The sequence below is a fragment of the Chlorocebus sabaeus genome, chromosome 20 (assembly GCF_047675955.1).
Source record: "Chlorocebus sabaeus isolate Y175 chromosome 20, mChlSab1.0.hap1, whole genome shotgun sequence".
In the NCBI taxonomy this organism is placed as follows: Eukaryota; Metazoa; Chordata; class Mammalia; order Primates; family Cercopithecidae; genus Chlorocebus; species Chlorocebus sabaeus.
The window spans coordinates 90,541,842-90,664,890 of NC_132923.1; the positions used below are offsets into that span (position 1 = coordinate 90,541,842).

The 123,049-nt window shown below is 46.5% G+C and overlaps 4 protein-coding genes across 7 annotated transcripts; 1 reads left to right on the plus strand and 3 right to left on the minus strand.

Moving 5' to 3' along the window:
- Window positions 1-11,545: 11,545 nt before the first annotated feature.
- Window positions 11,546-22,582, minus strand: UQCRH (ubiquinol-cytochrome c reductase hinge protein). 2 transcript variants are annotated; one of them, XM_073007342.1, is made up of 5 exons: window positions 22,367-22,518; window positions 19,067-19,093; window positions 18,113-18,260; window positions 17,841-18,002; window positions 11,546-11,770 (listed from the first exon to the last, which is right to left on the minus strand). In XM_073007342.1, exons 3-5 carry the CDS (start codon window positions 18,173-18,175, stop codon window positions 11,738-11,740), a joined length of 258 nt encoding a protein of 85 aa, XP_072863443.1. In that variant the 5' UTR covers window positions 18,176-18,260; window positions 19,067-19,093; window positions 22,367-22,518; the 3' UTR covers window positions 11,546-11,737. The 2 variants fall into 2 exon arrangements, with proteins under 2 accessions (XP_072863443.1, XP_072863442.1); XM_073007341.1 differs by lacking the exon at window positions 18,113-18,260 and having other exon boundaries at window positions 22,367-22,582.
- On the plus strand, window positions 22,570-48,412 carry LRRC41 (leucine rich repeat containing 41). Its single transcript, XM_007978905.3, has 10 exons — window positions 22,570-23,062; window positions 28,079-28,165; window positions 29,122-29,192; window positions 39,989-41,126; window positions 45,431-45,691; window positions 46,252-46,416; window positions 46,522-46,620; window positions 47,194-47,316; window positions 47,555-47,630; window positions 47,728-48,412. The coding sequence occupies exons 1-10, from the start codon at window positions 22,864-22,866 to the stop codon at window positions 47,945-47,947; spliced, it is 2,439 nt and encodes an 812-aa protein (XP_007977096.1). The 5' UTR covers window positions 22,570-22,863; the 3' UTR covers window positions 47,948-48,412.
- Window positions 48,340-80,336, minus strand: RAD54L (RAD54 like). Of its 3 annotated transcripts, none has more exons than XM_037999177.2 (18): window positions 80,178-80,336; window positions 79,275-79,361; window positions 77,747-77,866; window positions 68,496-68,556; window positions 66,824-66,959; window positions 66,312-66,381; window positions 65,908-66,196; window positions 65,549-65,673; window positions 59,370-59,520; window positions 55,855-55,981; window positions 54,134-54,208; window positions 53,868-53,998; window positions 53,213-53,323; window positions 52,937-53,060; window positions 52,476-52,554; window positions 51,974-52,153; window positions 48,832-48,995; window positions 48,340-48,740 (listed from the first exon to the last, which is right to left on the minus strand). In XM_037999177.2, exons 7-18 carry the CDS (start codon window positions 66,131-66,133, stop codon window positions 48,530-48,532), a joined length of 1,704 nt encoding a protein of 567 aa, XP_037855105.1. In that variant the 5' UTR covers window positions 66,134-66,196; window positions 66,312-66,381; window positions 66,824-66,959; window positions 68,496-68,556; window positions 77,747-77,866; window positions 79,275-79,361; window positions 80,178-80,336; the 3' UTR covers window positions 48,340-48,529. The 3 variants fall into 3 exon arrangements, with proteins under 3 accessions (XP_037855105.1, XP_007977095.1, XP_037855100.1); XM_007978904.3 differs by lacking the exon at window positions 80,178-80,336 and adding an exon at window positions 79,465-80,170; XM_037999172.2 differs by lacking the exons at window positions 54,134-54,208; window positions 80,178-80,336 and adding an exon at window positions 79,465-80,170.
- Window positions 80,337-96,801: 16,465 nt separating this feature from the next.
- On the minus strand, window positions 96,802-121,056 carry LURAP1 (leucine rich adaptor protein 1). The gene is made up of 2 exons (XM_007978909.3): window positions 120,624-121,056; window positions 96,802-104,778 (listed from the first exon to the last, which is right to left on the minus strand). Exons 1-2 carry the CDS (start codon window positions 120,819-120,821, stop codon window positions 104,257-104,259), a joined length of 720 nt encoding a protein of 239 aa, XP_007977100.1. The 5' UTR covers window positions 120,822-121,056; the 3' UTR covers window positions 96,802-104,256.
- Between the last annotated feature and the right edge of the window lie 1,993 nt (window positions 121,057-123,049).

Consider the following 123,049-nt stretch of genomic DNA (forward strand, 5'->3'; position numbering starts at 1 on the left):
TCTTTGTGTTGGGATCATTATAATTCTTCTAAATATTTTAAAATATACACTAAATTATTTATAATTATAATTTCCCTACTTTACTATCAAATACTAGAATTTATTCCTTCTATCTAACTGTATTTTTGTACCCATTAACCAACTTTTCAATTTCTTTTTTTTTTTTTTGAGATGGAGTTTCATTCTTGTTGCCCAAGCTGGAGTGCAATGATGCATCTTGGCTCATCACAGCCTCCGCCTCCCGGGTTCAAGCAATTCTCCTGCCTCAGCCTCCCGAGTAGCTGGGATTACAGGCATGTGCCACCATGTCTGGCTAATTTTATATTTTGAGTAGAGACAAGGTTTCTCCATGTTGGTCAGGCTGGTCTCGAACTCCTGACTTCAGGTGATCTGCCCACCCCAGCCTCCCAAAGTGCTGGGATTACAGGTATGAGCCACCATGCCTGGCTCAATTTCTTTAATTGATATAGGGCAGTGGTGATTTTATCCCTCCCTTAGGGGATATTTGGTAACATCTGGAGACATATGGGGTTGTTACAACTGGGTAGTCATTCTGGCATCTAGCTGGTAGAGGCCAGGGATACTGCTCAGTACCCTACAATACACAGGACAGCCCTCCCCCACAACAATTATCCAACCCAAATATCAACAGTGCTGAGGTTGAGAAACCCTAATATAGAGCTATTTGAACTTTCTAATTTTTCTTTCATTGGTTTTGACAATTTGAGTCTTTTTTTTTCCTTTTTTTGAGACAGTCTTACTCTGTCACCCAGGTTGGAGTTCAGTGATGCAATCTCAGCTCACTGCAACCTCTGCCTCCCAGGTTCAAGAGATTCTTGGTGCCTCAGCCTCCTGAGTTGCTGGGATTACAGGCACGCACTACCACACCTGGCTAATTTTTGTATTTTTAGTAGAGGCAAGGTTTCACCATGTTACCCAGGCTGATCTCTAACTCCCAACCACAGGTGATCCCCCTGCCTCAGCCTCCCAAAGTGCTGGAATTACAGGCATGAGCCACCATGCCTGGCCCCAACAATTTCAGTCTTTTAAAGAATGTGTCCATTTCATCTAAGGTATTGATTGTCTTCATATAAAGTGTTTCAAAATATTCCATTATTATCCTTTTAATGTTTATAGTATGGGGTGGCAAACTACAACCACAAGCCAAATTCATCTTGCAGCCTGTTTTTGAAATACAAATACATAATTTTTATGGCTCCTTTACCACTGCAATAGAGTTAAGTAGTTGCTTCACAGATCATGTGTGACCCACAAAGCCAAACATGCTCCCTGAATCTTTACAGAAAAAGCTCGCTGACCTTTGGTTTATAGGATCCTTAGTGATGTCCCCTCTCTTATTACTGATATTGGCAATTTGTGTCTTCCCTCTTTTGTACCTTATCAGGCTAAAAGATGTTTATATATTTTATTGAACTTTTCAAAGGACTAGCTTTTGGTTTTGTTGTTTTTCTCCGTTTATTTTATATGTCATTGATTTCCACTTATAGTTGATTTCTTTCTACCTTAGTTCTATTGTCAAACTAAATAAAAGAGATTATCCAAATATGATAAATTAATTCAGGAGTAAGCATTGCAATGTGGAATATGGTACCGTATTAACCTATGGGCATATGAGGAGGTTGGGAGCAAACCCCCCAAAATCTGGCTGTAAACTGGCCCCAAAACTGGCCATAAACAAAATCTCTGCAGCACTGTGACATGTCCATAATGGCCCTAACGCCCAAGCTGGAAGGTTGTGGGTTTACGGGAATAAGGGCAAGGAACACCTGGCCCACCCAGGGCAGAAAACCGCTTAAAGGCATTCTTAAGCCACAAACAATAGCATGAGCGATCTGTGTCTTAAGAGCATGTTCCTGCTGCAGTTAACTAGCCCAACCTATTCATTTAATTCGGCCCATCCCTTCGTTTCCCATAAGGGATACTTTTAGTTAATTTAGTATCTATAGAAACAATGCCAATGACTGGTTTGCTGTTAATAAATATGTGGGTAAATCTCTGTTTGGGGCTGTCAACTCTGAAGGCTGTGAGACCCCTGATTTTCCACTTCACACCTCTATATTTCTGTGTGTGTGTGTCTTTAATTACTCTAGCACCACTGGGTTAGGGTCTCCCTGACTGAGCTGGTCTCGGCATGAGGAGGTAAAGGAAAATAAGAGTTTGTTTTTCTTTTTTTAATTTTTTTTGAGACAGGGTCTCATGTGTTGCCCAGGCTGGGCAGTTGCACAATCATGGCTCACTGCAGCCTCAACTTCCCAGGCTCAATCAATCCTCCTGCCTCAGCCTCCCAAGTGGCTGGGACTACTGGCACATGCCACCACCCCTGGCTAATTTTCATATTTTTTGTAGAGACAAGGTTTCACCATTGTGCCCAGGCTGGTCTCAAACTCCTGGGCTCAAGGGATCACCTGCCTTGGCCACTCAAAGAGTTGGGATTACAAGCATCAGCCACTATGCCTGACCTGAAAAAAAAAATGGGGTGGGTTTTAAAGGAAAAGTTAGAATCGTTACATATAGTAAGTTGTTTTGGAACAATTATTGGTTGCTACAAGAATCAGTAACAAGGGTTAGTCAATAACAAGCATTAATCCAATCAATAACAAGCATCAGTCCAAGGTTGGACAGGCAGTTACTGGGCAGATGTTTTCACAGAAGTATTTTGTGTAAGGTTGTGATGGCTTTTGTGCAAGGCTTTGGTTTAGATGCAGACAGGCAGGTGAGCCCCAAAACTGGGGCTTAGTCTGGGAGGGATCTTGGCTTTGCCGAGGAAAGAATTTAAGGGTGAGCCGGTGGTGTTAAACAGCACTTTTTTTTTTCGAGGCAGGGTCTCACTCTGCCACCCAGGCTAGAGTGCAGTGGTGCAATCCCAATTCACTGCAGTCTCAACCACCTGGGCTCAAACAATCTTCCCACCTCAGCTACCCAAATAGCTGGGACCACAGGTGCCCACCACCATGCCCAGCTAATTTTTGTATTTTTTGTAGAGACAAGATCTCATTATGTTGCCCAGGCTAGTCTCAAGCTCCTGAGCTCAAGCAATCTTCCTGCCTCAGCCTCCCCAAGTGCTGTTATTGGAGGCATGAGCCACTATGAGTGGTCAAACAGCAATTTTTATTGAACTGGAGCTACTCCTTGTAGAGCAGAGACAACTCATAGGCAGTGTGCTCAGAGCAGTTCTCGTCCTGTTGACAACTGTATTTATAGCCACTTCCACCCACTTTTAATTACATGCAAATTAAGAAGCAGGCTAATGCAAATTGAGGGGCAGGTTATTCCTAACTTTCTAGGAAAGGGGCAGTAATTTCCTGGTCATTGCCTAGCATCTGTAAACATGCCCCAGAGGAAGTATCTTATGCTAATGACCAGTGAGGGTAGCTACGGATGGCTTTTGTTGCCATCTGCTGGTTCCTGCCAGTTTCTTCATTTTATCCAAGTGGGACCTTGGGACCTGGAAATAATTTCTGCCAGTCCCCTACTTCATTCCCCCTCAGAGATTAGATACTCCTCCTTAATCTTAAAGGGGTGGCCGGGTGTGGTGGCTCAGGCCTGTAATCCCAGAACTTTGGGAGGCCAAAGCAGGTGGATCACTTGAGGCCAGGGGTTCGAGACCAGCCTGGCCATCATAATGAAACCCCATCTGTATTAAAAATACAAAAATTAGCTGGGCGTGGTGGCACAGGCCTGTGGTCCCGGCTACTCAGGAGGCTGAGGCAGGAGAATCACTTGAACTCGGGAGGAGGTTGCAGTGAGCCAATATAGCACCACTGCACTCCAGCCTGGGGGACAGAGTGAGACTCTCTTAGGAAAAAAAAAAAAAAAAACTTAAATGGGCTGCAGAAGGGCAGAGGGCCATCTTCTGTAGCTGTTTTCTGCTAATTTTATGGTCATAGGCCCTGCCTAGCATTGGAGGAGTGACAATCTCTGGATACCTAATCCAATGGGTCTAATAGCAGCTTGTTTTTGTTTTCTAGGTCAGAAGAAGGGATAGGTTAGAAGCCTTGTGCCAGCATTGTTTTCATGTGGAATTATTGTAGTCTAGAAGACACAAAAGTTACTAGGAGGTTAAACAAGCAAGGGCCAAAAATTAGTGATAATAGAATCGCATTAAAAGTCTTAAGAAAGGTAAAAAAAAAACAAACAAACAGGTGAGAATAACACGTATACTTTAATACTGCACATACTCTGCCTTGTAATATTATTTATTTTTGTGTTTGTGAAATAACAACTTTGTCTTATAAGAGTTCACAAGTGTAGGTCATGATGTCCTCCTTTTACACCTACAGGGACTCATAAGAAACAGGTTTAATATAGGACAGGTGTAGCCAGCTAGTGATTTGCTGAAGTTTAACAGTAGTTGGGGGTACTTAATAATACCTATTAAAGGCTCTTTTATTTTGGTTGTATTGATTCTCGGGGTAGGGGGACAGAGTGAGACTCTGTCTCAAAAAAAAAAAAAAATTACGCACCCAGCCTATATCTTTCTTTATATCTCTTTCCCCTACTTATTGGTTTCTTTTTTATTTTTTAATTTTTTGAGACAAGGTTTCACTCTGTGAAACCCATGGCGCCCGGCCAATCCTGCTCCAGTTTAAGATTTTAAGCCACACAAAAATCACACCCACAAATATTTATTTATATGTATTCAACTTTTTTACTTGTGATATTCTAAAGGAAGAATAAAAGATGAAACAAGTAGGGAGTTCACTAGGACTCAAGTGCTGCGTGCATATGTGAGAAGGGGAGTTGTGAGAAGAGAGGCAGTAGTTTCAGGTCTTGAGGGACCTTGTAAGCCATGACATTAAAGCTGCCAATTGATTACCTCCTTTTCTTTCCCCTATCTAGGTGGCCCACAAACTCTTTAACAACTTGAAATAAATGTGTGGACTTATTCACCCCAGCCTTCATCTTCTGGGCATCAGAATATTTCCTTATGGTTTTGGATATACCATTTGTTTCTTATTTGTGTAACTGTAAGTTCACATGAACCTCATGGATTTTGGCTTAGGCTGATAGCTTCTATGTAATTCGCAGTGATTCCATCTTAATAAAAGTTCTGTGATCTGCAAACCTGCCCCCTGTCCTTTTTTTATAAATTGAGAATTTTTTTTTTTTTAATTTGAAATTTTCTTTTATTTTTGAGGAGGTGGGGAGCAGCAAGGGGGACAGGGTCTTACTTTGTTGGCCAGGCTGGAATGCAGTGGTGCGAATAGCTCATTGCAGCCTCCACCTCCTGGGCTCAAGTGATCCTCCCACCTCGGCCATCAAGTAGCTAGGACTATAGCATGCATCACCACTCCCAGCTAATTTAAAAAATATTTTGTAGAGGCTGGGCGCGGTGGCTCACGCCTGTAATCCCAGCACTTTGGGAGGCTGAGGCGGGCGTATCATGAGATCAGGAGATCAAGACCATCCTGGCTAACATGGTGAAACCCCGTCTCTACTAAAAATACAAAAAATTAGCTGGGCGTGGTGGCAGTCGCCTGTGGTCCCAGCTACTCAGGAGGCTGAGGCAGGAGAGTGGCGTGAACCCAGGAGGCGGAGCTTGCAGTGAGTGGAGACTGCGCCACTGCACTCCAGCCTGGGCGACAGAGCGAGACTCTGTCTCCCCAAAAAAAATATTTTGTAGAGATGGCATCTCACTATGTCCAGGTTGGTCTTGAACTCTGGCCTTAAGCAATCCTCCTGCCTGAGCCTCCCAAAGTACTGGGGTTATAGGCATGAGCCACCACACGTGAACCACAATTTTTAAACACATTAGATGTACCCATCACCTATCAAGTATGTATGTCTTGATGAGGGCTGTGCCTGGCACAGTGGCTTATACCTGTAATCCCAACACTTTCAGAGGCTGAGGCAAGAGGATCTCTTGAAGCCAGGAGTTCAAGACCAGCCTAGGCAACATAGTGAGATCCTGTCTCTACAAAAATAAGTAGCTGGGTGTGATGGTGTTCTCCTGTAGTCCTAGCTACTTGGGAGGCTAAGATAGAAGGATTCCTTAAGCCCAAAGTTCAGGGGTTACATTGAGCTATGATCACTGGGTCTGGGACACGTAGTTGAGACCCTGTATTTTTTAAAAAGAGAAAAAGCCAGGTGAGATGGCTCACAGCTGTAATCCTAGCACTTTGGGAGGCTGAGGTGGGAGGATTACTTGAGGCTGTGAGTTCTTGAGACCAGCCTGGGCAACATAGTGAGACTCTGCCTCTACAAAAAAAAAAATTCTGTAAGAAACTTGGCCAGGTGTGGTGGCTCATGCCTGTAATCCTAGCACTTTGGGAGGCCGAGGCGGGCAGATTGCCTGAGCTCAGGAGTTCGAGACCAGCCTGGGCAACACGGTGAAACCCCGTTTCTGCTAAAATACAAAAAAAAAAAGCCAGGTGTGGTGGCGTGCGCCTGTAGTCCCAGCTACTCGGGAGGCTGAGGCAGGAGAATTGCCTGAACCCGGGAGGTGGAGGTTGCAGTGAGCTGAGACCCTGCCACTGCACTCCAGCCTGGGCAACAGAGTGAGACTCCATCAATTAAAAAAAAAAAAAAAAAAACTTTTCACTTTGGGAGGCCGAGGCGAGGGGATCGCGAGGTCAGGAGATCGAGACCATCCTGGCTAACACGATGAAACCGTGTCTCCACTAAAAATACAAAAAAATTAGCTGGGCATGGTGGCAAGCTGAGAATGGCGTAAATCCAGGAGGCGGAGCTTGCAGTGAGCCGAGATTGCGTCACGGCACTCCAGCCTGGGCAACAGAGTGAGACTCCATCTCAAAAAAAGAAAAGAAAAAAAGCCAGGCGAGGTGGTTCACCACCTGTAATCCCAGCACTTTGGGAGGCCGAGGCGAGGCAGGTGGATCACGTGAGGTCAGGAGTTTGAGACCAGCCTGGCCAACATGGCAAAACCTTCTCTCTAAAATTCGGTGGGCTTGGTAGTGGGTGCCTGTATCCCAGCTACTCGGGAGCCTGAGGCATGAGAGTGGCTTGAATCAGGGAGATGGAGGTTGCAGAAAGCTGAGATTGTGCTATTGCACTCCAGTCTGGGTGACAGAAGGAGACTCCATCTCAAAAAAATAAAAATTAAAAAAATAAAAAGAAATTTATTTTTTAAAAGACAGGGGCTTGGCCGGGCGCCATGACTCACGCCTATAATTCCAGCACTTTGGGAGGCTGAGGCGGGTGGATCACCTGAGGTCAGGAGTTTGAGATCAGCCTGGCTAACATGGTGAAACCCCGTCTCTACTAAAAATACAAAAAAATTAGCCAGGCGTAGTGGCGGGCACCTATAATCCCAGCTACTCAGGAGGCTGAGGCAGGAGAATAGCTTGAATCAGGGAGTTGGAGGTTGAATCATCTAAGCTTTCTACTAGGCTTCTTCAGTGTACTTTTCCTTTTATAATTAACAAGTATCCCCTTCTTCACCAATCGTTCAACTAATTCACTTATTTATATTTGTATGAAATAATGTATTCCTTTTATTCAAAGGGGTATAATCCAGTACTATCATCATATATTTTGATGCTCAAATTATTCCAGATTTGGCTAGTGGTTTTTGTGTACTTTTGACATGCCCTATCATTCTTTGAGTACTTCCTTTTGTTTGCTTTTAGCTACACCTGTTGAAATGGGGACACACTTCTTTCTTTATGGAATGAAATGTTCCAGACTTAACTTGTACTTTCCCTGTCTCAGCCCTGGAATCACCTCTTCCTCCACAGAACCCTGGTTCCTTTAACTAGGGAATGAAGATCTCTTCATGGGCAGAGCTAGGGAATATATGAATTCCTTACATATACACATACTGGCATCTATGTCTACTTAAATTTGTATTTATTTAGTGCATACCAATACCTAAACACTACAGGGTTTGTTCTGGTTTTTACCCTTTCTTTTTTTTTTTTTGAGATGGATTCTTGCTTTGTTGCCCAGGCTGGAGTGCAGTGGTGCTGTCTCAGCTTACTGCAACCTCTGCCTCCTGGATTCATGTGATTCTCCTGCCACGGCCTCCCAAGTAGCTGGGACTACAGGCACATGCCACCATGCCAGGCTGTTTTTTTTTTTTTTTTTTTTTTTGTATATTTAGTTTTGCCATGTTGGCCAGGCTGGTTTTGAACTCCTGGCCTCAGGTGATCTGCCCACCTCTGCCTCCCAAAGAGCTGGGATTGCAGGCGTGAGCCACTGCGCCCAGCCAAACCTTTTCCATATTTGTAACTCTATTCTCTGATTGCTAGCTCCCATAATCTGCAATATATTTACCTATTGGATTAATCCTCCCTATATGTAACCAATCTCCCATTGCCAGTACCACCTTTCCAGGTGCCCTATTCTCATCTTGCTTAGACTCCAATACCCTTCCACCACAACCCTATACACTCCAATTCTTTTTGAGACGGAGTCTTGTTCTGTCACCCAGGCTGGAGTGCAGTGGCACAATCTCAGCTCACTGCAGCCTCTGCCTCCCAGGTTCAAGTGATTCTCCTGCCTCAGCCTCCTGAGTAGCTAGGGCTACAGGCTGGCTAATTTTTGTTTGTTTGTTTATTTATTTATTTATTTAGAGATGGAGTCTCACTCACTGTCACCCAGGCTGGAGTGCGATGGCACAATCTTGGCTCACTGCAGCCTCTGCCTGCCAGGTTCAAGTGATTCTCCTGCTTCAACCTCCTGAGTAGATGGGGTTACAGGCATGTGCCACTGCACCCGGCTAATTTTTGTATTTTTAGTAGAGACAGGGTTTACCATGTTGGCCCGGCTGGTCTTGAGCTCTTGGCCTCAAGTGATCCGTCTGCCTTGGCCTCCCAAAATGCTGGGATTACAGGTGTGAGCCACCATGCCCAGTGCTAATTATTGTATTTTTAGTAGAGATGGGGATACATCATGTTGGCCAGGCTGGTCTCAAACTCCTGACCTTAAGTGATCGACCTGCCTTGGCCTCCCAAAGTGCTGGGATTGCAGCAGTGAACCACCACACCTGGCCCTCATTCCATTTTTAAAAAATTAGCCGGGCATGGTGGCATGTACCTGTAAGTCCTAGCTACTGGGAAGCTGAGGCAGGATCTCTTTCGCCCAGTTCGAGGCTGCAGTGAGCTATGATGGTACCACTACACTCCAACTTAGGCAATAGAGCGAGACCTTTTTTTTTTTTTTTTTTTTTTTTTTTTAGTGCATACCAATACCTAAACACCACAGCATTTGTTCTGGTTTTTACCTTTTCTTTTTTTGTTGTTTGAGACGGAGTCTCACTCTTGTCACCCAGGCTAGAGTGCAGTGGCGCGATCTCGGCTCACTGCAACCTCCACCTCCCAGGTTCAAGCAATTCTCCTGCCTCAGCCTCCTGAGTAGCTGGGATATAGGTGCCCGCCACTACGCCTGGCTAATTTTTTTGTATTTTTAGTAGAGACGGGGTTTCACCATGTTAGCCAGGCTGATCTCAAACTCCTGACCTCAGGTGATCCACCCGCCTCAGCCTCCCAAAGTGCTGGAATTATAGGCGTGAGTCATGGCACCCGGCCAAGCCCCTGTCTTTTAAAAAATAAATTTCTTTTTTTTTTTTAATTTTTATTTCTTTGAGATGGAGTCTCCTTCTGTCACCCAGACTGGAGTGCAATAGCACAATCTCAGCTTTCTGCAACCTCCATCTCCCTGATTCAAGCCACTCTCATGCCTCAGGCTCCCGAGTAGCTGGGATACAGGCACCCACTACCAAGCCCACCGAATTTTAGAGAGAAGGTTTTGCCATGTTGGCCAGGCTGGTCTCAAACTCCTGACCTCACGTGATCCACCTGCCTCGCCTCGGCCTCCCAAAGTGCTGGGATTACAGGTGGTGAACCACCTCGCCTGGCTTTTTTTCTTTTCTTTTTTTGAGATGGAGTCTCACTCTGTTGCCCAGGCTGGAGTGCCGTGACGCAATCTCGGCTCACTGCAAGCTCCGCCTCCTGGGTTCACGCCATTCTCAGCCTGCCACCATGCCCAGCTAATTTTTTTGTATTTTTAGTGGAGACACGGTTTCATCGTGTTAGCCAGGATGGTCTCGATCTCCTGACCTCGCGATCCCCTCGCCTCGGCCTCCCAAAGTGAAAAGTTTTTTTTTTTTTTTTTAATTGATGGAGTCTCACTCTGTTGCCCAGGCTGGAGTGCAGTGGCAGGGTCTCAGCTCACTGCAACCTCCACCTCCCGGGTTCAGGCAATTCTCCTGCCTCAGCCTCCCGAGTAGCTGGGACTACAGGCGCACGCCACCACACCTGGCTTTTTTTTTTGTATTTTAGCAGAAACGGGGTTTCACTGTGTTGCCCAGGCTGGTCTCGAACTCCTGAGCTCAGGCAATCTGCCCGCCTCGGCCTCCCAAAGTGCTAGGATTACAGGCATGAGCCACCACACCTGGCCAAGTTTCTTACAGAATTTTTTTTTTTGTAGAGGCAGAGTCTCACTATGTTGCCCAGGCTGATCTCAAGAACTCACAGCCTCAAGTAATCCTCCCACCTCAGCCTCCCAAAGTGCTAGGATTACAGCTGTGAGCCATCTCACCTGGCTTTTTCTCTTTTTAAAAAATACAGGGTCTCAACTACGTGTCCCAGACCCAGTGATCATAGCTCAATGTAACCCCTGAACTTTGGGCTTAAGGAATCCTTCTATCTTAGCCTCCCAAGTAGCTAGGACTACAGGAGAACACCATCACACCCAGCTACTTATTTTTGTAGAGACAGGATCTCACTATGTTGCCTAGGCTGGTCTTGAACTCCTGGCTTCAAGAGATCCTCTTGCCTCAGCCTCTGAAAGTGTTGGGATTACAGGTATAAGCCACTGTGCCAGGCACAGCCCTCATCAAGACATACATACTTGATAGGTGATGGGTACATCTAATGTGTTTAAAAATTGTGGTTCACGTGTGGTGGCTCATGCCTATAACCCCAGTACTTTGGGAGGCTCAGGCAGGAGGATTGCTTAAGGCCAGAGTTCAAGACCAACCTGGACATAGTGAGATGCCATCTCTACAAAATATTTTTTTTTGGGGAGACAGAGTCTCGCTCTGTCGCCCAGGCTGGAGTGCAGTGGCGCAGTCTCCACTCACTGCAAGCTCCGCCTCCTGGGTTCACGCCACTCTCCTGCCTCAGCCTCCTGAGTAGCTGGGACCACAGGCGACTGCCACCACGCCCAGCTAATTTTTTGTATTTTTAGTAGAGACGGGGTTTCACCATGTTAGCCAGGATGGTCTTGATCTCCTGATCTCATGATACGCCCGCCTCAGCCTCCCAAAGTGCTGGGATTACAGGCGTGAGCCACCGCGCCCAGCCTCTACAAAATATTTTTTAAATTAGCTGGGAGTGGTGATGCATGCTATAGTCCTAGCTACTTGATGGCCGAGGTGGGAGGATCACTTGAGCCCAGGAGGTGGAGGCTGCAATGAGCTATTCGCACCACTGCATTCCAGCCTGGCCAACAAAGTAAGACCCTGTCCCCCTTGCTGCTCCCCACCTCCTCAAAAATAAAAGAAAATTTCAAATTAAAAAAAAAAAAATTCTCAATTTATAAAAAAAGGACAGGGGGCAGGTTTGCAGATCACAGAACTTTTATTAAGATGGAATCACTGCGAATTACATAGAAGCTATCAGCCTAAGCCAAAATCCATGAGGTTCATGTGAACTTACAGTTACACAAATAAGAAACAAATGGTATATCCAAAACCATAAGGAAATATTCTGATGCCCAGAAGATGAAGGCTGGGGTGAATAAGTCCACACATTTATTTCAAGTTGTTAAAGAGTTTGTGGGCCACCTAGATAGGGGAAAGAAAAGGAGGTAATCAATTGGCAGCTTTAATGTCATGGCTTACAAGGTCCCTCAAGACCTGAAACTACTGCCTCTCTTCTCACAACTCCCCTTCTCACATATGCACGCAGCACTTGAGTCCTAGTGAACTCCCTACTTGTTTCATCTTTTATTCTTCCTTTAGAATTTAGATCTTATACATGTCATTTCCTGCAAGCCTTCTCTCAATAAACCCCTATCCACACACAAATCTGTCCCTATTTTTCCACAGAAACCCGTACCTCCCCATCAGTGATATTAACATTACATATTAATTCAACACATATTCACAGGACATCTTCTATATGCCAGGTAGTGTTCTAAGTGCTGAGTGAGTTATAACTGTAACAAGATACATCTGTCACTTAAGAAACTTACAGGGTAATGAGTCAAAATGAACACATAAATAAGGTAACCTCTGATAATGGGAAATGCTAGGAGGAAAATAAATGGGAGGCAGGGCGGGGCAGAGGGGTTCAGTTAATAGTACCCTGAGAAAGTTATACCTGAGACTTACCAAAGTTTAGCACTTGTTCTACTTCTGTTTCCTATGCTGGCTCATAAACTCAGTGAATGAAGGAACTATGTCTATCTTACTCCCAGATCCTAAACCAGTGCTTGGCTCATAAATATATGTAAATGTTTTTAGAATGACCACACAGTGGGAGGGGGAAAATCAATAGGAGGGGATATTAATTAAGGGAACAGATCATGACTTGCTTATTTTGAACATTTCATATAAATCGTATCATATGATATTTTTCACTTTGTGACTGGCTTTTTTCCCTTAGCATTTAGCATGTTTGCTAAGTTTATCCATATTGTAGCATGTTCAGTACTTAATTTCTTTCGTTAAAAATTGTGGTAAAATACACATAACATAAAATTTACCACTTTAGTAATTTTTTCTTTTTTCTACTTTAATCTTTTTTTTTTTTTTTTTTTTTTTTGAGGCAGAGTCTTGCTCTGTCCCCTAGGCTGGAGTGCAGTGGTACAATCTTGGCTCACTGCAACCTCTGCCTCCCAGGTTCAAGCGATTCTCCTGCCTCAGACTCCTGAGTAGCTGGCATTACAGGCATGTGCCACCACTCAGCTAAATTTCTGTATTTTTAGTAGACACAAGGTTTCACCATGTTGTCCCAGGTGGTCTCAAACTCCTGACCTCAAGTGATGTGCCTGCCTTGGCCTCCCAAAGTGTGGGGATTGCAGGTGTGAGCCACTGTACACGGCCCCACTTTAATCATTTTTAACTGTACACTTCTGTGGCAGTTAAGTACATTCCCATTGTTCTACAACCATACAGTCTCCTACAATCTCTAGAACTTCCAATCTTGGGAACTTTTTCATCTTACTAAATCAAAACTATATCCATTAAACAGTAACTCTCCACTTCCTTTCTCCCCTTAGCTCCTGATTACTACCATTCTACTTTCTGTCTCTATGAATGTGACTACTATTCTAGGTACCTCACAGAAGTGGAACGATACAACGTTTGTCCTCCCTGACACTTAGTATAATGTCTCTAAGGTTCATCAATGTTGCAGCATGTGTCAGTTTCCCTTCTTTTTTTTTGAGACTTTTTTTTGAGTTTTGCTCTTGTTGCCCAGGGTGGTGTGCAATGGCGCAACTTTGGCTCACTGCAGCCTCCGCCTCCTGGGTTCAAGCAATTCTCCTGTTTCAGCCTCCCGAGTAGCTGGGATTACAGATGCATATACCACCAAGCCCAGCTAATTTTTGTGTTTTTAGTAGAGACGGGGTTTCATCATATTGGTCAGGCTGGTCTCGAACTCCTGACCTCAGGTGATCTACTGTCTTGGCCTCCCAAAGTGTTGGGATTAAAGATGAGAGTCACTGTGCCCGGCCTATGTCTTTCTTTATATCTCTTTCCCCTACTTACTGGTTTCTTTTTTCTTTTTTGAGACAAGGTTTGTTGCCCAAACTGGAGTATAGTGATACAATCATAGCTCACTGCAGCCTCAACCTCCCAGGCTCAAGCAATCCTCTCACCTCAGCCTCATGAGTAACTGGGTCCACAGACATGTGCCACCATGCCCTGCTCATTTTTTTTTTTTTTTTTTTTTTTTTAAGAGATGGGCCCTCCCTATGTTGCCCAGACTGGTCTCAAAGTCCTGTGCTCAACTGATCCTCCGCCTTGGCCTCCCAAAGTACTGGGATTACATGTGTGAACCACTGCACCTGGACCGGTTTCTTATTTTAAATTTCTCTTTAAATAACACCCAAATTGGCCAAAAGAAAAAATTTAATAAGAGCACCATCTTTTGGCATATTTTATATACAGAATTGCATATTACCTTAAATTCTTAACAAACCTAAATTTTGGTGAAAATCTAGGAATCAAGAAATCCTGCCCCAGTTTTGTTTTTTTTTGTTGCTTTTTTTTTTTTTTTTTTTTGAGACAGAGCTTTGCTCTGTCACCCAGGCTGGAGTGTAATGGCGCGATCTCAGCTCCCTACAACCTCCGCCTCCTAGGTTCAAGCAATTCTCCTGCCTCAGCCTCCTGAGCAGCTGGGATTACAGGTGCCCACCACCACACCCAGCTAATTTTTATATTTTTTAGTAGAGACAGGATTTCGCCATGTTATCCAGGCTGGTCTTGAACTCTTGACAGCAGGTGATCCACCTGCCTCGGCCTCCCAAAGTGCTGGGATTACAGGCGTGAGCTGCTGTGCCCAGCCCCTTCTTTTTTTTTTGAGACGGAGTCTCGCTTTGTCACCTAGGCTGGAGTGCAGTGGCACGATCTCGGCTCGCTGCAAGCTCTGCCTCCCGGGTTCACACCATTCTCCTACCTCAGCCTCCCAAGTAGCTAGGACTACAGGCATCTGCCACTACACCTGGCTAAATTTTTTGTATTTTTAGTAGAGACAGGGTTTTACTGTGTTAGCCAGGATGGTCTTGATCTCCTGACCTCATGATCCGCCCGCCTCGGGCTCCCAAGGTGTTGGGATTACAAGCAAGAGCCACCGCGCCAGGCCCCCTTCTATTTTAAGGCTGCATAATATCCCATTGTATATACAGAGCACATTTTAAAAAAACCTTTTCATCCATGGAGGGACACTTGGGTTGTTTCTACCTTTTGGCTATTGTGAATATGAATATGGAAATATCTGTTTAAGCCTACTCTCAATACTACTGGGTATATACCTAGAAGTGAAATTGCTAGATCATATAGTACATAATTCTATGTTTAATATTTTGAGAAAAGAACTTGATTTTTTTTTTTTTGAGACAGGGTCTCATTCTGTCACCCAGGCTGGAGTGCAGTGGCGTGATCATGGCTCACTGAAGCCTTGACTTCCCCAGGCTCAGGTGATCCTCCCACCTCAGCCTCCCAAGTTGTTAGGACTACAGGTGTGAGCCAGCATGCCCGGTTATCTTTTTATATATATATTTTTTGTAGAGACAGGGTTTTACCATGTTGCCCAGGCTGGTCTTAAACTCCTGGGCTCAGGTGATCCACCTGCCTTGAGCTCCTAAAGTTCTGGGATTACAGGCATGAGCCACCGTGCCCAGCCTAGCTGATGGACATTTATGGTGTTTCCACTTTTTGGGTAGTATAAAAACAATGCTTCTATGAACATTTGTGTACAGGTGTTTATGTGAACATATGTTTTCATTTCTCTTGGGTATATATCTTCGAGTGGAATTGCTGTGTCATACATTAACTGTATGCTTAGCCTTTTGAAGAAGTGCCAGATGTTTTCCACAGCGGCTGTACCAATTTACACCTTTACTGACAGCATATGAGGTTTCCAACTTTCCCACATCCTCTTCAACACTCGTTATCTTTTTTATTATAGCCATCCTAGTGGGCAGTGGGTATAAAGTGTTATGGTAGTATCCCTGATGGCTAATGATGTTGAATATCTTTTCATATGTTTATGGGCCATCCAATTAGTTTTAATAGAAGCAACCACATAAAACTTTGCTTACGTATAATTTATGTAAAATACCTTACTGTGTTATATGTAAGAGTCAAGCAGAAGTTTACTTTTATTACTTTTGATTTTTTAAAAATAGAGACAGGGTTCTCCTGTGTTGCCCAGGCTAGTCTTGAACTCCTGGGGTCAAGGGATCCTCCTGCCTTGGCCTTCCAAAAGTGCTAGGATCATAAGCGTCAGCCACCATGCCCTGCCTGATAAGTTTACTTTTAAAAAACAACCCCTTGAGGCCAGGTGTGGTATCTCACACCTGTAATCCCAACACTTTGGGAAGCTGAGATGAGTGGCACATGTGAACCCAGGAGTTCTAGACCAACCTGGGCAATACAGCAAAACCCCATCGCTACAAAAAGTACAAAAATTACCCAGGCATGGGCCAGGTGTGGTGGCTCACGCCTGTAATCTCAGCACTTTGGGAGGCTGAGGCAGGTGGATCACTGGGGGTCAGGAGTTTGAGACCAGCCTGGCCAACATGGTGAAACCCTGTCTCTACTAAAAATACAAACAAACAAACAAACAAAAAATTAGCTGGGTGTGGTGGCGTGCATCTTTAATCCCAGTTACTCGGGAGGCTGAAGCAGGAGAATCACTTGAACCTGGGAGGTAGAGGTTGCAGTCAGCTGAGACTGCACCACTGTACTCCAGCCTGGGTGACAAAGTGAGAATCAGTCTCAAATTAAAAAAAAAAAAAAAAAATTACCAAGGCATGGTAGCATGTGCCTATAGTCCTGGCAACTCCGGGGCTAAGGCAGAATAATTGCTTGAACCAGGAGGTAGAGGCTGTACTGAGCTATGATCGTGCCACTGCATTCCAGCCTGGGTGACAGAGCAAGACCTTATCTCAAAAAAAAAAAAAAAAGAAAGAAAGGCTGGGTGCTGTGGATCATGGGATCGGGAGATTGAGACCATCCTGGCTAACGCCGTGAAACCCCGTCTCTACTAAAAATACAAAAAAAAAAAAATTAGCTGGGCATGGTGGCGGGCGCCTGTGGTCGCAGCTACTTGGGAGGCTAAGGCAACAGAATGGTGTGAACCTGGGAAGTGGAGCTTGCAGTGAGCCGAGGTCGTGCCACTGCACTCCAGCCTGGGCAGCAGAGCCAGACTGCGCCTCCAAAAAAAAAAAAAAAAAAAAGCAACCTTTTGGACCAACTACTATATATTAGACACATTTGAGGATACAAATCATTATTATTATTTTTTGGTACAACCTCGGCTCACTGCAAGCTCCACCTCCCAGGTTCACGCCATTCTCCCGCCTCAGCCTCCCAAGTAGCTGGGACTACAGGCGCCCGCCACCACGCCTGGCTAATTTTTTGTATTTTAAGTAGAGACGGGGTTTCACCATTCACAGGATGGTCTCGATCTCCTGACTTCGTGATCCACCCGCCTCGGCCTCCCAAAGTGCTGGGATTACAGGTGTGAGCCATCGCGCCTGGCCAATACAAATTATTTTTAAAGAACAGTCTGTTATTGAAGAGTATAAAATCCAGCTTCCCCACTGTTTAGCAGTGCATGTTGGGATGTTTATTTTTTTTCTCTGAGCCTCAGTTTCTATCTGTGAAATGGGATAATGATACCTATCTCCAGTGGAAGTAGTAAGGATTAGGCAAGATTATTTACAGGCCAGGCACAATGGCTCATGCCTATAATCCCAGCACTTTGGAGGGCCAAAATGGGAGGATTACTTGAGCCCAGGAGTTTGAGACCAGCCTGGGCAACATAACAAGGCCCCATCACTAGAAAAAATTAAAAAATAAAAAATTAGCCTCCCATGATGGCATGCACCTATAGTCCCAGCTACTTGGGAGGCCAAGGCAGGATCACTTAGGCCCAGGAGTTCAAGGTTGGCACTGAGTTATGATCATGCCACTGTACTTCAGCCTGGGCAACATAGTGAGACCCTGTCTCAAAAAAATAAAATAGGTTATTTACATAAAATGCTCAGCACTGTACATCACATATATTGGGCCCAGAGTAAATACTCACTGATGGGCCTTCCCCTAGCATGGAAAGATTGTCAGCACCAAGTTTTCCCTGACCATTGCAACCTTTCCCCTTCCTGACTTCAGACGGACTTACGCAATGGTCCCTTGCATGCAAGAAGTCTAAGAGCTCCTCCGTGCAATCCTCTTCTGTACGTGATCGAGAGGATACACGCTCATCACAGAGCTCTAGCCGCTCCCGGGCCTTTACACATTTCTCCAACTGCTCGCATTGCTCTCTCACTGTTGTTAGGGGATCCTGATGTAGAAATAGAAAAACAACAAAATGGGGATTTTTAGCGGAGACCCACCAAACACATATGCTTTGATTAACACAACCACCAAACCAAGGTGCTGCCTCTGAATTACCGTGCAGAAGGCCAGCTGGCAGAGCCACACTGCCGCCAGAAATGGCAGAATGCGGTCTCCCATTCAATTCTGATGCTAAGTAGTAGGGAAAAGTTTCACATTCCTGCCTTCCAAGGTTGCCAGTATGCACTGAAAGCCTCAGTCCTATCTGAAAAACAAGGTGGTAAAGGAAACCTGGCCAAACTTGAAATAGATCTATAGGAGGCCTTACTTGTTAACATGGCATTTTGGAATATGTCACATCTGAAATTTCAAATCCCCTTGTCTGAGAACCAGGCCTATGCACCCCAGCTGCCCAGCTAGAAAGGCAATGCTAATATAGAGAAGGACTATCTAACAAAGGTTCCCTCAGAGTTCTTTTTTTTTTTTTTTAAGATGGAATTTCGCTTTTGTTGCCCAGGCTGGAGTGCAATGGCACGATCTTGGCTCACCGCAACCTTCGCCTCCTGGGTTCAAACAATTCTCCTGCCTCAGCCTCTCGAGTAGCTGGGATTACAGGCATGCGCCACCACGCCCAGCTAATTTTGCATTTTTAGTAGAGACGGGGTTTCTCCACATTGTTCAGGTTTGGTCTTGAACTCCCGACCTCAGGCAATCCGCCTGCCTCGGCCTCCCAAAGTGCTGGGATTACAGGCATGAGCCACGATGCCTGGCCCAAAGTTCTTTATTAAACCACAAATAGCAGATGATTGAGTGCCAGGCCCTCAAGATGCCGTCTGCTCCCTGACCACAACTGAAGAAGCCCCAAACCCAGAATAGACTTAGCTTCCAAGGCTCACACCCCAAACACGGTGTGGGCTCACACCCCAAACAATGCACGGGAAGTATCAAAGCTTATTCCACCCCCATTATCTACAAGGTATCAAGTAAAGAGTCGTTAAAATGCCCTTAGAGTTTCATGAGGCTCAAACCCTGCTTTTACTGAGATGTTTCCAAACCTGAGACAGTTCTTACCACTAATTCCTCCTCTTCCTCTTCCTCCTACAAAAGGAAAACAAAATTAATGTTAGCAGCAATTTTATGACATATTTATTCCTGATCATACTGATGTAATTACTGAAGATAGACATTGACACTGCTATTAATGATGTTATTTTGTTTTCTGTGTTCTATGATGTTTTTACATTTTAGAGGCCTTGCTAATCCTGGAGCTAATTCTGCTCTTCCAGGGCTAGCTAATTTTTAGACAGCAAACTTGCCTGCGAGCATACCTTTCATATGCAACCTAACTATCCAAAGCGCTTGTAGCCAACTGCCTCCTTTATCTTTTGTTTTGTTTAAGAGACAGGGTCTTGCTCTGTCACCCAGGCTGTAGTGCAGTAGTGCCATCATAGCTCACTGCAGCCACAAACTCCTGGGCTCCAGTGATCCTCCTGCCTCAACCTTCTAAGTAGTTAGGACTATAAGCACACACCACATGCCCGGCTAACTTAAACATTTTTTTTTAGTAGAGACAGGGTCTCATTTTGTTGCCTAGGCTGCTCTCAAACTCTTGGGCTCAATCAATCCTCCTACCTCGGCCTCCCAAAGTGGTGGGATTATAGGCATTAGCCACTCGGCCTGGCCCTGCCTCCTTTATCTAAGTTTCATACACTAAGCTCCTGTTTCCCCTTCTCTAAATCACCCCAGGGACAAATATAGGACAACTAGGAACCAGCCCTATAAGCCAGAGCCCAACGAAATTATTCAAACCATCCAATCCTAAATTTGAGCAAGTGTACCTACCCTGCCCACCAACTCCTTCCCATAGAAACTAAGGTGCTGAGCCATGCTTCCTTCCCCTCACACCTTCTGCCTCCTGACTAGCTCGGACACTTCCGCATACAGCCCTGCATTTTTTTGTGTGGTATATCCCTCTTTCGGGAACTTTAAGTAATAATAAACTCTTCTTTCAAAGGCAGTTGACTGCAGGTCTGTCACCTTACCATACTTGGTTAAAAGGAATCCCAGGTTCATTTCAAGACAGAGACACCATCTCACTTTCATTAAACAAGAACCTAAGTGTGCTTAATACTCTCCAGTTTACAAAGCACCTTCATATCTAATATGATTTAATTAATCACAACAGTCCCTTAAGGAAGTAATCCCAGTTTAGAGATAATAAACAGTAATTAGACATCTTCTGATACAGATTCAAGCTGCCAGATGTTCACATGGGGCCTATACAATCTAAAATATTTGTCCCAGTATTGCTACAAATAGCTAAATTTAGTCCTTACATCCCAAACCAAGTTAGGAGGAAAACCCATTGTTTTCTAGACTACGAAAAAAAAAAAAAAAAGAATTATGGGTCCCTCATAGAATACCCTAGTTTATTTTATTATTATTATTATTTTTTGAGACGGTGTCTTGCTCTGTCACCCAGGCTGCAGTGGCACGATCTCGGCTCATTGCAAGCTCTGCCTCTCCGGTTCATGCCATTCTCCTGCCTCAGCCTCCCAAGTAGCTGGGACTACAGGCACCCGCCACCACGCCCGGCTAATTTTTTGTATTTTTAGTAGAGACGCGGTTTCACTGTGTTAGCCAGGATGGTCTGGATCTCCTGATCTCGTGATCCGCCTGCCTTGGCCTCCCAAAGTGCTGGGATTACAGGTCTGAGCCACCGAGCCCGGCCAGAATACCCTAGCTTAAAAGTGACTGCTTATTTACTTTCTTTTCTCATCTACTGCAGCGGTGGATCCTGCTGACCTTTCTGCCTATCTGAGGCAGGCTCCATTTCTTTCTTTTCTTTCCTCTTTTTCTGAGACAGGGTCTCACCTGCGTTGCCTGGCTGGAGTGCAGTGACACAATCACGGCTCACTGCAGCCTGAACTTCCTGGGCTCAAACTCCTGAGCAGTTGAGACCACAGGCGTTCACCACCATGCCCGGCTAATTTTTGTGTTTTTTGTAGAGACGGGGTTTGACCACGTTACCCAGGCTGGTCCAACTCCTGAACTCAGGCAACGCGCCTGCCTCGGCTGTCCTCCCAAAGTGCTGGGATTACAGGCGTGAGCCACTGCGCCCGGCCTCAGGCTCTATTTCTTTTTAGAAATAATAAGACGAGAAAAATTAAGGGATATATAAGTCTCCAATTATTCTGAACCCACAGCCCAGAACGGCTGCCCCGAAGTGACCAGAGAACAGGCAGGAAATGAGATTAGAAACAAATAGTGGCTGTGTCGCATAATGGGTAAGAGTCCCGGTTCTAGAACCGCGCTGCTTGGCTGCAATTCCTGGCTGCACCAATATGTTAGCTGTGTGACCTTAGAAAAGATATTTAACCTCTGCGCTTGTTTCCTCATCTGTAAAAATGGCACTAATAGTACCTAACACTTACTTCATAGGAATAATGTGTAGATGAAATGAATTAGGGCCGGGCGCGGTGGCTCACGCCTGTAATCCCAGGACTTTGGGAGGCCGAGGTGGGCGGTTCACGAGGTCAGGAGCTCGAGACCAGCCTGGCCAACATGGTGAAACCCCCGTCTCTACTAAAAACACAAAAATTAGCCGGGCGTGGTGGTGGGCACCTGTAGTCCCAGCTACCCAGCTACTTGGGAGGCTGAGGCAGGAGAATCGCCTGAACCAGGGAGGCGGAGGTTGCAGCGAGCCGAGATCGCGCCACTGCACTCCAGCCTGGGCGACAAAGCGAGACTCCATCTCAAAAAAAAAAAAAAAGAAAAGAAAAAAGAAAAAAGAAATTAATTAGTGCATGTAAAGCACTTGGAATAGCAAGCAGTCAATAAATACTTATCATAGCAGCACTCTTTCCCTAGGAAAGAGCTCCCTCTTCCATCACAGAATAACATCGTACATTTCTTCACTGTCCCCAAAGACACACACCTTCCTCAAAGAAAAGGAAATCACAAGGCCAGGTCTTCCGAGCCTCCCCAATAGATATGGTAGGGATTCCTAACCTGAGCTGGGGCAAGGTGGTCTGTTTGCTCCCCAAACCTGTGAAACGCGGGTTTCAGAACATCTGACTGACTGCAAACATAGGTCATATTTTTACAAGACTTTAGTCCACAAAACATTTTCGCTCTCAAACCTTCACTACATTCACAGAATGGAGAAGCCGAGGCCCAGAGAAAAACTAGTCATCTATCTGTCCAAAGTCACCGGACGAATTCTGGGGAAAGGTCGAGGGAACTAGAGCTCCCGACCCTGCAAATCCTAGAGGGTAAACTGGGGTCTAAGAGGGCCCCGTGCGTGTTTTGGCGGGCTAGGTCTTGGGCTTCAGGACAGAGAAGAGGGTCGAGTGGATCGCCTTGCCTTACCTCCTCAGGATCTCCGGACTCGGTAAGCATCTTTCGCTCGTCCTCCAGTCCCATGTCTGGCTACGGTTCTAGATTCAACAAGAGCAGCAACAGCGGCACCTAATCCACTTCAGGATCAAGAAGGACTTGTAAGGGTCACTCAGCGGAAATCCGGCGATCTGGCCGGAAGTGCGGCATACTCATCGTGGTCGCGAACACATGCTCAGATTGGCATGTACTACCGGCCACAGGCAGGGGCTAGGGGTAGCTGATGTTTGCACCTGAGGAGACTTTGCAAGAAACATCCCCTTAGTCCCACCAGACCCAAGTATAATTGATCTAGGAGTTCATCTAAAATAGTAGGTCCTAAGAGACTTGGAAAGTATGCTAATTTATTCGAAATTCCTTTAGCATAATTCACATTCTTCCCCATATCGATTATGGAGCCGTCCTAACTGCTGACCTTTTCAAGATGGCGGTCTGCGGGCGACACTCTCGGGCTCGCGCACCTCCCCAAGATGGCGGCGCCCGAGGCCTGGCGCGCCCGGAGTTGCTGGTTCTGTGAGGTAGCGGCGGCAACGACCATGGAGGCCACGTCCCGGGAGGCGGCGCCAGCGAAGAGCTCGGCCTCGGGCCCCAACGCTCCCCCCGCCCTGTTCGAGCTGTGCGGGCGGGCGGTGAGCGCCCATATGGGGGTTCTGGAGAGCGGGGTGTGGGGTAAGTCGCGGGGTGAGGGGCTATCTCTGGCTAAGAGCAGGGGGCGGCCCAGCGGCCGGGGGGCGCGGGGGGCGAGGCCGGGAGGCCCGGGGCAAGGCCCAGCCTGGGGCACTGAAAGCCGGATCGTAGGATCGGAGCATGAATTTTGTGACTGACAGGGCTGGACAGAGTAAAAACGGAGACCTAATGGGCAGGCTGACCCGCACCGCGGCCTGGCTCGGGGGCGCGGGGGGCGAGGCCAGGAGGCCCGGTCTGGAGCGAAGGAGGCTGGGCCCGGGCGACTGAGGCTGGACTGGCGGGCCGGAGCTGTGGGCCGCGAACTGACACTCGGCTGGGCCGGGCAGGGGAGTCTCGGATGTCGAACCGGTGGGCAGTGATGGCCCGGCTGCCCTGGGGCAGGGGCCGAGGTTAGGAGGCCCGGCCTAAGGCCAGGAGGCCAGGCCCGGGGCCACCGAACCTGACTGATGGAACGGGACCCCCAGTATCTGCCTGACACGCCACAGGGGTCGAGACTCCGGAGGCCAAGCCGATGGGCGGAGGGGAGGACAGCGGATTTGAGAGCGAGGGAATGGGGCAGGGGGAGAGGCCGAAAGGCTCGGGGCGCCGCGGCCTGTCTGACGGCCCAGGGCTGACGGGAGCGAACCGACAACCGGGGTCTCGGGTGCCAAACTGACTGAGCGACCGAGCGACCCGCAGGACAGGGAGCGCCGGAGGCCACTCGGATCGGCTCGAGCGGCGAGGAGGGGCCGGAGAGCGAGTGGAGGGGGGCCCGGAGCGGCTTCAACAAGCGAGGGAGGCTCGAATGATGGACAGGCGGGAAGGGCCAAGGAGGCCCCAAGCGGGGCGACGGCCCGGGGATCCCGGACTGCCGGGCTGCCGTGGCAGGGGGCGCGGCGCCGCCAAGAGGCCTTGGGCTGAATGGGAGTGAACGGGGGCCTCAGGCCTGAGGGCGGCCGGGACCAAAGGGCCGGGCCTGGGTGGAGGGCGGCCTGGGGCGCCGGGATGAACAGCCGGGGAGGGCGAACCGGCCAGTTGGGCTGGGAGGCGGGGCTGTGGGTTGGGGACCGCCGGCCACGGCCTGGCCACTGACGAAGGAAACGGGTCCGCGACGTGGGGCTAGTGAAAGAGGGAAAGCGAGGCTCTGCCAAGCAGGCCTGGCCGCCCTGGGGATAGGGGAGGCCTCGGGCCTGCGAGGCTGCTGGTGTGAGGGTGGGGTCCGGAGGCCGGGGCTGGAGTTGGGCGAGGAGGTGGCAGGCCCGGCCGAGGCCTGCCGGGGAGGGTGGCAGGAGAACAGGGCCCGGGCCTGGAGGCGGCGCGGGGGAGGTTCCACCAGGAGGCCTTGCGGGTGGCCGTGGCGTCTTTGCAGGAGGAAGGCCCTGGTCAGGACAAGAGTGAGGACTTTGAGGACTTGAGGTTGCAGGGTGGGGGGTTTGAGTTATGCCATGAGGAGGGGGTGTGGGGAAAAGGCCCTGGAGTTTGGGGGCGCTGCAGCTCCGGGATAAGCTGGAGGGTGGTCGGGGAGGGCCTTGGCTGTGGGAGTGGAGCCCAGTACGGTGAGGCCTGAGTGTCCTGCATAGTGGTGGTGGAAGAGGCTGTTAGAAGTCGGGCCGGTGTAGGGGACACTGGAGGCTCCAGGCCAGCCAGAGGCTGAGAAGACAAGGGGCAGGCCCACCCATGGCGAACATGAGGAAAGTCTCCGTTCTGAGCTGAGCAGGGAGCTCAGAAAAGTCCTAGGGCATGGGGAAGAAGGCAGACAGGGTCTGGCTTGTCTGCCTGGAGCTTCTGGGATGCTAAGACTGGCTAAAAAGGAAGATGACTGGGTGTGGAGGCCCAGGTTGGGAAGCAGCAGCATTAAAGGTGCAGGCTAGAAAGAAGCCAGGAAAATCCCAGCTTAAGAAGAATGGAGAAAGGAAGAGAGGAGTTTGTGGGTAACAGGGGATGAGAATTCCTGTGGCTGTGAGAAGGGATGGCTAACTAGAGGAGAGCAGGTTGGAGGGGCTCTGAGGAACTTCTTCCCCTGTTGCTTCTTCCCCCCAAAACAATTGACAGTTTACTGAATCTCCATTTCCCCTTCTCCCTCCCCCATCACTGCTGTACATACCACCATCCCATTACTGGCTGAGCCCCCAGCGAGGTTGAGAGGAGACAGGGGAGGAAGAGCTCCTGTGGGCCTAGACCAGAAAAAGCTGAATCAAGTGAGGCCTTTTAGGAGAATAGCCAAGGAAGAGGCCTGCTAAGCATTACTATTTTGGAGGAAGGTCTCAGTGTGGGCTAACAGCCAGGAAAGTCTTCCTGGAGGTAGTGAACTAGCATCGCTTTGTGTAAGGAGTTGGGGCAGCAGAGGTATAGAGGCAGCAGAAAAGGGTACAATGAGGAAACTTAAGTAGAATAAGGTATATTATACCTTGAATACCAGGATGTGGAGTTTGGACTTTATCATGAATGCAGCAGAGAGACCTCCAAGGGTTTTGAAGAGGGAAATGTCATCACCAAGAGCAGGATGAAGAGGGACTGGATAGAGACTGAAGCGAAGCAGAGCAGTTAAGCTGTTGTAATAGACCAGATGAAAGGTGATGTGGACTACATTCGTGTGTAAAAGCATAGGGAATTAACACTTTCATTCAGCAGGTACATTGAGGACCTACAATGTACAAAGAATTATACTAGATTCTTGATGTCAAGATTCAGTAATTCTGTAAATAAAAATAAAAAGAGACCCTGGGGCGGAAGTTTCGGTATACTCCAAGATCTTAGACTTGTTCTTTTTCTTTGAGATGGGGTCTCACTCTGTTACCCAGGCTGGAGTGCAGTGGCATGATACCAGCTCACTGCCACCTCTATCTTCTGGGCTCAAGCAATTCTCCCACCTCAGCCTCCCAAGAAGCTGGGACCACAGGTGTGCCCCACAACACCCGGCTAATTTTCTCTGTATTTTTGGTAGAGACGGGGGTTTCCCATGTTGCCCAGGCTGGTCTCAAACTCCTGGGCTTAAGCAATGTCCCCCACCTCGACCTCCAAAGATTACAGGGATTACAGGTGTGAGTTTGACTTGTTCTTGATTGGACAGAGATGCCACTGACAGGATAAAAATAACAACCAACATTTAGTGAGCTTATTATGGCTGGGCATTATTTTAAACAGATTATAAGCATGATCTTCCCAACAATATCATGAGTTAATTACTGTTATCTCCACTTTATTTTATTTTTGAGACAGAGTCTTGCTCTGTCGCCCAGGCTGGAGTGCAATGGCGCCATCTCAGCTCACTGCAATCTCTACCTCCTGAGTTCAAGCGATTCTCGTGCCTCAGCCTCCCACGTAGCTGGGATTACAGGCATGCATCATTACACCTGGCTAATTTTTGTATTTTCAGTAGAGACGGGGTTTCACCATGTTGGTCAGGCTGGTATCAAACTCCTGACCTCAAGTGATCTGCCCGCCTTGGCCTCCCAAAGTGCTGGGATTACAGGTGTGAGCCATTGCATCCCACCTATTTTTTATTTTTTGAGGCAGGGTCTTGCTCTGTCACCCAGGCTGGAGTGCAGTGGTCTAAGCACAGCTCGCTGCAGCCTCGACCTCCTGGGCTCCAGCCATCCTCCCACCTTAGCTTCCCAAGTAGCTGTGACCACAGGTGCACACCATCACACTCTGCTAATTTTTGTTTTGTTTTGAGATGGGTTCTCACTCTATCACTTGGGCTCAAGTACAGTGGTGTAAGCATAGCTCACTGTAGCCTCGAACTCCTGAGCTTAAGCGATCCTCTTGTCTTAGACTCCCAAAGTGCTGGGATTACAGGTGTGAGCCACTGTGCGTGGCCTCCATTTTTTTCCAGTTGAAGAAACAAAGGCTTAAAGAGGCTTAAATAATTTGTCCAAGGATTCACATTTAACTAAATAGTTAGGATTTCACCCAGATTTTTCCTAGAGGCCAAACCCTTTAGACACTATACTATAACGGCTCTTAGAACTAGAGAAGTTGGCAAGAGCAGGTTGGTATTAAGATATATTGACTTTTAGCCGGGTGCAGTGGCTCACGCCTGTAATCCCAGCACTTTGGGAGGCCGAGGCAGGCGGGTCACGAGGTCAGGAGATCAAGGCCATCCTGGCTAACACAGTGAAACCCCGTCTCTACTAAAAATACAAAAAATCAGCCGGGCGTGGTGGTGCGCGCCTGTAGTCCCAGCTACCCAGGAGGCTGAGGCGGGAGAATGGCATGAACCCGGGAGGCGGAGCTTGCAGTGAGCCGAGATCGTGCCACTGCAGCCTGGGCGACAAAGCGAGACTCCGTCTCAAAAAAAAAAAAAAAAAAAGATATATTGACTTTAGAGACATGAATTGTTTCTCTTCTTCATAGGAAAGTACTAATTCAGGATATAGCAGTAGCCCAAAGGATGGTAGTGGTTAATCTGGAAGAATGGGAAGGGAATTCAGGAAAGACTTAATAAAGGGCATGTGATACTTGAAAGATGAGTAGTTGATATACTGAAAGTGGCAATGACATTCCTATTAGAACAGCATGACAAAGGACATTCCTGTTGGAAAGAACAGCATGACAAAGGTACAGGGGCAGAAAGCAGCATGTTAGGTAAACGAAAAAGTAGTTAAATGTGGCTGAAATGTAAGAGGCAAAGCAGGGAGCTGATACTAGCAGGGCAGATTATGAAAGACCTTTTATCACACATATTCAGTAGGTCCTTTTCAATGCCAAATGGTTCATTTTGCTTGGGCAGAAGTGAACTGACCAGCTCCTAAAAAGCATGTCAAGCTCATTTAGCATGTCAGCTTGTTTTGCGGGATGATCTCACCCTGGCCCCTGAAATTCCAGCTTCCAACTGAGTGGCTGAAGATAAGTGGACTAGAGTTTGGAACAGATCTAGATTAGCTTCTAGAGGCTCCATTTGTCAAGTGAGAAGTCTACCCTTCCATTTTCCTTTCCAGTAGAATAAATAATGCTTGGAACCCTCTTGAGTGGGAGGGGGAGGGGAGGAAAAGTAAACTTTTGTTTTGATTTTTGTAGCCCTCCCAGGCCCAATACTTCAAAGCATCCTACCTCTGCTCAATATATATTACTTGGAGAGGATTGAGGAAACTGCCCTCAAGAAAGGTGAGTATCTTTCTGTCTCTTTCTCAGTCAGTGATTATGAGCAAGGCACCATAATGTTCTTCAGGTAAATATTACACCTGATACCTGCTAGAACTTCATGCTTTTTTTTTTTTTTTAATACGGAGTCTTGCTCTGTTGCCCAGGGTGGAGTGCAGTGGTGCAATCTTGGCTCATGGCAAGCTCCGCCTCCTGGGTTCACACCATTCTCCTGCCTCAGTAGTAGTAGCTGGGACTACAGGCGCCTACCACCACGCCCGGCTAATTTTTTTTGTATTTTTAGTAGGGACGGAGTTTCAACGTGTTAGCCAGGACGGTCTCAATCTCCTGACCTCGTGATCCACCTGCCTCGGCCTCCCAAAGTGTTGAGATTACAGGCTTGAGCCACCGCACCTGGCCTTAGAACTTCATGCTTTTCAAAAAGTACCTTCACACCTATTTTTCTTCCTCATTCCTCAGTGTCCTGTGAAACACAAAGCCAAGTATATGATCTTTATTATACTGATAAAAGTGAGACACAGGCACACCACAATTAATAGCAAAGCCAGAACAACCCAGATCTTCCGAATCTTAGTTTCTCTATTTTACCAAGCTTCCTCCCCTCATTAGACACATCTGTTAACAGCTAACATTGAACCCTAATGTGTCAAGCACTGTCCGAGGCACTTTACCTAGAAAAACTCATTTACTCTAATCCTTTCAACAACCCTATGAAATAACTGTTATTAACATTTTACAGATGAGGAAACCGAACCACAGAGAAATTAAGTAACTTGCCCAAAGTCACATAGCTGGAGTGTAGTTTGCTGATATTCACACCCAGGCAATCTGTCTTTAGAGCCAGTGTTCTTAATCACTCTGCCATATTGCTCCTGTGAACCCGGAGGACAACATTAAAGGTTGATGTACTTTACTCATGGTGGCCAGCAAGCAGCCAAGTGTGATATTTCTCCTTACAGGCCTCTCCACTCAGGCCATCTGGCGCCGACTCTGGGATGAACTGATGAAGACACGGCCTTCCAGTTTGGAAGTAAGTTATCAGGTAGAACACTAGCCTGATTTTGCATGGTAAAAGCAGGAATAGCACACAAACACAAGCTGGGTACTGGTAAAGTGCAGAGGCAGTGATGGAATGGATGTGGGAGGAGGGCTCTGATGGCTTGTCACAAGGTTTTGGTCCATTTGGCATTTGTCACTGAATTGCTTGCTCACCATATTTGCAGGGGACACAAAACAGGGAAAGTTAGTGATCACAATGGATGGCAGAGCCAGGATTCCTAGAGTTCTTGATGCAGTGGTCAAATCTAACAAAATGAAATTTAATAGAATACACCAATACTTCAATGAGTTTTAAAAGTTCCAATTACATGGCCTCAGGATGTGGGATGAAGTAGTCTGCTTAGTAACAGCTTGTATAAAAAAGATTAAGGGAGTTTAGTCAACAATATGTTGAAGCCACTCATAATGACTATACCTTGAGCTGTGTGAACTAGTGTAAATATAGTATAGGCTGAAGGACAAGGTGGACAACAGTCCTGCCTAGCTCTGCAATGGTCAGGCTACCCATGGAGTATGGAGAAAGAAGTCAAAGCCACATTATGTGAGTCAGATTGGGAAGACTGGAGATGTTTTTCCTGAAAAAGAGAAGACATGGGAAACATGACCCATCTTGAAATATATGAATGGCTGTCACATGAAGGAGGGATTAATAGACTTGTTCTGGATGGAAGCTAATGGAAGATACATTTTTGCTAACCTGAAGTTTATGTAAAGCTTAAACCCTGAGCTTATGAAACAAGCTAATTCTAGAGGTAATAAACTTCCCAATCACTAAGTTCAAATGGAGTCTGGATAACTCCTTGACACACGGGTGTTCTGCAGGGGATTCAGCATTGTAAAAGGGGTTGCACAAGATGACTTTTAGGGTTCCTTTTAGCCCTGGGATTCTATTATTCACTGATACAGATATAAATCACTGGAGCTCTCATTTAAGCAGAGCTTCTTTTACTCCCCCATCACTAGGTGATGGGGTACATTTAATTCAATAAACATTTACTGAAACTTAACCAGGTACCAGATCTTGGAAGAACAGATGCAGCCTCTAATCTTAAAGACCTACCAGTTGTTTTGTTTTGTTTGAGACAGAGTTTCGCTCTTGTCGCCCAGGTTGGAGTGCAATGGCTCAATGCAACCTCTGCCTCCCAGGTTCAAGCAATTCTCCTGGCTTAGCCTCTCGAGTAGCTGGGATTACAGGCATGCGCCACCACACCCAGCTACTTTTTTTGTATTTTTAATAGAGACAGGGTTTTTCCATGTTGGTCAGCTGATCTCGAACTCCTGACCTCAGGTGATCTGCTCGCCTTGGCCTCCAAAAGTGCTGGGATTACAGGCATGAGCCACTGTGCCCGGCAAGGACCTACCAGTTTAATAGGGAAATCTACAAATAGATCACATATGATAGGATAAGTGGTGTAACAGAGGATAGTAAGGAGGTTGAGAGAGAACAAGAAAGTCTCTTCTAGGAAGTAGTATTTGAACTGGGCCTTCTATGGTGAATGAGGCCAAATAACAGGTGGAAACAAAGCTAATGTCAGGAATTGGAGATTTAATTTCTGGGGATGCACTGGGTTCAGTAACATTGAGCCCCATCTCCTTCAGCTTATTCACTTCCAAATCTGGATTGCAACCCTTGAAGTTCAGAATGAGGACACCAGGCCTTATGAGGAAGAGAAGCAGACTCAAGAATATTAGAAAACAGTAACTGCTTTTTGCTATTTTTAAGGAAACATCAGATTCACTTTGTTCACAAGCAGTATAGTTGACCAGCAGGTGATAAAGATTATATTTTTCTCTTGGAGAAAGCTTTCTGGAAAAGAATACACTTATTCAGCGCCTGCTCAGTTCCATGTATTATGCTAGGTTCCAGGGATACAATCAATGGTGAGCAAAACAGATATAGATATAGAATGCTTATAATGCAATAATATTTCAAACTGTGTAGTACTGGGGTATATAAAGAGATCTGTGAGGTCAGGCATGGTGGCTCACACCTGTAATCTTAGCACTTTGGGAGGCTGAGGCAGGTGGATTGCTTGAACCCAGGAGCTCAAGGCCAGCCTGGGCAACATGGCAAGACCTCATCTCTACTAAAAATACAAAGAATTGGCTGGGCATGGTGGTGCATGCCTGTAGTCCCAGATACTCGGGAGGCTAAGGTAGGAGGATCACTTGAGCCTGGGAAGTCGAGGCTGCAGTGAGCCAAGATCGCACCACTGTACTCCAGCCTGGGCAACAGGAGAGAGACCCTGTCTCAAAAAACTAACAAACAAAAAAAGAGGTGTGCATAATAGAATAGATACTCTGGAGAAAAAGCAATGAATAAATTAAGATTTACACAATAAATTATTCTCTAGCAATTGGTTAGCCATTTGGAAAAAGTTAAGTTAGAGCCTCACTTTATAGTATACTTTAATGACTTCAGTATAAAGAATAGGCACAGTGGCTCACGCCTATAATCCCAGCACTTTAAGAGGCCAAGGCGGTCGGATCATGAGGTCAGGAGTTCAAGACCAGCCTGGCCAAAATGGTGAAACCCCATCTCTACTGAAAATACAAAAATTAGCTGGGAATGGTGGCATGTGCATTTAGTCCCAGCTACTCAAGAGGCTGAGGCAGGAGAATTGCTTGAACCCAGGAGGCGGAGGTTGCAGTGAGCCAAGATCGCACCACTGCACTTCAGCCTGGGCGACAGAGCAAGACTCCAACTCAAAAAAAAAAAAAAAAAAAGATTTCGTTGTAAAAAGTAAAAGCTCAAGAGTTGGGTACAGTGGCTCACATTTATAATCCCAGCTACGGCAGAGGCTGAGGTGAGAGGAACAGCTTGAGCCTAGGAGTTGCAGGCATGTGATCATGCCACTACATTCCAGCCTGGGTGACAGCACGAAACCATGCCTCTTAAAAAAAAAAAAAAAGGCCAGGTGCGGTGGCTCACACCTGTAATCCCAGCACTTTGGGAGGCCGAGGTGGGTGGATTGCCTGAGCTCACAAGTTTGGGACCAACCTGGGCAACGTGGAGAAACCCTGTCTCTACAAAAAAATAGAAAAATTATCCTGGTGTGGTGGTGTGCACCTGTAGTCCCAACTACTCAGGAGGCTGAGGTGGGAGGGAGCCCAGGAGGCAGAGGATGCAGTGAGCTGAGATCACACCATCGCACTCCAGCCTGGGCAATAGAGCCAGAGCTTGACTCAAAACAAAAACACAAAAAATCAGTTTCAACACCAAAGAAGAGAAAAAAATAAAAATTTAAAAAATAAAAATAATCAACAGGCCAGGTGTGGTGGCTCACACCTGTAATCCCAGCACTTTGGGAGGCCGAGGTGGGCAGATCACTTGAGGTCAGGAGTTGAGACCAGCCTGGCCAACATGGTGAAACCCCATCTCTACTAAAAATACAAAACTTAGGCCGAGCACCGTGGCTCATACCTGTAATCTGAGTACTTTGGGAGGCCAAGGTGAGCAGGTCACTTGAGGGTCAGGAGTTGAGATGAGCCTGGCCCACATGGTGAAACCCTGTCTCTACTGAAAATCAGGTGTGGTGGTGCATGCCTGTAATCCCAGCTACTCTGGGATTACTACTTGGGGGGCTGAGGCAGTAGAATTGCTTGAACCCAGGTGGCAGAGGTTGTAATGAGCTGAGATTTTACCACTGCACTCCAGCCTGGGTGACACAGTGAGACTCTGACTCAAAAAAAAAAAGATAAAAAATAAAAATACAAAAACTAGCTGGGCGTGGTGGTGCATACCTGTAATCTAAACTCCTTGGGAGGCTGAGGCATGAGAATCACTTGAACCCAGGAGGCAGAGGTTGCAGTGAGACTAGATTGCTCCATTGCACTCCAGCCTGGGTGACAGAGTGAGACTCTGTCTCCAAAAATAATAAAACCAATAAACAAAAGTAAAAGCAAAATCAGGCCAGGTGTGATGGCTCACACCTGCAATCCCAGAAAAACTTTGGGAGGCCAAGGTGGTCAGATCGCTTGAGTCCAGGAGTTCAAGAACAGCCTGGGCAACATGACAAAACCTTGTTTCTACAAAAAATACAAAAGTTAGCTGGGTGTGCTGGTGTACGCCTCTAGTCCCAGCTATTCGGGAGGCTGAGGCAGGAGGATCAACTGAGCATCAGAGGTCGGTCAAGGCTGCAGTGAGCAATGATCATGACACTGCACTCCAGTGTCATAACCCTGTCTCAAAAAAAAAAAAGAGCACAACTAAAAATATAATAAAAGTGACTATCCTAATCTCAGGATGGAGAGAGTACTAATTTTGTTTTGTTTTGTTTTGAGAGGAAGTCTCGCTCTGTTGTCAGGCTGGAGTGCAGTGGTGCGATCTCAGCTCACTGCAACCTCTGCCTCCTGGGTTCAAGTTATTCTCCTGCCTCAGCCTTCCTAGTAGTAGCTGGGACTACAGGTACGCGCCACCACACCCAGCTAGTTTTTGCATTTTTAGTAGAGACGAGGTTTCACCATGTTGGCCAGGATGGTCTCCATCTCTTTTTTTTTTTTTTGAGACGGAGTCTGGCTCTGTCACCCAGGCTGGAGTGCAGTGGCCAGATCTCTGCTCACCGCAAGCTCCGCCTCCTGGGTTTACGCCATTCTCCTGCCTCAGCCTCCCAAGTAGCTGGGACTACAGGCGCCGCCACCTCGCCCGGCTAGTTTTTTGTACTTTTTAGTAGAGACAGGGTTTCACCGTGTTAGCCAGGATGGCCTCGATCTCCTGACCTCGTGATCCGCCCATCTCGGCCTCCCAAAGTGCTGGGATTACAGGCTTGAGCCACCGCGCCCGGCCGGTCTCCATCTCTTGACCTCATGATCCACCCGCCTCGGCCTCCCAAAGTGCTGGGATTATAGGCATGAGCCACTGTGCCCAGCCAAGAGTGCTAATTATTAAATGTACAGAACCAAGAAAGAAAATACAGACATATTTAACCACATAAAATATTAACACTATCTTCAGGACTTTGTATTAATTAAATTTTAAAAAAAATGCCAACATCATAACCAAATTTTAAAAGGTAAATACACTATGAAAGAACATTTGCAACAATATTTGCAAAACAAAGGGACACAAAATAAGAAAAAGACAAATATCCCAGTAAAATGAGTAAGGATTTGCACACATCACGAAACATACAAAAATCCCTAGTAAAGTGAAAAATGTTAAGTCTCATGATAAAACTGAGAAAGTAAAATTTCACCACTTAGTTTAGTAAAGTCTTGTTTTGATTTGGTTTTCATTGCAAAGGTAATGCCTAGGTTTGGCCATGGGTGGGTGAAATTTGCATTTTAATATGCTGTTGGTGGTAACAGAAATTGTTGTAACTTTCTTGGTAGGCAATCTGGTAATATTTGTTCAGACTTTAAAATATTTAGGCTGGCTGGGTATGGTGGCTCTTACCTGTAATTCCAGACTTTAGAACACCAAGGCAAGAGGATCACTTGAGCCCACGAATTCGAGACCAGTCTGGGCAACACAGGGAGACCCCATCCCTGCAATAATTTTTTTTTTTTTTTTTTTTTTTTTTTTTTTTTTTTTTTTAAGACAGAGTCTCTCTCTGTCTCCCAGGCTGGAGTGCAGTGGTATGATCTTGGCTTACTGCAACCTTTGCCTCACAGGTTCAAGTGATTCTCCTGCCTCAGCCTCCAAAGTAGCTGAGATTACAGGCGCCCATCACCAGGCCTGGCTACTTTTTGTATTTTTAGAGACGAGGTTTCACCACATTGGCCAGGCTGGTCTCGAACTCCTGACCTCAAGTGATCCCCTGGCCTTGGCCTCCCAAAGTGCTGGGATTACGGGTATAAGCCACTGTGGCCAGCCTGCAATAATTTTTAAAAATTAGCTGGGCTTGTTGACATGTACCTCCCAGCTAACTGGGAAGCTGAGGAGCCCAGGAGGTTGAGGCTGCAGTGAACTATAATAGCACCACTGCACTCTAGCCTGGCTGACAGAGACCCTCTCTTCCCCAGAAAATTTATGCTGGGCATGATGGTGGCTTACACCTGTAATCCCAGCACTTTGGGAGGCCAAGGCAGGTGGATCACCTGAGGTCAGGAGTTCAAGACCAGCCTGGCCAATATGGTAAAACCCCGTCTCTACTAAAAATACAAAACTTAGCTGGGCGTGGTGGCACATGCCTGTAGTCCCAGCTACTCAAGAGGCTGAGGCAGGAGAATCACTTGAGCCTGGGATGTGGAGGTTGCAGTGAGCCAAGATTGCACCATTGCACTCCAGCCTGGGCGACAGAAAAAGACTCCATCTCAAAAAAAAAAAAAAAAAAACCTGCTGGAGCAACATAGTGAGACCTCATCTCTACAGAAAAAATTTAAAAATTAGCTGTGCATAGTGGCATGCGTCTATAGTCCCTGCTACTTGGGAGGCTGAGGCAGGAAAATTGCATGAGACCCGGAGTTCAAGGCTACAGTGAGCTATGATCTCACCACTGCACTGTAGCCCTGGGTGATGGGGCAAGACCCTGTCTCTTAAAAAAAATAATTTGGCTAGAAGTTCTGCTTTTTAGAATTTATAGTATATAAAAATTGAGATACTCATGAAGATTTATTTCCAGATGTATATTACAGAAGAGTTCAATATAAAAAAGCTAGAAACAGGGTCAGGCACTGTGGCTCACACCTGTAATCCCAGCACTTTGGGAGGCCAAGGCGGGCAGATCACTTGAGGTCAGGAGTTCAAGACCAGCCTGGCCAGCATGGCGAAACCCCATCTCTACCAAAAATACAAAAATTAGCCAGGCATGGTGGCACGTGCCTGTAATCCTAGCTTGGGAGGCTGAGGCAGAATAGCTTAAACCTGGGAGATGGAGGTTGCAGTGAGCCGAGATCATGCCACTGTACTCCAGGCTGGGCAACAGAGTGAGAATGTCTTAAAAAAAAAAAAAAAACCAAAACCTAGAAACAGGCCAGGCGTGGTGGCTTATTCCTGTAATCTCAACACTTTGGGAGGCCAAGGCAGGCAGATCAACTGAGCTCAGGAGTTTGAGACCAGCCTGGCCAACATGGCGAAACCCTGTCTACTAAAAAATACCAAAAAATTAGCTAGACATGGTGGTATGCACCTGTAGTCCCAGCTACTGGAAGGCTGAGGCATGAGAATTGCTTGAACCCGGGAGGCAGAGGTTGCAATGAGCTAATATCCTGCCACTGCACTCCAGCCCAGATCAGGGCGACAGAAAAACTGTCTCAAAAAAAAAAAAAAAAAAAAAAAAAAAGCTAGAAATAATGGAAATATTCAATACAGCAAGTATTATTACATATGGTACACATTTTCAAAAGAAAATATTCTAAAAACATTTGAATACATGGTATGTTTTAAAAGCCCAACATTTGAAACTGTTCAGAATTGTCTCAATGTTGTAAAAACAAATACATGTAGCTACTCTCATATACTTAAATACTCCAGAGTTAGTTTACACTTTTTTTGAGACGGTCTCACTCCAGTTGCCCAGGCTGGAGTACAGTGGCACAATCTTGGCTCACTGCAGCCTCAACCTCCCAGGCTCAGGCAATCCTCCCACCTCAGCCTCCCAAGCAGCTGGATTACAGGCGTGCACCACCATGCCCGGCTAAACTTTTCCTATTTTTAGTAGAGATAGGGTCTTGTCACGTTGCCCAGGCTGGTCTCAAACTCATGGACTCAAGCAATCTGCCTGCCTTGGCATCCCCAAGTGCTGGGATTACATGCATGAGTCACCATGCCTGGTCCATGATTTTTCATTTGCTTCTCTATCCACACACAGTACTTCTGGTATCAGCAAAACAACGAACAACATATAATTTGTGAATATTGTTAGCTCTAACAAGTTAACACAAGATGTTTAGCCCCCCCTAGTTTGTACACACACTTCCTCTTCCCCTGCCAGCCCATTGAGGATGGGCCAAAGATTGTGTTGGGGCATATGTCACTTCACTTCATTGATCATGCCTTATTTCCCTTACCCTCACAGAAAACAAAGTACTAAATCATTTTGCATCGTGATAGCATACGAGTCCATAAAATGAGTGGTTTGGACTAGATCTCAAGCATCTCTCAGCTTTGAAATTTTAGCATAGATTCTTCTTAAGAGTGGTGATGAAATAAAACTTCGTGATCTTCTGTCTGCTCGTACGTTAGTTTGTGAGAAAGAAGCCACTGAGAGCTGTCGTAACTTTACTCATTTGTCACAAAAATGCTATGATCTTCCACTTTATAGATGATGAAACTAAGGCAGAAAGAGGTGAAATGACTTGCCTAAGTTACAGTTAGTGAATGGCGGACCCAGATTCAAGTTGAAGCAGCCTGCGTCTGGAGTGCATGTTCGTGATCACTGTGTCATGCTGCTCACTGCAGTTCTGTCTGGAGTGTTCCGAATATTCTGTCTCCCAGTGATTTCATCAACCATTAACATGTCTGAAAAAGTCCAGTATTTACTTATCTAACATACATTTCCCCTGTGCCTCTTATAGCCAGAAACAGCCACAATATCTTGGCTCACCACCTTTGTCCATATTTTAGGCCGGATATTGTAATAACCATCTGACTAGCTCACTTGTAAAGCTGAAGCCTTGCTAAGGTTACCTGCAAGTGTTTTTCAATACTGGGTGTGGGCAGCAAATCTGTAGGAAAAGTGCTAGTGTGAGGTAGGACCGAAGGATACCTTCTTTGCCTTCACTCAAAGCTGAGCAGAGATTTGGTTGCCAGGTAGTTTTTCCTGCCCTCAGTGTCCTGCTGCTGATGAGCAAGGCCTTTCTGTGTTGCTGCTATGCAGTTATTTCAAGCAGGAAGTCATTCCTAATTATTACCACAGTAAGAGGAGTCTGGGGAAATAGCTAAGGCAACAGGAATGACACTTTTGCTTGAGGACAGCAGAGGCCTAGTTCCTTCTGAGAACCTCAAATAGGAACTGAGGGTCACTCCAGTATGGAGGAATGCATGGAGGCAGGGTAAGGACCAAAGAAATGTTTTAGTCTTGGGGAACCTCAGGCCCCTAGAGCCTTGGCTTTAGTCTGAATGAGCACCACGCTTAACAGGCTCTGCCTGCATTTCATATCCCGTCCAGGTTAATAGCAGTGACAGCAGCAGTAACATTTTTTATATTTTACAGATTACAAAGTGCTTTAATTTGTATTACTTCATTTTGATCTTCACAACAATCCTGTGAAGCAGGTTATCCACATTTTGCAGATGAGGGAAGAGGTTCAGAGAAATCCAGAGGATACTGAAAGAGCTGGGACCTGACTTTCTACTGCGCCTGAGATGACTTAGGGATCATCTTAAATTAGAAACTTTAGGGTCTGGTACCTGTCTTTGTCTCGGTGTGCCCTTCTGGATTAGGTAGCAGTAATTCCTAACCTCTGATGTACATCAGAATCATCTGGGATGGTTCAAACAATAAAAATATCTGGACCTTACCTCAGATGTAACACAGAATCACCAAGTCTGGGTGTCTGGTATGTGAATTTTGGGGAAGAAAAGCTCCAAGGGAATTCTGATGTGCACCAAAGGCTGAGAATCACTTGCATTCAGAGTTATATTAAACATATCAGAATAGTCTGATGAATCACTTCTTGGCCTTTTGGCTAAGATCAAGTGCAGAATAGTCTGATGAGATTTCCTATCCATCAAAGCAAATAACTGTTGCCTTGGAAGAAATAAATCAAGATATGATTCCCGCTTTCTAAGAATTTCTAATGTGGCTGGGATAAGACATGTACACAGGCAAAGGGACTCAACACCATGAGACAACACACCAGCATCTTAGTCTTGAGTAGTCACAGTGTCAGAGGAGTCCCAACAAGAGACAGTCTCAAATGACATGTTTCTAAGTCCTTTCAGGAAGTCTAGTTCAGCAATGGAGACATTTCTGGTAGACGTAGGAAAGGACATAGGCAGGTTTGGGTCCATGGGGTGACCAGTTTGGCTAGAGCAAAGCATTCTCATAAGCAAGATGTGGGAAATAAAGCTTCTCAGGCAGAGGGTGGAAGGGCAGTAGGTAGACATCGGGTGTTTTAATGCAGTATGATGTTATTAGTGTTTTACAGCACTACTTTGGGGACAGGGAGAGTAATCAGGAAGTTAGTGGTCAGGTGTGAAGTGATAAGGGGCTGGTGGTGGTAAGAATTAAAAGTTGGGATAAGGGGCTGGGCGTGGTGGCTCATGCCTACAATCCCAGCACTTTGGGAGGCCAAGGTGAGCGGAACACTTGAGGTCTAGAGTTCAAGACCAGCCTGGCCAATATGGTGAAACCCCATCTCTACTAAAAAAAATACAAAAATTAGCCGGATGTGGTAGGCGCCTGTAATCCCAGCTTCTCCAGAGGCTGAGGCACAAGAATCACTTGAACCTGGGAGGCAGAAGTTGAGTGAGCTGAGATCATACCACTGCACTCCAGCCTGGGCTACAAAGTGAGATTCTATCTTTAAAAAAAAAAAAAGAAAAGAAAAAAAATTGGGGTAAGGTTCTAGAAACAAACATGGAAGAACTTACAGGGGTGTTTCAGTGGAGGCACTATAATAAAAGCATGGTCTTTGGAACCAGATTTCCTGGGTTCAAATAATCCAACCACTTACCTGTGTGACCACAGGTGATAACCTCTTTGTGCCTCAGTTTTACCTGTGAATTAGGGCTAATAATAATACATACCTCAGAGATGTGAAGATTAAATGAATTTGTAGAGTGTTGCCTGACTCAGTAAATAGTTTGCTATTGGAGGAGGAGGAAATTTGGACAGTTTCATGGATATATCATGGCTGTCTGGCATGTTTTCTTCTTTTCAGAGTGTGACATGCTGGCGAGCCAAGTTTATGGAGGCCTTTTTTTCCCATGTCCTACGTGGGACCATTGATGTGTCTTCTGACAGGCGTCTTTGTGATCAGCGGTTCTCGCCTCTTCTGCACAGCTCCCGCCATGTCCGACAGCTCACCATCTGTAACATGCTGCAGGGTGCAACCGAGCTGGTGGCTGAGCCCAACCGCAGGGTTCTGGAGACCTTGGCCAGCTCCCTGCACACACTCAAGTTCCGCCACCTGCTGTTCTCTGATGTGGCTGCTCAGCAGTCACTTCGGCAGCTGTTGCATCAGCTCATTCACCATGGGGCTGTCAGTCAAGTGTCGCTATACTCCTGGCCTGTGCCTGAGTCAGCCCTTTTCATCCTTATTCTCACCATGAGTGCTGGCTTCTGGCAACCAGGGCCTGGTGGCCCACCCTGCCGCCTCTGTGGCGAGGCCTCCCGAGGCCGGGCCCCATCCCGAGATGAAGGGTCCCTCTTATTGGGCTCACGTCGGCCCCGCCGGGATGCTGCTGAGCGATGTGCTGCAGCCCTGATGGCCAGCCGGCGTAAGAGTGAAGCCAAGCAGATGCCCAGAGCTGCACCTGCCACTCGAGTAACACGCCGGAGCACACAGGAGAACCTGACAGCAGGCGGAACAGACCTTAAGAGGGAGCTGCACTCCCCAGCCACCTCCCATGAGGCTCCTGGCACCAAGCGGCCACCTTCTGCTCTAGCAGCCACTTCCTCTGCCTCTTCTTCTACATCCTCATACAAACGGGCACCAGCTAGCTCAGCCCCACAGCCTAAGCCCCTAAAGCGTTTCAAGCGAGCTGCAGGGAAGAAGGGTGCTCGCACTCGTCAGGGGCCTGGTGCAGAGTCTGAAGACCTGTATGACTTTGTTTTTATTGTGGCTGGTGAGAAGGAGGATGGTGAAGAGATGGAGATTGGGGAAGTGGCTTGTGGAGCTTTGGATGGATCAGATCCCAGCTGCCTGGGGCTTCCAGCACTGGAAGCTTCACAAAGATTCCGCAGCATCTCCACCTTGGAGCTATTCACAGTTCCACTCTCCACAGAGGCAGCCCTGACACTATGCCACCTGCTGAGCTCCTGGGTGTCACTGGAGAGCCTCACACTCTCCTACAATGGTGAGCACCCTGGAGTGGCAGGGATTGGGCTTGGATTGCCTAGCAAGCACTAGCTGTGTGCCTAATTCTGGGGAGGTGGGAGGGGCAAATTGGGGGTATGATCAGGAGGTTAGAGAGGAAGACTTGTATGCCTCACAGCAGGGGAGACTGTCAGTGCTAGAAGAGAGGAACATAAAGTCTATACACTTGATTAGTTGTTGAAAGCAGGGGTTCCTGAGGGGCAATGAGACAAGCCAGCTGGAATCTGAAGAATGAATACATTTTAGATATGCAAGGCAATCCAAGGGCAGGTGGGAGCAGTATAGTATATGCATGCCCAGGCAGGGCTACAGTTTGACCTCACCAGTCATATTAGAGCAGCTGTCCAGACAAGGTGTGGGACACAATTTCTTATCAGACCAACAACCTGCAAAGCAATCCTCAGTCCTCATTTCCCTCCTGCTTGTGCCCAGCTAGCTAAACCTCAACTCTGGCTAAATCCAGCAATCTGCCTAGGTTGCTGAGCACTGCTAGAGAAAAATCATACAACTGTGCAAATCAGTGCTACTATACTATACTCATGATCATTAACCTCATATGAACCTTCACTGTGCTTGCAACATCAGCTCCCATTCCTACCACTTCCAAACCCTCCTTTTCCCTTCTCAGGGATGACCTCACCTACTTCACCAAGAAAATAGAAGCCATCACACATGAGTTTCTTCAGCTTGCTAAGCAGCCTATAAACTCTCCATCTGCACTCATCCTTCTCCACCAGAATGGAAGAGACCACCATCCTTTCTAAGGCTAATTCTCCCACCTGTGTTCTAGATGCATAGAGCTTCACAATGAAGTATATAAAAATTATCAGTTTGAGAAACAAGCATCCTACCTTCTTAGGGAAGCTTGTTTCTCAAACTAATTTTTATATACTGCTTAGTATATGTCTGGCATATTTTAAGTATTCTTGATAATTTGATCTAACAATTTAATCTTTACAATGCTATGAGAGCAAGTGACTTCCTCAGGATAACCTAGCAATTATAGAGCTAGGATTCAAACCCAGGCAACCAGACTGCAGATCCATGCTTTCAAACAACTATTTATACTATCTTTCTCCTTTCCACTGTCTCTCTCCTACCAGCATCTTAATAGGTCTCCACCAAAAACTGCCACCACCACCTCCGTCTATGCCATATTAATAAACTGTTAACTATTATCTCCTATTCTTCACAACCTTAGTTATCTGTACTGTTTCCACTTCTCTTACCCACAGCCCCTTCCAGCCTCTTATACCCCTACTATTGCACTGGCAAGGACCTATGTCTCCAAGGTCCTCCTTGTTACTAGATTCAATGTATACTTTTCAGTAACTCTTCTTGGCAGGATTTATTGCTATTAATCTTCATTTTTTTTTTTCACTATCTTAAAAAATGTTTTCTTGGCCGGGCACAGTGGCTCATGCCTATAATCCCAGCACTTTGGGAGGTTAAGGTAGGTGGATCACGAGGTCAGGAGTTCAAGACCAGCCTGACCAAGATGGTGAAACCCCGTCTCTACTAAACATACAAAAATTAGCCAGGCATGGTGGCGGGTGCCTGTAATCCCAGCTACTCAGGAGGCTGAGGTTGCAGTGACTGGAGATCGTGCCACTGTACTCTAACCTGGGCAACAGAATGAGACTCCATCTCAAAAAAAAAGTTTTCTCCTCCTCTCTGCTTATTCAGAATTCCTCAGAGCTTTCCCACTTTATGCACCCTTCTTGGACAATTTCATCCATTCCTGTGGTTTCAAAGGCCAACTATGCTAAAGATTCCCCATTATGTGACATTACCCCAGATCTTTCTCTTGACCTTCCAGACCTATTTATCCAGCTAATAGACATGACCACTTCATAACCCACAACATGCCCCCCCAACTCATTACATCTAACTTGAATGCACCTTCACACTATACCGATCCTTCTGTTCTCAATGACATTAGTTTACTCACTTGCCCAAAGAAACCTGTACTGTCTTACTCCACACATTTGCTCATGAGGTCCTATCTTTCCGTTTTCCTTTTTGAGACAGTCTTGCTGTCACCCAGGCTGGAGTGCAGTGGTGCAATCTCAGCTCACTGGAACCTCTACCTTCTGGGTTCCAGTGATTCTCGTGCCTCAACCTCCCAAGTACCTGGAATTACAGGCATGTACCACCACACTGGGCTAGTTTTTATATTTTTAGTAAGGACAGGGTTTCCCCAGCCAGGCTGGTCTTGAACTCCTGGACTCAAGTGATCCACCAACCTCAGCCTCCTTCACTGCTGAGATTATAGTCATGAGCCACTACGCCCAGCCCTATCTTTACAATTTGTTAAATACATTTATTTATCTCCACATCCTTAATTCAAGCTACCATTATTCCCTACCTGAACTAATTTCAGCAGTTCCTCCGGACTCCTTACTCATACCATACAAATCCATTATCCGCACTGCAGCCCAAGCATCCTTTGAAAAATGCAGTCTTGATTCTTTCAAAAATCAGTCAAAAATGACCCTGTCATTCATTCATGCAAACAGCTTTCAATGGCTTCCCCTCACCATATTGCTTAATTTTACTTAGGGGTCATTCATGTTCTCACTCCTGGTTACCTCTATGGTTGTATCTTTTTTTTTTTTTGACATGGAGTCTCACTCTTGTCACTCAGGCTGGAATGCAATGGTGCAATCTTGGCTCACTGCAACCTCCACCTCTCAGGTCCAAGCAATTCTACTGCCTCAGTAGCTGGGATTACAGGCACATGCCACTATACCCAGCTAATTTTTGTATTTTTAGTAGAGACAGGGTTTTACCATGTTGGCCAGACTGGTCTCGGGCTCCTGACCTCAGGTGATCTGCCTACCTCAGCCTCCCAAAGTGCTGGTATTATATAGGTGTGAGCCGCCACACCTGGCCTATAGTTGTATCTTGAATGCTTCCCCCCTTCAGTCTCACACCAGCCATTATGAAATTTTTTTGTTCTCCTTCAGGACTCTACATATGCCAAGTTGCCTCTGCCACAATCATTCTTCCTAAATTTTAGCCTGTCTCCTTTATGTTTTTTAGGACTTAGCTGGAGTGCCTTTACTGATGTAAGCTGGACTAGGTACCCATCCTTTGTAATTCCATAGTACTTTATTCCCCCAGTTTCCTTCACATTATCAAGCTATGTAAGAAAAAAAAAAAGCAATGTTCTGCTCACTAGTGTCTAGCAAAAAACTTGATATTTAGTAGGCCCTGGGTAGTTTAGTTGAATGAATGAATGAATGAATGAATGAACAGGAGCCTGCATAGTCCAAGGAATTATTTGCCTGTGGCATTAAGCAACTAACCTTCCTGAATCCTAGTCCATCCTGTGGGATTTGGTTTTTTTTTTTCTGCCCCATTCCCACCCATTCATTCTTCTAAAGTATTCCCCGTTGGGTCACTGTCACTCTCCATAGTTTTTAGGTGCTCCCTATTGCCTATGAGATTAAACCATCCCTTTGCCTTTCCATAATGTGGCCTTCAAAGCCCTGCCCTCTAGAGCTGTTTCCTGAGCCTCATGTAGCCAAACAAGCAAGCGTCCCATTCATGCCTTGTACTCTCTGAGCTGTGATTTTTTTTTTTTTTTCTGAGACAGAGTCTTGCTCTGTCACCCAGGCTGGAGTGCAGTGGTGTGATCTTGGCTCACTGCAACCTCCATCTCCCAGGTTCAAGTGATTCTCCTGCCTCAGCCTCCCCAGTAGCTGGGGGACTACAGGCATGTGCCACCAAGCCCAGCTAATTTCTGCATTTTCGGTAGAGACTGGGTTTCACCATGTTGGCCAGGCTGGTCTGGCACTCTTGGCCTCAAGTGATCTGCCCACCTTGGCCTCCCAAAGTGTTGAGATTACAGGCGTGAGCCATTGCTCCCAACTAACTGGGATTCTTGACTATGTCTTCTCCCTCTGTCTAAAACTTCCTTCAAGGCCAGTTTCTTCAGAAAACTACTCAGAACCCAGAAATCCAGAGACCTGCTACTGTCTGGGCCTGTCATTCAGCTAGTAGCCACATGCTGCTTCACTATATCGTATCTTCTAAATTTTGTGACTCAACCTGACTGATGCTGCTTATGGGCATAGCCCAAAACAGCAGACCTCAGTGTGCTGGTTACCTAAGGAAAAAGCAAGACATGGATGAGTAGTTAAGACAAATGGGTTTAAATAAGCTGAGCCAAAACCCAAGAGATTTGCTAGTAACCAAAAGTATTTGGAGTTGTATTTGAATATATTACCCCTGCTGACACTCCCACATGGTTCTGACTTAATCTCTTTCTTGCCATAGGCCTGGGCTCTAACATCTTCCGCCTGCTAGACAGCCTGCGGGCCCTGTCAGGCCAGGCTGGATGTCGCCTCCGTGCCCTGCATCTCAGTGACCTGTTCTCACCACTGCCCATCCTGGAGCTGACACGTGCTATCGTGCGAGCACTGCCACTGCTACGGGTCCTCTCTATTCGCGTTGACCACCCAAGCCAGCGGGACAACCCTGGTGTGCCAGGGAATGCAGGACCCCCTAGCCTCATAATAGGCGATGAGGAGATACCAGGTGAAGCAGTGTGTGTGTGTGTTTGTGTGTGTGCATGCACGTGTATCCCCACACAAACGTGCAGATGCATTCATATGAGGAAAGGGGAAGGACCTCCTCTATCACTCATTCCTGGTTTATCTGGAACCTGTTCCCCTTTAGAGCTTGCCACTAAGATACTCTTGAGCTAGACAGGGCCTAAACCACCATAAGACCTGCAGAGAGTGACCAAGGCAGCTTGGTGTCCAGAAAAGGAAAAGAACTGACCTTTAGACTGGATTAGTTCCCCTGCTGTATGTTCCCTTAGTTCTTGTATGTCTCCTATCCCACCACTCTGTGTACTTTATTTGCTTGTCTGAGTAGCCTGTCTTCCTGGTCTAAAAGTTCTACCAGGGCAAGGATTGAATCTCTTATTTAGTGCTCAATATCCAGAATCTAGCACAGTGCTGACATATGGTAGGCATTCAACAAGTGAATGAATAAATAATTTTTTAGATGAATCCCTTAAGAACAGGATGGGACCTACTATGGGAGTGAGGTAGAGATGGCCAGCTGGAATCTTCTTTCCCCACCATATCCAGAAAACTGCCTGGAGCAGTTGGAGATGGGATTTCCACGGGGAGCCCAGCCAGCCCCACTGCTGTGCTCCGTTCTGAAGGCCTCGGGTTCTCTGCAGCAGCTGTCCCTGGATAGTGCCACCTTTGCCTCTCCCCAGGATTTTGGGCTTGTTTTGCAAACACTCAAAGGTAGGACCCAGCCAGAATGGTGAAGGGAGAGGAGTAGGTGGGGACCTAGCACTGTTCTCTAGGAAAGCTAAGGTCCATGGTCCATGATCTCTGCCTCCTATCCAGAGTACAACCTAGCCCTGAAAAGACTGAGCTTCCATGACATGAATCTGGCTGACTGTCAGAGCGAGGTGCTCTTTTTGCTACAGAATCTGACTCTGCAAGGTAAGTTCCTCATTCAGAACCTGGACATTTCCTGGATCTTCACTGTGGTTCTGCCATTATCTGAGTGAGCAAACCACTGTTCCTTTCTTGGCCTTGTGTCCTCAACTATAAAATGGATATAGAACCTGCATGACTTTCCTTCTAAAAGCCCCAACCTCAATTCCTCCTCTGCTAAACATGAAAAATTACTCTTTTAGAGTGCCTCACCCAGAAGTTGCTCTTACCTTTCAGAGGTGCACAAAATGGTGGTGGTGGGGCAAAATGTACTGTGCCAGGCTCCCTTCATAGACTTTTCTCTGATCCCCAACCCCGCATAGAGGGTGGTCAGTGATAGGGAAAGAAGAAAGTGAATGGAGAATTGTCCATGCAGAGAACCTCCTAATAGTGAACATTTAGGTTCAGTCTTTGGTTTGGATTCTGATTTAGTTCCAGCCTTGCATGGAGTCTAGAAAAATTCCTTCCTCTTTTTGTGCCTATACAATGTTAATACCCCTTGCTAGGGCCAACTGGGGTAGGGGGGGCGGCACCAGTCCTAATACAGCCATCAGAATTTACTATAATTTTTCTTGACAGAGATTACCTTCTCCTTCTGCCGTCTGTTTGAGAAGCGCCCAGCCCAATTTCTGCCTGAGATGGTTGCTGCTATGAAGGGCAACTCCACACTGAAGGGCCTCCGGCTGCCAGGGAACCGCCTGGGTGGGGGCCAGACCCTGGGGAGGCAGAGGGGAAAGGAGCTAGGCCTTTGACCTAAAAACTCACTGGATAAAGGCAAAGACCTCTCCATTGGGAACGTGGGAGTTGGAATACAGATATTTCTGTGCTGGGGCTTCAGGAACCAGCAGGGCTGGGCTTCTCCCCAGCCAGAGTTGGGCTGGGATACCCTTGTTCCCTGTTCTTGGGTGGAGGTGACAGGCACTTCTCCCCTTCTCTCCAGGGAATGCTGGCCTGCTGGCCTTGGCAGATGTTTTCTCAGAGGATTCATCCTCCTCTCTCTGTCAGCTGGACATCAGGTACATGAGGGGAGGGGCAAGACAAGGGATGGGGCTACAGAGATATAGACCAGGAATTTGCTGCTTCCTGGATATCTAATCCATCTCACCCTACCAGTTCCAACTGCATCAAGCCAGATGGGCTTCTGGAGTTCGCCAAGCGGCTGGAGCGCTGGGGCCGTGGAGCCTTTGGTCACCTGCGCCTCTTCCAAAACTGGCTGGACCAGGATGCAGTCACAGCCAGGGAAGCCATCCGGCGACTCCGGGCTACCTGCCATGTGGTTAGCGACTCATGGGACTCATCCCAGGCCTTCGCAGATTATGTTAGCACCATGTGATGGGGCCCGTACCTCACAGTCTCATGCTCGGTACCATCAGCTTGCAGGGGCTGAAGCATGGGCTGCCCAGAACCCCAAACACCAGTTCTATCTTTCTCTTTCTGTCACCTTTTGTCTCTTTTTTCCTTCTTCCCTTGCACTGAGGTCCTGGAGGCCTTGATAAGGCCCAGCAAAGAGGCATTCTCACAGCTGGGTTTAGTGTCTTTGGGCCCCTTACTCAGTATGCTGGGAACCCTGGGCTAGGAGGTTACAGTGGTCATCATTATTGCTGAAGAGACGCCCTCCCCTGCCCCTGGGTTCCTGCCTTCCCTCCTCAAGCAGGCACCCAGGCTTTAGAGAAGTATAGGGGGCTTCTTCCCTGCTGGGCTTACCACACTGCTCTCAGGCCTCAAACCCTTTCATACCTTTATTCTTTTTTTTAACCAAAAAAGTTTTTCTTATAAAATAAATTTTGGGCAAACATCATGCAGCCCTTCCTGATGATTTTCTCCCAGAGAACAAAATTCAACAGGGCCCTGTGGGGCAAGGAACCCCTTTTCCCTATCTCCTTCCTCTAAGAGCTACACCCAGACCAGCTGGTTATCAGCGGAGGCCCCGCTGCTCCTCATGAGAACGTTGGTGGAAGACGAAGGTGATGGCAGTGGAGGCAGCATCCCAGGCAGCCTGGAGTACCTCATCCTGGAGCCCCCGCTTATCAGTGCAGTGGTTCCACTGAGCCAGGTCTGAATTGCAGTCAGAACCATCAGGGGGTGGACGGATCTGACGGCTGTTGACACAGCGTCGGCAGTGCAACCTAGGGAAAGAAGGCACAGCTGAAGTCACTACGGAACCCATCTCCCTGCTGTGTGGGTAGCTTAGAGATAATGGTTAGGGCACTTCCCCACCTGTCATGTGTGTCACTGAGGCTAGCTTCATCCAGGATGAACAGCTCCTTCAACTCGCCCAGAGAGAAGTGGCGCTCTACATCCTGCTCCTCGTCCACCACACAGCTGCTCAGTGCCTTCTTGTGGCTCTGACGCTGGAAGATCTTCTCCTCAATGGTCCCTGCCTGGGGAAGAGCGGGTGCGGAATGTCAACGGATACAGTGCTTAGCCATCCCCATAAAAAGGGAGCAGGAAAACCAAAGGGGTGAAACACAGCTACCCGAGAAGGGGATATGAATAAAAAGTATGAGTCCCAGAGCATTATCTCTACTCAGCTGAGGCCCATTTTCCCAGTCTGTCTCCTGAGAACATGACATGAATAGTCATGTAGACCCAGGCTATTTTCCATACTAATGAAGGGTCCCGGAGCCTGGCTAAATCCCTTCAGGGTGAACTGAGGTTTGTCTGCTGCAGCTTCAGATTTCCATACCAAGCCCAACTCTAATTCATTCAATAAATATCATTTGGGTACCTATTCTATTTCAGACCCTGTGCTGACATTAGGATACAAAGAAGAATCATATATATCCCCTATCCTTGAGCTCCTAGAATAGTGAGAAAGACAAACATTTAAAGAGTTGATACAATGACAGAAATCTGTACAGGATAACTGGGAGTCCATACGGATGGTAGAGTAGAACAGTATTGAAAACTTGAAACTCTATCCTTAAGCTCAATCTTGAAAATGAATAGATGGTTTGTAAGAAAAGATACAAAGAAAGGCATTCCCAGCATAGGAACAAAGGAATACTACTGGCCTATTGGAGGACTGTGAGGAGTTCAGGCTAACTAGAGGTTGGTGGGAGTATAGTAAGAGCTGAGACTGGGAAGTCAGCAGAGGCCACATTAAAGAACCTTGGGGACAGGCATGGTGGCTCATGCCTGTAATCCCAGCACTTTGGGAGGCCGAGGCAGGCAGATCACAAGGTCAGGAGTTCGAGACCAGCCTGGCCAACATGGCGAAACCCCCTCTCTACTAAAAATACAAAAATTAGCCAGGCGTGGTGGTGGGCACCTGTAATCCCAGCTACTCAGGAGAAGCAAGAGAATCGCTTGAACCCAGGAGGCAGAGGTTGCAGTGAGCCGAGATTGTGCCATTGCACTCCAGCCTGGGCGACAAGAGCAAGACTCCATCTCAAAAAAAAAAGAACCTTGGATGCCATGCTGAAGGCCTTAATCTTGTCTTCGAAGGGATGAAAAGTAAAATCAGAATTTTTGGAAAGTTCCTTCTGGAAGCAGTATGTGAACAATGGGTTGGGATAAGACAGAAGTAAACAATTAGGAAGCTGCTACAATATCCAAGTGACAGATGACCATGACCTCCGGAGGGCTTGGAGAGCAGGGTTAGATTAAGGAAATTTCAAGAAGGTAAAAATCAGTGAAAACTGGTAGGAATCTGGTTGTTAGAAGAAAAGAATAGTCTGGTAAGATTATTCCCAGTTTTGGGTTGGGTGGATAATGGAGCCATTAAGAACAACATTCAGAAAGGGCGCCAGGTGTGGTGGCTCATGCTGTTAATCCCAGCACTTGGGAAGGCCAAGGTGGGAGGATCGCTTGAGTCCAGATGTTCGAGACCAGCCTAGGCAACATAGCAGGACCCCTTCTCTACAAAAAAGAAAGAAAAAAGTTATCCGGGTGTGGTGGCACACACCTGTAGCCCCAGCTACTTCAGGGGGTTGAGGTGGGAGGTTGAAGCTGTAGTGGGCCATGATCATGCCACTGTACTCCAGCTTAGGCAACAGAAAGAAACTGTCTCAAAATCAATCAATCAATCAGAAGGGGAATGAGTTTAGTCATGATACTTCTAAAGTGCTCATTAAAAATCTAAGTGGAAATGTAGATTAAGTGACGGAAATAAAAATTTTTTTTTTTTATCCTGTCACCCAGGATAGAGTGGCACAATCCTAGCTCACTATAGCCTCAAACTCCTGGCCTCAAGTGATCCTCCTGCACCCAGCCTAGAAGAGCATTTTTAAAGGGATGATTAGTCACAGTGTGAGATACACAAAGAGGAAAAATCAATAGTCTCCTGTTTTGGCAATTAGGAAGTCAGTAGTATATTTGAAGGTAGGTTCAGTGGTATAAGGAGTCTGATGAGTGAGTAGAAAGAAGATGAGTTAGGCAGGAAATTTGAGAGAAATGGTAGATGCTTGAAATGGTTGAAGGAAATGAGATATGGCCCACCTCAAAAAGAGAACATGAATTTGTGGTAGTACCAACCTGTAAATGCAATGTAGCTGGTGTAGAAGCTGAAAACAGCTCAAATAATCCAACTGGAATGGGTATTGGGAAAAGAGTAGCTGAAAGGATACACAATAAAGACTGGGCTAAATAAATAAGGAAGTCAAGCCAGATGAGTGGGAGGGTGGGAAGGGGAGAGGCTACCGGAACATTAGGCTGAAGCAGATACAGCAGGTATGTGAAAGCTAGGAGGACAAGAAGTGAGAGTAGAATGACAATTACTAAGGTTTTGGGTTCTAACAAGTTCCACAGTGTGACCTTAGGAATAGTTAAGATGAAGGGGGATTGAGATGAGGTCAAGGAAACATGAAGGCCAGAGTGCTGGATAACCTCATGGTCCTTGAGGTCAGCCAGTATGATTGCTGGCTTTGGGAAAGAAATGAAGGCTGAGCTAGTGTCCAAAGTCATCAATGAATTAGGAAGTAGGAATATAGCAGAGGATAGAGGACTGCAGCAAGGAAGAAAAGAGGGTAGTCAAGTCCAACGATGTAAGCTGCAAGAGAGGAACTATGGGATGGATGGTCTGAAGGTGATCATTGATAACTTGGAGAATGCAAATAGGACAGGGGATGAGAGAAGACTACAAGGCTGGTGACACAGCAGAAATCATGTATGAGGGAAGCAGGTGTCCTGTGAAAAGGATGTACTGAACAAGTGTTCAGATGGCACAGTAAGAATGGTTTGAGGGAATGGGATGGAGAGAAGGGGAGGGAGAACAGAAGAATAAAGGACTCACTTCTGGGCCCATAGCTTGGCTACTGCTAGAGACAGAAAGGCCAAAGAGAGGCACTAAGAAACAAGATGGTCCTGAAGGTCTCGTTCCATAACCCACCCCCACTATGACTACTATCACCATCCTTACAGACAGCAGGCGGTAGATATAGCAAGTCTTCTTTTGACCATCTCGCCAGACTCGGGCCATGGCTTGTTCATCATTGGCTGGGTTCCAGTCGGGGTCAAACATGACCAGCCGGTTAGCCCCAATAAGATTGAGGCCACAGCCCCCAGCTTTGCTGCTCAGCATGAAGACAAAGTCAGGGCTCTGGAAAGAGAAGAAACAGGAGAAAAGGAACCTCTTATAGCCTAAACTAGGATCCTGCTCAGCCCAACCAGCTCCTCTCTCATGCCTCTATACTACTCAGTACCAACTGTGAAAGCCACCAGTTTATCTGCTCACCAGCCAATTTCTCAACGCACAAAGTCAGTTCCCAGCCCAGTCATCACCAACCAGCCAAATCCTACCATATCCACTAGGGGAAGAAGAAAAAAAAAAAAAATCAAGGTAACCCCTTATAGCTTCTCCATCAATCCTTATTTCTGATGATACTGCATTGGTGGTGTGGGGACAGGGGATGTGCATTTACCGATGGACTATTGAAGCGTTCTACAACCTTGGCTCGCTTCTTAATGGACATCGTGCCATCCAGGCGGACATATAAGTACCTGAAGGGGGATTTGAGACCCAAGAAAATAGAGCTTCAGTGATTGGGGAAAAAAAATTAAAAAATAAAAACTTTTTTAGAAAGACCCAAGACAGCAGAGTGAGAGCTGCTGAAGGGATTGAAATAACCATGCTTGAGGCCCTAAGCTCCCAAAGGCAGGGGCAGGGAGCTAGAGGCCAAGACTCTGTCCTAAAGGAGTACCTGAAGGACTAGGGGATCTTCTACTTGGAGATAGAGCTGGGGCCATCACAGCAATAAGGGAAGATATCTTCAGGGAAAGCATTTATGTGCCCAGATCTTGGCCCACATCCACAAATCAGAACTAGAGGGGCAGTAGGAGAGGGGTACATCCCCTTTGGCATCCTGGTTAGGCTCTTCCCTACCTTCGGGCCCGGCACAGCTTCTCAAAGAGATCCAAAGTCTGGGTATAATTTGACACCAGCACTACTTTGTCACTGCTACGGCTGCGGGTCACCGCCAGAATGTAATCCAGGACCAGCATCTTACCTGGGAAGAGCAGCAACCAGCAATCCCCTACTGGCTATCCCAATGGCCCAGGCACTCTTGATATCCTGCCTTGAAACAGGACAGCCCTAGCACAAAGACAATCTCCCACCTTCCTCCTAGAGAAGCCCACATACTGGTAGGAAAAGGGTCACCTGACAGCTGGGGCTCCAGGGCCTTTGAGCTATAACCAGGAGGGAAGAGGTCCAAGGCACCCACAAAGCCATCCTCCTCTTCCACACACTTATCATGGATTAGAGCTGGATCTGGGAGAAAACAAAACAAAACCCAGCTACTTTGTTTTCTGAACAGTGTTCACTAGAACTTCCTCTAGAAGCCTAGCCCAGAAGGCCTTCCTCAATATCAGACTTGCTTGATCTTCATCCTACCAAATTCCAACAGGATACAGTCGGTGCCATCTGGGACAAGGGATGGACAATCTCACTCACTAATGTGTTCTCCCAACAAGAAGGGAGCTATAACAGAGCAGGCAAGGTTTCTTTGTTATTTTTCCTCCTGCCCAACATTGTATATGAGCATGTGTACATGCAAGCACTCACAAACACAGTCGACATATCCCAGGTCATCAAGCATGGACTGGACAGAAGATGAGTTCAATTTTCCAAAGCAAAGGGTCTGGTAAACAGAGTCCACAATGCAGGGTTCGTGCTTTGGGTAGGGTTGGAATCACATGTGGCCTCTATGAGGATGACTCTGGACAAGTTTTAGTGAGGGTCACCGGGCCACTACAGGAACCTACCCTCCCTTGCTCACTCTCACAGAGGACACCAGGACACAAGCCCAACTCACGATTACAAAGCTTCTTTAGCGAGGTGATGGAAGAAAGGGAAGACACACTCATCTTGCCCTCACGCAATTCTTCTGCTGGTTTGGCTTGTCTCAGAAACCTCTTGTATAACTCAGTCTGAAGGGGTGTCAGCCTAAAAAAGGCAGCTGGGTCAGTGGAAAAAGCTAGACCACCCTCCTGTCCTCTGAGAACACCTTGAGAGTCCAGCCATGCTTCAGGAGCTAAGCTTTGACCCACTCACTCCAGATCTTTCAGTTGAGTTCAGTACCTACAACAAACGACCTGCTCAATCTTCACAGGCAGATATTTAGAAAGGATATCAGAAGTCCTCCGTATCAGGCATCTAGAGAAAACAGGGTAAACAGGCAAGAGGCTGGTAAAATTGCCATCCTAACTACGGGAATAAAAGCTACCACCCAAAGGACCAAGACTAGCCCTCTTTTACAGTATCAAATGTCAGAGACTGGTCAGGCGCAGTAGCTAACACCTGTAATCCCAGCACTTTGGGAAGCCGAGGCGGAGGATCACCTGAGGTCAGGAGTTCGAGACCAGCCTGGCCAAAATGGAGAAACCCTTTCTCTACTAAAAATATGAAAATTAGCCAAATGTGGCGGCAGGCGCCTGTAAACCCAGCTACTCAGGAGGCTGAGGCAGGAGAATTGCTTGAACCCAGGGGGTGGAGGCTGCAGTGAGTCGAGATCACCCCATCGCACTCCAGCCTGGGCAACAAGAGCAAGACTCCGTCTCAAAAAAAAAAAAAAGTCAGAGACTCATCAGACCTATGTCAAACACATCTGTAGCAGGGTCTCAGTTATGGGAACAGAGACCTTCCAAACATTCTAGCTTAGACAGGCAGCACTTTCTCTTCCCCTTCAATACGCTGCCTAGTCTTCAAGAGAAGACTGAGGCTTCCCATTGAGACAGGAGCTCTAACAGGAAAAGCAAGCTGTAAATTACTAAGTCCTTAGGGGAGTTTCCGCTTGCATTTGTCCAAATGCCCGCTGCTACATGGCTAAATGGAATTAAGCATAGACTTCCTGGGAAGACCAGGAAGGATAGGGATCAGGCACCTAAGAAGCAGATCTTAAGAAAACACCAATTCTTCTTCCTGCCATCTAATTTTTTTTTTTTTTTTTTTTTTTAGACGGAGTCTTGCTCTGTCACCCAGGCTGGAGTGCAGTGGCACGTCTCAGCTCACTCCAACCTCCGCCTCCCAGGTTCAAGTGATTCTCCTGCCTCTCCCTCCAGAGTAGCTGGGACTACAGGTGCACCCCACCACACCCGGCTAATTTTTGTATTTCCCCATGTTGACCAGGCTGGTCTCGAACTCCTTACCTCAAGTGATCCACCTGCCTCAGCTTCCCAAAGTGGTGGGATTATAGGCATGAGCCACCACACCCGGCCTGCCATCTAAAATTGGTAGGGAGAGGTAGCCAGGTAGCCAGGCAGTTGTTGGGAAGGGCAGGAGGACTCTTTAGAATGTAACCTATTAAGTGCATACCACCTCTGGACAAAGGAGTCCAGAATGTGCCTACCCCCTGGGTTATGTAAGTCCCATGAAAAAGTAAGTCCTCTTAGCCTGGGAGCTACAAGCCCCTTTCAGATCTTCTCCTACCTGTCACAGAATGACTATGGGGCCTGGGAAGAGAAGCCTAATGCTTCAGGTCTGAGACAAACTGACAGGAAGCTTTGGAAATACTAGTAATGCTTCAAGGTACACTTTGCTCAAGAAGTCCAGCAGCATCAGAGAAGAGCTTCCTCAGCAGGCTGATAAACAGACCAAAACCAGACCACAGAGCCCAGGATAGAAAGAAAGCAGGAACTTCGCCTCCAAGACTCCTTTGTTTATTCAGTGGCCGTAGTTAGGACACAGATCCCACTCCCTTCCTAGAATCTCAGCCTTTGAGGCTCTAGACAGGCAAAGCCCCCAAAGGACTGGCCATGGATGGTTTGGGAGGCAATTCTAATGATTTTGCTTGAGGTCATTACCTATTCACAATACTGGTGAGCTCCCTCAGCCGCTCTTCTCCTAGCTTCCTGTCTGCCTCACTAGCAGCAGCATCTCGACCCTTCAAAATTGGCAATTCAAAATGCTTCTTGAATTCATGGGCAGTCCCTAAAAACAGGAGAGAAGGAAAACAGAAGAATGTGGAAAGGGAATGATTTTCCCACAGCTAGTGATGGCAGACTACCTTCTCACAAAACAGCCTTCCTACCAAGAACAAGGCTAAACAAAATATAGGCCAATTTCTGTTTAACAGATCAGAGAGGTATCAAAGCAGTGAAGACTTGAAAGGCCAAATAGTGAGACGATAGGTGAAAATCCAAATATATAATTACTTAGAGTAAATGTAAATGGACTGAATAGTCCACTAAAAAGACAAACATGGCCAGAGTGGATTTTTTTTTTTTTTTTTTTCCTGAGATGGAGTCTTGCTCTGTCACCCAGGCTGGAGTGCAGTGGCGCAATCTCGGCTCACTGCAACCTCTGCCTCCTGGGTTCAGGCAATTCTCCTGCCTCAGCCTCCCGAGTAGTTGGGATTACAGACACCCACCTCCGTGCCTGGCTAATTTTTGTATTTCTAGTAGAGACGGGGTTTCACCATGTTGGTCAGGCTGGTCTTGAACTCCTGATCTCGTGATCCGCCCGCCTCAGCCTCCCAAAGTGCTGGGATTACAGGCATGAGCCACTGTGCCCAGCCAATTTTTTTTTTTTTGAGACAGGTTCTCTCCCTGTCATCCAGGCTGGAATGCAATGGGGCAATCATGGCTCACCACAGCCTCAGCCTCCCAAGAAGCTGGGACTATAGGCGCATGCCACCACACTCAGCTAACTTTTGTATTTTTTTGTAGAGATGGAGTTTTGCCATGTTGCCCAGGCTGGTCTTGAACTCCTGGGCTCCAGGTACCCTCCCACCTTGGCCTCCCAAAGTGCTGGGATTACAGTTGTGAGCCGTCGCACCTGGCCACATTGAGAAAAATTAAAGATGACCTAAATAAGTTGAGAGACAGAGCATATTAATATATTGGAGAGTTCCTTATTATAAAAATGAAAGATGTTTCAGAATTTATCTATGTTTCAATACAGCCCAATTAAAATCCAGTTAGAGTTATTTTGGTGGGTATGGCAGGCAGTAGGGGTATAAATTGACAAGTTGATTCTGAAATTTACATGGGAATGCAAAGGGCCAAGAATATCTAGGACAACGTTAAGGAGTAAGAATATAGTTGGAGGCTGAGCAGATTGCTTGGACTCAAGAGTTCAGGACCAGCCTGGACAACATGGCAAAACCCCACCTCTACCCAAAATACAAAAATTAGCCAGGCATGATGGTGTGTGCCTGTTGTCCCAGCTACTCAGGAGGCTGAGGCGGGAGGATCACTAGAGCCCGGAAGTTAAGGCTGCAGTGAGCCATGATCTCACCACTGCATTCCAGCCTGGGTGACAAAGCAAGACCCTGTGTCAAAATTTAATAAAAAAGAAGACTATAGATAGAATATTCACACTAATGAATATCAAGACCTATTAGGCCACAGTAAATAAAGCAGAGAAGTACTGGCACAAGGAGACAAACAGACCAGAGGAACAGAATAGAGTCCATAAATGGAGCAACACATATATGAACATTTGATTTATGAAGAAGGTAGCCCTGCAAAGCAATGGGGGAAAGAATGGTCTTTTCAATATATGATGCAGGGTGAACCAGATATCCAAACAGAAAAAGTTGGAAGCCAGGCTTAGGGGCTCATGCCTGTAATTCCAGCAGTTTGAGAGGCTGACGCAAGAGAATCATTTGAACCCAGGAATTCAAGACCAGCCTGAGCAACATAGTGAGACCCCATCTCTATAAAAAATTTAAAAGTTAGCCAGTGGTGGTGGCATGTGCCTGTAGTCCCAGCTACTCAGGAAGCTGAGGTGGGAGGATTGCTTGAGCCCAGGAAGTTGAGGGTGCAATGAGCTATGACTGCAACACTGTACTCCAGCCTGGGCAAGAGACTCTGTCTCAACAAACAAAACCAAACCAGTAGAATAAATTCTAGTGTATTCATAACATGGAATAGTATGCAATTATGAAAATGAATGAACTACTGCTACACATAATGTGGATAAAATTTATAAACATAATGTTGAACAAAAGAAACCAGATATAAAGGAATACATACTATATGATTTCATTTATATAAATTCAAAAATAGGCAAAACCAACCTATAGTGTCAAGAAGGAGTTTACTGCTGGGGTGAAAGGAGAGGACAGTGATTAGAAAAGGGGCTGCCAAGTGAATGTTAGTAATTAATCTGATGGTGGTTACACAGATGTGTTCACTTGGTCATAATCTTGCCACTCAGCAGGTTCTCTGCTTACTCTTGAGCACTGGCAAGTTGGGATGGTACTAACATACCCTTTCACAAATATATATGTGGTTGCCAGGGATTAGGGGAGGGAGGAATAAGGAGTTATTATTATTATTATTATTATTTTAGAGACAGGGCCTTGCTCTGTTGCCCAGGCTGGAGTGCAATGGCATGATCACAGCCTCCTAAGTAGCTAGGACCAGCAGCACACACCACCACACCCAGCTAATTTTCTTATTTTGTAGAGACAAGATCTCACTATGTTGCCCAGGCTGGTCGTGAACTGGCCTCAAGTGATCTTCCCACCCCAGCCTCTCAAAGCACTGGGAGGGAAGGAGAGAGGAGTTATTGGGTAGATTTTCAGTTTAGCAAATAGAAAAAAAAAAAATCTGAAGATGGATGATGGTGATGGTTGCACAACGTGAATGTACTTAATACCACTGAATTGTTACACTTAAAAATGGTTAAAATGGGCCGGGCGCAGTGGCTCACGCCTGTAATCCCTACACTTTGGGAGGCCGAGGCGGGCGGATCACGAGGTCAGGAGATCGAGACCATCCTGGCTAACACGGTGAAACCCCGTCTCTACTAAAATACAAAAAATTAGCCGGGCGCGGTGGCAGGCGCCTGTAGTCCCAGCTACTCGGGAGGCTGAGGCAGGAGAATGGCGCGAACCCGGGAGGCGGAGCTTGCAGTGAGCCGAGATGGTGCCACTGCACTCCAGCCTGGGCAACAGAGTGAAGACTCCGCCTCAAAAAAAAAAAAAAAAAAAAAAATGGTTAAAATGATTTTTAAAAAACACACATCTGCCCAACACAGAGCTTGCTCTGAGGCCAAAGCTCTTGTAAGGGAGCTAGGATGTGAAAAGCAAAAATAATTCCACCCTCAGCTCGTCATAACACCACACCCTGTATAGCCCCTGCCACCTCTGCAATGGAAAAATGGCCAACATGGGCTTTGCTGAATTGCTCAGCACATCCAAGGCCTCCCAATGGCTTTGCTACTCCCTTACAAGAGAAGCCTTCCTACAAGAGTGCCTAGTGACCCACATATAACTAGCATTCTCTTCTTTCTCTCCTCAGCTGGAGTTATACTCCCAAAGACTAGGCAGGGCTCCTCTCTGATGTGGCAAACAAGGCTAGATTCTTACCTAGGATGCCGGAATTAACAAAATGTACCAAGCTGAAATACTCAAGCAGATCATTCTGGATGGGAGTTCCGGAGATGAGCACCCGCCGGCTGGTATTCAAGCTATCCAGGGCTTGGTAAGTCTGATTCTCAGAGTTCTTGAGCCTGTGTCCCTACAAAAGAATCCTTATTCAGAGTGCAACGTGGCATTCTCTATACGGTAGCAAAGTCTCGTATAGACAGGAAAAGAGCACTCAAAAACATTCTGGGCCAGGTGCGGAGGCTCACGCCTGTAATCCCAGCACTTTGGGAGGCCGAGGCAGGCAGATCACTTGAGCCCAGGAATTCCAGACCAGCCTGGCCAACATGGTGAAACCCCATCTCTACAAAACATACAAAAATAAGCTGGACATAGCAGCTTACACCCATAGCCCCAGCTACTTGGGAGGCTGAGGTGGGAGGATCGCTTGAGTCCGGGAGGTCGAAGCTTCAGTGAGCCATGAGTGCACTACAACCTGGGTGACATACTGAGGAACTGTCTCAACAAAAAACAAAAACATTACAAGTTCTAGGGCCTTGGGAACTAGGCAGGGGGCAGCATAAGAGAGGGTTTACCCACTTGACTATGGAGAATGTTAGGCTCAAAAGACAGACATCTTGTTTCCAGACCAGTGCTATACCCATAAAGCAGAGATTCCCTCTGTTCCTTTCCATCCCTTTCCCTGCCCCACCTCCAGAGCCTTGGCAGCCTACCTATACTCTTCAGAGATCATGTGGCCATATGACGAACCCACGCTTTCAGGGAGTCCTCCCTCTATATCAGCCTACCCAACTCAGAACCTTCTGAGCCAGACGCCTTCTGTATTAGACTCCAGGCCTTGTCTGGGCCATCAGTGTTAAAGGGACTTGGCCCAGGCTCCATGTCCCACCAGAATCAACACAGCTAGTAGAGCCACAGAGCTTCCCTCTGCTTCCCTTTACATCTCTTCCCCAATCCCTATTCTCCCTGTCCTGTCCTCCCATTCTCTCCACAACTCTACTACTTCTTTTAAGCCTTTTTCAAGAAAATCATAAAGGACCACCTTCCCTCTTTCTCTAAAAGCTACATGGGCGAGATCAGGCCAGTACCTTTTCTATATCCAGTCCCACACTGGGTAAGGCGCACAAAACTCAACCACTCAACCAAGAATCTGCAATCAGTGTTGCTCCCTTGAGTCAGGCTTTGACAACGCAATTAAACACAGACCCTTCACTGACTCTCCCATCTATAGCATCAAGTCCAAGCTCTTTAAGCTCACTAGCTTAGCATTCAAAGCCCTTCTCAATGAGACCCCAGTGAACTTCTATGACACTCTCCAAGCTTGTCACAGTCCAGGAAGCCTGACCTCCTCATCACTCCTAATGCTGGATTTCCTTATGTCTCTTTGCCCATGCCACCTCTCTGCCTAGAGCTCTTTTCCACAGGCAAGTTCCTCAGATGTCACCTCCTATGCAAAGCCTTCCTCAGTGACTCCAGGCTGCTTGTCTCTCTCACCTCTGTGCTCCTGTGGCACTATGTACATAATGGCTGCTACTATTTAGTGAACCCGTTTAATGTGGTAGGCATGGTACTAACTAAACAATTTACCTGTATTCTGTTCTGTAATCCACACGAATGGAAATTGTATTATCCATTTTAGAGATGAAGAAACTAAGATTTAGAGAGGTAAACAGTTATCCAAAATCATGCCAGTAGAAAGTAGCAGAGCTGGTATTTGAACTCAGGACCTGTATGACTCAGAGTCTGGACACTGTACCACTCTGCCCTCATCCATAATATATGTACTAGAGTGCTAATCACTCTCCTGTACTTTATCTTCTCAACTAGGCAGAGACCAGGATTTCTTAAGGCAGAGACTATGTCAGATTCACCTGTATAATTTCAGTGTATAGGACAAAGCTCAATGAATGTTAGTTGAAGGAAAGAATGAAATAATGACCAATGTTGCTATTAAAGATTAAATAAACTAGCGGGGCATGGTGGCTCATGCCTGTAATCCTAGCACTTTGGGAAGCGGAGGCAGGTGGATCACCTGAGGTCAGGAGTTCAAGTTCAGCCTGGCCAACATGGTGAAACCCTGTCTCTACTAAAAATACAAAAATTAGCTGGGGGTGGTGGCATGTGCCTGCCTCCCCAGTTTAAGCAATTCTTGCGCCTCAGCTTCCTGAGTAGCTTGTATTACAGGCATGTGCCACTATGCCGGGCTAACTTTTGTATTTTTAGTAGAAACAGGGTTTCACCATGTTGGCCAGGCTAGTCTTGAAATCCTGACCTCAAGTGATCCGCCCACCTCAGCCTTCTAAAGTCCTGGGATTACAGGTGTGAGCCAGTGTTTGGCCTAGAAATTTAATTAAAAAAAAAAAATTATTAGAGGCTCCAAGTACTAGCCCTAAAAAAACATTTAGACTTCTGAACTGAAGAGGGAAATGAGACTTGAAAGTCAGAGGAAATCACCCAACAGGTCCAGGGGAAATGAGCACCACCCATTAGATCTTCTAAACTGAAGCTCCCTGAGGGACAGCACTGTGAGATCTCCAGGGCCTGACACACAAAAGGCACTTAATAAATGACCCAGCAAATGAAATAGGCTACCACACTATCCTGTCTCTGCAAAAGAGAAAGCCAACCCCAGTTCCCTATTGGATCAGTCACTAAGGATCCACATGAGTCTCGATGAGGAGCACAGGGACAACCCTTCCATACCCAAGGCAAGCTTCTTTCTGCACCAAGCATCCAAGGCAGAGGGCGATAGGAAAAAGAGCCATGACTTGGAATCTCACACCTGCATTCACATTCCAGCTTACTATGTACTCGCTGGGTGAACCTGGGCAAGTCACCACGTACTTCCCTGAGTTTGTCTCCTAATCTTTAAGACTGAGATGATGATGAGGTCAATCCCGCTGCTATTTATACACTTGTACAAAGTGCTCCCATATATCCTTTCTCTTGATCTGGATCATATCCCTTTCAAGTAGCCCCTGTGTCACCCACTCTACAGATGAAGAAACAATCTCAGAACAGTCTCATCTATGGAAAGTCACGCTTGTAAGTGGCAAAGCCAGAGCTGATTCCATGTCTTTTGATTGAGGATCAAAGATTTTGTACATAGAAGTTATTATGAAAAACTGTGTTCCAGAGAAATGCGTTAGCTGGGAGGAAGACGCTGTGGGAGCTGAGAACGTGAAAGCCTGAAATGGCACCTTCCCTATCCAGGGTCTGAACAGGACAAACCCTCTCCCCTCCTGGAGTAAGATGACTATCTTTTCAGGACTTTCGGTTTCTCAGATCCCTGACAGTTGACAAAATAAAAGGTAAACAAGTAGAAAGGTAAACAGCCAAGGGGCTGCAGTGTGATAAGAGGTAGCGTCATCCCTTGTGCCCTGCACAGAGTTAGCTCATAAAACAGGACAGAGTGGGGAAGAAAAAAACACTAAGGAGAAGAAAAAGGCTGGGCACAGTGGCTCAAACCTGTAATCCCAGCACTTTGGAAAGCCGAGGTCACAGATTACTTGGGGCCAGGAGTTCGAGACCAGCCTGGCCAACATGGTGAAACCCCATCTCTACTAAAAATGCAAAAATTAGCCAGAGTGGTGGTGCACGCCTGTAATATCAGCTACTCAGGTGGCTGAGGCAGGATAATCACTTAAACCTGGGAGGTGGAGGTTGTGGTGAGCCAAGATCACATCACTGCATTCCATCTGGGCAACAGAACAAAGATCCTTGTCTCAAAAAAAAAAAAAAAAAGGTAGAAAAAAATTTAGATGCTCCCTAATCCTCAAAGGCTCAACAGCTACAGCCTGCCTTCCTCTCCCACAATGCTTCGGACCTGGCTCCTAGCATAGTCCCCCTCCACAGTGATGAAGCAGATGCCAGTGAACCACAGGGCAGTAACATGCGTACCTCACCTCAACCTGGTAACTTCCCTACTCCTACCAGGAAGTTAGGAGTCTGAAGACCAGCCAGACAATGACTGACCAGAAAATAGCTCACAACTAGAAAGCATGGTACCCAAAAGCAACCTTTTTCCCTCTGTCCCCTCTGAAGTTCCTCAGACGACTGGCCTTATCTACAGTACCCAGAGCTGAGCCTAGCCTGCCAAATGGTTGACAGATAGGGCCAAGTCTTTCAGCCACCTCTCCACTAGAACCTCAGGGGTATACAAAGGAGCTCAACTCTCCCCAGAAGTTGCAAACAATGGCTATAGACTCAGGGTCGCCAAGTCCACTGGGAAGTCCTGAAAAATTCTCTATAGTCGGAAGCTCCCAGCCACCCTCACTGCTTCCTAAGTACTAGCCTCTCTACTGCCATTCACATATACTGGAAAAGGCCAGGAAGTAACTACGGCCATATTCCCCTAATCCCAGAGAGAAGGAACAAGGAGTCAACAACACAAACTACTACTACAAGGTGTATGGACTTTCTTATCTCTGCTTTTGTTCTTGCAAGTACCCCCCGCCTGGAATAACCACCAGAGCTTACATTTGCCAAGGTCTTATGACATACCAGGCACTGCGATAAGAGCTTTTTCTTAATAATATCATTTAATCCTCACAATAATCCCATGAGGCAGATATTATCACCCCATTTTACTGATGTAGAAACAGAGGTTCAACTAGTAAAGTAACTTGTTGAAGGCCACACTGCTGGTAAGTGGCAGAGTCAGGATATGAGTAAAAGTCTCTAATTCTAGAACCTGTTCCCTGTGGAAGGAAAATGACATCTCAGGACCCCAAACTATGCCAAAGGGAAAAGTTAAGCTTGGGAACTAGTCATGCAAAAAACTGTCTTTCCTTTTGTTCCTAAACAGATAGCAGTAGACAGAAGGCCATGCCTCTCCCCAGGTGGCCTCCCTCACCCTGACAATGTAAATAAACAGCTCATCTTTACAGGTAGAAGACAAAGACAAGACTAGAAATCCTCCCTCCCGGACAAATGTGTATTTGACTTCTTCCTCTACTCTTTATTTACTTAACTGTATGTAAAATGCAGATTTATTGAGCTGAATGCATAACTGATGGCTTCTCTTTCCCTCCAGCCTGTCCTTGCCCCTTTATGTGTGTGTTTTTTTTTTTTTTTTTTTGAGAAAGGGTCATGTGTGTCTGTGTATATGTGTGTTTTTTGTTAATTTGTTTTTTTGAGAAGGAGTCTTGCTCTGTCACCCAGGCTAGAGTGCAGTGGCATGATTTAGGCTCACTGCAACCTCCGCCTCCTGGGTTCAAGAGATTCTTCTGCCTCAGCCTCCCAAGTAGGTGGGATTACAGGTGCCTGCCACTATGCCCAGCTAATTTTTGTATTTTTAGTAGAGACGGGGTTTCACCATCTTGGCCAGGCTGGTCTCAAACTCCTGACCTCATGATCCACCCGCCTTGGCCTCCCAAAGTGCTGATAACAGGCATGAGCCACCGCGCCTGGCCATATGTGTGTTTTGAGACAGGGTTTCAAACCCCATCATCCAAGCTGGAGTGCAGTGGCGCAATCTCAGCTCACTTCCCGGGCTCAGCTGATTCTCCCACCTCGGCCTCCCGAGTAGCTGGGACTACAGGTGCACCACCACACTTGACTAATATTTTTATCTTTTTTAGGTAGAGGTGGGGTTTCACCATGTTGCCCAGGCTGGTCCCAAACTTCTGGGCTCAAGTGATCCACTCACCTCAGCCTCCCAAAGTGCTGGGATTACAGGCGTGAATCATCGTGCCCAGCCCCCCTTTAAATATTGAAGTCCTCAAAAACCTCTTTGGAAAAAGCACAGGCTACAGATCCTACTGTAGCTTGTGTCTCTTTTTCCCCAGAGCATCCTCAACCTTGACAAAATAAATCTCTAAGTTAAGACTTTTCTCAGACACTTTCTGGTTTATATCCTCTAAACACTGCCACCCACCCTTCAAGGTCCTTCTTTAGTCCAGGGATACTATCTGGACACAACAAAGCCAATCAGTCCCCAGCATCTCACTCTCCTCGGAGTTCTAAGCATTGTTTAAGCCCTCTTTTGGCAGACAGTATCTTGTATTTTGGTATCACAGGCTCTCCCTATCACTTGTCTCCACGGCAGCATCCTGTCTTCAGCATTCCCCAGTGACTAGCACAGCCCTTGGAAGGCAATACTCAGTGAAGAGATTTTGACAGATTTTCTCCTACCACCCAGACTGCTGAGAGTCAAGTACCTCGTCACATATGACCAGACCAACACTTCCTTTCTGGAGGACTCCAACATGAAGGCGGAAGGTCTCATACGAAATGATGAGGATGGGAGAAGGCACTCTGGCTCCACGCTGGTTCATGAATCCTTCTACAACAGAAAAGGTGTCAAGGGAACAATTCAGAATCTTTAAAAAAAAACAAACCAACTCGACAGTTTTTTAATTTAGCCTGGAAACAACTGACTCCACTTCAACTATTTTCAATGGAAATTCTCTTTTCTGCTACCCCTGCATTGCCCTCCCCCCGGCCATAAGTGAGCATACACATAAGAAAGCAGCAGGCTATGCAGGAGAGTGCAGCCATCTTTGTTAAGGCTCCATACCCAGTTTTTGGTCTATTTCGTCCTTAGATCCTCCATCGATGGCCAGAGGTTGGATCCTCCCTCCAAGCCATTTCCCAACCTCATTATACCAGTTCTTCACCAGGCTGGAAGGCGACACCACCATTGCCTTGTCAATTTCTGGCTTGCACTCTGGACTCTGACGCAAAAGTGTCCACATCAATGTGATGCACTGCAGCGTCTTTCCCAGGCCCATCTCATCAGCCATGATGCAGCCATGGCTGCCAGGGATGCGCCGACTGGTGACACACTCCCACAGGAATTTCACTCCCTAGAGAATAACAGCCTTCAGTCCACTTTGGCACCTACGCTGCTGCTGTCACAGGGATGGTAGTCTCCCAGGCTCAGCCCCTAGCCCATACCTCATTCCCCTCACCCTCATTTACCTCTCTCTGATGAGGCCGCAAAACCTTACTGAGAATAGGGTCAACAACCACATGGACAGGGAGTTTCTCCCTGAGAAAACACAGCAAAGAAAACAGTGTGCTCAGACATGGGCAAGGGAGCACCCTCAGGAAGCTGTGTCCTGCTGATCCAGAGGCAACAGAGGCAGCTGCCTAAGAGAAGACCTTCTTGGCTGATAAGTCATAAAACCATAGCAAATTCCTATTTTAGGAGTTAGAAAGTTAGCTCAGAGAGGAATGGGTTCCCTATGTCATCACCTCAATCACTCCTCCTCCTGAGTGAGCATCCTGGGAAGGCAGGAGGGGATGAGGAATGCCTACTCACTGGACATGACCACAGGCTCTTCCCCAGGCAGTCTCCTTCCCCAATCATCTACTCTCTGAAAACACATGCCAATCCTAAAGAGAAATCACACCAAAATACCCTCTACCCTCCCAAGTATGCATGCATGTACAGAGGACCAGAACTGCTTACAAAATACCAGTGCACATACTTGTCAAGCTTCAGCTGGTCATGGGCGCTCAGCGGGGGAGGCTCATACAGAACCAAGGCATCTTTTTCCAGGGGGTCATGGAGGGCCCGGCGGACCCCAGCCCTTTTCAGGCCCAATGCCCGAGAGCCCAGAGGACCTACAAACCAATAATCATTCCATCACCTGAACCTATGTTTAGGAGCTCCAGCAAGCCCAACTCAAATACTTGTCCTTCACATAACATTTCTTGAGCTCCCATATGACCCTCTCTCTCTGAGAATGCCTCCAAACTCAGTTTGGGCATCTCTACATGACCATTATCCCATTCTGCTATTTTTAGAGATGGAGTCTCACTCTATTGCCCAGGCTAGAGTGCAATGGCACAATCTTGGCTCACTGCCACCTCTGCCTCCTGGGTTCAAGCAATTCTCCTGCCTTAGCCTCCCAAGAAGCTGGGATTATAGGCTCCCGTCACCACATCTGGCTAATTTTTGTATTTTTTTTAGTAGAGACAGGGTTTCACCATGTTGTCCAGGCTGGTCTTGAACTCCTGACCTCAGGTGATCTGCCTGCCTCGGCCTCCCAAAGTGCTGGTAATACAGGCGTGAGCCACCACACCCAGCCCCCAGAATTATTCTGCTTTGAATCAGAGCTTTTCCTGTTTTATTTCTCCCATTCCATTACAAACTTCTGAGGTGCCAGGTTTGGTTCATTTCAACTCAACACAATCCTGGGAAGGCCTGAAATTCTAAATGGGGCTTTCATAGAGCTTTCTGAGAGCTCCTGAGAGCTGGCCACAGCCAAGCATAGTGTCTCAAGCCTGTAGTCCCAACACTTTTTGAGAGGTCGAGGTGGGAGGATCGCTTGAGCCCAGGAGTTTGAGATCAGCCTGGTCAACATAGTGAAATCCTATCTCTATTAAATTTTAAAAAAAGAGGCCGGGTGCGGTGGCTCAAGCCTGTAATCCCAGCACTTTGGGAGGCCGAGACGGGCAGATCACGAGGTCAGGAGATCGAGACCATCCTGGCTAACACGGTGAAACCCCGTCTCTACTAAAAAATACAAAAAACTAGCTGGGCGAGGTGGCAGGCGCCTGTAGTCCCAGCTACTTGGGAGGCTGAGGCAGGAGAATGGCGTGAACCCGGGAGGCGGAGCATGCAGTGAGCTGAGATCCGGCCACTGCACTCCAGCCTGGGCGACAGAGCCACACTCCGTCTCAAAAAAAAAAAAAAAAAAATTTTAAAAAAAGAAAAAAAAAGAGAGAGAGAGAGAGAAAACTGGCCTCCCTACTCCTCCAAGCCCCGGTTTTAGCATCATGCTGTACCCTATATGAGACAGGGAAAAAACCTTACAGAATTTAGGCCTCCCAGACAGTCAGCCTCATAAAAGAGATGCTACTGAATGCACTTGGATTGAATGAAGCCCAGGTCCATCAGCCATCTTGGCCCACCAGGAACTTTCTGAGCACTGGGACACCTCTACCAAGAAGATGAGGGGCAGTTAGTCTTGGCAGCCCTTACTGAGGCTAACACAGTTTTCATGCAGGCCTCAGGAGGGTCACCCCAAACACAGCCACTGCTGGACTGGCACCTTCAATTCCCAGCTAAGCTTGTATTTACAAAAACAGGTTTTTAATTTATTCAGGCACACATACATATGACTGATTTCAAAAATAGAAAAACCTCCATTTTACCTTGATAATTTGGAATGGGGACTTTGAAAGGCTTTGACAAAATGCTTCGAATAAATGCTTCCTAAAAAGAAAGGAGAAACAGGGATTCAGGACTGATTGGAGATGTTACGAGACAATATCATGATATGCTTCACATTAGGTTTGGTACAACAGCGTCCATCTTTGAGGCTTTATGTAAGGTTCTACAAGTATCCAGGGATAGCAGAATGGCCCAGCCTCAGTCAACCATGAGGCTTAGAACCCATGAAACCATTCACTCATTAAAGATGCCAGTGAGCATACCTAGCTCTTCCCTAGGGTATAGCACCTTGGAAAGCAGCTACCACAGACTTAGCCAACCCGAGTAATAACAGAGAATTCCAATGTCTGGGTTTAACCACTGTCATATAGGGCTACACCTTCCCAAGCATACCTCACATACCTCACAATTCTTTTTTTTTTTGGCCACATCAGTTCTGCCTAATATATCTAATACTCACATCAGCCTCCTTGGGAACTAAACAGCTCATCAAAGAGTAGTGATAGTAGGAGAAATGGGAGCCATAGTATTAATAAAATAATATTAACAACACCAGGCCGAGCATGGTGGCTCACACCTGTAATCCTAACACTTTGGGAGGCCAAGGCAGGAGGATCACTTAGGTCTGGGAGTTTGAGACCAGCCTGGGCAATATGGCAAGACCCCTATCTCTATTTTTAAAATATATATTTAAAAATATAAATAAAAATAATGATGGCTACCAATGTATGCTAGACACAGAGCTAAGCCTCTTGCATTCATGTTACCATTTAATCCCAACAGCTGTATGAGGTCCATATATTACTGGTGTTCCCATTTTACAGATGAGCAAACTGAAGCTCAGGGTGATTAAGTCACTTTCTCAAATCACAAAGCCATTATAAACGCAGGACTTTCCCAGTTCTAGGGTCCTTACTTGTACTCAGTAGGCAATGTGGCCTCTCACCCAGTCTGAGTACAGCCATACAGATCAGCCCAGACCCAGCAGCTTCCTGCCATGTAAAGCACAAGAGAAGGAACATGAGAAAGGGACATGAGAGAGAAGCTAAGCCCAACACTAAGAAAAAGCAAGTGGGACAAGGGTGACAGCAGGTAGACATGTGGGTCCTAGAGAGGTAGCACTGGTGACTCCTCCACCTAAGGGCAAGAAGCCTCTCTACAAGCACTTCTGCCTTGAACCAGCATTATTCCATGGGCTATGGGGCTGGGGCAGGAGTAGAGAAGGCAGAAAAATTAACACTGAACTACCTCTGACAGCTCCCATGGAAGTTCTGGTCCACACACACCTGAGCCCTTTGCGGAACTGTGATAGCCTATGAACCTCAACAAAACCAGAGCTGGAACCCAAGAGATCAAAGAGAAATAAAGAGCAGAGACTCTGAAGGTAGTTTTAATGGGAATATATTAGTGGAAAAAGCAGTAATGAAAAAATGTCCCTTCTAGCAAAAAACATAGTCTAGTAGGAAAAAAAAGCAGGCCTGCCCTGGTATTTTTACCTTTGTTTTCCGACTCATTTCTTCACACATCATAAATGTCTAGAAACTCAAATGTACTTTATTTGTTTTTTGGGTTTTTTTTTTTTTTTTTGGAGACGGAGTCTCACTCTGTCGCCCAGCTAGAGTGCAATGGTGCAATCTCAGCTTACTGCAACCTCTGCCTCCCGGGTTCAAGCAATTCTCCTGCCTCAGCCTCCCAAGTAGCTGGGACTACAGGCGCACGCCACCACACCTCACTAATTTTGGTATTTTTAGTAGAGACAAGGTTTCACCATGTTGGCCAGGCTAGTCTTGAACTCCTGACCTCAAGTGATCCGTCCACCTTGGCCCCCCAAAGTACTGGGATTATAGGAATGAGCCATCGCAACTGGCCTTAAATGTACTTTCAATTAAAAAAAAGTAATGAATTTTTTTTTGTGATATTAGAAGACAGAAAACAAGTATGTAGAAATGAACTTCCTTATCACACTAAATAACACGACAATATCACACTATGACAATATCACACTAAGTAACATAACATGAGGGCAAAGTTGGCAAAAAACTCAAATGCTTTTGTTTATTTGCAAACTTCTTTGCATGTGAATAAAATCCTTTATTGACTCTTTTTTTTTTTTTTTTTAGACAGACAGGGTCTCACTTTGTCGCCCAGGCTGGAGTACAGTAGTGGTGATCATACCTCACTGCAGTCTCTAAGTCCTGGCTCAAGGGATCTTCTTACCTCGGCCTCCCAAAGTGCTGGGATTATGGGCATGAGCCATCATGCCCAGCCTTTACTATTTTTAATTAGCATGACTGTAACTATGAACAGCAATGATAATCATTATGAAAGATGCTAACAAAAAGGACCCTTGGCCAGTGCAGTGGCTCATGCTTATAACCCCAGTGCTTTGGGAGGCTGAGGTGGGAGGACCGCTTAAGTCCAGGATTTTGAGACCAGTCTAAGGCAACGTAGTGAGACCCCGCCCGACACACCCCCTAAACAAAATTTAAAAATTACCCAGGCACTGTGGCACATGGTCCCAGCTACTCAGAAGGCCGAGGCGGGAAGATCACTTGAGCCTAGGAGTTCAAGGCTGCAGTGAGCTATGATTACACCATTGCACTCCAGCCTGGGTGACAGCAAGACCTGCCTCAAAGGAAAAAAAAAAAGCTACTCTTTTTTTTTTTTTTGAGACGGAGTCTCGCTCTGTTGCCCAGGCTGGAGTGCAGTGGCCGGATCCCAGCTCACTGCAAGCTCCGCCTCCCGGGTTTAGCCATTCTCCTGCCTCAGCCTCCCAAGTAGCTGGGACTACAGGCGCCCACCACCTCACCCGGCTAGTTTTTTGTATGTTTTTTAGTAGAGACGGGGTTTCACCGTGTTAGCCAGGATGGTCTCGATCTCCTGACCTTGTGATCCGCCCGTCTCAGCCTCCCAAAGTGCTGGGATTACAGACTTGAGCCACTGCGCCCAGCCAAAAAAGCTACTCTTAAGTCAAATAAGAGGAAAAGGAGATGGACCCTAATTTTCTTTTTAATATGGCATCAATTCTAAAACACAAATATTTTCAAAATTATCAGTATAGAAGGCTAGATTTGAGGCTCTGAGTATCCAAGAATGTATGCTCCAAATTTAAAAAGACTTTCAATAGAACACAGGAACCATAGGTTCTGCAGGGAGAACTACAGGCTTGCATAACTGGCAAGGAAGAATGTGGAGACCCCTGGCCAAAAACATCTGAGGGCTCAGTCTGCAAAATGGAATGGCTGGCCAGGCACAGTGCACGCCTGTAATCCCAGCACTTTGGGAGGTCAAGGCAGGCAGGTCACTTGAGGTCAGGAGTTCGAGACCTGCCTTGCCAACATGGTGAAACGCCCTCTCTACTAAAAATACAAAAAACTGAGCTGAGCATGGTGGCAGGCACCTATAATCCCAGCTACTTGGGGGGTTGAGGCACAAGAATCACTTGAACCTGGGAGGCGGAGGTTGCAGTGAGCCAAGATCACACCACTGTACTCCAGCCTGGGCCATAGAGCAAGACCCTGTCTCAAAAAAAATTAAAAAATAAATAAATAATTAAAAAAAAAAAAAAAGAATGGCCAACCTTCAGGGATCTGGTCTGGTGACTCACCAGTCTTTATAGGAGGGGGCAGGGAGGGAGCATGCTCTCATTCTCTGTTCATTTGGTTACTGATAATTCATATCAATCTTTCCTTCTGATAGATGACAGCATCCCTCCTCCCCACCAAGGCTAAAGCTTCCCATTTCTGCAGAGAATCACTCTGTTATGACTGATCACTCTTGCATCTCAGCCTCTCCCTCTCTACTAGCTCTTACCAGTATTTAAAATGGACGTAATTATCTCCTATCTTAAAAACAAATATTCATTTGATTCTTTATCTCCTCCCCTCCACAGGCAAACTTCTACTAAGTTTATATAGCTCCCCTTCTTTCCTCCTACTCTTCCTGTCTTCTGCCCCTTCCACTCTGGCCAAGATCACGAATGGCCTACATGACCCTAATTCCAATGGACATGTATCTTACTTGACGAAGCTGGCCACTCTTTCTCAAATATTTTCTGCCTTTGACTTCCATGACACTACTCTCCACCTTTCTGGGATCTCATCTTTAGTCCCCTAATGAGTTCTTTTTCCTCTGCCTTTTAACCCTCACCCCACTCCCAGAGCTCAGTGCTCCCAACCAGCTGCAGTGACACACATCTGTAATCCCAGCACTCTGGGAGGCCAAGACAGGAGGATTGCTAGAACCCAGGAGTTTGAAACCTGCCTGGGCAACATAGTGCGACCTGGTCTCTACATATCATTTAAAAATTAGCCAGGTGTGGTGGCGCACGTCTGTGGTCCTAGCTACTCCAGAGGCTGAGGTGGCAGCAATACCCAAGCCTGAGATTGAGGCTGCAGTGACCCGTGATCGCACCACTGCATTCCAGCCTGGGCGACACAGCAAGACCCTGTCTCAGGAAAAAAAAAACAAAGTCAGTGCTCCCCAGGGCTCAGGGTTTAGCCCTCAGATCTTCTGACTACACATTCACCAATCCATTTGCCAGGTATAAAATATATCTATGCTAATGAGTCCCAGATATATTTCTAGTTATACTTTACTCCACATCCACATTTGCAAACAACTGCAGACCTAGATCTCCTGTAGAGACTTCAAAATCATCATGTCTAAGGCTAAAGTCCTCATCTCCAAGGCCACACTATGACTCTTGTGAGCCCCAGGCACTTTTGCCTTTGGGGCCCCTTCCTCCATTAAAAAAAATTAAAAAAGGCCAGATGCAGTGGCTCACGCCTGTAATACCAGCATTTTGGGAGGCCAAGGCAGGCAGATCACTCAAGGTCAAGAGTTCAAGACCAGCCTGGTCAACATGGTAAAACCGTGTCTCTACTAAAAATACAAAAATTTGCCAGGCATGGTGGTAGGTGCCTGTAATCCCAGCTACTCAGGAGGCTGAGGCAGGAGAATAGGCTGAACCTGGGAGGCGGAGGTTGCAGTGCACCAAGATCACGCCACCGCACTCCATTCTGAGCGACAGAGCAAGACTCCCTATGAAAAAAAAGAAAAAACAAAAACAAAAAAGACTGCGTTGGTATAAAGATAAATATAATAGTATAATCAGGCTAGATTACTATGTATTATTTTTCTTCTGATTTTAAAAGGAATTAAAGACCACCATTGCTCTCTAAGTGCAGTGTTAGCTCACCAAGCTCCAGCTGAAGGAGAATGGAGGTAAGTAAGGAGGTGAGCCAAGACAGCACCACTGCACTCCAGTCTGGGTGAGAGCACAAGACCCTGTCTCAAAAAAAAAAAGGAATACCTAAGTATATCACCGTGAGTAGAAAAACAAGGGACAGAAATTAGGTATTGCAGTTTTTCCACCATTTTCATTTTTTGTGTGCTTTTTTTTTTTTTTTTTTTTTTCCAGATGGAGTCTTACTCTGTCGCCAGGCTAGAGTGCAGTGGCGTGATCTCAGCTCACTACAAGCTCCACCTCCCGGGTTCATACCATTCCTCAGCCTCCCAAGTAGCTGGGACTACAGGCGCCCACCACCACGCCCAGCTAATTTTTTGTATTTTTTAGTAGAGATGGAGTTTCACTGTGTTAGCCAGGATGGTCTCAATCTCCGATCTCCTGACCTCGTGATCCGCCCACCTCAGCCTTCCAAAGTGCTGGGATTACAGGCGTGAGCCACCTTGCCCAGCCTTTTGTGTGAATTCTTAATATAAACGTAGAGATGTAAAGCATTAATACAAGTCAAAATGTTTCAGTGAACAAGTTTCAGCACTTCAATTCTATAACAATTATAAACAAACCTGTTCATATCTTCTGGACAATGGATTTTTTAAAATACAATTTCTTATTGACAGCAACTAAACAGTGTTAGTAGCATTCTTATCACACAGCAGATTCTACCCATTAACTATACTTTTCTGAATTTTCCTATATGCAAGTATTTTTTTTCCTTTTGAGACAGGGTCTCTCACTCAGGGTGGAGTGCAGTGACAGTATCATGTGTCACTGTACCCTTGACTTCCTCAGCTCAAATGATCCTCCCACCTCAGTCTCCAGAGTAGCTGGGACTATAGTCACATGCAACCACATACAGCCAATTTATTTATTGTTTTTTAGAGATAGGGTCTCACTGTGTTGCTCAAGTTGGTCTCAAACTCCTGGGCTCAAGTGATCCTCTTGCCTCGGCCTCCCAAAGTGCTGGGATTACGGGTATGCGCCACCACGCCCAGCCTGCAAGTACATTTTTAATGTTGTCTATCTTCTGTTCTATTCCTGTAACTTTGCTATTAAAAGACAATAGCTTTTGTATAATACATTCAACTTCATGGGCCCCCGATTACAGTGCCCACCATCTCCCTCCCACCAAATGCCATTCCTCTTCTGCGTTCCCTATCTCAGCAAATGGCACCACCATCCATCTACTTTGCCCAAGCCTAAAATCCCAACTTCATCCTCAATTTTCCCTCTCCCCACATGTAATCAATCCCAAGTTTTTCCACTTGTCATTTTTAAGTATCTCTCAAAATCCACCTACTTCTTCCCATTCCCCATTCCCCTAAAACCCACGTCCAGGGCATAATTCTCTCTTGCTTGGCCACCTGCAATAGCTTTCTCACTAGTTTCCCTACCTCCAGTCTCTCCGCATCCAAAAGATATTCTACACTGCTGTTACCTCCCACCCCCACTTAAAACACTTCTAAAGCTCTTCAGTGACCTTAGTCCAGACTCTCCTAGCATGGCTTCTGAAAAGCCTTCCACTCTTAGCCTCTGCATAGCTCTCCAACTCTCATCTCTCACCACCATCCCCCAACTCCCCACACTCTCGTTTCAGTACCTGCCTCTATTGTTGCCAGGCTTTCCAATAAGCTGTTCCTTCTATTAGAATATTTTCCACTCCTGGCCGGGCACAGTGGCTCACGCCTGTAATCCCAGCACTTTGGGAGGCCGAGACGGGCGGATCACGAGGTCAGGAGATCGAGACCATCCTGGCTAATACGGTGAAACCCTGTCTCTACTGAAAATACAAAACAAATTAGCCTGGCGTGGTGGTGGGCACCTGTAGTCCCAGCTACTCAGGAGGCCGAGGCAGGAGAATGGTGTGAACCAAGGAGGCGGAGCTTGCAGTGAGCCCAGATTGCCCCACTGCACTCCAGCCTGGGCGACTGAGCGAGACTCCGTCTCAAAAAATAAATAAATAAATAAGAATGTTTTCCACTCTCTTCACCTGTCTAACCCCTCATATCTTCCAAGACTTAACAGCACATCTTTCAGAGGCAGGTCTTCCCCAATCTCCAGACCCATAGGTCTCCTGTTATGCACTCACACAACTGCACTTATGCCATGTAGTTACACAGGACAACTTTGAATAAATCCTGAATGAAACAGTCCCAGAAGATTACACACCATTTTAATACCATTTTCTTTCTTTTGAGATGGGGTCTCGCTCTGTCACCCAGGCTGGAGGGCAATGGTACCGATCTCGGCTGACTACAACCTCTGCCTCCTAGGCTTAAGTGATCCTCCCATGTCAGCCTCCCAGGTAGCTGGGACAACAGGCACATGCCACCATGCCCAGCTAGTTTTTTTTTTGTATTTTTGATAGAGATGGGGTTTCATCATGTTGCCTGGGTTGGTCTTAAACTCCTGAGCTCAAGTCATCCGCCTACTTCGGCCTCCTAGAATGCTGGGATTATAGGTGTGAACCAACATGCCTACCCAATACCATTTTTGAAAGTTCATAAAACCAATTAAAAAATGTATTAGTGATTATTTTTTTTGAGATGGAGTCTCTGTTGCTGAGGCTGTATTAGTGATTTTTGTATGTATGCTAAAACAGTCATAAAAGCAAAAGATAATGGATACAATTCAAGATAGTGATTACCTCTGGGGATGGGAAAAGGGATTATGGGTTTGACAATGTTCTAGTCCTGGCTGATGGGTTCACAGGTGTTTGTGTTTTATAACTTATGCGATATATCTATATTTATCAAGTATTACACAAAACTGTTGTTTTTTTTGTTTTGGGGATGGATTTTCACTCTCGTTGCCCAGGCTGGAGCGCAATGGCACGATCTTGGCTCACTGCAAACTCCGCCTCCCGGGTTCAAGTGATTCTCCTGCCTCAGCCTCCCAAGTAGCTGGGATTACAGGCATGTACCACCATGCCTGGCTAATTTTCTCTGTATTTTTAGTAGAGACGGGATTTCAACATGTTTGCCAGGCTGGTCTTGAACTCCTGACCTCAGGTGATCCATCTGCCTTGGCCTCCCAAAGTGCTGGGATTACAGGCATGAGCCACTGCGCCTGGCCCAAAACTGTTTTTATTTAGTTAGGTTTTTTTTTTTTTTTTGAGACCAAGTCTCACTCTTGCCCAGGCTGGAGTGCAGTGGCACGATCTTGACTCACTGCAACCTCTGCCTCCCGGGTTTCAAGTGATTATCATGCCTCAGCCTCCTGAGTAGCTGGGACTACAGGCATATGACACCATGCCCAGTTAATTTTTGTATTTTTAGTAGAGAAGGGGCTTAACCATGTTGGCCAGGCTGGTCTCAAACTCCTAACCTCAGGTGATCCACCCACCTTGGCCTCCTGAAGTGCTGGGATTACAGGCGTGAGCCACCCCATCTGGCCACAAAACTGTGTTTAAATGTTTGCTGAATGCACCAATGACTAATCTCCATTATGTATTCCTAGTTTTCCTTCAAAACATTACTCATAAAGCTTAGTGGAAAAGCTTTGGAGCTAGGCAGATCTGCTCCACCCACTCTGAGCAAATTACTTAACCCTTCTGAGACTCAGTTTTCTCATCTTAAAACGTGAGAATTACATGAGGCAATGCACAGAACCTGCCATGGTGGTGATTAAGTTTGACTTTACTACAGGAAATATATGACTCTGGTACTCCTTAAAGTCATATACAGAGTCAGAGTCTGAGCTGACATGAGGATCCTAGTTCCTTTACCCTCCTTTCCTCAGGAATCTGAACCATCTGATATCTGGTGCCCATGTAGGTACTATAAACCAGGCACAAGTTAGGCACACCTCTCTAAGCAGGCCCCAGCAGCTGTGGGCAGGTCCAAAGCCCCCACAAATGTGTGTCTTCTGGCCACTCTAGAAAGTACTGAGGGAGTCTACAGGGACAGGATTCTACAGGGACAGAAGTCTACCTAGGCTGAGTGACTGGGCACAGACATATACATGCAGGTTGCAGTTCTGGCTTACATGCTGACTGCTGTCCAGACAAGGTGGTTGATTGGTTAGCTGACTCAAAGGTTTCCGAAAAGGAGACAGGAAACACTCCTGGATCTGGGTCTCACTGCTGGATTTCCGTTTCCTAGGAGTCTAGGAGAGAGAATTGGGAAAGGTGAAGTCTAGAAGACCACAGAAATCACCATAATGGCAACTAACACTTGAAGTGCTTATTAAGTGCCAGGCACTGTGCTAAATTCTTCACGCGTGTTACAGTGTATCATCTTCATAGCTACTCTATCATACAGATTTATTATCCTTATTTAAGAGGTGATAAAACTGGAGCTTAATGCGGTTAAATAACCTGCCTAAACTGAGCAGGAGCAATGGAAAAGGTAAATAAAACGGGCCTGTGAAGAGCAAGTCTACCAACAGCATGGAGTCCTGGTGGCCCCAAAGCTTCACTCCAAAAGCTCCATGGAATGATTGAGCAACCAAACACTTCGCTGAGTTTCCAAGGGGCAAGAGTACAGCTGCCTTCAACTCCCAGGCCACTGAGGCCACTCCCCACTCAGGCCACCCATGGCCGTGAGGACACTGGCACTAAAAGCATCTTCAGCAGCAACCAGCAACTGACAGCAGACCCAGCTGCAGAGAATGCTGCCCCAAGTTCAAGTCTGAGACCCATGTACGTGGCAAGGGGCAGCCAATGTGCCTCCTTCACAGGTAGAGGAGCCCCTTGCACACCACAGTACAACTATTGAGCAAACCCCACCAAGCCATTAGGCAAGAACCCACTTGTGCCAGTTTGCCAGGATATTTGAAGCTTCAGTGATCCTATCAGACACACCTGAAACAAACACCAGCACCCCCACCCCACACCTTATTCGCACACTGCTCCTGCCAAAAAGTGCCTTCTAGTCCTTGCATAGCTGATCCCTTCCTTCCAAGTTCCAGTGGCCAAGCCCCTACTTCTTGAACTGCTCTTATTCTCTGAAGTCCATGCTGCACTGTCCTATTTATTTTGGTTTACATAGGTCCTGCCCATAGCCAGCCCCAGCAAGCCTCCAAAACAGGAAGCAGCGCACAGGGCCCAACCTAAAGTAGAATATACTGTACTTCAGTATGAGCAAGGACTGCAAGGACCCAACCTGTCAGATCTAGGCCCAAGTGAGCCCAGGACTCTAAGGGAGGCCCAGAACACTCTACTGTTCTGTGACACTGGGCAGGGGACAAAGAGCAAAAGAGCAGGCTGCTAATTGCTGTTGTGTAGCCCTTTTTTCCAAACAGAGTCAAAAGGTCCCATCCAACCGGCTCTTTTGCTTTAGAATACCTTTTCCCACCAGGAAAACTGAGGTTATATTAGCTTCTAGTGACTACTCTGAGGACAAAGATTATATTAATCTTGTTCAATGCCTGGCACATAGTAAGTACTCATTAAAAGTTTACTGAACATACAAAAGAGGCATCTGGAGTTGGCTGTGTAACCCTAGAAACCAAGTCCTGGCTTCTTTTCTGCCCAAACAGAAAACCCCCCTTCCCTGTCCCCTTGAGTGCTCACCACTAGGCCAGGTTGCCAGTCTTCATCTTTAGAGGACCCGCCTTCAGGCTTTCTCTTGGCCAGCTGGCTGGGAGCCAAGCTCCTCCTCTGTAAGGGGAGAACGGAAACAGTGCCTGCAAGGATCCTGCAGCCTAGGCCTGTTAGACCCTGACCCAGAGCTACTCCCAGTCACCCCTAGGCCCACACTTACCATCCTGGGCCTAGGAGTTTAAAACGTCAAGTACCCATGAGCCAAAGGTCAAAAGCAGGCAGCGGCTAAGCGTGTAGGAGGACCAGGGTCTAATCAGCAGAGGGGGCTGCTACATTATTGAGAGGACCGGCTAATTAAAGAGGGGGCATGGATGGCGGGACTCCGTCCAGGAACTGGGGTTTGGACCCAAACTGTGAGAGTGTCCGTCCTCAGTAAGCCGAGACGAGAGATTAGGCCAAAGTGGAAGAGACCAAGCAGAGATTAGTGTGGGACTCGGGGAGGAGGCAGGTGGAGTCCCAGACTGGGCGGAGTGGAGTGGGGATGATGGTCCCAGACTAGGCGGAGGGGAGTGGGGATGATGGTCCCAGTCCGGGTGAAGGGAGGAGGTAGTTGCGCGGCGGGGCGGGGTGGGAGTGGGGGTGGGGGTGGGTGTGGGTAATCACTGGCCAGGAAAGAGAAGCTGTGGTGAAAGTCCGAGGCCTGGGTGGGGAGGGCAAGTCCGGAGAAAGGAGATTTCCCAGGGCTGGAGGTGGAAACCAGGATAAGACTCAGGGAGGTCGAGCAGGAAGCCACGCGGGGCCTGTAAAAGACCCAGGTTAGGAGGGGAATACCAGGAGGGGCTGAAAAGAGCGACAGAGATGGACGCAGACCCCAGCACCTCCCTCTCAACCTTCTTCTTCCCAAAGCGCGCGTTAACAGCCGCCTAGACTCACCGACCCGCCAAGACCAGGTCAATCGAACCTCCCGCCGCGCTGCTGTCGTATCACCCATTGGCTGTGTTCGATGAGTTCGGCCCTCGCGACCCAAGGAAGAGGCGGGAATAGTGCTGCGCCCAATGAGGAGTCTGGGCTGTGGAGCTGGAGAAGCTAAATTGACCTACTAGGAGGCGTGACTTACGTGGAAGGGCGGGGCCAACAGAGGTGGGCGGTTGGGCGAGAAGAGAGGGCCGGGGACGGGGCGGGGAGAGGGCGGGGAGGGAGGGGGAATGTGTGGGGCGAGGGGCGGGGCCCACAGAGGTGAGCGGTTGGGCGAGAAGAGCGGGGCGGGGAGAGAAGAGCTGGACTGGGCGGGGAGGGGCAGGGCCAACAGCGAGGGGAGATTGGGCTAGAGGAGCGGGGCAGGGCTAGAAGAGCTGGAATGGGCGGGGAGGAGCGGGGCAGAATTACTGCCTGCGATCTGGAATTCGGCCCCTGTCTTGGGCGTTTGTCCCAGGTCGGTGAGCTGTGGTCCCGCAGCTATGGAAGGGACGATTTACGCCACATTGAGCAGCGGAGGAGTTACCACCTGTTGTGGACAACTGGGGATTATGAAAGGCGGCACATTTCTGGGAGTTTGGATTGCATCTACAGTGGTGCCAGGTCTAGAGCAGAGGGCCGGGGTTGGAGTCAGGCCTCGCCCACCCAGAAAGTGGGGAGAGGCATTCGGCCCAGACTGCCACGTGGTGGACTCGGGCAGTGGGAGTCCCCAGATGACGCGACTTTCTCGCTCAGGGATGTCTTGAAAGAAGCTGCCTTCCTCTCCAAGGCCAAACCGCGTTGGAGGAAGCGTGGTGTTTGGAGTCTTAGATTTAATCATCCAATCTCTCAAAACGTCAGTTTCTTCATATCTAAAGTGGCATTAGAATAGTACCTCCCCCCGAAGGTTATTCTGACAAGTAAATTAATGTGTTTAAAGCACCCAACAGTGGCATGCACAACCTAGGTTCTCACTAATAATGATAAGGGTGTATATATATAGTATTTACCACCAGGCATTTCTGAGCTTCTAAGATATAACAATTCATGTAATGCTCATGACTATGAGGTAGGTTTACTCTTGTCCCCATTTTGTAAGTGAGGAAACAGGCCTAGATAGGCTAGTAACTTGTCCAAGGTCACACACCTGACTATAGCTTAAACCATCCTCACAGGGTTATCAAGAATCCTGAGGTCGGGCATGGTGGCTCACACCTGTAATTCCAGCACTTTGGGAGGCTGAGGCGGGAGGATTGCTTGAGCCCAGGACTTCCAGACCAGCCTGGGCAACACAGAGAAACCCCATCTCTACAAAAAAATTAGCCAGGCGTGGTGGTGCACAGCTGTAGTCCTAGCTATTGCAGAGGCTGAGCTTGGAAGGATCTCTTGAGCCTGGAAGGTCAAGCTGCAGTGAGCCAAGATCGTGCCATTGCACTCCAACCTGGACAACAGAGCAAGACACTATCTCAAAACAAAGAATTCTGGAGAGAAATATCGTTTTAATTAAGTATTAATCGGTTGGGAGGCTGTGGCGGGCAGATCACTTTAGGTCAGGAGTTCGAGAACAGCCTGGCCAAAATGGTGAAGCCCTGTCTCTACTAAAAGCACAAAAATTAGACGGGCGTGGTGGCAGGCACCTGTAATCCCAGCTACTCATGAGACTGAGGCAGGAGAGTCGCTTGAACTCAGGAGGTGGAGGTTGCAGTGAGCCAAGATCACACCACTGCACTCCAGCCAGAACGACAGAACGAGACTTTGCTTCAAAAATAAATAAATAAATATTTCTGGTTCTAGTTTCCAGTAATAGCAAATAAATGTAGTCAGATTAACCCTCCCACAAATAACAATGACAAACTCTAGGGAAAAAAAATATTTTGAAAAACCAATTATTCCAGGGCACTGGACAGTGGCCAAATACAACTGCAACTGGTGAGATTAGAGAAGCTGTGGCCTCTTGCTTAGGGCATTCCCCAATCTGCAAGGAACTCTGGTGTGAAGACACAGCTTTATTACCTTGAGGTGTCAGAGAACAGAGTTTGAGGTAGGCAGGGCAACCAAAAAGTTACAGGAGAAATCCTAAAAAGGAGAGTATTGCAGAGGGGGTGAGCCCCAACATTTGGGTAAAACAAGTCCTCCCAATTCCTTGGTTGACTGCTTACGTATACTTGTGCAGGGGTAACAAGGAACCCAGCAAAAAAAAAAAAAAAAAGCAGCAGGTAGAAGGTAGAACTGGATGAAGATTTTAGCTTCTGCCCTCTGCTGCAGATGATTGATTTGGAATTAAAAATCTAGCCAAATTAGCTCCCTGCCAGAACAAAAGCTGTTCTTCAGAGGAAAATTCTGCAAAGGGCATAAGAAAAAAGTTTCGAGACACGATCTCACTGTGTTGTCCAACCTGGAGTTCAGTGGCACTATCACAGCTCACTGCAGCCTTGACCTCCTCAGCCTCTCAGGTAGCTGGAACCATAGGCATGTGCCACCATTCCTGACTAATTTTGTTAATTATTTGTAGAGTTGGAGGTCTCACTGTGTTGCCCAGGATGGTTTCAAACTCCTGAGCTAATCTTTCTGCCTCAGCCTCCCAAAGTGCTGGGATTATAGGCATTAGCCACTGTGTCCAATCTAGGATGAAAACATTCTATATATTGAGATGATGTGGCATTACAGTAGGTCTTTTTTTTTTTTTTTTTTTTTTTTTTCCCCAAACAGAGTCTTGCTTTGTCACGCAGGCTGGAGTGCAGTGGCGCCATCACAGCTCACTGTAGTCTTGACCTCCTGGGCTCAAGCAAGCCTCCCACCTCAGGTTCCCAAGTAACTAGGACCACAGGCATGCATGACCATGCCCAGTTAATTTTTTGATTGTTTGTAGAGACAAGGTCTCAGTATGTTACCCAGGGTGGTCTCAAACTCCTGGGCTCAAGCAATCCTACCACCTTAGCCTCCCAAAGTGCTGGAATTATAGGGGTAAGCCACTGTGCCCAGCCTTTAATTAAAAAATAAAATAAAATGAAAACAAAATACAGACAATTTAAAATCAACAAAAACAGTAGATTCATCCCCATCAAACTTGAAATACTAAGGAAAATTCTTCACACTAAAGAAAATAACAGGCTAGGCTTGATGGCTCATCCCTACGATTCCAACACTTTGGGAGGCAGAGGTGGGCAGATCACTTGAGCCCAGGAGCAGACTGGGTAACAGGGTGAAATGCTGTCTCTACAAAAAATACAAAAATTAGCCAGGCATGGTGGGCATGCCTGTAGTCCCACCTACTAGGGAGGCTGAGGTGGGAGGATTGCTTGACCCCGGGAAGTGGAGGTTGCAGTGAGCCCAGATCATGCTCTTGTACTCCATCCTGGGTGACAGAGCAAGATCCTGCCAAAAAACAAATTAACTGGGCATGGTGGTGTGTGCCTGTAGTCCCAGTTACTCAGGAGGCTGAGGTAAGGAGGATCAATGAACCCAGGAGGTTGAGGCTGCAGTGAGCTGTGACTGTACCACTGTACCCCAGCCTGGGTGACACAGTGAGACCCTGTGCCAAAAAATAAAAATAAAAATAGGCCAGGCATGGTGGCTCACACCTGTAATCCCAGCAGTTTGGGAGGCTGAGGTGGGTGGATCACAAGGTTAGGAGTTCGAAACCAGCCTGGCCAACACAGTGAAACCCCGTCTCTACCAAAAATACAAAAATTAGCCGGGTGTGGTGGCATGCGCCTGTAGTCCCAGCTACTTGGGAGGCTGAGGTGGTAGAATCACTTGAACCTGGGAGGTGGAGGTTGCAGTGAGCAGAGACTGCCCCATTGTACTCCAGCCTGGGTGACAGAGTGAGACTCCATCTAAAAAAATAAATAAATACATAAAAATAAAAATAAATGTCACCCAACAATCTACAGGAAGGAATGAGGATCACCAAAAATGGTAAATATATGGATGTGGTAGACAGAATAACAGCATCTAAAAGATGTTCATAGGCTGGGTGGCTCACACCTGTAATCCCAGCACTTTAGGAGGCCAAGGCAGGAGGATTGCATGAGTCCAGGAGTTCAAGACCACCCTGGGCAACATAGTGAGACCTCATGTTTACAAAAAATAAACAAAAATTATGGAAGTGTGGTGGCGTGGCGTGTTCCTGTAGTCCTGGCTGCTTGGGAGGCTACAGCAGGAGGATCACTTGAGCCCCAGAGGTTGAGCCTGCAGTGAGCCAAGATCACACCACTGCACTCCAGCCTGGGCAACAGAGAGAGACCCTGGCTCAAAAAAAAAAAAAAAAAGTTGGCCGGGCGCAGTGGCTCAAGCCTGTAATCCCAGTACTTTGGGAGGCCGAGACGGGCGGATCACGAGGTCAGGAGATCGAGACCATCCTGGCTAACACGGTGAAACCCCGTCTCTACTAAAAAATACAAAAAAAAAAAAAAAACTAGCTGGGCGAGGTAGCGGGCATCTGTAGTCCCAGCTACTTGGGAGGCTGAGGCAGGAGAATAGCGTAAACCCGGGAGGCAGAGCGTGCAGTGAGCAGAGATCCGGCCACTGCACTCCAGCCTGGGCGACAGAGTGAGACTCCGTCTCAGGAAAAAAAAAAAAAAAGTCATGCCTCAATCTCCAGAATCTGGAATGTGATAGTTTACATAGCAAAGGAGAATTAATACTGCAGATGGAATTAGTCTGTTAATTGTCTGACTTTCATTTTATTTTATTTTCTTGAGACAGAGTGTTGCTCTGTTGCCCAGGCTGGAGTGCAGTGGTGCAATCTTGGCTCACTGCAACCTCCGCCTCCCAGGTTCAAGTGATCCTCCTGCCTCAGCCCCCCTAGTAGCTGGACTTACAGGCACATGCCACCACGCCCGGCTAATTTTTGTATATTTAGTAGAGACAGTGTTTTGCCATGTTGGCCAGACTGGTCTCGAATTCCTGACCTCAGGTGATCCACCCACCTCAGCTTCCCAAAGTGCTGACATTGCAGGCATGAGCCACCACACCCAGCCGATTGTCTGACTTTTTGATGGGGAGATTATCCTGGCTTATCTGGATGGGTCCAGTGTAATCACAAGGGTCCTCATCAATGGAAGAAGGGGGCAGAGGAGTCAGTGTCACCTGGAAAATTGAAGGAAATGGATTATCCATTAAAGCCTCCAAAAAAGAACACAACCCTGCCAGCACCTTGATTTTACCCTAATGAGACATATCTTAGACCTCTGACCTCCAAAACTCAAAATTCATTTGTGTTGTTTTCCACCACTAATTTGTGTCAATTTGTTACAGCAGCAGTAGGAAACTTCTTTGGTTAATATAAAAGTCTGACTTTAAAAAAATTATTCTCTTTAAAAGACATGACATGTTAAAACAAACACTATAACTATATAACAAACACTATATACTGGTGTTTATAACATATATAGGTATGCTACATCTGAGAGCAATAACTCAAAGGACTAGGCCAGAGTGAAACCGCCTTTGCAAAAATTATAACTGAGGGAGTTATGACAGTGAGAGAGATCAGACCTAATCAATTCCATCTTCCTTCTAACCTTTAATCTGTCCTTGTTCATTCCTGGGTGTTGGGCAAACCAACTTTGGGAAGGACTTCAATTCATTGTTTGACTCTGAAACAAAATTGATAATAGCCTTCTCTCAAAAAGACCCCCTTCCTGCCTGGGGATAAGTCTGCCTTTGAGGGATAATATGGTTTCCCCACCCAAATCTCATCTTGAATTCCCACATGTTATGGGAGGGACACAATGGGAGGTAACTGAATCATGGGAGCAGGTCTTTTCCCGTGCTGATCTGTGATAGTGAATAAGGCTCATGAGGTCTGATGGTTTTATATGGGGGAGTTTCCCATAACTCTCTCTCTTTGCCTGCTGCCATTCATGTAAAACATGACTCACTCCTCCTTGCCTTCCAGCATGATTGTGAGGCCTCCAGCCACGTGGAACTGTAAGTCCATTAAACCTCTTTCTTTTGTAAATTTCCCATTGGTGGGTATGTCTTTATAAGCGGTGTGAAAATGGAGCAATACACAGGACTAACAAATTAGCTACCAGATTAGAAATTACAGTTTAAGGATCGTGCAACCTCTGGCTCCAAGAGGCTGAACCTCCCCAAATTACTCCTGGGGATAACATCACTATTGTAAACCCTAAGATCAGTGCCTGAGATATTTTGCAGCCCCTGCACTGGATGGATCAGCTGACGCCATCCAGACCAGTCATCTGGCTCACCCAGTGCTGCCATCCCACCCGGGAGCAAAACACAGTAAGAAAACCTCATTTTGACCCCTATGATTCCATCTCCAACCTGACCAATCATCACTCCCCACTTCCCAAGTCCCTACCTGCCAAATTATTTTTAAAAACTCTGATCCTTGAATGCTCAGGGAGACCGACTTGAATAATAATAAAACTCCAACTCCAGTCCTGGGTGTATTACTCTTTTTCTTTTCTTTTCTTTTCTTTTCTTTTCTTTTCTTTTCTTTTCTTTTCTTGTCTTGTCTTTTCTTTTCTTTTCTTTTGAGACAGTCTCACTCTGTCACCCAGGCTGGAGTAGAGTGGTGCAACTCGGCTCACTGCAACCTTTGCCTCCCCAGTTCAAGTAATTCTCCTGCCTTAGCCTCCTGAGTAGCTGGGATTACAGGTGTGTGCCACCATGCCTGGCTAATTTTTTTTTTTTTTTTTTTTTTTGAGACGAAATTTCACTCTTGTTACCCAGGCTGGAGTGCAATGGTGCAATCTCAGCACACCGCAACCTCCGCCTCCCTGGTTCAAGCAATTCTCCTGTCTCTGCCTAGCCTCCTGAGTAGCTGGGATTACAGGGATGTGCCACCATACCCAGCAAATTTTTTTTTTTTTTTTTTTTTTTTTGAGATGGAGTCTGGCCTTGTCACCCCGGCTGGAGTGCAATGGCATGATTTCAGCTCACTGCAACCTCCACCTCCTGGGTTCAAACAATTCTCCTGCCTCAGCCTCCCAAGTAGCTGGGATTACAGGTGCCTGCCACCACATCCAGCTAATTTTTGTATTTTTACTAGAGGCAGGGTTTCACCATGTTGGCCAGGCTAGTCTCAAACTCCTGACCTTGTGATCCACCCACCTCGGCCTCCCAAAGTGCTGGGATTACAGGTGTGAGCCTCTGCACCAGGCCTAATTTTGTATTTCTGGTAGAGATGGGGTATCACCCTGTTGGTCAGGTTGGTCTCAAACTCTTGATCTCAGGTGATTCACCTGCCTTGACCTCTCAAAGTGCTGGGATTACAGGCGTATCCCACTGTACCTGGTCCATAAAGTTTAAATTTTTAAGTATTTTTCATGTATTGGTCCTTTTATCATTTTAAAATATCCCTCTTTTTCTCTGGTAATACTCCTTTCTTGAAGTTTATTTTGCCTAATACTAATTTCCCACATTCCTTTGATTAGTGTTTACATGATGTATTTGCCCCAACCATCTACCTTCAATGTATTTGTATTTTTGTGTTTAAAATTCATCTCTTGACCAGGCATTGTGGCTTATCCCTGTAATCCCAACACTTTGCAAGGCCAAGGCAGGTGGATTGCTTTAGCCCAGGATTTCAAGACCAGTCTGGACAACATGGTGAAACCCCATCTCTATAAAAAAAAATACAAAAATCAGCCAGGTGTGGTGGTGTGCACCTGTAGTCCCAGCTAGTTGGGGGGCTGATGTGGGAGGATCACTTGAGCCCAGGAGGTTGAAGACCAGTAAGCCATCAATGCACCATTGTACTCTAGCCTGGGTGACAGAGTGAGACACTGCCTCAAAAAACTAAAACTAAAAATAAAATCCCTCTTGTAGACAGCACATGAATCTAGCTCTTTTTTCAGTCTGACAGTCTCTGTTTTTTAACTGCAGTGTTTAGTCCACTTACATTTAGTGTAATCATTGACATGTTTAGATTTAAGGCTTCCATTTGCTACTTGTTTTCTGTTTGTTTCATCTGTTGACAGAACAAGTTGACAAAAATTCAGCAAATATATAGAAGACTTGAACAATACTATCAAACATTTGATCAAATTGACACTTGCAGAATACCCAACAACTGAAGAATTGATGTTCTTTTCAACGGGGTAGGCAACATTCCCCAGATGGGCCACATTCTGGGCTATAAAACATGTCTCAATAAATTTTTAAAAATCAACAACTTACAAAATATGTTCTCTGAATTACATGAGAAATCAGTAAGAATAGACTTTCTAGAAAAGTCTGAAATATTTGGTAGTTAAACAGTATACTTCTAGGCTGGGTGCAGTGGCTCATGTCTGTAATCCCAGCACTTTGGGAGGCTAAGGCAGGAGGATTTCTTGAGACCAGGAGTTTGAGACCAGCCTGGGCAACATGGTGAGACCCTGTCTCTACAAATAAAAAATTAGCTAGGAGTGGTGGTACATGCCTTTAGTCCTAGCTACTCAGGAGGCTGAAGTGGGAGGATCACTTAAGTCTAGGAGGTTGAGACTGCAGTGAGCTGTGATCATGTCACTGCACTCCATTCTGGGCTACAGAGCAAGACCCTGACTCAAAAAAAGAAAAAAAGACTCCTACTTAACCCACAGGAAAAGAAGAAATAACAAAGGAAATTATAAGAATTTTATTTTATTTTTTGTGTTTTTAAAAATTTGAGGCTGGGTGTGATGGCTCATGCCTGTAATCCCAGCATTTTGGGAGGCCGAGGCAGGTGGATCACCTGAGTTCAGGAGTTCGAGACCAGCCTGGCCGACATGATCAAACCCCGTCTCTACTAAATGCAAAAATATTATCCGGGCATGGTGGCGCATGCCTGTAATCCCAGCTACTTGGGAGGCTGAAGCAGGATAATCATTTGAACTTGGGAGGTGGAGGTTGTAGTGAGCTGAGAGTGCACCACTGCACTCCAGCCTGGGCAACAAGAGCAAAACTCTGTCTCAAAAAAAAAAAAAAAAAAAGTTGAGACAGGGTCTTGCTCTGTTGCCCAGGGTGGAGTACAGTGGCTTGATCATAGCTTACTGCAGCCTTCAACTCCTGGACTCAAGTGATCCTCCCACCTCAGCCTCCTGCAATAGTTGAGACCACAGGTGTGCACCACCATGTTTTGCTATTAATAATTTTTTTTTTTTTTTTGAGACGGAGTCTCACTCTGTCGCCCAGGCTGGAGTGCAGTGGTGCCATCTTGGCTCACGGCAAGCTCCGCCTCCCAGTTTCATGCCATTCTCCTGCCTCAGCCTCCCGAGTAGCTGGGACTACAAGTGCCCGCCACCACGCCCAGCTAATTTTTTTGTGTTTTTAGTAGAGACGAGGTTTCACCATGTTAGCCAGGATGGTCTCAATCTCCTGACCTCGTGATCCTCCCGACTGGGCCTCCCAAAGTGCTGGGATTACAAGTGTGAGTCATCGCGCCCGGCCAATAATTTTTTAAATTTAATTTTACTTTTTAGTAGAGCCAAGGCCTTGCTTTGTTGCCCAGGCTGGTCTCGAACTCGTGGCCATCTGCCTTACCCTCCCAAAGTGCTGGTATTACAGGCATGAGACACCACTCCTGGCCTTAAGACATTTTTAACTGAGCAATAATAAAATACAATAGTAAAAATGTATACAGTGTAGATAAAGAATGCTTAGAGAGAAATTTATAGCTTATAAGAGAATAGAGGCTTAAAATCAATTGTCTAATGATCTAAGTTTCTACCTTAAGAAGCTGGAGGGCCAGGCACAGTGGCTCACTCCTATAATCCCAGCACTTTAGGAGGCTGAGGCAGGTGGATCACTTGAATCCAGGAGTTTGAGACCAGTCTGGACAACATGGCAAAACCCTGTCTCTACAAAAACAAACAAACAAACAAATATATATATATGTGTGTGTATTATATATGTGTGTGTATATACACATATATATGTATGTGTGTGTATATATATATGCATACAAAAATTAGTCAGGCATGGTGACATGCACCTGTGGTCCCAGCTACTCAGGAGGCTGAGGTGGGAGGATCGCATGAACCCAGGAGGCAGAGGTTGCAGTGAGCCAAGATCACACTGCTGCACTCCAGCCTGGGTGACAGAGTGAGACCCTTTCTCAAATAATAAAATAAAATAATCTGGGCAAGGTGCCTTACATCTGTAATCCCAGCACTTTGGGAGGCTGAGGTGGGTGGATCATTTGAGGTCAAGAGTTCAAGACCAGGTTGGCCAACATGGTGATACCCCGTCTCTACTAAAAATACAAAAATGTGGCCGGGTGCAGTGGCTTACACCTGTAATCCCAGCACTCTGGGAGGCCAGGGCGGGTGGATCACGAGGTCAGGAGATTGAGATTAAGATCATCCTGGCTAACACAGTGAAACTCCATCTCTACTGAAAATGCAAAAAATTAGCCGGGCGTGGCAGCGGGCACCTGTAGTCCCAGCTACTTGGGAGGCTGAGGCAGGAGAATGGTGGAGCTTGCAGTGGGCTGAGATCGCACCACTGCACTCCAGCCTGGGCAACTGAGTGAGACTACGTCTCAAATAAATAAATAAATAAATAAATAAAAATAAAAATAAAAATAAAAATACAAAAATTCGCTGGCTGTGGTGGGGCACGCCTGTAGTCCCAGCTACTCAGGAGGCTGAGGCAGGAGAATCGCTTGAACCCAGGAGGCAGAGGTTGCAGTGAGCTGAGATCACACCACTGCACTCTAGCCTGGGCGACAGAGTGAAACTCTGTCCCAAAAATAAATACATAAATAAATGTAAAAAATAAAAATAAAACGCAGAAGCTGTAGGAAGCTGAGCAAAGTAAATATAAAGTAGAAGGAAGGAGGCTGGGCATGGTGGCTCATGTCTGTAATCCCAGCACTTTGGAAGGCTGAGGCAGAAGGATCACTTGAGGCCAGGAGTTTGAGACCAGCCTGGGCAACATAGTAAGACCCTGTCCATACAAAATAAAAAATTAGCTGAAAGTGGTGGTGCATACCTATAATCTGAGCTACTAAGGAGGCTAAGGTGAGAGGATCCCTTGAGCCCAAGAAGTGGAGGCTGCAGTCAGCTGTGATTACATCATTAAACTCCAGCCTGGGTGACAGAGCAAGACTCTGCCTCAAAACAAAACAAAAACAAAAACAAACAAACAAACAAAACCAACCCCAAAGTAGAAAGAAGAAAATAATAAAGATCAAGTAAAATTCAATGAAATGGAAAAGAGAGAAACACTGAGAAAATTAACAAAGCCAATAGATGGTCCTTTAAAAAGATTAAGAAAATAGATACACTCCTAGCAAGATTAACCAAGAATAAAATGAAGAAGCACAAAGTATATATCAGGAATGAAAGGATGCCACTATAGATCCTACAGACATCAAAGGACAAAGGGAGGAGATCTGGGAAGATGATGGCTATGGTAGCAGCTTTTCAATCTCTTTGAATTCCCAAATAAAAACTGAGACAGCAAATGTATAGTTAAGGGAAAAAAAACAACAGGCCAGGTGTGGTGGCTCATGTCTGTAATCCCAGCACTTTGGGAGGCCAAAGCAGGTGGATCACCTGAGGTCGGGAGTTTAAGACCAGCCTGGCCAAGAGAGTGAAAATCCCATCCCTACTAAAAATTAAAAAAAAAAATAGCCAGGTTTGGTGGTACACCTCTGTAATCTCATCTACTCGGGAGGTTGAGGCATGAGAATTGCTTGAACCCAGGAGGCAGAAGTTGCAGTGAGCCAAGATCACGCCATTGCACCCCAGCCTGGGCAACAGAGTGAGACTCTGTCTCCAAAGTAAAATAAAATAAAATAATAAATTAATTAATTTTAAAAATAAAATGAGGCTGGACGTGGTGGCTCACATCTGTAATCCCAGCACTTTGGGAGGCTGAGGTAGGCAGATCACGAAGTCAGGAGATTGAGACCATCCTGGCTAACACGGTGAAACCCCGTCTCTACTAAAAATACAAAAAATTAGCCAGGTGTGGTGGCGGGCACCTATAGTCCCAGTTACTCGGGAGGCTAAGGCAGGAGAATGGCATGAACCCAGGAGGCAGAGGGTGCAATAAGCCAAAATCGGGCCACTGCACTTCAGCCTGGGCGACAGAGCGAGACTCCATCTCAAAAATAATAATAATAAAATAAATAAAAAATAAAATGAAATGAAATAGCAGGTGAGTGAAAGGAGCCCACAGTGGGAAGGACTAAAGGGCAGGAACAGGTCTGGTTCCCTATAAACTGTCAAAACTGACCCACGAGGGCTTCCTTCTATGACCATGCCCCACACTGAGGATAAATTCCTGGGAGAGAGGATGTGCACAGTGGCTCCTGCCTATAATCCCAGCACTTCGGGAGGCCAAGACAGAAGGATCACTTGAGCCCTGGAGTTTGAGACTAGCCCAGGCAACATAGCAAGACCCCGTCTCTACGAAAATTAAAAAAACTGGGTGTGGTGGCACACACCTGTGGTCCTGGCTACTCAGGAGGCTGAGGTGGGAGGATCACTTGAGCCCAGAAGGTGAGGCTGCAGTGAGCAGAGATACTGCTACTTGCACTTCAGCCTGGGTGACAGAATGAGACACTTAATCAAAAAATAAAAATAAGAAAGAAAATAGCTCTGAGTGGAATCAATATGTAGTAGGATGAGGACAACAGAGGAAAAATGAGGAGCTAAAGACCGACATGGAGGAGGGGAACAGAGCCAGGAAATTGCAGAAGGGTGCCACAGGCAACAACAGATGAGGGAGCTCTATAATGTTATAAAAACTCTCCGGAACCTCACCTCATTCTTTCAGTTCAAAAAAACTAATTTCACATAAAATGAGCAATAGAAAAGTAGCAAAGTCAAGGCTGGGTACAGTGTCTCATGCCTGTAATCCCAGCACTTTGGGATGCATAGGCAAGCGAATCACTTGAGGTCAGGAGTTCGAGACCCGCCTGGCCAACATGGTGAAACCCCGCCTCTACTAAAAATACAAAAATTAGTCGGGCGTGGTGGCTACTTGGCTCCCAGGTACTCGGGAGGCTGAGGCAGGAGAATCGCTTGAACCCGGGAGGCAGAAGTTGCAGTGAGCTGAGATCGTGCCACCACACTCCAACCTGGGCAATAGAGCGGGACTGTCTACAAAAATAAAAAATAAAAAAAGGGTTGGGCGTGGTGGCTCACGCCTATAATCCCAGCACTTTGGGAGGCCGAGGTGGGTGGATCACGAGGTCAAGAGATCAAGACCATCCTGGCCAGCATGGTGAAACTCTGTCTCTACTAAAAATACAAAAATTAGTTGGGCGTGGTGACATGCCTGTGACACATGCCTGTGGTCCAGCTACTAAAGAGACCGAAGTGGGAAGATCACTTGAACCCAGGAGGTCGAGACTGCAGTGAGCTGTGATCACGCCACTGTACTCCAGCCTTCTTAAAAAATAAAAGAACCAGAAGAATAACATTACTACAGACAATGAAAGTGCACCAAAAAGATGTGCCACAAAACATATCAAAACTACAAACAAGCTAAAGGACACCAAAAAAATGATATAATACATGAAAGAACATACATCAGAATTAGAAAAACTCAGAAACGAGATGACAGAACTAATTCTGAAAGGAATGAGGAAAGAACTGGATATACAAGAAAAAATCATTGTAGAAATGAAGACTAGGGCTGGGTGCAGTGGCTCACGCCTGTCATCCCAGCACTTTGGGAGGCCGAGGCAGGAAGATCGCTTTGAGCTCAGAAGTTCAAGACCAGCCTGGCTAACATGGCAAAACCCCATCTCTACAAAAGAAAAAAAAAAATTAGCTGGGTGTGGTGGCTTGCACCTGTGGTCCCAGCTACTCAGGAGGCTGAAGTAGGAGGATCGCCTGAACCCTGGAGGTGGAGGCTGCAGTGAACCGACCACTGCACTCAAGCTTGGGTGACAGAGCAAGATCCTGTCTCAAAATAAATAAATAAAATAAAATAAAATTATAGAATTAAGGCACCATTTTGCAATCTCCAATGAATTAATACAGGCAACACTTGAAAAAATCACAAGCATAGAGAAATTAGATTTATATGCCTTCTCTTTTTCTTTCTTTTTTTTTTTTGAGATGGAATCTCACTCTGTCACCCAGGCTGAAGTCCAATGGTATGATCATGGCTCATTGCAACCTCCACCTCCCAGGTTCAGTGATTCTCATGCCTCAGCCTCCCAGTAGCTAGGATTACAGGAATCTGCTACCACACCTGGGTAATTTTTGTATTTTTATTTGAGACAGGGTTTTGCCATGTTTGGCAGGCTGGTCTCGAACTCCTGACCTCAGGTGATCCACCTGCTTCGGCCTCCCAAAATGCTGGGATTACAGGTATGAGCCACTGCGCCCACTGATTCATATGCCTTCTAATGTCTTGCCAAAGTGATCAAATCAGAGTTTAATCCAGCCTCTGGATCCAGCTACTAATTTGCAGGACATAGCAAGGACACAGAACATTTAGAACTGCATCATAAGTATGTAATCAGCAAAATCCAGACTGCAGTAAATTCTGTTAGTCAGATAGCCCAGAATCTTCAACAAACAAATTGTAAGAAATTAAGAGTCTGGGCACAGTGGCTCATGCCTGTAATCCCAGCACTTTGGGAGGTCAAGGCAGGCAGATTGCTAGAGATCAGGAGTTTGAGAATAGCCTGGCCAACATGGTGAAACCCTGTCTCTACTAAAACCACACACACACAAAAAAAATAAAAATAAAAATTAGGCAGGCATGTTGTCATGCACCTATAATCCAGCTACTCAAGAGGCTGAGGTAGGAGAATCGCTCAAACCCAGGAGACAGAGGTTGCGGTGAGCCAAGATTACACCACTGCACTCCAGCCTGGGCGACAGAGTGGAGACCGTGTCTCAAAAACAAAAACAAAAAACAAGAAAATGTTATGGTTTTTTTTTTTTCTTTTTTCTTTTTTTTTTTTTATACAGGGTCTCACTCTGTAGCCTTGGCTGGAGTGTGGTGGTACGATCTTGGCTCACTGCAACCTCTGCCCTCCCTGCAACCTCTGCCTCCTAGGCTCAAGCGATTCTCCTGCCTCAGCAGCTGGGATTACTGGTACCTGCCACCACTCCCAGCTAATTTTTCTTTTTTTTCTTTTTTTTTGAGATGAAGTCTGGCTCCATCGCCAGGCTGGAGTGCAGTGGCGAGATCCCGGCTCACTGCAACCTCCACCTCCTGGGTTCAAAAGATTCTCCTGCCTCAGCCTCCTGAGTAACTGGGACTACAGGCACACGCCACCACGCCCAGCTAATTTTTGTATTTTTAGTAGAGACGGGGTTTCACTCTGTTGGCCAGGATGGTCTCGATCTCTTGACCTTGTGATTTGCCCACCTTGGCCTCCCAAAGTGCTGGGATTACAGGCATGAGCAACCATGTCCGGCTTAATTTTTTGATTTTTTGTAAGAATGAGGTCTCACTGTGTTGCCCACGCTGGTCTTGAACTCCTGAGCTCAAAAGATCCTCCTGCCTCGGCCTCCCAAAGTTTTGGGATTACAGTCATAAGCCACCACACCTGGCCGGAAATGTTATGAACAACATTATGCCAATAACATCGACAATTTAGATAAAATAGACAAATGTTTTGGAGAAAAAAAAAACAACTTACCAAAACTAACTCAAAATGAAAGTAAAAGTCTAAATAGCCTTATATCTACTAAAGGAACCTGTTATCAAAAACATCCTCATACCAGTCTGGGCCACGTGGCAAAACCCTGGCTCTACAAAAAAAGTACAAAAATTAGCCAGGCATGGTAGCACACCTGTAGTCCTAGCTACTCAGGAAGCTGAGGTCGGGGGATCACCTGAGCCTGGGGAGGTCAAGGCTGCAGTGAGCCATGATCGTGTCACTGCACTCCAGCTTGGGCATCAGTGTGAGATCCTGCCTCAAAAAAACAAAAAACGTCCCCATAAAGAAAACTCTAGGCCCAGATGATTTCACTAAGCAAATTATGTCAAATACTAAATACTACTACCTACCTTACATAAAGATAAAGCAAAGGAGGAGGAAACACCACTTCACTCTTTTTAGGAGGCCAGCATAACCCTGGTACCAAAACTTTAAAAAATGAAGTCTATGGGAAAATTAAACACCGACTATATTTTATTATACTGACAATTTATTAACTTTTTAGGTGCAATAATGGTAATAAAAATCCTTGTCTTTTAGAGATACATGCTAAAACATTTACAGAGTAAATTGGTATGATATCGGTTTTGCTTCAAAAGAATCTTGGTTAGGGAGCAAGTAGTTGAGGGAATAAATCGACCAAGACTGGCCGTGAATTGATAATTATTGAAGCTGAGTGATAGGTCCCTGGGAAATCATTACACGATTTTCTCTACTTTTGTATATGCTTGATACTTTATATAATGTAAAGCAAAAAGTAATGGCAAATGATTAAACAACATTAAATGTGTAAGAACTACAGGTTGTTTGAGATCATTTAAAAAGAGAGAGTGAAACAAAAAAAATCATTGAACACCATTGGAAATTGCTAGGACATAACTACTTTGAAAATGATAAGGGAAGAGATTTAAGCATTTATCTTGCCATTTTGGTATGAACTTTATTTCAGAGTAATCAAATGGTCCTAGAGGATGTGAAAAAAGGTTTTCGGTACAGAATTAGAACTAATAAATGAGGAAAAATTAATAGCCTTAGAAAATCACCATTCTGTAATCCCCAGTGAAATAAGCAATTCATAAAACAATAATCAATGGATAGTAAAACAACTTGGTGAAAAGTTGACAGGAAACTTTATGATGCTGGGATGAGGCTATCACCATCTGAAAACAAAAGAAGCCTGGGAGCTGGAGTGGACAGTGGAGGAGAGCTGTCCAACCAGAAACACCCGTGCCATGTAGAATAAGTGAAAAATAAATCTGTGGTGTTAAATCACTGAAATATGGGAGCAATTCATTACAGAAGTTGGCTTACCATAAAAGTATACCGTTTATATATATTAAAACATATAGGCACATAATTACATATATTTTCAAAGATACATACATATCCAAACATATACTGACACAAGGAGAGGAATGAGAATAGGGAGGAGGGATCAAAAGAAGAAGCCAGGCATGGTGGCTCACACCTGTAATCCCAGCAATATGGGAGGTTGACACAGGAGGACTTCTGAAGGCCAGGAGTTCAAGACCAGGCTGGGCAACACCGTGAGACCCCATCTCTACGAAAAAAAATTTTTAATTAGCTGGACATGCTCGTGTGCACCTATAGTCCTACTCAGAAGGCTGATGTGGGAGGACTGCTTGAGCCTAGGAGGTCAAAGTTATAGTGAGCCAAGATCGCATCACTGTACTCCAGCCTGGGTGACAGTGAGACCCAGTCTCTTAAAAAAAAAAAAAAAGATTATTTTTTTGACATGGAGTCTCGCTCTGTTGCCCAGGCTGGAGTGCAGTGGCACGCTCAGTTCACTGCAAACTTTGCCTTCTGGGTTCAAGCCATTCTCCTGCCTCAGCCTCCTGAGTAGCTGGGACTACAGGCGTGCGCCACCAAGCCCAGCTAATTTTTGTATTTTTAGTAGAGGTGGGGTTTTACCATATTGGTCAGGCTGGTCTTGAACTCCTGAGCTCGTGATCCACCTGCCTCGACCTCCCAAAGTGCTGGGATTACAGGCATGAGCCACTGCACCCAGCTTAAAATGTTTTTTAAAAAGAAAATAAAGTAAAAAAGAAAATAAAGTAAGAAAGGGGCCTGGTGATGGAATTCACTATGCTATGAGAAGCATGGTGTAACTATTAAAGAATTACAAATAACAATTTAAAGAGAAGACAACTAATCTATCTAATCTGCCCTTTCCAGAGAGAACCCAGGTTAGCTCACTGGGAATATAATTATCTTCAGCCTTGGGGAATAGGAGCACAGAATGGTTCCAGAGAGGAGACAGTGTTGAGGAATCCTCCACTATGGTTACCAGGAAGGTCTCAGGTCTAAAAAGATTCCTAAACTGAGACTTTCTCCCAAGCCTCATTTTCACCTTTGGCTCTCCCTGGTGGTTATGGTACAGGAGGCACTTGACATTCTCTAAACATGGGGTCTGGACCTGCCACCTCTGCCTTGGTACCACCTCTCATTCCAGGCTAGGCGAGGCTGGACAAAGCACAGAGGTTCATTCTGGGCCTGGGTGCATCCTCCTGCCCACTTTCCACCCTGCCTGTGTCAGGCTAAATAATAGCTCCTCTCCCAAAGATGGCCAATTCCTAATCCCCAGGACCTGTGGATAAATATAAATTTTCTTGTAAGACAAGGGGTCTCACTATGTTGCCCAGGCTGGCCTGAACTCCTGGGCTCAAGTGATCCTCCAGCTTCAGCACCGAGTGGCTGGGACTACAGACATGCACCACCACCTGCTTAACCTTTGAACATTTTGTCTTAAACGGTAAAAGGGACTTTGAAGACAGGATTTAATTAAGGATCCTGCCATGAGAAGATGATACTGGATTATCCCAGTAGACCCAATGTAATCCTTACAAGTGGGAGGCAGTAGAATTAGAGAGATGTAGGAATGGAAACAGAGGTTAGAGAGAAGAGAAGATGCTCTGCTGCTGGCTTTGAAGATGGTAAAAGAATCACAAATCAAGCACTGCAAGCAGCATCTAGAAGCTGGAAAAGGCGAGGAAACATTCTCCCCTGGAGCCCACGGAAGGAGTGTAGACCTGTCAACACTTTGACTTTAGCCTGGTGAAGCTGATTTCGGACTTCTGAACTGTAACATAATAATTTTGTTTTTTAAGCCACTTTGTGGTAATTCATTACAGTGACAGTAGGAAACTAATGTCCTGCCCCAGCTTCTGGGCAGCACTAATCTGTTCTCCTAGGAGAGTAGGGTCTAAATGAGTGTATGGCACGGGTAGGGAATCAGAGAAGACTTCCTGGAAGCCCCTGCAGTCAGGTTGATCTAGGTTATTATAGCTCATTTGTTACTTAACTGACCTTGAGCAAATTTCTAAGTAACACTGTTGTTAACAACGCACTGTTTATAGGATTGCTAAAAAGTCAATTTAAAAATATTTTCAATTACCTAATTTGTAAATGACCAAGTTTTTTTTTAAGTCACATCTCCTTGTGGGCTTACACATATTCATTCTTCCAGTCACTGAACAGGTGTCACTGAACACCCAGTGTGTGCCTGGCACCATACACACAGTGAGCTTGTATCTGCTATAACTGTCAAGCATTTCTCACTGAAGCTGTCACTGAGCTTCCAGTTAGCTCAGTGCTCAACCTCAATGCCTCCATCCTAAATGCAGGCCTTGGCCGGGCATGGTGGCTCAAGCCTGTAATCCTAGCACTTTGGGAGACTGAGGCGGGTGGATCACTTGAGGTTAGAAGTTCGAGACCAGCCTCGCCAACATGGTGAAACCCCATCTCTACTAGAAATACAAAAATTAGCTGGGTGGTAGTGGTGTGTGCCTGTAGTCCCAGCTACTCAGGAGGCTGAGGCAGGAGAATCACTTGAGCCTGGTAGGCGGAGGTTGCAGTGAGCCGAGATCGTACCACTGCGCTCCAGTCTGGGCGACAGAGTAAGACCCTGTCTCAAAATAAAAAAATAAATAAAATAAATAAATGCAGATCTTTACATTGCCCACTCCCATGGTCTCGTATCTCACACCCCTTATTCCCACAGGCGCTGTTTTTGCAGCTTCCATGAGCAGCCTCGTCTTTGTCTTTACTCTGATCCTGGACAAAAGCCCCCAGTGCACTTGAGGGCAGTACGTACCCTCCGATATTTTCCACACCGTCATCTCATCCTCTCCTCTCTCTGCATTTCTCTCCTTTTTCTTACCTTCTCCTTCTTTGCGCTCCCAAGCGGCTGCACCTTATAAGCCAGAAGTCTAGTTAGAGAGAAGCTGAACCTCAACCAGCCAATCTAGAGGCAGGTAGAAGGGACCAAAGATATGTGTTTACTGGAGTTTCCGGGCTTCTCTGGTGGTGAACTGAAATCTAAGGTATTCAGCCAGGATGCCTAGACCTAAGTGGAATACCCAGGCAGCCTCACTCACCCCAACTTTCCAGCCCCACAACACTCTCAGCTGCCTATCCAATTACCTGTAATTCCCTGACGTGTGGAGCCACACCTATTTCTGCAAGACCCATCTAAGTTTCCTAATTTCACAGCGCCCCACCCCCACCTCTGCTCTAACCCCCAGGTCTGAAATGCTGAGCTCTGTTCGTATGATGTCCTTCCCAGGAAAATGGTGGGTCCAGGACTGATTTTTCCTCCTATCTGTGATCCAGACTAGTGCATCCTTCACCCCTTCACCTGGTCCAGGCCCAGGGTTTTCTTTCCTCAGAGCCTGCAGCTCTTCCTCTAAAGACTAAGCTGCCTCTTTAGGAAGGGATGAGAACGCAAACATTTTAACAGGGGCAAAATTGCTTTCAGTCCCTTTGGGCTTCAGTGGTGTTGACTGGGAATAGTTGGCCAAGTGATGGAGTTGTGGGCATGTGGGCTTGTGATCTGGGTTTTCTGACCTGGGTGTCGCCACAACTTTACAATGGGTGATGCTGGGCAAGTCTATGCCCTCTCTAGGTCTGACTCACTAGCCTTTCTGCGTACTGAGAAGGCCATGTTTTATTTGAGCTTGGAGGTTCCATCCAGCAACTCCAGCAGTGGTGCATAATGGCCACAAGAGGGCGGGCAACCTCTTCAGCTCATAAGTGTGTAGCCTGAACAAGTGAACCTCAAACAGGAATACTATACAATGGCTTCCAAGAAGGGTATGATTCCATGAATATGTTGCTGAAGAGAAAAAAAAAGACATAAAGGCCAGGCATGGTGGCTCAGGCCTGTAATCCCAGCACTTTGGGACGCTGAGGTGGGAGGATTGTTTGAGCCCAGGAGTTTGAGATCAGCCTAGGCAACATGACAAAACTCTGTCTCTAGAAAAAATACAAAAAGTAACCCAGGCACGGTGAAGCATGCCTGTAGTTGCAGCTACTTAGGAGGATAAGGAGGATCACTTTAGCCCAGTAGGCGCAAGCTGCAGTGACCCGAGATCGCACCACTGAACTCCCGCCTGGGTGACAATGAGACCCTGTCTTAAAAATAAAACAACAAGTCAGGCAGGTGGCTCACACCTGTAATCCCAGCACTTTTGAAGGCTGAGATGGGTGGATCACTTGAGATCAGGAGTTCAAGACCAACCTGGTCAACATGGCAAAACCCCGTCTCTACTAAAAATACAAAAATTAGCCAGGCATGGTGGTGCACGTCTGTAATATCAGCCATGTAGGAGGCTGAGACAGGAGAATTGCTTGAACCCGGAAGGCAGAGGTTGCAGTGAGCCGAGATCACGTCACTGCACTCCAGCCTGGATGACAGAGTGAGACTCCATCTCAAAACAAAACAAAGCAAAACAAAACCACACACACACACACACACACACACAGGAAGGGTAATTAACTGAGGGCACACTACAAAATGACAACAGAGCAGGGACTGGAATAGGAGATTTGAATTCCCAGTCTGAGGGGAAGCCAGGAGTCCCAAGACCATAGGAGAGGTATGGAGAGGTCTTGTGAGCAGTGGAAGAGGCCGAGAATATACTTTGGAGATTTCAATCATTTGAGGGGGTGGTAGGGGAAGAGAGGGTATTTAGGGACAAGCCATGGACTGAATATTGCTCCAGAAGGACCGGGGTGGGAGTTTCAAAACAAGACTTGAGGAATTTAGGGAAGCAGAGATGATCAATTTGGCTTCCTTCCCTTCCCCAACACAGAATACAAAATAGAGAAATGGCAGGAGTTATTCCAGGATTTGAGGGGGATGCCTCTTTTGCAGGAGGACGCAGTGAACCGTCAAAGTCATCTGACATCTTTTTCCCTTTTTTTCCCTCTAGTATCCCAGTTTCAAGGCCCAGGAAAGGCAGGGACTAACATATGGAGCAGTTACCCAGAGTTTAAAGGGTTAATCTCTAATAATTCATTCTCTGACACCAGCCACAGCTCTTGTCCCCCTCTCTGGGACCGTCCCCTCTCTGAGCCCCAGGTTGGCAACTTCCCTGAATTTCTTCTATGATGTAATTTGTAATTCGGTAGGGCTCTGGGACCCAGGTTCAGAGACCCAGACTCTGCTCCCTCCTCAGGTTCCAGGAGTCAGGGCTTGCTCTAAGGGAGGAAGTAAACAGGCCTTTCCCTTGCTCCCTCTCCCTTTCCAGGATGGGGCCCAGGAACCAAAGAGCTTCTGTCTTTCCCTGCCACGCCCCCACGCTGTAGCTCAGACAAGGAGATTCCTTGTGTTCCTTGTGTCCCGACCTCAGGCAGGCATCCTTGTGACCAAATGGTGGAAGGCTGGGGACAGGGTGGGGGAAGGGCAGTCACAAAGTCAGAGAGGATGACACCCCCACCATCCAAGATTCTGGTACACCCCCAGAGCTCTGAGACCTTGAGCTTCTCTCTCCCTGGCTCCATCAACACAGGCAGAGAGGGCAGGACTAATCTGCATATAAAAGACCTGGAGAAACTGAAAAGGCACGGACACACAGAAACTGAACCTCCTGGCAGGGAGATACGGAGTCAGAATACAGGAATAGGGCCAGACACAGCAGCTCATGCCTGTAATCTCAGTACTTTAAAAGGCTGAAGCGGAAGGACTGCTTGAGCCCAGGAGTTCAAGTCCACTCTAGGCAACATGGTGAAACCCTGTCTCTGGAAAAAAATACAAAAATTAGCCAGGCATGGTGATGCATGCCTGTAGTCTTAGCTCCTTGGGAGGCTAAGGAAGGAGGATCATTTGAGTCCAGGAGGTCGAGCCTGCAGTGAGCACTACTGCACTCCAGCCTGGGCAACAGAGGGAGACCTTGTCACCCTGTCTCAAAAAAAGAACAAAACAAAACAGAAAAATGGAATACAGGAATGGGGGCAACACAGGGACAGGGTAAGACAGGGGACCATGGCAGGGTAAGCCAAACAAACTTGAGAGCAATAAATGGAGGCCCCTGAAAGCTTCTTTCCCTAAAAGCAGAGTCAGGAGTGCTGGCCCAGACAGGGATGCAGGGATGGAGCCACAGAGGAAGTGAGATCCCCTAGGATAAAATGAGAACACTCTATTTAAAAAGTAAGAACCTTCTGAAAAGAAGCACAAACATGACAATGAGAAGCTTTCCTGCCAGGAGGGGTGACATGTTCCTGTTCACAAGAAGTAATGGCATGGACGATAAATAATGTGATCTCACTTAGCAGCAGGGGCTCAGATACCCCTATATGACCTACCACCATCCAAGGACCCGTACAAACGACTACCCATCCTGGCAGGAAATGACATCACTCAGCAGGTAGGAAGGGGTGGGTCTACCAGCCCAAACACTTCCGGGAGGGCCAATCCATAGAGGGTTAGTCCTGAAGGTCCATGTCCCTCCTTAATCCTCCATCTTGGCCAAGAGAAGGGCCAAGGCTTCTAGACTTTGGGTGAAGTAATTATACCCCCATCTCTTCATCTATTAACTCCAGGGAGTCCTAAATTCCTTAAACCCTTACTTAGCTGGGGCGAGCAGTGAGAGATACTTCACACCAAAAGCCATAGGTCAATCCTTTAGAGTCAATATCTCTGTAGAAATATCTCTAGGGGCTGGGTACAATCCCAGCACTTTGGGAGGCTGAGGCAGGAGGATCCCTTGAGCCCATGAGTTTGAGACCAGCCTGGGCAACACAGGGAAACCCTATCTCTACAAAAAAATTTTTGAATTAGTCGGGCATGGTGGTGCATGCCTGTAGTACTAACTATGGGGGAGGCTGAGATAGGAGGATCGCTTGAGCCCAGGAGGTCAAGGCTGCAGTGAGCTGTGATCATGCCACTGCTCTCCTGCTTGGGTGACAGCATAAGACCCTGTCCCAAAAAAAGAAAAAAAAAAAAAAAAGAAAGGAAGGAAGAAAGAAAGAAAGAGCAAGCAAGCTAGCTCTAGGGACCCAATAATTGAGGGATAAAGGCAGAGACTCCCTAGGGACCAGAGAAATGATGAGCCAGGTTTCTATGGTAACTGATTTCAGTGCAGCCTCTTCCTAGTCTCAGACTGAGGGAGAATCAATTTTAGGGGAGACCACAGCTAACAGATAAAAGAGCCACAGGATTACAAAAGGGTGGAAAAGTTGTTACAAGAAGGTCACATCATCCTGGCACTGCTCCCAGAACCAGTGGGCCTCGAAGCCCAGCTTGGCACTCTCATCCTCTGGTGACTCAGGTGGTCCACCTTGAAGCCTCTCCCCTGGGGGCTTCCACATAGCCCTCAAGCTCCCTAGCCTGGTGGCTGTCGCATCCACCTCAGTCCTGGCCCTCTCTCCACCAGCTATAACTTTTGCCCAGTCCATCTCGGAACGTGGAACCCCAGGTGGGCCCTGTTCATCCAGCTCGCTGGGGGCCACTGTGTCCAGATAGCTGCCAATAGAGACACTGTCCAGCCGGTCGGTGGTGCTGGTGTCTGGCAGGCTGTCCCAGCTGCCTCGCCTTGAGCGGCCTGGGCTCCCGCCTGTCAGGCTATATTGACTGCTGGTGAGGCTGCTGCAATGACTGGTCAACGTGCCCCGCTCCTCTAACAGCCAGCGCACTGCCTCGATGCCCTCATTCAAGGTCACCAGCTGCTGCAGGATCTTCACATCGATGGCTCGCAGGTAAGCCTGGGGGAGTGGGAGAAGGAATTAGTACCAGTTCTGGGGCGTGGGTTTCCCCAGCATTTCTACAGGCCACTACCTTGTGGTTCAGCCAACTATGTTTCACTTTAAGACGGATGGAATTATAACGGCTTGCAGTGTGGGCTTCAGAAGCAGAGAGACTGCTGCCTAATATTTCAGCTCTACCACTGATTAGCCATATCTTCTTTGAGCCTCAGACTCTTTGCAAAACAGGATTAAATCACTTACCTCACAGGGTAGCTGTGAGGATTCTGAAATGCTGTCTATTAAGTATTCAGCACAGTACCTAGCACAGAGGAAGGTCTCAGTAAATGTTAAGTATTAAAATCCAGTTCTACTAAGCTTTGAACTTCATATTTAGGGTACCTTTCTTTTCTTTTTTTTTTTTTTTTGAGATGGAGTTTCGCTCTTGTTGTCCAGGATGGAGTGCAATGGCATGATCTCAACTCACTGCAACCTCCGCCTCCTGGGTTCAAGCGATTCTCCTGCCTCAGCCTCCCAATTAGCTGGGATTACAGGCATGCACCACCATACCCAGCTAATTTTGTATTTTTAGTAGAGACGGATTTCACCATGTTGGTCAGGCTGGTCTCAAACTCTTGACCTTAGGTGATCTGCCCGCCTCAGCCTCCCAAACTGCTGGGATTATAAGCACAAGCCACCATGCCCAGCCACAGGGTACTGACTATTGAGCCTGCTCAGATTCACCAGAAAGACATAGAAACAAAGAATAGCCAGATAGGGTGTTAATCAGGAAGTAGATTGGGCCAAAAGGAGGCAGGAGCTGGGGAATAAAGAGAGGTAACCTGGTTCCCTAGTCTCTTCAGGGCATTGGTAGCAGCCGCCGAGAGGGGAGAGGGTTGGCCAGAGCTTAGAATGATCAGAATCCCACTGGCCGGGCATTCAGGCCTTCTCCCCTGTACACACCAGTCTACCTGTCTGTACTGGAAGTAAATTTGACTTACAGGGTATTCTCAAGGGTCCGTTCCAGCTCAGATGCACTGTTACCTTCCCTAAGCACAAGTCTGAACCTGTCTCTCCCTGTTCAAAAGCCTTTATGGGCATTGCACTGCCCTTAGAGAGTGCCGAATCCTAACATCTACAATAGCAGGGAACTCTGTCCTGCTCTTAGAGAATGAAATCTAAACATTTTAGCAGCTGGCATTCAAAAGCCTGTAACACGTGGCTCTTGCCCATCTCTATAGCTTCGCCTCTAGCATTCTGCTCTGTGAACCCAAGGTGCTGCCACAAATGACTTTTTAAAACTAGTTTTATTTAGTTTTACTTTTATTATTATTTTTTGAGACAGGGTCTTATTCTGTCACTCAGGCTAGAGTGCAGTGGTACAATCAGGGCTCACTACAGCCTCCATCTCCTGGTCTCAAGCGATTCTCCCACCTCAGTCTCAAGGAGCTGAGACCACAGGCGTGCACCACACCTGGCTAATTTTACTAATTGTAGAGACAAGGTCTCACCTTGTTGCCCAGGTTGGTCTCAAACTCCTAGGCTCAAAGCAATTCTTCCACCTCAGTATCCCAAAGTGCTGGGATTATAGGTGTGAGCCACCACATCCAGCCCAGTTTTATTTCTAATCAAAGTAACAGATGCACAGAGATTAAAGAGGCAAACAGTTCCACAAGATTATGAACATGAACAGTTCTCCCATCCTGTTTCTACTTCCCAGAAACAACTATAATTATTTATTTAGCTGTTTATTTTGGTATTTACCTCCTAATCTCCATATAACATGCTTATATTGCTATTTCTTGGTATTTAAATTTTAGGCATTTTCTATTGATTTCCCACACTATGTAAGATTAAGGATTTAACTTTCTTTTTTTTCTTTTTTGAGACAGAGTTTCTCTCTTGTTGTCCAGGCTGGAATGCAGTGGCACAATCTTAGCTCACTGCAACCTCCGCCTCCAGGGTTCAAGCGATTCTCTTGCCTCAGCCTGCTGAGTAGCTGCGATTACAGGCATGAGCTACCACGCCTGACTAATTTTTGTATTTTTAGTAGAGAAAGGGTGTCACCATGTTAGCCAGGCTGGTCTCAAACTCCTGACCTCAAATAATCTGCCCACCATGGTCTCCCAAAGTGCCGGGATTACAAGGTGTGAGCCACCATGCCCAGCCAGGATTTAACTTTCATCCCACTCCCCACTCCCCTGCCATACAGATACCCTTCCCAACTTCCATCCCACTCCCCACTCCCCTGCCATACAGATGCCCTTCCCATCTTCCATCCTCCTAATAGGTAATAAAATTACTCAGTGTTTATTAGGATTTAATGCTCTTCACAGCTAAGCCATGTAGTTTACTATAGTTACTGTTTATTTCTTACGACATTTTATCCTTACAATTATTATTATTATATTGCCTAGTTTGCTATGTAGTTATCAGTAAGTCAACCTCAAACACTCCCTCAATTGTCTGAATTTCCCTATGCAGGCTTTCGAACGCATCACATGTTCTATCTATTCTATCTTCTGAGAGGCATCTCTTAAGGAGCCCTCTGCTCTGCTTCTATCTGTCATTGCTGCAAAATTGCCCTCCAGGGATCTCCCTTCATTATCATCTTGGGAATTCCTTTGCCTCTTTCCTTAGCTGGATCCCTTGTTTCTTAGATTCCATATCTTCTTTTTTCATTTACTCCTTCATTTGGATGAATGGTTCTCTCCCTCTAGTAGCATCCTGAGAAAGTTGGCATAAGAGGTAAATTTACTGAAGCTGTGCATGTTTTAAAATGTTATTACACACCCAAAAGAAATAATGAAATCATGCCCTTTGCAGCAATATGTATGCAACTGGAGGTTATAATCATAAGTGAATTAATGCAGGAGCAGAAAATCAAATACTCCATGTTCTAACTTATAAATGGGAGCTAAACATTGGGTACACGAACATAAATATGGTTAATGATAGACACTGGGGACTATTGGAGGAGGGAGAGAGGTGGGGGCAAGGATTGAAAAATTAATTGTGGGTACTATAATCACTTCCTGGGTGATGGGTTCAACAGTATCCCAAATCTCAATATCATGTGATATACCCATGTAACAAACCTGAGCAGGAACCCACCTCCAAATCTAAAATAAAAGTTGGGCTGGGCATGGTGCCTCTTGCCTGTAATTCCAGCACTTGGGGAGGCCAAGACAGGAGGATCACTTGAGTCTAGGAGTTTGAGACCAGCCTAGGTAACAGAGAGAGACACTGTCTCTACAAAAAATTTAAAAATTAGTCAGGTATGGTGGTACGTGCCTGTAGACCCAGCTACTCGGGAGGCTGAGGTGAGAGGATTGCTTGAGACTAGGGGGTCAAGGCTGCAGCGATCCATGATGTCACCCAGCCTAGGTGACAGAATAAGATTTCTCTCAAATAAAATAAAGTAAAAGTTGAAATTATTTTTAAAATGTTATTAATCTTTCCTCACACTATTGATACTTTGGCTGGATATAGAATTCCAGGTTGAAAATAATTCTTCCTCAGGAGTTAAGGCATTGCTCCATTGTCTTATTTTATTTTTGAGACAGGGTCTTACTCTGTAGCCCAGGCTGGAGTGCAGTGGCACAATCATGGCTCATTACAGCCTTGATCCCCTGGGTTCAAGCAACCCTCCTGCCTCAGCCTCCTGAGTAGCTGGACTACAGGCACGTACCTACACCTGGCTAATTTTTAAATTTTTTTTTTGTAGATGGGGTCTCACTATGTTGCCCAGGCTGGTCTCAAACTCCTGAGCTCAAGGGATCTGCCCACCTCAGCCTCCCAGAGTGTTGGGATTATAGGCATGTGCCATGGCACCCAGCCTCCATGTCTTTCAATGTTCAATGTTAGCCTTTAAAAATCTAATGCCATTCCAATCCCTGCTTCTTTGTATGTGACCCTTTTCCCATTCTTTCAGGAAGCTTTTAGGATCTTCTCTTTGTTCCCAGGGTTCTGTTTTTACAGCAATTTGCCATGGTGTGGGTTCTTTTCATCTATTGAGTTAGCCACTTGATGGGCCTTTTCAATCCGGAAACTGACGTCCTTCAGTTCTGGGAGATTTTAAAAAATTATTTCTTTGATGATTATCCTCCAGTATTTTTCTGTTCTTTCTGGGAATCCTATTACTTGGATAGAGGGTGTCCTGAACTGATCCTCTATTTGTTTTTTTTTTGTTTTTTTTTTTTTTTTAGACAGAGTTTCGCTCTGTCTCCCAGGCTAGAGTGCAGTGGCACCATCATGGCTCACTGCAAGCTCCGCCTCCCGGGTTTCAGGCCATTCTCCTGCCTCAGCCTCCCAAGTAGCTGGGACTACAGGCGCCGGCCATCGCGCCCAGCTAATTTTTTGTATTTTTAGTAGAGACGGGGTTTCACCATGTTAGCCAGGATGGTCTCAATCTCCTGACCTCGTGATCCACCCACCTTGGCCTCGCAAAGTGCTGGGATTACAGGCGTGAGCCACCGCGCCCGGCCACATCTCTTTCTGTGTTTGCTCTAGTTTCTGAAATATTTCAACTTTATCAACTCCTCTTTTTTTTTTTTTTTTGAGACAGAGTCTCACTCTTGTCACCCAGACTGGAGTGCAATGATGCATATCTTGGCTCACTGCAGCCTCTGCCTCCCAGGTTCAAGTGATTCTCGTGACTCAGGCTCCCAAGTAACTGGAATTACAGGTGTCCGCCACTACATCTGGCTGATTTTTATATTTTTAGTAGAGATGGGGTTTCACCATGTTGGTCAGGCTGCTATCGATCTCCTGACCTCAGGTGATCCGCCACCTCAGCCTCCCAAGTGCTGGGATTACAGGAATGAGGCACCATATCTGGCCTATTATCAACTCTTCAGTTTTTCTTTTTTCTTTTCCCCACCATGATGTGTTTATTTCGAAGTGTTGTTTCTACTTCTTTGAATGTTTTCCTTTTTTACAGCTTCTTGTTTTTGTTCATGGCTACAATATTATCTTTTATCTCTTTAAGGATATGCTTAATGATTTTTACAAATTCGTATCTCTCTGTATTATCTCCATTTCATTCAAGTCGCTTTTTCTTTTCCTTTTTTTTTCTTTTTAAGACAGAGTCTCATTCTGTCACCCAGGCTGGAGTGCAGTGGCACAATCTCGGCTCACTGCAATCTCTACCTCCTGGGTTCAAGCAATTCTCGTGCCTCAACCTCCTGAATAGCTGGAATTACAGGTGCCCACTACCACGACCAGCTAATTTTTGTATTTTCAGTAGAGATGGGGTTTCACCATGTTGGTCAGGCTGGTCTCAAACTTCTGGTCTCAAGTGATCAGCCCGCCTCGGCCTTCCAAAGTATTGGGATTGCAGGCCTGAGCCACCATGCCTGGCCTCAAGTTGCCTTTTCCTATTTATTTAGGTCTATATAGAGAGTCAGATGTCTATGATCTTTAACTGCTGCTCACATTTCAGAGTGGATCTCTGCAATGACTAGAAACCGTGTATGTATGAAGCTTGCCAAATCTGAGCCTCACTACAGGATGATCTGATTGGGCTGTTTAACTGTAGGTCTAAAATCTGTATCTTTTTTTATTTTCTCTTGAGTTAATCATATTCCCCATATTACACCACTCTAGAGAGTATAATGTAAGCAAGGCTGCCAGTATCTTAGGAGCCAAGTAGGGGTAAAGGCTTGGAGAGGTATTTCATGATATTTAGTACTTTTAAAAGTTTTTGTAGAGACAAAGTCTCTCTAGGTTGTCCAGGCTGGAGTGCAGTGGCGTGATCATAGCTCAGTGTAGCCTCAAACTCCTGGGTTCGAACTCCTCACCTCAGCCTCCCAAAGTGCTGTGATTACAGGCGTAAGCCATTGTGCCTGGCCGTATTTAGTATATTTTTATTTAGTCCCTCTTGTCTTCAACTATGCTCAGTGTCTTTTAATCTACAGACCTTCTGTTCTATTCTATATATATATAAAGTGATTCGTCACTTAACAACGGGGATATGCTTAGAGAAATGCACCATTAGGAGGTTTTACTGCTGTGCAAACATGACAGTGTAAATGCACAAACTAGATATTTTAAAAAATTTATATACTTTTTAAAATATGGAAAACAAAATGTCCCAGCACAATTACTGAGCATCAATCCCTACTTGATATGCTATGCCAATATCAAGTGCCATATATCATATTTGTGTATGTGCTACATTATAATCTTATGAAATCACTATGGTATATGCTATTCATCATTGACTGAAACATCATATAAATATGTGTATATATGTGTGTACACACTTATATACACACACAATGTTTTATACATATATGTGCATATATACACACATGATAAATGTTTATTTGACATATGTAGTCTATCATTGATCAAAATGTTTATATGGTAATCCCAGCACTTTGGGAAGCAGAGGAGGACAGATCACTAGAGATCAGGAGATTGAGACCATCCTGGCTAACACGGTGATACCCCGTCTCTACTAAAAATTACAAAAAAAAATTTAGCCGGGCGTAGTGGCAGTCACCTGTAGTCCTAGCTACTCAGGAGGCTGAGGCAGGAGAATGGTGTGAACTCGGGAGGCGGAGCTTGCAGTGAGCTGGGATCACGCCACTGCACTCCAGCCTGGGCGACGGAGCAAGACTCCGTCTCAAAAAAAAAAGAAAAAAATTTTAAAAATTAGCCGGGCATGGTGGCTCTCGCCTGTAATCCCAGCTACTCGGGAGGCTGAGTCAGGAGAATCACTTGAACCCGGGAGGCAGAGGTTACAATGAGCTGAGATGGCACCACTGTACTCCAGCTTGGGTGACAGAGCGAGACTCTGACTCAAAAAAAAAAAAATTTACATGGATGTTTATATGTTATATGTGGTCTGACATTGACCAAAACATCATTATGTGTGTATGTGTATTTACATATACAGGTCAGATCCCGCAGGTCACACACACACAATAAATGTTTTTTTGTATTTGAAAAATGTTTATTGAATTATTCAGGAAATAACTGCTTTATTCACATCTATGATAAACCAGAGTAAAACCAAGTATTAATATTTGTACATTGAGGCCCGGCGCAGTAGCTCACTGCTGTAATCCCAACACTTTGGGAGGTCGAGGCTGGTGTATCACCTGAGGTCAGGAATTTGAGACCAGCCTGGCCAACACGGTGAAACCCTGTCTCTAATAAAAATACAAAAATTGGCTGGGTATTGTGGTGCACGCCTGAAATCACAGCTACTCAGGAGGCTGAGGCAGGAGAATCGCTTGAACCCAGGAGACAGAGGCTGTGGTGAGCCAAGGTCACGCCACTGCACTCCAGCATAGGCAACAGAACAAGACTCTGTCTCAAAAAATATATACATATATATTCGTACATTGAGAAAATTAGGCACTGGAATTAAATGGACCTAGATTTGAGTTCCAGTTTTGCCATTAATGAGCCATATGAAATAAAAATTTATTTATTCATTTATTTTATTTATTTTTTTTTTTTTTGAGACGGAGTCTTGCTCTGTTGCCCAGGCTGGAATGCAGTGGCACCATCTTGGCTCACTGCAAGCTCCGCCTCCCAGGTTCACGCCATTCTCCTGCCTCAGCCTCCCGAGTAGCTGGGACTACAGGCGCCCACCGCCACGCCCGGCTAATTTTTTGTATTTTTCGTAGAGACGGGGTTTCACCATGTTAGCCAGGACAGTCTTGATCTCCTGACCTCATGATCCGCCCGCCTCGGCCTCCCAAAGTGCTGGGATTACAGGTGTGAGCCACCGCACCCAGCCTAAAATTTATTTCTTTAAACCTTCATTTCTTTATTATAATATGAGGTACTCTCTAAAGGTATGTCATGAGACATCGAAGGAACATATTAACATGAATAGCATACCATCTGACAAGTATAATACTGTAAATCAATAAATGGTAGGCTATTTGGCTCTACATATTACTATGGTCGACTTATTTACTACATGTGATGTGTGTGTGTGTGTGTGTGTGTGTGTGTGTGTGTGTTCAGGTTTTCATTCAGTTTCTGGCTCATGAGTCCCATAGCCATTGTTACAGTTTTTGTTATAATGCTGAGGCACTCAGAAGTAGGCTTCAGGAAACAGAGTCTCTTTCTGACCTTCTCCTGCTCTCCTCTCACCTTCCCAGAGTAGAACTCCAATCTGATTGTGGGTCATAAGACCCCCATTCCAGAGAGGGTCCTGACTCACACCCTGGAGGAAGGAATGCCACAGAGAGAGGCCAATAAGAATCTAAGCAGACAGGCTTTGCTGGATTTAGATCAGACTCTTTTTGTCCAATTACATTTTGATATGGTTGTCCATGTTTCAATCGTGGACAACCAATAAAGTCTCTTTAAAAGGCCCAAAGGACCAGGCACAGTGGCTTAAGCCTATAATCCCAACACTCTAGGGGACTGAGGTGGGAGGATCGCTTGATCCCAGGAGTTCGAGACCAGCCTGGGTAACATAGGGAAACCCTGTCTCTACCAAAAAACAAACAAAAAAAATTAGCTGAGTGTGGTATTGCACGCCTGTAGTCCTAGCTACTTAGGAGGCTGAAGTGGGAGGATTGATTGAGCCAGAGAAGTATAGGCTGTAGTGAGCCGTGATTGTGCCATTGTATTCCAGTCTGGGCAACAGAAGCAGACCTTGTCTCAAAAAATAAAAAAACGTCCCCAAGGACAGGATTCAGGGAGCTTCCAAGTAGCTGAACAGATGGAGGTTTCTAGAGGGTGGTGCACCCAGGGAGAGCACAGAAGTTCCGCACCGCTTCCCGTATGCCTTGCCCCATGCATCTCTTCATCTATATCCTTTGTAATATCCTTATAATAAACCAGTAAATGTGTTTCCTTGAGTTCTGTGAGCCACTCCAGCAAATCAATCAAACCCAAGGAGGGAGTCATAGGAACCCCAATTTGAAGCTGGTCGGTCAGAAGGTCAGGAGGCCTAGACTTAACGACTAGTGTCTGAAGAGGGGGACAGTCTTGGGGACTGAGACCTCAACCTGTGAGATGTGACACTGTCTCCAGGTAGACAGAGTTGAAATTAAATGAGTAGACACCCAGCTGGTGTCTGCTGCAGACCTGATTGCTTGCGTGCTAGTGGGAAGAAATCCTCACATATTTTGGGGTCTTCTTTATTAATGATTATTGTTATGTCGTAGTAAGTGAAAAAAACCACACAGTTTAGGGTTTTCTAAACACTATGGCAAAAGCATACAACAAAATTTATACCTGAAATTGTGTTTTTTGTAAGAATATCACAACTCTAATTCAATTAAACAAATGACTATTGGGTACATGGATTTGCTAATAATTACAAGATAATGGAGAAATTGTCCCTGCTTAATAGAAGCTTGCAGTCTCAATAAGGGGAGATGAACATAAATAACTGAGATATCACAGACTGTACAGACTATTAATAACCTGATAAAGGAGATTATCTTCAATTATTTCATCCTGGAGACAAATATATGAACAGTGAAAACAACTGTCCTAGTCCATGACCAAACTAAATACATTAAACAAAGCTCCTCATACTAAAAACACTTGTCCTGCTGTTTTCCTCTCCCTCCTTTCCTTCCTTTCTGCCTCCCTCCATCCCTCCCTTCCTTCTTCTTTCCAAAATTTACATCTACAGCTGGGCGCGATGGCTCATGCCTGTAATCCCAGCACTTTGGGAGGCTGAGGCAGGTGGATTACCTGAAGTCAGGAGTTCAAGACCAGTCTGGCCAACATGGCAAAACCCCGTCTCTACTAAAAATACAAAAATTAGCTGTGTGGTGGAGGGTGCATGTAATCCCAGCTACTCAGGAGGCTGAGGCTGCAGTGAGCTGAGATTGCGCCACTACACTCTAGCCTGGGCAGCAGAGCGAGACTCCATCTCAAAAAAAAAAAAAAAAAAAAAGAAAGAAAAAGAAAAAAAGAAAAGAAAACAACAACAAGAAAACTTACATCTCCAGTCTTCTGCTAGACAAAGAAGTAGCTGGCACCTGGTTGCACAGTTAGGGAGGGGATCTTAGAATATGACTTTTAAACATTCAACAAGCCCTTTTGTTTTCAGCCCCAGTTGTGCCCCCAGTTCCAGAAATACCTAGTGCTTCCAACCCCTAAGACCTTTAAGGGTTTTTCAGTATAAAATGTGTTGCTTTGGCAGGGTGCAGTGGCTCATGTCTGTAATCCCAGCACTTTCAGAGGCTGAGGCAGATGAATCACCTGAGGTCAGGAGTTGAAGACTAGCCTGACCAACATGGAGAAACCCCATCTCTACGAAAAATACAAAATTAGCTGGGCATGGTGTCACATGCCCGTAATTCCAGCTACTCGGGAGGCTGAGGCAGAAGAATTGCTTGAATCTAGGAGGTGGAGGTTGTGGTGAGCCAAGATCGTGCCATTGCACTCCAGCCTGGGCAACAAGAGCAAAACTCTATCCCCTCCCTCTAAAAAAAGAAAAAAAGTGTTGCTTTTCAGTTTTCTCCACTGCTGGCTTGGGACTGAGCATTTTTTAGGTCTGAGTTAGTTACCACTCTTCCTTCTGCATTTCAGCTTCCAAAATTTTGTTCCTATTACCTTGTCTCTTATTCTCATTGTCACAAGGGCTTCGTGCCTTTTATTTATTTTATTTATTTTTTTCTTTTCAAGATAGAGTTTTGCACAATTGTCCAGGCTGGGGTGCAGTGGCGCGATCTTGGCTCACTTCAACCTCTGCCTCCAGGGTTCAAGCGATTTTCCTGCCTCAGCTTCCCAAGTAGCTAGGATTATAGGCGCGCCACCACACCCAGCTAATTTTTGTATTTTTAGTATGAGGTTTTAATATGGGGTTTCACCATGTTGGGCGGGCTGGTCTCAAACTCCTGACCTCAGGTGATCTGCCTGCCTCAGCCTCCCAAAGTGCTGGGATTACAGGCATGAGCCACCGTGCCCAGCCCTCAATCTGGTATCTTGAACTGGAATTCCCACTGATTTTATTCATTCTTCAAGCCCCAGCACAAATGCCACCTCCAAGAGGAAGTCTTCCTTGCCCTTCCTCGAGATGGAATTAATCCATTCTGTTATGGGACCAATATTTGTTTTTTATAGGTGTGGCACTATGTTCGATGAAGAAAGAAAAGGCATCATTTCTTACCTTCAGAGGGTTCGTAATCTAGTGGGTAAGATAAGACAACGAAGCAAGCACTTAAAATTCAATGTGGTTGGTTGGGCATTCTGGCTCAGCCTGCAATCCCAGCACTTTGGGAGGCTGACACAAACGGACTGCTTGAGGTCAGGAGTTTGAGACTGGTCTGGGCAACATAGGAAGATCCTGTCTCTATTAAAAAAATAAATAAGGGCTGGGCATGGTGGCTCATGCCTGTAATCCCAGCACTTTGGGAGGCTGAGGTGGGTGGATCATGAGGTCAGGAGATCAAGATCATCCTGGCTAACAGGGTGAAACCCCGTCTCTACTAAAAACACAAAAAATTAGCCAGATGTGGTGGCGGGCGCCTGTAGTCCCAGCTACTCGGGAGGCTGAGGCAGAAGAATGGCGTGAACCTAGGAGGCGGAGCTTGCAGTGAGCTGAGATCACACCACTGTACTCCAGCCTGGGCGACAGAGCAAGACTCTGTCTCAAAAAAATAATAATAATAAACATAAAAATAAATAAGGCTGGTGCGGTGGCTCACACCTGTAATCCCAGCACTTTGGGAGGCTGAGGCAGGCGGATCACTTGAGGTCAGGAGTTCAAGACCAGCCTGGCCAACATGGTCTAACCCCATCTCTACTAAAAATACAAAAATTAGCTAGGCAGGTGCCTGTAATCCCAGCCACTCGGGAGGCTGAGGCAGGAGATTCACTTGAACCCAGGGGGCGGAAGTTGCAGTGAGCCGAGATCACACCATTGCACTCCAGCCTGGATGCCAAGAATGAAACTCCATGTCAAAACAAACAAATAAATAAATAATTTTAAAATGAAAAGTTCAGTGTGGCAAATGCTAGGGGAAACAACTGCTACACATAGGACTGTAGACACCTAGAGGGCCATAACCTAACCGGGTCAGGAAATGCTTCCTAGGATAAGGGACATGAGCCGAAAACTGAAGGTTAAGAAGGACTCAGTTAGGATGGGCGCAGTGGCTCACACCTGTAATCCCAGCACTTTGGGCGGCTGAGGCAGAAATTACTTGAGGTCAGGGCTTCGAAAGTAGCCTGGCCAACATGGCAAAATCCCGTCTCTACTAAAAATACAAAAGTTAGCTGGGTGTGGTGGCACATGCCCATAGTCCCAGCTACTCAGGAGGTTGAGGCAGGAGAATTGCTTGAGCTTGGAAGGCAGAGGTTGCAGTGAACCGACATTGTGCCACTGCATTCCAGCCTGGATGATGGGAGTGAAACCCTGTGTCAAAAAAAAAAAAAAAAAAAAAAAAAGGACTCAGCCAAAGAGGTGGAGAGAAGCATGTCAAGCAGAGGAAACAGCCTATGCCTCCTTCCAATCTGAAGTCGCCTTTCCAGAGCACAAACCCAACCGCATCACTCTACCATCAAGACTCTTCCAGGAGGCCCTTCCTGGGTTCTACTATCTCTTATCATCCTGTACTAGAAATGTTCTTCTGTCTCTCTCCTTCCCTAACCAGACTGTGAGCTCCCTGACAGCAGATCCTGCTCAATCCATTTCTGGTGCTCGGCCTAGGGCTAAGGAGGTCACACTCAGTTCTGTGATTCTCTTGCCTTTACTATCCTTGACCCCTTTGATGGTTCCCAGGATTCAGGGGTCTGGGTTGTACTGTGTTGCTGGGAAATGAATCTGAGAGCAGATTCTATAATCCTGTGACAGTGGGATTCCCTGACTGTGACAGCATCACTCCCAGAATAGAAGAAAGCAAGGCTTTCTTGCCAGAAAAAGAAACACTCTTTTCACACCATCTCTTGAAGAAAATAAGAGTATAGGATAAACAGCTCAGGAGAGAGGCAGCCTCAGAGGCAACTCCAAACCCAATTCTCCTTCCAAGGAGATTCAGGCTCCCTACTCCTCTCCTTAACATCTACATATCAGACTCTGCCCAGCGCTGGGGTTCTGTATGGTTTCCTCATTGCTCAATCCAAATCAGGCCCTGGGGTAAAAGCCTGGAAATCCTAGTTGGAGCTCCTAGAGCAGGGACTATCAGAATATTGTTACTACAAAGGTTCTTACGATCATCTGGTTCCACAGTCCCCATCTCCCTCTACTCCCTCCACCAAGAGGAGGAAAAACTGAGGCCAGGAGAGAGAGAGAGTACTGCTCAAGACCACAAAATGTTTCAGAAGCAGAGCCAAGACTTGAACCCGTGCCTTCTTCCTTGCCTAAAGCTTTTTCTCAAACTGCCTCTGTGGAGGTGGGTTGTCATAGCAACAGTTCTTTGGGTGGGAGAACTAAGAAGAGGTTGCCACTGTTTCCCATTTCCACATATCCCAGTCTGGCTTGTTCACTCAACCTTTGAATGGTGGGTAGAGGAAGAAAGCAGGAGGGATGAGGCCTAGAGGCGGACTGACCTTGGCCTCAAGGGTAGGCCTCCCCGCTTTGTGCAAGGAAAGCTGGGAGAGGAACAATTGAAGGACAGTCCTTAGAGGGCTTGAACCAGTCCTGCCTTCATTAGCCCCAAGGGAAACCCCTTGCCCCACTGCTTGTCCTTCCTGGGTGCAACCCAGTAGACAGGGCAGAGCACAGGAAGAGATTAATATTAATAACATCCTGGCCTGAGGAGTGAGAAAAATAGGATGGGGATCTCTCCTCGTTCTGGCCCCAGAAGGCTCCCTCCCTTGTGCCCTTTCTCGGGCAGCCTCAGGCCCCAGGCAAGCAGGGTCAAGAATACAGAGAGACAAAATCAAAAGTTAAATGCAGCCCCTTAAAGTTTACAGATCGTTTCCACCAACGCAGAAAAGAGAGCCAGAGAGACTAGGCGTGGCTCTTCCACTGACTCCCTATGTGAGTTCAGAATCTGCAAGCATATTTTATCTGTAAGATGGGAGAAATGATGACCAGTTTTCTCATTTCAATGACATAAAATGTGTTTAGACTATCTGGCACAAAGCAGGTCTCAAAGGTAAAGATGCAAAGTGCAGTCAGATGATCTGGGTTCAAATCATGACCGCGCTTTTTGTGTGATCTTGGGCAGTTATTAAACTCCCTGTGCCTCTGTTTTCTTTTCTCTTTTCTTTTATCCTCCCTCCCTCCCTTCCTCCCTTCTTCCCTTCCTTCCCTCCTTCCCTCTCTTTTTTTGAGACAGGGTCTAGCTCTGAGCTCTGTCACCCAGTCTGGAGTGCAGTGGTGCGATTTAAGCTCACTGCAACCTCCTCTTCCTGGGCTCAAGTGATCCTCCTGCCTTTGCCTCCAGAGTAGCTGGGACTACAGGCATGCACCACAACACCCATCTAATTTTTGCAGAGACAGAGTCTTGCTTTGTTGCCCAGGCTGGTCTCAAACTCCTGGGCTCAAGCGATCTGCCTGCCTCGGCCTCCCAAAGTGCTGGGATTACAGGCGTGAGCCACCATGCCCACCCTGTGCCTCAGTTTCTTCATCTATAAAATATCACTTACTTAACACGGTTACTGTGGTGATGAAGGGAGTATCAAGTAAAGTGTTCAGCAAGCTGCCTGGCACATGTGCTGGGTGAAAGTTAGTTTTCAAAGCAACTAGACAGTCTAGGTAGGCTCTTACTAGGCCTTGAGCTAAAGTTTGTACAGCGAGACAAAGGCAAACCCCTGCTTAGGTGGGGACAGTCACAGCCTTGCTCTGGAGAATTTGGCACTCACCTCCAACCTTCAAGGCCAAGTGCACATTTGGCATTCAAGTCCTTCTCCCAGAGGGCCTTTCCTGGCTGCTCCACCCACCAGACTCTCTTCCCAGTCTCTCAGCTCAGGCATTAGAGCCCTGGCTGGTCTAAGAGCCCCCATGACTTCCTTCCCCTGCTCCTTCACAGACCAGCTTGGCACAGGCTGGGCACACAGTGGGGGTCCAGAAAGACTTATTAGCTGACATATTCACTGTGGGCTCCTGGTTGTAAGCCAGGAAGCCGATAGCAATTCCTCAGTTCCCCAGAACTGGCTGCAAAGTAGTGGCAGGTGTAAATCACCCACTTCACCGGAATCAGGGCCCTGAGGAACCTGCCAGGGCCTTGGCTGCCCTTTTGGCTCTGAATCTAGACCAGCAGCAACAGAGAAAGGGGAAGGTTGCTGTTTCCTCTTCTCCCCAAGAATGTACAGATGAGATCCAAATATCCAGTTTACCTGGGAGATTGGGTGGGAGGAGACTGAGTCTGAGGTGAGGGAATCAGCACCAATGGTGCTGTTACTCTCTGTTCCTGCTATGGGTCTAGGAACTTTCCATTATTTTAAGTAGGGCTGGGGGATGTAGAGGAAATGGAGAAGGTTTTCAGTGCCCCTGGTCCAGACAGTTTTCAGCAGATAGGCCCCTTCACCCACATCTTTTCTGTGCTGAACACTGCGGGCCTCACAGGACCTAAACCCTTTCCCGGTTAGCAGAAGGAGAAAAAACCGGTTGCCTTACAACGGGGACTGGGGGGGAATAGGTGGCCCATACGAGCGGGGGGATTTTGTGCTGCGTTGGGTTCTCAGTACTTCCCAGTCCTCATCTCTCTCCTCCCAATTATTTGGCAGGAATAACTTCCAAAACCCACGGCTCCCACCCCAAGTCCTCAGGACCCATCAACACCCCCACTCACTCTTGGGGGACAATTAATGGATGTCACTCCATCTCCACCCCAGCGTTTACGGATTGATCTGGGAGGGATTCTGAGCAGTTAGGCGGAGAGTTTTAACTACTTCCTCTCCAGCTTAACTCTGGCAGCATGAGTTCGTCCCTCCCGGCCCTAAACTGGGGACTCGTCCCCTTGGCCCATGGAGTCTGCACTCACCAGCTCCATCTTCAGCGCCATGATCTTGTCCCCCAAGTCGTGGCTGGTGCTAGGCGTCCCTGGGAGCAGCAGGGCGCCAGAGGTTCCCAGGTCACACTCGCCTCGCAGCCCACGGAGCAGCCCTTCAGGGGTCTTCCTGCCCACCTTACCCTCCACATCCCGCAGGTCAGGCGTCTGGGACTCCACGGTTCCCTCCATGCGGGCCCAAGCCTGAAAAGGGCTGGGCAACCGGACGCCAGGGACCGGCTCGCGGGGGTCCTCCCTTCGCCGCTGCTAAAGCGGAGCAAAACCGGTGGGTCTCCGCCCGCGCGCCGAGCGGGCGGCAGGAGGGTGCCGTAACACTCAGAAAAGCCGCGCAGCACCGTCTGTGGGTATATTCGAGTGCTGTGCACACAACCTCCGGCCCTGGATTGCGTGGGGCTGGGCGGTTCTGCAGTTGGACCTGAAAGAGCACTAGGAGACCTCAGCGCCTTTGCCCCACCCTGGCACTGAATCCAGCCAGGCACACAGCAGGCGCCCAATACATGTTTGCAGAATGAAGTCTAAGCAGCTTCAGTCAGAGATGTGGGAGTTTAAGGAACAGTGGTAACAGAGAACTGCAGAAGGCTTGGAAGTCTTCCTGGAGCAGAGGAACTGGGTCTAAAACGATGGCTGGATTTTAGTCAGACACACACACAACACCCCAGGGGCTAGAATTCAGACTAACGGAGTAGAAAGGGGCAACCAGTATTGAAGTTGAAGAGGTCCACATTGGGCTTACAAGCAAGATCCTCCTCCTTAAACTTGACTGTGCATATGAATTATCTGCGGATCGTGTTAAAATGCAGGTTCTGGTTTTGTAAATCGGGGTGGGGCCTGAGATCCTGCCTTTTTTTTTTTTTTTTTTTTTTTTTTTGAGACAGAGTCTTGCTCTGTTGCCCAGAATGGAGTGCAGTGGCACGATCTCGGCTCACTGCAAACCACTGCCTTCCCCGGTTCCAGAGATTCTCCTGCCTCTGCCTCCCGAGTAGCTGGGATTACAGGCATGCACCGCCACGCCCAGCTAATATTTTTGTATTTTTAGTAGAGACGGGGTTTCACCATGTTGGCCAGGCTGGTCTTGAACTCCAGACCTCAAGTGATCTGCCTGTCTCGGCTTCCCAAAGTACTGGGATTACAGGTGTGAGCCACTGGGCCCCACCAAGATCCTGCATTTCTAATAAGCTCTCAGGTGATGGCCATGCTGCTGGTCCACGCTTCAAGTAATAAGGGACCACACTTTGATAACAAGGTTACAGAAGATGGTTCTGAGATGTTTGGGTTTTATTTAACAGGTAATGAACAGTCATGAAAACTTTGGTTTGTGTAGGCTTTTAATTCAAGTAATTCCAACCCATGGTTGTAGAAGGATTTACAATGAGAAGATAGTTATCCCTGCCCTACCCTTTCACACCTCTAGGCCCACTCCCAATTGGCAAAAAGTAACTTTTAGTTTTTTGGGGGTTTTTTGTTTTTTGGTTTTTTTTGGTGTTCATACCCGTAATGTTATTGTTTAGAGTTAACTAAAAGTGGTTGCCAACTGGGAGTGGGCCTAGAGGTGTGAAAGGGTAGGGTAGGAGTAAATATTTTCTTATTGTAAATCCTACCACTACTTTTATTTTCTTTCTTAGAGACAGAGTCTTCCTGTGTTGCCCAGGCTGGACTCAAACTCCTGGGCTCAAGCAATCCTCCTGCCTGCCAAGCAACTGTGACTACAGGAGTATGCCACCATGCCCAGCCACACTGCTTCTCAATTTTAAACATTCAACTGCTGTTTATTATCATATTCAGATAAATATGGATCTATGGGTTTAACTCACACTCTGTAGTTCGTTTCCCCTACTGGCACTATTTATTTCTCTCTTTTTTTTTTTTTTTTTTTTTTTGTTTGTTGCCCAGGCTGGGGTGCAGTGGCACGATCTTGACTCACTGCAACCTCCCCTCCCAGGTTCAAGCAATTCTCCTGCTTCAGCCTCCTGAGTAGCTGGGATTACAGGCACGTGCCACCATACCCAACTAATTTTTGTATTTTTAGCAGAGATGGGGGGGGGTTTCACCATGTTGGTCAGGCTGGTCTTGAACTCTTGACCTCGTGATCTGCCTGCCTCGGCTTCCCAAAGTGCTGGGATTACAAGCGTGAGCCACTGCGCCCGGCCTGGCACTATGTATTTCTATCACTCTTTTTAGTTCATCTAATGGTTACCTTTGTAATTAATTTTTTTAAAATTATGTAGATAGAGTCTCGCTATGTTGCCAGGCTGGTCTTCAACTCCTGGCCTCAAGCAATTCTCCCACCTCAGCCTCCCAAAGTGCTGGGATTACAGGCATGAGCTACCATGCCTGGCCTACCTTTATAATTTTAAGTAACATCATTTTCCTTGGTACTTTTTGATCCATGGAAAGGTTTT

Coding starts and splice junctions, on each gene's coding strand:
- LRRC41 (XM_007978905.3), top strand. CDS start 22,864: ATGGCGGCGCCCGAGGCCTGGCGCGCCCGGAGTTGCTGGTTCTGTGAG. Junction 29,193..39,988: donor CACGGCCTTCCAGTTTGGAA/GTAAGTTATCAG, acceptor TCTTCTTTTCAG/AGTGTGACATGCTGGCGAGC. Junction 41,127..45,430: donor CCTCACACTCTCCTACAATG/GTGAGCACCCTG, acceptor TTCTTGCCATAG/GCCTGGGCTCTAACATCTTC.
- LURAP1 (XM_007978909.3), bottom strand. CDS start 120,821: ATGGAGGGAACCGTGGAGTCCCAGACGCCTGACCTGCGGGATGTGGAG. Junction 104,779..120,623: donor TGGCGCTGAAGATGGAGCTG/GTGAGTGCAGAC, acceptor CCACTCCCCCAG/GCTTACCTGCGAGCCATCGA.
- RAD54L (XM_007978904.3), bottom strand. Junction 55,982..59,369: donor TGTTAATTCCGGCATCCTAG/GTAAGAATCTAG, acceptor TCCTGTTTTTAG/GGACTGCCCATGAATTCAAG. Junction 54,209..55,854: donor CTCACCAGTATTGTGAATAG/GTAATGACCTCA, acceptor TGTTTTCTCTAG/ATGCCTGATACGGAGGACTT.
- UQCRH (XM_073007341.1), bottom strand. CDS start 22,420: ATGGGACTGGAGGACGAGCGAAAGATGCTTACCGAGTCCGGAGATCCT. Junction 19,094..22,366: donor AGTCCGGAGATCCTGAGGAG/GTAAGGCAAGGC, acceptor TTCCTTTTGTAG/GAGGAAGAGGAAGAGGAGGA. Junction 18,003..19,066: donor AGGAAGAGGAGGAATTAGTG/GTAAGAACTGTC, acceptor TTTCTACATCAG/GATCCCCTAACAACAGTGAG.